General features: G+C 58.8%; 8 protein-coding genes, 1 long non-coding RNA gene and 1 other non-coding gene across 43 annotated transcripts; 7 read left to right on the plus strand and 3 right to left on the minus strand.

Moving 5' to 3' along the window:
* The first annotated feature begins 13,474 nt into the window (after window positions 1–13,474).
* Window positions 13,475–17,695, plus strand: RPL10 (ribosomal protein L10). 4 transcript variants are annotated; one of them, XM_049107051.1, is made up of 7 exons: window positions 13,484–13,497; window positions 13,603–13,651; window positions 14,517–14,575; window positions 14,672–14,779; window positions 14,994–15,132; window positions 15,722–15,884; window positions 15,969–17,695. In XM_049107051.1, the coding sequence occupies exons 4-7, from the start codon at window positions 14,743–14,745 to the stop codon at window positions 16,119–16,121; spliced, it is 492 nt and encodes a 163-aa protein (XP_048963008.1). In that variant the 5' UTR covers window positions 13,484–13,497; window positions 13,603–13,651; window positions 14,517–14,575; window positions 14,672–14,742; the 3' UTR covers window positions 16,122–17,695. The 4 variants fall into 4 exon arrangements, with proteins under 4 accessions (XP_025316357.1, XP_048963007.1, XP_025316359.1 ...); XM_025460572.3 differs by having other exon boundaries at window positions 13,475–13,647; XM_049107050.1 differs by having other exon boundaries at window positions 13,478–13,644.
* On the plus strand, window positions 15,541–15,674 carry LOC112668604 (small nucleolar RNA SNORA70). Its single transcript, XR_003141736.1, has one exon. It is a non-coding gene; the product is annotated as a small nucleolar RNA SNORA70 (small nucleolar RNA).
* DNASE1L1 (deoxyribonuclease 1 like 1) lies at window positions 17,448–24,703 on the minus strand. 9 transcript variants are annotated; one of them, XM_025460570.3, is made up of 8 exons: window positions 24,547–24,703; window positions 20,641–20,850; window positions 20,292–20,380; window positions 20,126–20,212; window positions 18,882–18,982; window positions 18,630–18,742; window positions 18,301–18,549; window positions 17,448–18,210 (listed from the first exon to the last, which is right to left on the minus strand). In XM_025460570.3, the coding sequence occupies exons 2-8, from the start codon at window positions 20,770–20,772 to the stop codon at window positions 18,094–18,096; spliced, it is 888 nt and encodes a 295-aa protein (XP_025316355.1). In that variant the 5' UTR covers window positions 20,773–20,850; window positions 24,547–24,703; the 3' UTR covers window positions 17,448–18,093. The 9 variants fall into 9 exon arrangements, with proteins under 9 accessions (XP_025316355.1, XP_035567327.1, XP_048963003.1 ...); XM_035711434.2 differs by having other exon boundaries at window positions 20,641–20,847; window positions 24,547–24,692; XM_049107046.1 differs by having other exon boundaries at window positions 24,543–24,687.
* Window positions 24,704–27,085: 2,382 nt separating this feature from the next.
* TAFAZZIN (tafazzin, phospholipid-lysophospholipid transacylase) lies at window positions 27,086–45,934 on the plus strand. Of its 11 annotated transcripts, XR_007409237.1 has the most exons (13): window positions 27,091–27,413; window positions 27,581–27,709; window positions 28,649–28,694; window positions 28,926–29,011; window positions 38,560–38,646; window positions 38,994–39,074; window positions 39,146–39,187; window positions 39,348–39,410; window positions 39,587–39,639; window positions 40,065–40,142; window positions 42,893–43,017; window positions 44,312–44,620; window positions 45,293–45,934. XR_007409237.1 is itself a non-coding variant. In XM_049107052.1 (12 exons), exons 1-11 carry the CDS (start codon window positions 27,305–27,307, stop codon window positions 41,165–41,167), a joined length of 792 nt encoding a protein of 263 aa, XP_048963009.1. In that variant the 5' UTR covers window positions 27,095–27,304; the 3' UTR covers window positions 41,168–41,207; window positions 42,893–43,016. The 11 variants fall into 11 exon arrangements, 8 of the variants coding, with proteins under 8 accessions (XP_025316349.1, XP_025316350.1, XP_035567320.1 ...); XR_007409239.1 differs by lacking the exon at window positions 40,065–40,142 and having other exon boundaries at window positions 27,086–27,413; XR_007409238.1 differs by lacking the exon at window positions 44,312–44,620.
* A 2,782-nt stretch (window positions 45,935–48,716) lies between these two features.
* On the plus strand, window positions 48,717–56,367 carry ATP6AP1 (ATPase H+ transporting accessory protein 1). Its single transcript, XM_025460563.3, has 10 exons — window positions 48,717–48,918; window positions 49,155–49,281; window positions 51,634–51,708; window positions 51,988–52,181; window positions 52,688–52,728; window positions 53,534–53,619; window positions 54,057–54,295; window positions 54,907–54,954; window positions 55,041–55,272; window positions 55,515–56,367. Exons 1-10 carry the CDS (start codon window positions 48,776–48,778, stop codon window positions 55,722–55,724), a joined length of 1,395 nt encoding a protein of 464 aa, XP_025316348.1. The 5' UTR covers window positions 48,717–48,775; the 3' UTR covers window positions 55,725–56,367.
* A 549-nt stretch (window positions 56,368–56,916) lies between these two features.
* On the plus strand, window positions 56,917–62,994 carry GDI1 (GDP dissociation inhibitor 1). Its single transcript, XM_025460561.3, has 11 exons — window positions 56,917–57,096; window positions 58,335–58,442; window positions 58,581–58,680; window positions 58,823–58,957; window positions 59,418–59,616; window positions 59,892–60,023; window positions 60,595–60,694; window positions 61,114–61,285; window positions 61,580–61,724; window positions 61,847–61,901; window positions 61,991–62,994. Exons 1-11 carry the CDS (start codon window positions 57,052–57,054, stop codon window positions 62,141–62,143), a joined length of 1,344 nt encoding a protein of 447 aa, XP_025316346.1. The 5' UTR covers window positions 56,917–57,051; the 3' UTR covers window positions 62,144–62,994.
* On the minus strand, window positions 59,744–62,039 carry LOC118353650 (uncharacterized). Its single transcript, XR_004812907.2, has 2 exons — window positions 61,963–62,039; window positions 59,744–61,750 (listed from the first exon to the last, which is right to left on the minus strand). It is a non-coding gene; the product is annotated as an uncharacterized LOC118353650 (long non-coding RNA).
* Window positions 62,995–63,114: 120 nt separating the features above from the next.
* Window positions 63,115–75,660, plus strand: FAM50A (family with sequence similarity 50 member A). Of its 12 annotated transcripts, none has more exons than XM_049107149.1 (17): window positions 63,633–63,859; window positions 65,082–65,166; window positions 65,270–65,369; window positions 65,641–65,786; window positions 68,180–68,256; window positions 68,367–68,433; window positions 68,549–68,610; window positions 68,951–69,027; window positions 69,277–69,331; window positions 69,495–69,543; window positions 69,629–69,699; window positions 69,782–69,892; window positions 70,454–70,499; window positions 70,688–72,426; window positions 72,530–72,705; window positions 73,493–73,817; window positions 74,019–75,660. In XM_049107149.1, exons 1-14 carry the CDS (start codon window positions 63,749–63,751, stop codon window positions 71,140–71,142), a joined length of 1,512 nt encoding a protein of 503 aa, XP_048963106.1. In that variant the 5' UTR covers window positions 63,633–63,748; the 3' UTR covers window positions 71,143–72,426; window positions 72,530–72,705; window positions 73,493–73,817; window positions 74,019–75,660. The 12 variants fall into 12 exon arrangements, with proteins under 12 accessions (XP_048963109.1, XP_025316347.1, XP_048963102.1 ...); XM_049107153.1 differs by having other exon boundaries at window positions 74,306–75,660; XM_049107152.1 differs by adding an exon at window positions 63,115–63,351 and having other exon boundaries at window positions 63,680–63,859; window positions 70,688–73,817.
* A 5,404-nt stretch (window positions 75,661–81,064) lies between these two features.
* PLXNA3 (plexin A3) lies at window positions 81,065–96,262 on the plus strand. 2 transcript variants are annotated; one of them, XM_025460559.3, is made up of 33 exons: window positions 81,065–81,133; window positions 82,761–83,383; window positions 83,675–84,214; window positions 84,661–84,843; window positions 85,830–85,958; window positions 86,029–86,129; window positions 86,491–86,614; window positions 86,698–86,854; window positions 86,934–87,033; window positions 87,157–87,271; window positions 87,440–87,640; window positions 87,754–87,850; window positions 87,989–88,179; window positions 88,259–88,404; window positions 88,475–88,595; window positions 88,693–88,829; window positions 88,940–89,110; window positions 89,439–89,532; window positions 89,631–89,870; window positions 89,945–90,088; window positions 90,713–90,947; window positions 91,032–91,174; window positions 91,257–91,513; window positions 91,619–91,685; window positions 91,786–91,932; window positions 92,033–92,192; window positions 92,343–92,446; window positions 92,664–92,760; window positions 93,019–93,209; window positions 93,430–93,599; window positions 94,027–94,239; window positions 94,420–94,570; window positions 95,394–96,262. In XM_025460559.3, exons 2-33 carry the CDS (start codon window positions 82,787–82,789, stop codon window positions 95,487–95,489), a joined length of 5,619 nt encoding a protein of 1,872 aa, XP_025316344.1. In that variant the 5' UTR covers window positions 81,065–81,133; window positions 82,761–82,786; the 3' UTR covers window positions 95,490–96,262. The 2 variants fall into 2 exon arrangements, with proteins under 2 accessions (XP_025316344.1, XP_048963413.1); XM_049107456.1 differs by lacking the exons at window positions 93,019–93,209; window positions 93,430–93,599; window positions 94,027–94,239; window positions 94,420–94,570; window positions 95,394–96,262 and having other exon boundaries at window positions 92,381–92,446; window positions 92,664–92,765.
* Window positions 96,263–101,047: 4,785 nt separating this feature from the next.
* Window positions 101,048–102,301, minus strand: LAGE3 (L antigen family member 3). The gene is made up of 3 exons (XM_025460964.3): window positions 102,031–102,301; window positions 101,551–101,679; window positions 101,048–101,340 (listed from the first exon to the last, which is right to left on the minus strand). Exons 1-3 carry the CDS (start codon window positions 102,234–102,236, stop codon window positions 101,226–101,228), a joined length of 450 nt encoding a protein of 149 aa, XP_025316749.1. The 5' UTR covers window positions 102,237–102,301; the 3' UTR covers window positions 101,048–101,225.
* Window positions 102,302–109,109: the final 6,808 nt, after the last annotated feature.

The raw sequence follows: 109,109 nt of genomic DNA on the forward strand, positions 1-109,109 counted from the left end.
TAAAAAGCCTATCAAACCCTGCAAAGCTCCGGCCTGGTTCTGCGGCCATCTACACAGCACTGCTGATCTCCCTGCGGCCCCGGACAGCGACACCTCTACGGCACCCCCACGTGCAGGGCAGGGCTTTAAACACAACCAGGCCTCAGCTTCCGGGCCTCCCCGACCCCCACCCCCACCTGGCCGCTCCAGGCTCGCTGGCAACACCTGCATTAGGAAGCACGTTCTGGGCCAGCGAGACCCAGCGCCTAGGGGCGCTTCTCCCAGCCCGCTGAAGCCCCAGGAGCCCAACAAAGGGAGAAAGAGGACCAGGCAGTGGCCACCTTCCCAAGCCACAGACCCCCCTCCCCAAACACGCTAGGAAAACCCACAGCACATGGAGTCACTGATCAGGAGAGTGGCGCTCGGGCATCTCCGTGACTGCGGGCCTGCCGCCCCGCGTTCCTGGTGGCCGGCCCCGGGACCCCCCTGCGCACCCGGGGCAGAGGGCACCGGAGAAGGCGCTCAGGCCCCGCCGCTGGGCGAGCTGGCCGGGCCCCCACGGGAGACGCTCCGGAGCCACGCCCCGCTAACCCGGGGTCCCCGGCCCTCCCCGGGCGGCTGTGACCCATGTCGGGCGGCCAGGCCAGGAGATGCCAGCTGGGGGACAGCCCCGCACGGAGGCCACAGGCCGGGCCCGAGCCCGACGCCCCCCCAGGCGGGGGCAGGAGGGAGCAGGACCGGGAGGCCGTCCCTGCGGAGGGCTCGGGGGTACACAGGCCCATGGCACCCGGCCAAGGCCCGCCAGGGCTCCATCCTGCGGGGGACAGACGGCCTGGGACCCTCCTACCCCCCCGCCCCCAGCCAGGCTCCCGGACTCGGGCACCGGGTGAGGAGGCCTGGTAGGTCCCCCAGAGCCAGCAGGGGGCGAGGCTCAGCCCCAGCAGGCCCCACACCAGCCCCGACCGCCAACCCCCCCCAGGGCCGGCCCCACATCATCCATTAGGTCCAGGGAGGGGACAGGGTCACCCTGGTCGGGAGCACCACCGGCCCGCAGGTCCCGGCTGGTCCCCCGGTCCAGGCAGGCCCAGGCAGCAGATGGCCGAGGTGACCACCCCCACCCCACAGGCAGCCTGCAGCCCTGGCCCAGCCACACCTCTGCGGCGGACCCTCCCCTGTGTCCCCCCCGCCCCTCCGGGTGAGGAAAGGGGAGCACTGGGCCTGTGGGGGGGCTGGGGCTGCTGCTCCACTGAGCCGGTGACGGAGTCCCAGCACTTGAACACAGGGATCGTCAGTCCGGGGACCGTTGGGGGTCCCTTGGGCCACCCAGCCCCGGTGGGCTCACCCCACTCCAGGACGCGGGGCCAAGGTGCTCCAGGGCAGCCCCACCGCCAGGGCCCCGACACAGCCAGGGGGACGAGGCTGGGGTGGCCCCCCAGACAGGCAGGGCCGGGAGCACGCAGGTGCCGCGTGACACGGGGACCTCAGGTGCACTCAGCGCTCTGCTGCCCCGGACCGCGGGGTCCTGGGCCCAGGCCGGCTGCGGACAGGCCCCCCGGAGGCCGGGGTCTCCTCCTCGGGGGGCAGGTGCCTCCAGGGACGCGTCACCCAGCAGCCCCCGCCCCACCCGCTCAGTGATTGGGTGACAGGCCCGCCTCCGCCACTACCCGCGGGACAGTCCCCGAAGGTGTCACTGAGCCACCCTGAGGCCGCAGCCAGGGGCGGCGGAGGGTGAGGCGAGCCCTGCACAGTGGGGGCGGCTGCCTTTGCCCTGGGTCGGCACCCCTGCAGAGGACAGGCCTGCACACGCGGCGGGGAGAGAGGCAGGCCCCTGGGGGGGGGGCGTGGGGACCGGCCGGCGCCGGGTGGCAGGGCCACTCCCAGGGCGGCCACCAGTGGGAGCCCCTGTGCACGGGGGGGAGGGAGGGCTGAGCACCCACCAGGCCTCCGCGGGACAGGCCGGCGGGATGGCGAGGTCGCGGGTGGCCCGGGGCTGCGGATCCAGGGGCCTCGGTGTGTCCGGGGAGCCCTCTCAGGACCCCGCGGCCCTGCCCCTGCTGACGGGTGTCCCCGGGAGCCCGAGCACGTCCCCGAGGCAAGGGGAAGGCCCAGCCAGCACCGCGGCCTGTGCCTCTGCGCCCGGGGAGCCTGCCCCGCTCCCGAGACACCCGCCGTCCTCGGGCTCGACGGGCACAGGGCGGCCACCAGGGGCCCCACTGCGACAGCCAGCAGGACAAGCGGCCCCCGGAAGCCGCGTGACGCAGCAGAGCTGCCGAGCGAGTGGGAGCGTGTCACCGGGGAGTCCCGTGCGAGTCCCCGCCGGGGGGGAGGACGCGGTGGCACCTCTCCGGAGCAAGGACGTGCCGACAGCCGCTCCTCTGCGCCCCTGCCCGCGGCCCCGCCACCCCCAGCCGGGCCGCCCCCACCTGGGCTGTGCCCCCGGGCCTGTCCTCCGCACCCGCTGCCCCCGCCCGCTTGGCAGCCGCCGGGGAGGCCAGGGCAGTGGGGGAGGCCAGGGAGGAGGCCTGTGTGCACACAGAGGGGACCCCTGCCTCAGGGCGGCCGCTCCCCCCACCGGGGGAAGGAGAGGACGGGGTGGGGGCAGGCCGGAGCCCCTGGGTGGGGCCCTGGGAGCCGGGAACCTGCTGCCACCCAGCCTGGGGGTCGACAGCTCCCCCGCGGGGCGCCCCCGGGCTGCGGATACGGCAAGGGCTTCCTGGGCCTCCCCTGCACCGGGCGGCGAACTCCTGCCAGAGGCCCGGAGGCGCCCCCCCTCGGGCCTCCCGGGGCGCTGGGGCCTCGCCTCCCCCGAGGGATGTGCCCTAGGACGGGGACCCTCTGAGCTGCGGAGCCGCCGCTCACTCAGTGGGCTGAGCGTCCCCTCTTGGTCTGGGCTCAGGTCACGGCGTCAGGGTCCTGGGATGGAGGCCGTGGGGCTCCCGGCTCAGCGGGGAGTCGGCTTGGGGATCCCGTCCCGCCCTCTCCCTCTGCTCCTCCTGGTCCCTTCGGTCTCAAAAAATAAACGTTTCTTTTTTTAAAGCTTTCCTTTATTTATCCGTGAGAGAGGCAGAGCCACAGGCAGGGGGAGAAGCGGGCTCCCCGCGGGGAGCCCGGCGCGGGACTGGATCCTACACCCCGGGATCAGGCCCGAGCCCAAGGCAGGCACCCAAACGCTGAGCCAGCCAGACACCCCTCAAGTGAATCAATCTTAAAAAAGAAAAATGTGGAAAAGCCTGGAGAGTCCGATGACACCCAAACTCAAGTTGTGTGCCTGACCAAAGACAAACCCCAAACCACAGAGTCAAGGGACAAGTGACAGGCGGGGCAAAAATAGCAGGCAGATGTGACTCAGCGCGCGTCTCCTGACAGCAGGGCGCCAAGTGTCCACAAGGAAAAGGCCGAGGCGCCCGCGGGCGCAGGGCCGGGGAGGCCGAGGCCGAGGCCAGCCGAAGGCCACTCACCGGACCCCGCGGCCAGGACGCGCTCACGGGCCAGGGTCCCCGAGCTGCTCGCCCCGGGGACACGCGGTGGCCAGGGACCGGCCTTGCCCTCCACCTGCCGCTCCCACCGACCGCAGCCCCGGGCCAGAGCGCCGCCGTGGGTGGGGGAGCCGGGGGCAGGGAGCGGCCTCAGCCGGGGGCGGGGAAGAAGGGGTGCGAGGGGCAGCGCCCCAGGAGAGGCCGGCCGCGCCGAGCAGAGCGCTGGGGGCCCTCGGCGGCAGGCCCCGCGGCCGGGCTCCCCCAGGCCACTGTCGCCGTCCAGGCCGCTCCTGGCCCGGCTGGGGCGCGGCCGCGGGTCTCCGCCCTGCAGTCCGAGGTCCTCCCCTCCCGTCTCCTGGTGTCCACGTGCTGTCACCCGGGCCTGGGGCCGCCCGGCAGCGCCCCGAGCCGACGCCCCTTGCCCCCGGGCCGAGGCCGCTCCCCGCCCCCACCCCGCCCACCCAGGCAGGGCAGGGTGACCGCCGCTCAGCGGGAAGTCCCCAGCCCTCGAGGGCTGCAGCTCCAGGCGCGGGCCACGGGGACCCTGCGAAGGAGCGGGGCCCAGGAGGGCAGGGAGCATGCGCACACCTAGGACTCCCGGCCGGGCCCGGCTGCTGGGGGGGGGACGGGGGGGGGCGGTCCCGGTCGCGCAGGCGCAGCAGCCGCAGCAGCCCGGAGCTGCCCGAGGCGCTGTTCTCAGGCCCCACCTCAGGTGTGCAAGCTCAGAGTCCGGGGCGGAGCCCGCGATCCGAGTGTGAACAGACCCTGCGGGGCTTCCCATGCGGCCCTGCAGCGTGAGAACCGCGGCGCGCCCGGGTCCCGAAGGCCCCGCTCCTCCAGCAGCCTGGAGCCGCCCGTGCCGGCGCACCCTGCTGCGCTCCCCCGACGGGCCGGCAGGCGGCACAGCTGACGGCCGCGGGGAGGGGCCGGAGCGGCCCGGGCGTGCGGGTGCACGACTCCCCCCCCCCGGGCACACCTGCCCAGGGCCGCGGGAAACGCTTCGTTACCTTCCTGCCGTGCCCACCGCACGAGTGTGCACACATGCCCCGGGGAGCACCGCGCCCCCGCGCACTGGCCGTGGTCCTGCCCACCTGCCGGGCACTGGGCGTGTGTGTGCACGCGTGTGCGTGTGCGCGTGCTGCCGGGACCTCGGGACCCGCGCTTTGCAGAGAACCGTCCCCATCACTGGCCGCCGCCCTGCCCACCTGCCGGGCACTGGGCGTGTGTGTGCACGCGTGTGCGTGTGCGTGTGCTGCCGGGACCTCGGGACCTGCGCTTTGCAGAGAACCGTGCGACGCACCCCGAGGGCGCTGGGACACAGTGGCCTGCTGCAGGGGGTGCGCGCGGCGGGGCCCGCGGCGGGCGGGGCGAGGAGCAGGGCGCGCGCGTGGGTGTGGCAGGGCCACGGTCGGGGTCGGCCCTGCGAGGGGGACCGCCCAGGAGCCCCCCGCCGAGCCCTCTCAGGGGCCTGGCCTGCGACGGACTCGGTCCCCGGTCGCCCCGGGGGGGGCCCACCGCCCTGCCCCGACTCCGGCCCCGGGGGCCCCGGTACACCGCGCCCGGCCGTCTGCGGGTCAGACTCCCAGGACGGCGCGGGCGGGACCTGCAGGGCGCGCGGGAGAGGAGCCCGACGGAGCCCCCCACCGCGCCCCGGGGCCCGGACGCCCTAGGGGCTTCTCCTCGGCCTCCCCCGGAAGGACGGGGCCCCCAGGCCTCGGGGAAGGCGGCCTCCGGCCGGGCCCAGACCCCCGGAGCGGCGGGGCGGCAGCCCAGGGACCCGGGCGCGTGGGGAAGGCTGGGCCGTGGTTCCCGCGCGCTGGCCCCGCCCCGACGCCCCGGTGAGTCCCCTTACGTCCCTCAGCGCAGGCGCGGGGGCCCCGCCCCGCCCGTAGCGGGGCCCCGCCCTCCCGGCCCGCCCCTTCCGCTTCGTTCCGCCAATCACGAAGCTCGGTTCCGGACGGGCCCGCCCCCCGGCCGCCTGAGAAAGCCCGGCCCCTGGGAGCCTGACGGACGCCCCGCTGCCCAATCACGACCCGCAGGCCCCTCGGGCTCCGCCCCCGCGCCCCCTCCTAGCCCCGGCCCGGGAGCGGCGGGAGGCCTGGACGCGGGCCCTGGGCCTCGGCGGTGGCGTGGGGACTGGGGACTCTGCAGAGTCGCCCTGCCTGTGTGCTTTGGTTTGGACTTGGGTCTGGCAGCGAGGAAACTCCGGGGAATGACCCGGAGCCTCCAGGGCGCTTCGCTCGGTTCTCCTAGGGCCGGCGTGTTGCACGACTGCGCGGGGCACACTAGCAAATGGCACGGGGCACCCGAGGGCCGCTCGGAGCGTGGTGCGTCCGTGTGCGCGCGCGCGGCCCCGCACGCGGGTAGATCCAAGTGACCCCTGGGCATCCTGCCCACTCGTTCCCTCCCGAGGAGCCCCCCGTTGGCCTAAGCACAGCCTCCTCCCCTCTCCTCCCGCCCCTCGGCCACCAGTGCTGTGTTCTGGTCTAGCGCTTGGTCCCTTGATCACTGAGGGAAACGGACCGGTGCGCTGTGCAGGCCGCATCAGTAACCCGGGGCGATGGCCCCCCCTCCCCCCCTCCCCTCACACCACGCCCTGGAGGCCCATCCAGATTGCTGCGTGTGTGCGTGTGTGCGTCCACAGTCGGTTCTTCCTTCCTATTGCGAGCTGCTGCAGCCCTTGCCCTGGGGCAGCCAGGGGCACGCGCATTCCCCCGCCCTGCGGAGGGCGGGATGCCTGTTGCCAGCTGCGGGTTCCTACCACTACACCTGCTGGAACATTCATGGACACGTTTCCGTGTCATCCTGTGTCCATCTGTTTGGTATAAATGCCCAAGGGTACAATGGTGGGGCCTGTGGCGATGGACGCTTGGCTTTAAAGTCTATCTTCTTCGGGATCCCTGGGTGGCGCAGCGGTTTAGCACCTGCCTTGGGCCCAGGGCGCGATCCTGGAGTCCCGGAATCCGGTCCCGGGTTGGGCTCCCTGCGTGGAGCCTGCTTCTCCCTCTGCCTGTGTCTCTGCCTCTCTCTCTGTCTGTGTCTATCATGAATAAATGAATAAATCTTAGAAAAAATAAGGTCTATCTTCTCTGCACCCACCGTGGGGCTGGGGCTCAGGATCCCGAGATCGAGATTCCCACGCTCTGCAGACTGAGCCAGCCCACGCCCCTGGACGTTTAATTTTAAGGACCTGCCGGAGGGGCAGCCCCGATGGCCCAGCGCTTTGGCGCCGCCTTTGACCCAGGCCATGATCCTGGAGAATCAGGATGAAATCTCTCATGAATAAGTGAATAAAATCTTAAAAAAAAAAAAAGCTCTGTGGAAACCTTCCAGGTCATTAAACAAATGTCTAGCTCACTGCTTCTCTGGCTGCATGGCTTTGACAGCATCCATGTGCCATAGTTTACATAATGCGGCCCCCCAGTTGGTGGTACCTGTCCCTTTCTCCTCTCTCTCTGCGGTTCATCGCAGCGCTGCAAGTCCACACCGTGAAGGTGTCAATCGCCCTCCAGGCCGCTCCCTCTTCCTGGTGGAATCGCCAGGTCACGGCCTGTGGGCACTGGACGTCTTAATACGCGAAGTAATTGCCTCCCCGAAGGACGCGTACTTGCCCTCCGCTAGGGCTCTTAGTTGTCACGAATGTTGCACGTGTTTCCCTCAGTGCGTCTTTGTCTTGAAAGACTCAGCCTGCTGGTTGGGCTGTCAGGAGGTGATGGGTGTTGGGCGCGGGGTGGCTCAGCGGTTGAGCGTCTGCCTTTGGCTCAGGGCGTGATCCCGGGGTCCTGGGCTCCCCGCAGGGAGCTGCTTCTACTTCTGCCTGTGTCTCTGCCTCTCTCTCTGTGTCTCTCAGGCAGAGTCAGAGACAGTCAGAGGGAGAAGCAGGCCCCATGCAGGGAGCCTGACGCGGGACTGGATCCCGGGTCTCCAGGATCACGCTCTGGGCCGAAGGCGTGCTAAACCGCTGAGCCGCCCAAGATACCCCCCAATAAGTCTTTTTTTTTTTTTAATTTATTTATGACAGTCATACAGAGAGAGAGAGAGAGACAGAGACACAGGCAGAGGGAGAAGCAGGCTCCATGCACCGGGAGCCCGATGTGGGACTCGATCCCGGGTCTCCAGGATCGCGCCCTGGGCCAAAGGCAGGCGCCAAACTGCTGCGCCACCCAGGGATCCCTTTTTTTTTTTTTTACAAGAGAAGTTACGCCTCTTTTTTAAGATTTTACTTTGAAGCGCTGTGTACACCCCCGTGGGGCTCGCACCCACAACCCCGAGGTCGAGTTGCTTGCTCCTCAGCGGAGCCCGCCAGGCGCCCCGAAGTTGCACTCGTTTGTAGGACCAAATGTACGAAGCTCCCAGTCGATGATCCCGGGCACAAAGGCCTCTTCCCTCGCGTGAGGCTGGTCAGGTGACTCGGGGGGAGCTCGGCAGTCCCCGCTGCCAGTCCCTCCGTGCTGGGCCCATCGCCGCGGCCCCGGGCGTCGTCCACACGGTCCCGTGCTGCCCGGGGCCGCAGGGTGGGGGCCGGCCCCGCCGCTCTGCCCCCGGGCCCTGCCGACCGGACCCGGGAGGCCAGTCCAGTGCGGGAGAAGGGCAGGAAGTGGGGAATGGGGAAAGGTTAGTGACGCTGTTTCAGTGCATCGTGGCCGCAGGTCAGCCAGGGAGATCCCTGGGGAGCAGAGCCCGGGAATGAGAGGAGGGAGCGGGGATGAGGCCGAGGCTGCGGGGGGAGCTGCCCTGGGGTTTCCCGGGTGCCAGGGGGGACGGCTTTCAGCAGGGACAGCAGGTCCCGCCAAACCCAAACCCAGGTTCTGGAAGGGTGAGCTCCGCGGGGGAAGGAAGGACAGGGATAGGAAAAGAGGTGGGCGTGAATGAGCTGCGGGTGGGGGCGCGGGGGAGATCCCCCCACTGCCGTCCCAGTGTCCCCGAGCAGGGGCTGCCTTCCCCAGGCTGCGGGCCCAGGGGCTCCAGCGGGCCCCCTGCTGCTGGAGGAGCCGCCCCCCACTGTCCTGCCAGCACTGCTGGCTCCTGGCCCAGCTCCCCAGGGGGGAGCCCGTCTGCAGGTGAGGAAAGGAGGAGAGCCCTCCAGCGGGTGGGGCGGCTTCCTCTGCACCCCGGCTGGCAGGCAGCTGAGGCCCCGTCCAGGCCGCAGGGCTGCCAGCCGAGCCCTTCGGGGGGCCTGCTCTACAGTCCCCCGGGGAACCCGTAGGCTCCTGAGGCCTGAGAGGGGGGCCCAGTCGAGTACCCCCGGGGGGCCTCGGGCCAGCACGCAGCCGAGGGCGGAGGGTGAGCCCGAGAAGGGCCTGCTCACGTGGTTAAGCGTGTGTGCGCGTGTGTGCGCGTGTGTGTAGGGGGCTGCACCTCAGGGACTGACCTTTGAATCCTGCTGAGCTCACGGAGGGTGCTCACAGGTATTTACACACGGTTTGCACTACTGGGGTAGAAAGCCACTCGCTCCGCACGTGGCCACCAGCCCCTGAGCTACACGGACCCGAGGACCCAGGGCAAGGCGTCACGGGAAGAGCCGACATCCGAGGGGCCCAGGCCAGGCGCAGCTGGGCGGCCGGTCGCCAGGGCCGCACCCCTGGGTGTCGGGGTGGGGCGTCCCAGCCCCAGGCTGGGTGCGGGGCTTCCTTCAAACACAGGGGAGCGTCCAGGCAGGTGTGGGAAAGCACACGAGGCCTAAGAACCACAGTCATTGCAGCAGGAATGGCAGCGGGGGGCGGGGGTACAGCAGAGGTGGGGCGCCCAGGCCAGGCCCAGCGGCGGGAAGCCGGGGCCTCAGCAGCCCCCTCCTGCGCGGGGTCCCCCCTTGGAGGGTCATGTGGCTTCCTCCTTCCCCGCGGGCGACAGCAGTCCCCCCACGAGTCCAGGGCCCTCGCTTCGGAGGCCAGCCCCCCCTCCTGCCCTCGCCCTGGGCCTCAGGTTCCTCCCACAGCCCCGGGGCTCCGGGGGGCTCCGGGCCGCCCGTCCCCGCAGTCCCCGCCGTCAGGCCGAGGACCCTGCTGCTCGCCTGCAGTTCCCTCCGCGGAGGGACTGTTTCTAGAATGCTGACTCCTGCCGCCTGATTGGGGACTGAACCGGCGTGGGCCCCGAGCTGGACCGCCGGGATGGATCCTGGGGGCGGCTCCGCCCTTGCCCTTGGGGGGGTGAGACTCCTGGGCGGCGGCAGGGACCCCCCAGGCGGCAGGCTCCAGGCCCCCCGGCGCGGGGAGCCGGGGGCGGGCGGGTGCTCCCCTGCCCGTGGTGCTCACTACGGCTGCGAGGTCGGGGTGTGCGAGGAGCCCGGGGCGCCCCGACAGCGGGGCGAGGTGGGACGAGCGCAGGGTACTTCCTTGTCCGCTTGGCTCACAGTAGGACCAGCAGCGTCCCTGCACCGCAGCCCCCCAAATTCTCTTACTCCCTCTCCCTCAAGGGCTCAGGGCAGGAAATCAGACACGGGGTTTCATTGTGCGGCTCACAGATGCCAGCGTCAGTGGAATTCCCAGGCTCTCTGCGTTTCCCACGTGCAAGGGAGGCCGGCGTGGAGGAGCGCGGCCCTGCAGCCCGGAATTGGGACCCATGGTTGGCCTCGCTGGGAGCTGAGAATTGAGATGCCCTGGGTGCCTCTGAGCCCTGCTTGTGGGTGGAAGTAGTTGCTTTCTGCATCTAAGGGAGTAGTATTTCCTCGCTAGAGGAATGTGTCATTACTTCTGGGGTAGATGCCTTGCAAGGGAACTCAGTTGTCCTTGAGTCCCCATGCAACAGCCCCTTTACCATTCAACCCATTACTAGGGTGCAATAATAGTATGCGCCACGGGGACAAAGTCTGAACCATGAGGAAATAGCCCGCAGATCAGTATAAATCCCCAGATTTAACTGGGGATTCACAAATGAGTCCAATTTGATTTTGCATCACAGTGCATTCTCGGGCTGTCACAGTAAGTAAGGAGGTGAATTGAGACAGTCAGTGGTTCTGAAATCACTGATTGTGGTGCACTTAGGAGAAGTTCCAGATTGAATGTGGTAGCGGGTGCGCTGGTGGGAAATCTAGCCCCACACTTGGTTTGTTGACTGCAATTTGGACTCACTGCTGTCCTTATTTGATTTTTTTAAGATTGTATTGATTTATTTATGAGACACACAGAGACAAAGAGAGTCATGGGTAGAGGGAGAAGCAGGCTCCCTGTGGGGAGCCCGATGTGGGACTCTATCCCAGGACCCCGGGGTCACGCCCTGAGCCAAAGCTGATGCTCAACCACTGTGCCACCCAGGTTCCTGTACTTGATGGGTTTCAGTGCTAGGATTGCCTTCGTATGAGGTAGAGAAGGGAATCCAACGTGTTAGGGGGAGAAAAAACAAATAAAGTGTTAGATGGAGGGACGCCTGGGTGGCTCAGTGGTTGAGCGCCTGCGTTCAGCCCAGGGTGTGATCCTGGAGTCCCCAGGATTGAGTCCCACGTCGGGCTCCCTGTATGGAGCCTGCTTCTCCATCTGCTTGTGTCTGTGCCTATCTTTCATGAGTAAATAAATTAAATCTTTTTTGAAAAAGTGTCAGAGGGAGGGCAATTTGTAGGTAGATTCATCACAGTGGATCTGAACACCCCACTCTCTATGTTCCATGGAAAGCCCTAGAAGCAGCTCTTTTTATTTTTATTTTTTAAAGATTATTTATTTATTTATTTATTTATTTATTCATTCATTCATTCATGAGAGACACATACAGAGAGAGAGAAAGAGAGAGGGCAGCCCTGGTGGTGCAGCGGTTTAGTGCTGCCTTCCGCCCAAGGTGTGATCCTGGAGACCCTGGATCGAGTTCCATGTTGGGTTCCCTGCAAGGAGCCTATTTCTCCCTCTGCCTGTGTCTCTTCCTCTCTCTGTGTGTGTCTCTATGAATAAATAAGTAAAATCTTTAAAAAAAAAAAAAAGAAAGAGAGAGAGACAGGCAGAGGGAGAAGCAGGCTCCAATCAGGGAGCCTGAGGTGGGACTCGACCCTAGAACCCCAGGATCACGCCCTGGGCCGAAGGCAGGTGCTCAACCACTGAGCCACCCAGGGACCCTGAAGCAGCTCTTTTTAGTGAAGCTTTGAGAGAACATTTAGAGTGGGAACCCTTGCATCTTTCAAAAGCTCTGAAAAGCTCACCATGGGGCTGCCTGGAAGGCTCAGCTGGTAAGGCATGAGAGTCTTGATCCCTGGGTCAAGAGTTCAAGCCCTCAAAAAAAATTTTTTTAAGTTTTTTTATTTATGATAGGCACACAGTGAGAGAGAGAGAGAGAGAGAGAGAGAGGCAGAGACCCAGGCAGAGGGAGAAGCAGACTCCATGTACCGGGAGCCCGACCTGGGACTCGATCCCCGGTCTCCAGGATCGCGCCCTGGGCCGAAGGCAGGCGCTAAACCGGTGCGCCACCCAGGGATCCCCCAAAAAAATTTTTTTTAAAGATCATCATGAATGAAATAAGAAGCCAGAACGGTGTACCATGTTTGATACACATAACTCTATTTTTTTTTTAATTTTTATTTATTTATGATAGTCACAGAGAGAGAAAGAGAGAGAGGCAGAGACATAGGCAGAGGGAGAAGCAGGCTCCATGCACCGGGAGCCCGATGTGGGATTCGATCCCGGGTCTCCAGGATCGCGCCCTGGGCCAAAGGCAGGCGCCAAACCGCTGCGCCACCCAGGGATCCCGATATACATAACTCTAAATGCTGTAGGTTGGGAACAAAATAACCTTTCGTTGTTCTGGTGGAATCATAGACTGTTACGGAGTTTCCAGAACCACGGGGAGCTGGGTTCCCTGGGAAGCCCTCTGCACTACTGTTCTAAGGAGAAACCACAGGAGACCTGCAGGCATTTACTCAACGGACAGTTGTCCTGGAGAAGAACTGGTGTGCTTGGTCAGGAGTGCCTCCTTGGTAGGCCACACCTATCAAGTGACACGGTTAAGACCTTGTCATCTTTGTCCTGTTCCCCACCTCCAGAACGGTGGGCACTTCTGGCCGGGACTGAGATGGCTGGTAACCGCAGCGCCGCTTCGGCGGCCCTACTGGAGTCCACTCCTGTGGGCGGGGGGGGGGGGGGGGGGGCTTTATTGTAGGGCGATCCATTTCAGAGGCACACTCTAGGCGCTGGCACGCAGAGGCGGGACAAGGGGGCGTGTGCGGCAGGGCCACCATCTGGGGCCGGGGGCGGTGGAAGCGCCCACGAGCGCCCAGTAAGGCGGCTCTCAGAGGCTAGGAGTGGGGCGCGGCCAGAGAAGGAATGACAGTGCTCCTTTGCCGTCTTGGGTGGGGGTTGCCGCCCTCGTTCTCCAAGTCACCCGGGGCGCCCCAAGTTTCTTTTCTCTGCCGGGTCAGGGTGGGCGGGGAGGGGATGGGCGGGGCGGGAGCAAATGGGCACACGGGGTCTCTCGGGCACCCGATCACGGGTGAGGCGCCCGCCCCCCCGCGCGGGCCTTTTTCTCGCGAGAGCGCGCAGCCCCGCCCTGCGCCTCCGGCGAACGAGGGATCTGCGCGTGGTTCCCAGCCGAGCCAGGTCCGGAGCGTCCGGTTAGGGCGGGGGAGGCGTGGGCGGGGGGAGCCCGCGGCTCCGCCGACAAAGGAACGCTGAGCGAGACTCCAGCCTGGCGTGTGTCGTGGGGCCCTGGAGCCCAGAGGGAGGGTGTCAGCCCCGTGACCCCCAGGAAGCCGCACGCAGCCGCGTAAGCCCCACTCGAGGGTGTTTTCCTTCTTTTTCAGGACCACAGGTCTCTCACAGTTAGGGCAAAGCCTCGGCCAAGAGCCCTACACCCAAGATGGCCAGCCGGAAACTGGCCTCTCCGCGCCGATGTGGCGACGCCCGATTGGCCGGCCGGCCGCCCGCGCACCAGCTCCCGGCGGGGACCCAGCCCGCGCAGGTCCGGACGCCACGCCCGTGCGCAGGCGCACCGGGCGGCTGCATCTGTGGTCCGGAAGTGTGGCAGAGCACCCGCCCGCCCCGGCCGCGACTCTATGGTAACTGCGCGGGAAGATAGTCCGCCTATATAAGGCCTGCGCAGGCGTGGGAGCGCCTCTTTTTCCTTCGGCGCGGTGAGTAGCCGGGGTTCCGGGCTTGTCCCGTGCGCTCTCTGACTCTCTGGCCTGCTTGGAGGCCTGTCTCCGTCTTCTCTTCCGACTTTGTCTGTTTCGTTGCAGCCACTGAAGATCTGGTGTCGCCATGGGTCGCCGCCCCGCCCGGTGGTGAGTGCCCAACCCGTACAATTTGGCAGCTGAGAAAGGAGGGAGGACTGCGCTTGGCTGCTAAAAGCAGCCGTGGGGTGGGGCCTCGAGTGGAGCGCTCCTGTGCTGGGGACACACTCCACGTCTCTCCCAGTGCCTCCCGGGTCGCTTGGGATCTTCGATTATACTGTTTAAGGTCCATGCGGCTTTTCAGAGCATCTTCTGTTTTGTTGGGTGTTGGGGTGGCCGATTTTCCTTGGACTGGCTGCGCTCCGTCACTTTCGGCCTGGAAGCCACGTCCGCCTTGCATCCTTCCTGTCTTGGAAATTCGCCGCCTTAGGAAGCTCGATACCCTTTCAGGGCCTTTGTGTGCTATCCCGGTCTTATTTCCGGGCGACATGCCCGTGCCTTCTTGGGCGCCAAGGGCCGCCCTGAAAAGCGGGCTCAGTCGCCTTGTATGTCCTGCAGGGGGCGTTAGAATCTCTCCACACGTGGTCCGGAGCCCCGATTTAATGCCACGTGCCCAAAAGTCGGTGGATAGCATGAAACTGACTCACTAATACTCAGCAAATCTTCCGTGTCTTGAAGTGAGAGGGTCTTTTTTTTTGTACCTAGAAAAGTCCCCTAGGATCTGTTAGAAGTATGAGGCCATAAAGGATCAAGCGAGGTTTTTGGGCTTTTATATTCTTAGAATGGGTGTTTTCTAAGTTCTGACCACCTTGTTTTGGTTGTCTTGCTTAGATCCAGTTTCCAGGACTGGAAACCGATTGATACGTTGTTGCCCTCCCCATTCGCAGCCCTCCTTTGGTTTTAACTTAAGGGAGCCTCAAAGTGTTTATTGTTACATTCACTTGTGAACTTTAAACTTCGGTTTCCTCCCCTCTCCGCAGTTACCGGTACTGTAAGAACAAGCCGTATCCAAAGTCACGCTTCTGCAGAGGTGTCCCTGGTAAGTAGTGGGCGTGCTCCCAAACTGGTTTGGCCGCACTGACTCAATTGCCAATGGTACCCCCCTCCCCCACACACCTAACGAAGGTCTTTTCAGATGCCAAGATTCGCATCTTTGATCTGGGGCGGAAGAAGGCAAAAGTGGATGAGTTCCCATTATGTGGCCACATGGTGTCAGATGAGTATGAGCAGCTCTCCTCTGAAGGTGAGGCAGGATTCCTTAATGGCTGTCCCTTCTAGCTGCCCCCCACCAGACCCAGAACACACTGCACTGGATTTCTATTTTAATGAGTGCCTAACGGTGAGCCTTTCTGAAAAACTCACCCATCAGTACAGATATACTGTGAGTCGGGGAGGGTTACAATAAAAACGTGTGTGTTTATCTCCTCTCACTCTGTTGCCACATGTCATCACCCTAGCCCTGGAGGCTGCCCGTATTTGTGCCAACAAGTACATGGTGAAAAGCTGTGGCAAAGATGGTTTTCACATCCGAGTGCGGCTCCATCCCTTCCATGTTATCCGTATCAACAAGATGTTGTCCTGTGCTGGAGCTGACAGGTGAGCTGGGTCTTGGGTCTCTGCTTTTTCAGGTGTTTACTCATAACTTGAGGCCTTTGTTTGGCTTGATTTTTTTTCATTAGGGCAAAGAGATGGCCTCACACAGAATTCAACCATTTAATAATACAGCCAGGTTAAATTTAGGCTATGAAACGGATCTTAATGGGCCATTTTTGCCCCATAACACCACAGAGAACTGCTTTGCAGAAACAAGCACAAAAGACATTGTGACTGTCTTAGCCTCTTGGTGACAGGTGGAGGGGGCTCCTTCTGAGGGAGTAACTTTAATCCTGATGCCAGCCATCTGCCAGCAAGCAGGTAGCTGAAGCAGTCACAGGTTGGAGGGCTTTCAGATGAGCCAATGACCCCTTAGAGGAACTGGCTAGTCTGTTTTGAGTTTTCTGTTTTCTGCAGCCAATTAAGCCGACTGTGCTCTTTCTCCATGGGGGCCCAGTGTGCCATGGCTGCAAACAGTAGCCTCCTTGGTAGTGTATGCAGCCTGTTGATTGTATGGGTTGCCCTAAGGGACCTTGGAGACAGCCCTTTGTGGTCGACTTAGAGGTCTGACATAATGTTATCTCCAATCTAGGCTGCAGACAGGTATGCGAGGTGCCTTTGGGAAGCCCCAGGGCACAGTAGCCAGGGTCCACATTGGCCAAGTCATCATGTCCATCCGTACCAAGCTGCAGAACAAGGAGCATGTGATTGAGGCCCTACGCAGGGCCAAGTTCAAGTTCCCTGGCCGCCAGAAGGTGAGTTGTGCTGAAACCACCGTCCTGCCTTTGCTTGCCCCAGTGTCTAGGTTTCCTGATGCCATCCTCTTCATCTCTCCCTAGATCCACATCTCCAAGAAGTGGGGCTTTACTAAGTTTAATGCGGACGAATTTGAAGATATGGTGGCCGAAAAGCGGCTCATCCCAGATGGCTGTGGGGTCAAATACATCCCTAATCGTGGCCCCTTGGACAAATGGAGGGCTCTCCACTCATGAGAACCTTGCACCACCCGAACCCTATTCATGCCCACCAATAAATCCTGCTTCCTGTCTGTCTGTCTTTGCATCTGGATTCATGGAGGGTGGGGGGCTCTTTGGAAATCATGAAAAGACTACAAACTGGCCCTGGGCCAACAAGGAAACATTAGGAATATGGCCTAGAACATACCATCCTCCAAGTTGCCTAAATGGCACTATGATTTGGACCTGCTTAGGTCAGAAATTCAGTTCAGAATCTCTTTTCACAAATCCAGGCTGTGATGACTCCATAGGCATTGAATGCTTCTTTAGGCCAGTGCCCTGCCCCAGTGTGATGAAAAAGGGCTTGTGGCCTACAGTTAACTTGGAGCTGCTGCAAAAGTTCTCGCTGAGGACCCTACCAGAAACATAACTGGAAATGGGGAGAAGTGAGACTAGGCCTGGTTCCAGACACCTTTTAAGCCAGTCCTCTAGAAGACAGGTCTTGAAGTTGGCTCATGAAGAGTTGTGCTCAAGTTTTCAGGCAGCAGTCCTGACTCCACTCCTTCTGAGGACTCCTTTCACATCCTTGGCCACTGTGGCCAGTGTCCATTCTGATACCCAGCTCCCAACCTTAAGTGGCCCATAGGGCTTAGCAAGAAGACCTCATGGCAAGTAGTGTGCAGCTCCCCTGGGCCTGGGGATTCCGGAGTGCTGTCTGGCACCTCAACTGTGTGCCAGGTTTACAAGAGTAGCGTTGGATTCCACATCCTGGAGGAGGAAAGATACCCCCAGGAACTCTGTTAGGCCTGATGGCACGTGGCTCTGCACCCAGAAGAGAATCCTAAAGGAATCTGGCTCCAGAGCAGGGCACAGTGGTTGCAGAGGCCCCCTCTGCTTGCCCAGGCTGGGCTGTGTGCTGCATGTAAGCTCTGTGGCCCATCCTCTGACCTTTTGCAATCCTTACTAAACAGCCATTTCTAAGGTTTAAAATCCCTTTTATTTTTGGCCTTCAAATGGTTCTAATCTGTAAGCATTTGTGCTAAAATGGCCCTGATACCTGCTAGGTGGTTTTACTGAGCTGTTCCCCGAAAATTGAAACTGGGAAGGGAGAGTTCTGTGATCCCGACATCCTAATAAAGAGTCCTTAACCTACAAGCCCGCGTATCCACACAGTTGCTATTACGTGAGAAGTGTTACATCTATTTTCTGTATGCACCTGTCGCCTGGGTAACCAGCCTGAGCCATGCCTCCTACACCTGCCAGTCAGTGTGGACTGGCGGTACCCTGGGCGGAGGGAGGCTGAGCTGCACAATGGTCGTGAATGGTCGTGAACGTGGGCTTGACAGAAGGCAGCAGCAGGGCTGTTTGCAGCTACTTTGATTTATTAGATTACGAGTTTAAACATACTCTGTTCACTAGTTACTGCGTGTGTAAACTGCTTATCGGTCATTGTATCTGCTGGAATCTTAATGCAGATTCCTGTGAATCCTGTATGCAATAAAAATGGCTCTCGGGCACATCTGCTCCACATGTGTAATATCCCCAAATTTAGCTTTTTCTCAGCGTGTAAGTTCCCTCTTTGTCCTATAATAAAATCTGTTCTGTTGTGATTCCCTTTTCTGAGCCTTGCAGTTGAGCCAAAATCACCTGAGCCCCCTTTCCTCCTCCCCCAGCCCTAGAGCCTACTCTATCCCCTCTCGTGACACTAGCCAGGGGCAGAGTGCCATGGGTCTAGCCTCAGGGTCCCTGCCGCCTTCTACATTCTAATGCCAGGCAGGGGCCCAACCAAAGAACACAAACCAAAGCCAAAGAAAAGGCAGGTGGAGACGGGTTGCAGTCCAGTGGGGCAGAGCTATAGTCAGATGGAGGAGGGCTGCAGCCGAAGCCCCTCAGGAGTCTCTGGGTCCCCGGAGCAGAGAGGAGAGACCACGATTTGAGTCCCGAAGGCAGCACAGTCCTCCCATCTGTGGGTAGCAGGCCCCAGGCTGGTTCAGGCCACCAGGCCCAGCTAGGGGAGCAGGAGTAGCAGCAACAGCAACAGAGCAGCCAGGCCAAGAGGCTGGACCCTGGGTGCCGCCCGGCTCAGCTCCACTTCCACAGGGTAGTGGTCGCTGATGTTGAGGGCCTGGGGGAAGGCAGTGGGGGGACAGCGTCAGTGTCTCAGTGTCGGGCGGGGGGACCTGGCCGTGAGCCGGTCCCTGCCTCGCCCCTTTACCTCCTCTTCGTTGAGTCTGAAGCTCCTGGGGAAGTTAAAGGCGGCCGCGGAGCTGAGCAGACTCTGGCAGCGCTCCCCGTGCAGCACTATGCGGTCGTAGGCGCAGTGGGTGCTGGCCCGCACCGTGGTGTCCTCCCCGTCGGCGATCACCCAGCGGAAGCCCGCCTCGGTCCGCAGCGCCAGCTCAGCCAGGCGCTTTTTGTTCAGTGAGGCGCAGTCAGCGTTGAAGTCCCCAAGCAGGATCATGTCCTGGGCAGGGGGACAGCAGTCAGGCCCGGCCACCCAGCCATCGTGTCCCTGGCCCTCCTGTGCGATCTGGCCAGCCCTACCTTGCTCTGCCAGCGCTGGGAGACGTCCAGAAACACGTCGTACAGGGCATTCAGCTCCTTCTCCACGGCCTTCGGAGTGGTGTGCAGTGGGACCAGCACCAGGCTGGGAAGGACTGCAAGGCCCCAGGATGAGGCTCCCACCCGCTCCGGGCATTCCCCACCCAGCCTCTGCCAGTAACCAAGCCCTCAGGGAACCAGCCAGACCCCCCTGCCCGCTCCCACACAGCAGGGCCACCCTTCTTCCCTTCCTACCCTTGCTGGGAAAAGTGAACTGGGCCACGAACGGCTCCCGGGCAAAGAGATCATCCTTGTCCTCGTACACGTAGGAATCCAATACCTGTGTCTTGTGGGACCTGGGGGACCAAGGGATGAGAAGCAGTGGCCCCCCCATCACCGATTTGGCTTCGCGAGTGCCTACGTCAGAGCTGGCACTCAGCGAGGGGCCCTCCACGACTAGCCCTGTTTCATGTGACTGCAGCCTTCCTCGCCGCTTTTCCAGAACTTGTTTTTTATTGAGACATAATTCACACGCACATACCACGGAATTCACCTGTTTCAAACCCAGAATTCAGTGGCGCTTAGCACATTCACAGGGTTGTCAAACCATCGCCACGATCCGTTTTGGAACACTCTTACGGCCCGAAAGAGAAATCTCGTACCCATGAGCAGTGCCCCCCCCATGCCCCTCTGCTCCGCCCCTGGCAGCCACTGATCTGTTTTCTGTCTGTAGATTTGCCTGTTTTGGACACTTGGTGTGAATGGAAAGAAAATACTACGTGGTCTTTTGTGTCTGGCTCCTTTCCCTTAGCAGAGGTTTTCAAGGCCCATTGGCTCTGCAGCATGGCTCCCAGCTTCACTCCTTCCTGTGGCTGCGTGACATTCCAGTGCACAAAGAGACCGCCTTTTGTTTACCCAGTCAGCGGCTGATGGGCACCTGGATAGCTACTTCTGATTTGGGGCTGTTATGAGCAATCCTACATGGATGTGTTTCTGCAACCCCCCGCCCCCATTATTTGGGAGTGAATTCTAGACACGTGATTTCATCTATATAAATAGATCTCCTTACCTGACCACCCCCTTGCCCTCTCTATCCTGACCCTGGAGGGCTCCCCCCACCCCAGGCTGTCTGAAGGACTTAGGGCGGTCTCTGGAGAGCGGGCCTGCCCAAGGCCCACAGTCAGCCCCCGTCGTTGTCTCTTCCCAGGAGCTTCGGCCGGCCATTCTCAAAGAGCAGCCCAGCCTGCCCTGAGCCCTTGCAGGGGGGCCCCACATCTGAGCATGGATAGGGAAGGCCTCCTGCGGTAGGGACATGTGGGCGGGAAAGCTGGCTGGGGTAGAGGGGAGTAAGATACCAAAAGAAAACCACTGAGGAGGAAAAAAGTGCAATGAGAAGGCGAGGGCCCCAGCAGGAGGAAGGATCCTGTAGCTCTTGGGACTACGGAGCCATCTCACACACGGCCAATGCCACGTCCGCCCTGGCCGCCACCTGCGCTTACCGGTAGATGTACACGTACTTCTCCATGTATGTGTTGCGCCCTAGCAAGGGGCTGCTCAAGAAGCTGTAGAACCCGGAGTTATCAAATCTGCCAGGACAGGGAAACCCAGGTCAGGGGCCCTGAGGCTCTGGGGGGCCCTCGGTCAGACCCCCAGAGCCCTCCTCACCGATTGAGTTCTCGAAGCAGGAGGGATATAGCACTGCCAGAAGAGTCCACCACCTCCTGCAGCACCATGATGTCGCAGCGAGCCAGGATCTGCAAGACCCGGGAGGGCCGGCCCCGCTCAGTGCCAGCGACCCCAGGAGCAAGGTGGGGTCCCTGGGGAAGTGGTACCGATGCGGCTCTCTGGCTGAGGCCCCCAGACAGCACCGGGACCAGACAGGACCCGGGAGAAGCCTGAGTGCCACCCCAACCACGCCGCACCCGCATCACAGAGGAGGAGACTGGGGTCAGCGTCTCGATGTCCTCCCTCCTCTGGGCAGGCAGGGCAGGGGGCTTCGGGCGGGGGCACCTACCCGGACAAAGATGTCCATCACATGTTCCCTGGCCACCTTGGAAAGCGTCAGCCGCTGGGCATTGAAGGCACAGATGCGAAAGGCCTCAGCCCCACCGGGCAGGAGAAGCAGGAGCACGGCTGGGTAATGCATGGCTGTGTGGGCGCTGCTGGGACCTTCTGGAGGAATCCAGGTCGTCCCAGGGTACGGTGCCGGCGAGGCTCAGTTCTGCTTCTCAGAGGACATGGCATGTGGAACAGAGGAAGTGATGCTCACCCTGCCACCCAGTTCGAACCTCCCAGAAGTGCCAGCATCAGCACTGCAGATTTCCCGCCTTTGTCCCTTTGGACACCTTCCAACATCGGCACATATGGCTTGACTTCATTATTTTTTTTTATGATTTTATTTTTAAGTGGGGATCCTGGTGGTGCAGTCGGTTGGGCATCCAACACTTGATTTTGGCTCAGGTCACGATCTCGGGGTTGTGGGATCGAGCCCTGTGTTGTCGGGCTCCAGGCTCTGGGAGGAGTCAGCTTCTCTCTCTTTCTCTCTCGCTTCCTCTCCCTCCGCCCCTCCCCCTGCTCACATGCACTCTGTCTAAAATAAATACATATTTTTAAAAAAGATTTCAAAAAAAAAAGATTTCATTTATTTATTCATGAGAGGCAGAGAGAGAGAGAGGCAGAGACACAGGCAGAGGGAGAAGCAGGCCCCATGCAGGGAGCCCGACGCGGGACTCGATCCCGGGCCTCCAGGGTCACGCCCTGGGCCGAAGGTGGTGCTAAACCTCTGGGCCACCGGGGCTGCCCAATAAATACATATTTTAAAAAAGATTTTTAGGCAATCTCTACATCCAACGTGGGGCTTAAACTCACAACCCTGAGATCAAGAGTCTCATGCTCCACTGACTGAGCCAGCCAAGCGCCCCTGGGACTTCATTCTTTTTAAATATGGTAAAATACACATAGTATAGGATTTACCATCTTAGCCGGGTTTCTTTCTTTCTTTTTTTTTAACCATCTTAACCATTTTTGAGGGTACAGTTCAGTGGCATTAAGTACATTTCCATTGTGATGCAACCATCACCACCACCCATCGCCAGAATTTTTCCAACTTTCCAAACTGAAACTGTCACCATTAGACACCCCCTCTCCCCCAGCAGCCCCCCTTCCTCTCTCCTTATTTTTTTTAAAGAGATTTTTATTTATTTATTCATTCACGAGGGACACACATGCAGTGAGAGAGAGAGAGAGGCAGAGACACAGGCAGAGGGAGAAGCAGGCCCCATGCAGGGAGCCCAAGCGGGACTCGATCCCAGGACCCCAGGATCAGGCCCTGGGCTGAAGGCAGCGCTAAACCGCTGAGCCACCCAGGGATCCCCCCACTTTTTTTTACATTCCCACCAACAACAGGTCACAAGAGTTCAACCTCACAGCTAATTTCAACTTCTCACCACCATTATCAACAGGAGGATCGCCTTCACACCTACCTCCCTGCTGCTGAGATGATATCTCCAAGACAAACTCCCACCAGTGGAATGGCCTGGTTCAAGGGCATATAGCACCGGAAGTGATCTCAGCCAGGCCAAATCCCCCGCGGCAGTGTGTGATGCACCCCTTTCCCACAGCCCTGCCACCACCGGACAGCCCCTCTTGCTCATCCTACCAGCTGAAGCCCCCTCTTTCGGAGCGTCTCTCGGCTGATCTTTGGTGCAGATGCACCCAAACTTTGTCGTGTCATTGGGGTTCAGCCCCCTCGCTTGATCCCCATCTGTGTCATTGTCATTTAAGCAACATAAGTCCCTCTACTTCTGTCTGCCTGTTTCTCTCTGTCACCTTTGTAGCCAAACTCAAGGGGTTCACCACTTGGGGTGCCCCAAATTGAGCAGAACCCAAGGAAATGTTGAAAGCAAAGAGGTTTCAACTTTTTGTTACAAGGAGATATGGAGATAAATCTCAAAGTACTGTCTCCCCCTGAGGCTAATACAGGAAGCTTTTATCCTGTATCTTAGCGGGTGGGGCCAGGGGGCTTACACAGGCACTTCTGGCTCAACTGTGCGTGCCTAGCACGTCGACATGCTAGTGCATACAACGTATGTTCAAAACATGGAATAAAAAAATTTTAAAAAATTAAAAAAACAAAACAAAACATGGTGGAAAGCTGTGCCTATAGGAGATTTACTTTAGGAGAACCCAGGAGAGGGGGATCCCTGGGTGGCTCATCGGTTTGGCGCCTGCCTTTGGCCCGGGGTGTGATCCTGGAGACCCGGGATCGAGTCCTGCGTCAGGCTCCTGGCATGGAGCCTGCTTCTCCCTCCTCCTGTGTCTCTGCCTCTCTCTCTCTCTCTCTCTCTCTCTCTCTCTCACACACACAAATTAATAAATCTTTTTTTTTTTTTAAGAAGGAGAACTCAGAAGAGCTTTGGCGCTCAGCTCCAGTCTAGCTCAGACTGGCTCACATAAGGCGCGATTGGGGCAAAACCCTTGTAGCAAGGGCCTATGGGGTGGAACGCCTAGTTAGTTGGGTCATTTCTTGGCTGGAACTGTTGACTCTGCAAAAGGAATCATATTCGTCCTCTGCTTTTGTCCCTTGCCCCCGTCCCTTCCACTGATAGCGTTCAGCACTCTTCTTTATTTTTATTTTTTTTAAAGATTCTATTTATTTATTTATTCATGAGAGGCACACACACACACACACACACACAGAGAGGCAGAGATGCAGGCAGAGAGGAAGCAGGCTCCATGCTGGGAGCCCGACGTGGGACTCGATCCCGGGTCCCCAGGATCACACCCCCGGCTGAAGACGGCGCCAAACCGGTGAGCCACCAGGGCTGCCCCTTTTCTGTATTTTATTTTTATTTTTATTTTTTATTTTTTAAAATTATTTGATTTTATTTATTCATGACAGGCACACAGTGAGAGAGAGAGAGAGAGAGAGAGAGAGAGGCAGAGACACAGGCTCCATGCAGCGGGAGCCTGACGTGGGACTCGATCCTGGGTTTCCGGGATCGCGCCCTGGGCCAAAGGCAGGCGCTAAACTGCTGCGCCACCCAGGGATCCCCCTTTTCTGTATTTTTAAAGATGACTTTCTTGGGCAGCCCGGGTGGCCCATTGGTTTAGTGCTGCCTTTGGCCCGGGGTGTGATTCTGGGGACCCGGGATCGAGTCTCACGTCGGGCTCCCTGCACGGGGCTGCTTCTCCCTCTGCATCTCTCTCTGTAATAAATAAATCTTTTAAAAAAATAAAGATTAATTTCTTTATTTTAGAGAGAGAGCACAAATAGGGAGCAAGAGGGAGAGAGAAGCCCAAGCAGACTCCGCACTGAGCACAGAGCCCTACTCGGGGCTCAATCTCACGACCCTGAAGACCCGAGATTGGGACCTGAGCTGAAACCCAGTAGGACGTTCAGTCGCGGCGCCACCCAGCCGCCCCTTTCAGCCCTGTTTGAGTCACTTCCCAGTGCATTCCAGCTGCCACTTGGTCACCTCCCCCGGGGGCTCACTGTGTGCCTCACTCAGGCCCTGTATGCCTCTTTCGCCCCGTCTCTTCTCCGTTCCTCCCTCTTTGTCATAGGGTCTCTGCGTCTCCTTCACGATCCTGGCTGGCCTGAGTGCCCGTCTCTCCCGGGCCACCTGCTCCGTCACTCATGCTGGCTTGGGTGTCCTGCCCTGGTTACTATTCTGGGATGTACGGTGGACATTTGAGCAGCCTGGGGCTGTCAAGGGAAGGCTTGGGGGTTCTAGGGTCAGGGGTCCCCTCCCCCCCATCAGGGCAGAAAGACCCGGAGTGAGTCTCCCGGCTCTAGTCCACAGCGCAGCCCCGGCCCCCAGCCCCCAGCCTTGGCCCCAGCCGCGGGGCTCCCGTCCCCTCTCACCGCAGGCCTCAGGCGGGGGTCACCCCCCCTCCGCCCGCAGGGCCCCCTACCTACTCAGAGCGGCCGGTATCCGCGCCCGCGGAGCTGTGAGCAGATCGCAGCACCCCCGCGGCACCGCAGCGCCGTCTGGGCAGGCCCGGGTGGGGGAAGAGGAAGAGGCCGGGCCGCCCCGCCCTTCCTGGCGCTGGTGTGCCCCGCGGGCCGGCGCCCCGGCTCCACCTCCGCCCCCCACGTGGAAGCAGGCGCCGGCGGCCGCGGCTGCGGGCGGTGACAGGCCTGAGTCCGTCGGGGCACCAGGCCAGCGGCTGCGCCCGTCCCCACGGCTGGGCGATCGCTGGGAGCCGCCCGCGGGGGACCGCGCCCCAGACGGGGAGGCTACAAGGCCGGTAGCCCGGGGCCCGTGGGCGCCTGCTCTGTCGCCGTGGGGACGACCCGGGCACTCCGGGGACTCTGTAGGCCGGCGGCGGGTCCTCGCCGTTGATGGCGGCGCAATCGCGAGGGCAATGTCCCGTTGGCAGCAGCCGTGGGCCTTAGCACGTTACGACTGCCACGGCGATGAGAAGACTCGAAAGCCTTTTTTTTTTATTTATTTATGATAACACGCATAGAGAGAGAGAGAGGCAGACACCCAGGCAGAGGGAGAAGCAGGCTCCATGCAGGGAGCCCGATGCGGGACTCGATCCCGGAACTCCAGGGTCACACCCTGGGCCCAAGGCAGTCAGTCGCCAAACCGCTGAGCCACCCCGGGATCCCCGAAAGTTTTTTTTAAGATTTTATTTCTTGGGATCCCTGGGTGGCGCAGCGGTTTCGCGCCTGCCTTTGGCCCGGGCGTGATCCTGGAGACCCGGGATCGAATCCCACGTCGGGCTCCCGGTGCATGGAGCCTGCTTCTCCCTCTGCCTGTGTCTCTGCCTCTCTCTCTCTCTCTCTGTGACTATCATAAATAAATAAAAATTTAAAAAGAAAGATTTTATTTGTTTATTCATGAGACACACAGAGAGAGGCAGAGACACAGGCAGAGGGAGAAGCAGGCCCCCTGCAGGGAGCCCGAGGTGGGACTCGATTCCAGGACCCCAGGGTCACGTCCTGAGCCCAAGGCAGATGTTCAACTGCTGAGCCCCCCAGGTGCCCCTTCTAACTGGTTTTTATGTAGAAACTCACTCTTTGGGCCTTCAGCCCAGAGCGTGATCCACCCGGGCTGCTTCTCAAAAGTTTTTTGGTTTTTATTATATTTTAAAGATTTTGGGCAGCCCGGGTGGCTCAGCGGTCGAGCGTCTGCCTTCAGCTCAGGGCATGATCCCAGGGTCTCGGGATCCAGTCCCACATTAGGCTCCCTGCGAAGAACCTGCTTCTCCGTCTGCCTGTGTCTCTGCCTCTCTCTCTCTCTCTGTGTATCTCTCATGAATAAATAAATACAAATTAAAAAAATATTTTGGGGATACTTGGGTGGCTCAGCTATTTAGTGCCTACCTTCAGCCCAGGGCGTGATCCCAGAGTCCTGGGATGGAGTCCCACATCGGGCTCCCTGCATGGAGCCTGCTCTTCCCTCTGCCTGTGTGTCTGCCTCTCTCTCTCTCTCTGTGTGTCTCTCATTGATGGATGAATAAAATCTTTAAAAAAAAGATTTTAAGTTATCTCTATGCCCAATGTGGGTCTTGAACTCAGGACCCTGAATTCAAGGGTGCATGCCTTACCGTCTCAGCCGGCGAGGTGTCCCTATTTCTTATTTTTTTTTAAAGATTTTATTTATTTATTCATGATAGTCACACACAGAGAGAGAGAGAGAGAGAGAGAGAGAGGCAGAGACACAGGCAGAGGGAGAAGCAGGCTCCATGCACCGGGAGCCCGATGTGGGATTCGATCCCGAGTCTCCAGGATCGCGCCCCGGGCCAAAGGCAGGCACCAAACCGCTGTGCCACCCAGGGATCCCCTTATTTCTTATTTTTGAAGCACAGGTGGATTGACCTTAAAAAATGTTTCCAGGCTTAGAAAAAATAAAGAAGAAAAATATAGCCTGCTGAGCGGATCCAGGGCTCGCTTCTGCGGTGCTGACCATGTTCAGACCATGTTCTGGAACTAGCTCAAGGCCGTGGGGGACAACACTGGAAGTGCACTCAATGATACATAGTATTCTGTGATCCTAGGCCTGTGTTGGAAGATCCATCACATACTACACATAACACATGTATACACGTACCGCACAAGCCTGTAATATTGCAACGGTGGCAACTGTGTGCGGACGGCAGGTAAAATCACACAATGTATCATAATATGCACGTAAAGTACACTGTGTAATATAAAATGCTACAAGACCGTAGGAAACGGTTAATTCCACGATGTGCACTTAGTCTCAACAACAACGAAGGGGGCCGCGGGGTCCGGTAACGGCGCCGCCAGCCCGATGGCGGCGGGGACGCTTCGGGGACGAACCGAGGGGCCCAAGGGGCGCGCGGCCGCCGGGCCGGGAGCGCGCGGGGGCGGGGGCGGGGCGGGAGCCGGGGGACCCGCCCCCGCTGCCGTCAAGCGGCCTGCGAGCATTTTGCGACAGGCCGTGGGCAGCCGGCCGCCGTCGCCGGCTCGGTTTGCGGCGGGGGCGCGGGGGCGCGGGGCCCCCGTGGCTGCGGCCGCCGCCCCTCTCGCGTCCCGCTGCGACCCCCGGGTCCGGAGCCCGGGGGCGGCTCGGCTGTGGCGACGGAGCGGGGCGGGCCCGGGGCGGCCTGACCTGCGAGGTGACCTTGGTCGAGTCTCCCCGTCGCGCGGGGCCGCGGCGGCCGCCTGGGCCGGAGCGGGGGCGCCGGGTCGGGCGGGGGCGATGCCCCTCCACGTGAAGTGGCCGTTCCCCGCGGTGCCGCCGTTCACCTGGACTCTGGCCAGCAGCGTCGTCATGGGCCTGGTGGGCACCTACAGCTGCTTCTGGACCAGTGAGTGGACCCGAAGCCGAGGCGGCATCGGTCACGGCTCCCCGCGCCCGGCCGGAGTTGGGGTTCCGGGCTGTGGGCGCGGGCAGGGGCTAGTCGGGCTGGGGAGCCCCGGGCCCCAGGGAGGATGAGGCCAAGACCCCTCCCCACGGTCCGGCTCTCCCCCCCAGAGTACATGAACCACCTCACCGTGCACAACAAGGAGGTGCTGTATGAGCTCATCGAGAACCGAGGCCCAGCCACGCCTCTCATCACCGTCTCCAATCACCAGTCCTGCATGGATGACCCTCATCTCTGGGGTACCTGGCACCAGGGTTCTGGGCACAGGGAGGCCTGGGGACAACCCGGGACGGGGCCAAAAGAGCAGAGCAAACGCACTCTTCACTGAGCTCTGGACCTATCCCTGGCACTCGTGCTTTTGGGGGGGGGGGCTGCCCCAACAATGAAAATATGATTCAGAGGGAATGAGGAAGTGAGGAAACGACCGCAGGGCAGAGTCTGATGGCTGCTTCACCTTGAAGCAACCCTCCATTCTCTAAAGCGTTCAAAGTCCCACAAACTATTGGAACAAGTCTGGGAACCGTACGGTGGCCCATTAGGGAAGGTCTGGCTAGAGGCTGGGTGACCTTGTCCTGGCTCCAGGTTTGGTGCAGGCTGAGCTTGTACCCTCCAACCTACCTCACTTGGGAGTCTGTCGCCTGGGAGGTCCCGCTCTGCTGACTTCACAGGGAGCTAGGTGCTTGGCCCCAGTACCCCCGATGCCTGGGTAGAGAGATACCCAGGGCTTTTATTGATGAATTCAGAAGGTCACACTGTCCGACAGCTCGTGGGAAGCCAGTTGGGCAAATCGAAGCCTCACCCTGGCCACTGAGCAGAGAAGGGCCTGTAGAGTGCCACAGGCAGGTCCCATGAGGCCAGGAAGGAGCTTCTAGAGCCATTCAGTAACCTGGACTAGGATGGTGGCAGTAACACGGGAGGGGGAGAATAGGCAGTGGCAAAACGTGCCAGGGTGCTAGGCAGGCCAGATGTGGTGACTAACAAGGTATACGCAGAGGTGGAAGGGAGAGAGCATCAGAGACAACTTGGGGTCCAGCCCAAGAGTCTGGAAGATGCTACTTTGGGCCACAGGGAGATGGTAGTGCTGCCCTCCCTGTTCCTCATTCCCTGAAACTAGGTGACAGAAAAAGATGCTCCCTAGGGACAAGGCGTGTTGGAGCATGAAGCTGTTTCTTCTCTAGGGATCCTGAAACTCCGCCACATCTGGAACCTGAAGTTGATGCGTTGGTGAGGAGGAATGGGCCCCTGGCAGGCCTCACCCATCTCTGCCCAGATTTGCCCTCCTCCTGCTCTGCCCAGGAGGCGGCATCCAGCAGTACAGGCAGGGCATGGGGTGGGATCCCACAGGCCCTCCTGTGCCTTTCCACATTGCCGACGATGTCAGGCATCATGTTGGGCGGCGGGCAGGGAATTAGGGTGCAGGGGAGGCAGGGATGACCGCATCTGTCCCTACTTCAGGACCCCCGCAGCTGCAGACATCTGCTTCACAAAAGAGCTACACTCCCGCTTCTTCAGCTTGGGCAAGTGTGTGCCCGTGTGCCGAGGTAAGCTGATCCTCCAAAAAGGGGCTCGTGGGCTAGTGAACGCAGGGAGGCACCCCTGAGGCCTTCTCTGGTTTACTTTGGAGTGAGGACTGGTGGCTAGTGCCTCTGGCTTAGCAGTACGGGGAGTGGAGGGACCCAGGTGGGACGTGGAACCTGGGAATGAAGGGAGCCAGAGGCCACTACCCCACTAGTGTGAGTCCCAGTTGCATGGCGTGGTTGCAGGGGCGGCACTGGTTGCTGGAAGAGTGAGGGGGGCCTGCAGGAGAGCACTCATTTCCTGGGACTGCCTGAGGCTTGTCAGGGAGGCATTGCCCACAGCTGAGAGACTCCCTGATGGCAGTGAGGTGTCATTGGTCTGCGATGGTGGTGGCATGTGCTGGAGGCTGCACAGTTTGGGGAACAAACAGGCTTGTGGAGTGAGGGTATGACATTGAGTGACTACTCGGCACTTCTCAAGTGCTTCAGGAGATAGGGAGCATTTTGATGCCCATTCTCCAGATAAAGGGGTTTGGAAGGATTAAGCTGCTGGCCCAGCGTCATGGGGTGACAGATGGCAGAGCGAGGGTTTGATTCCAGGTTGCTCTTTCCTCCGGGGAAGTACGACATTTTCTAGGCAGAGTATGAAACACAAGGTGTTCTAGACACAGGAAGCGTATGCCAGGCGCTGAAGAGCTAAGCAGTAAAGGTAGAAAATGTAGGTTGCAGGCCCCATGTGAAAGTTCTGGAATAGTCACGTTAAGAATTTTGGACTCGATTGGCTCATCAGGGTAGTGATGTGCCTTCATCTGTGGTTCAGAGAGAGCACCCTGGCTGCAGCGTGGCTGGTGATGGGAGCGGAGCCCACGGGAGGCAGGAAGCCCAGTTGGGGTTGTCTCAGTAATTCTGGCAGCAGAGGGTTGTAGCTGGGCCGCTGGAGGCCGCTATGGAGAGAGAGCTGGACAAGGGGGCTGCTCCGGACGACGCAGAGCTGGTAGAACTTGTTCATAGATTGGGAATGGAGAGGGGTAAGGAAAAGATAGCTCGAAGATGCCACGAGGTGACATCTGATGACACTGAGCCGCTGGGAGGGTGGGATGAAGGCGAAGCAGTGTGAGGGTTGGGAGGGGAACTGAGTTCTGCTTTGCACATGTTTCATCCGAGGAGCCTATTGCCCGAGGAGGGAGCAGTCTCAGAGTCAGTGGGAGGTGCAGTTCTGGAACTCAAAGGAACAGTCGGGGACGTATTAGGGACACAAGCACTAACAAAGTTGCAAAAGTAGAGATAAGATTGCTGAGAAGAGGGATCCCTGGGTGGCTCAGCGGTTCAGCATCTGCCTTTGGCCCAGGGCGTGATCCTGGAGTCCCGGGATCGAGTCCCACATCAGGCTCCCTGCATGGAGCCTGCTTCTCCCTCTGCCTGTGTCTCTGCCCCTCTCTCTCTCTCTCTCTCTCTGTTCTCTGTCTCTCATCAATGAATAAATACAATCTTAAAAAAAAGATTGCTGAGATGGAGAACATATGGAGAGCAGGGGCCAAGACAGCCCCTCAGAGCGTGAATTGACAGGCCACCAAGGCAGCAGGAAGCAATGGCCAGAGAGGAAGGAAGGAAAGCAAGCGGGGCCCCTTGACACTGTGGAAACCTCCACTGACCCCAGATAAGCCATTTCTGTCAAGTGACAGCTGCAGGAGCTGCCGGGACAGGACAGAGCAGAGATAGCAGGGATGTCCCCTCCTCTCAGCAGTTCAGTCGTGAGGAGGAGGAGGAGGTAACCAAAGGGTGTCACAGGGCAAGGGAGAGTTTCTTTTCTTTTTTAAAAAGATTTATTTATTTATTTACTCATAAGAGACAGAGAGAGGCAGAGACACAGGCAGAGGGAGAAGCAGGCTCCCTGTGGGGAGCCCAATGCAGGACTCGAACCCAGGACCCTGGGATCACACTCTGAGCCAAAGGCAGACGCTCAGCCACTGAGCCACCCAGGTGTCCCCAAGGGAGAGTTTCTTATTTCTACTTGGTCAAAGTAAAATGTGAAGTGCAATAAAGTCACCTCAAAAAATAAGGAAGAGCTTTTAATGAAAAGCTGCAGTGCCCACCCCTCAAGATCCTCAGATCTACTCCTTAGAGACAACTAACTGCCTTGGACGCTTTCACTTCCTGCTACATTTGAAGGCTACTTCATTTCTCTGAAACAGAAGCAGAAGCTACAGTGTTGTGGCTAGTGACCATGGAATTGTTTATCACAGCCCACCTGACAGATGGAGACTCTGCTCGGGTACCCTGTTCCTGAGTCCCAGTACCTCCTTTCTGTAGCCTCATGCAGAGGCTTTCCAGGTCTGCTTTTTATTTTTAAGATTTGTTTATATATATATATTTTTTTTAATTTTTATTTATTTATGATAGTCACAGAGAGAGAGAGAGGCAGAGACACAGGCAGAGGGAGAAGCAGGCTCCATGCACCGGGAGCCCGACATGGGATTCGATCCCTGGTCTCCAGGATCGCGCCCTGGGCCAAAGGCAGGCACTAAACCGCTGCGCCACCCAGGGATCCCTGTTTATATTTTTTTAAAGATTTGGTTGGTTTATTCATGAGAGACACAGAGAGAGAGGCAGAGGCCTAGGTGGAGGGAGGAACAGGTTCCCCACAAGGAGCCTAATATGGCACTCGATCCCATGACCCCGGGATCATGACCTGAGCCAAAGGCAGACACTCAACCACTGAGCCACCCAGGTGCCCCTTAAGATTGATTGATTGATTGATAAGTTTCTTTTTTTTTAGTAATCTCTACACTCAGTGTGGAGCTCGGACTCATGACCCTGAGGTCAAGCGTCATATGCTCTTCTGATGAAAACACCCAAACACCCTCCATGTCAACTCCTTGTCTTGTTGTTTTTGATTTGCATCTAAGTTTTTTAAAACAATTTTTTTAAAATTTTTTATTTATTTATGATAGTCACGCAGAGAGAGAGAGAGAGGCAGAGACACAGGCAGAGGGAGAAGCAGGCTCCATGCACTGGGAGCCTGACGTGGGATTCGATCCCGGGTCTCCAGGATCACGCCCTGGGCCAAAGGCAGGCGCCAAACCACTGCGCCACCCAGGGATCCCTGATTTGCATCTAAGTTTTATTGTATAATTAGAAGGATAAAACAATTCTTTTTTAAAAAGATTTTATTATTTATTCATGAGACACAGAGGCAGAGACCCAGGCAGAGGGAGAAGCAGACTCCCCGCGGGGGGCCCAGTATGGGACTAGATCCAGGACCCCGGGATCACACTCCAAGCCAAAGGCAGACGCTCAACCACTGAGCCACCCAGGCGTCCCCAGAAAACAAAATCTTAATTCTAAGCACCTTCAGTGACAGAAAGTGGGCAGGGACAACCTGTGAATGTGAATCCAACATATATGATGTGCAGCAGAGATCTAACAACATGTGTTAAAGCAAAGGAAGCATCTGGCATATTTGGCTTCTGTATTCCAAAATACTCCATTTCCCCCTCAAACATAGGCCTTACGATATGACATGAAGTATCAGAGGGACCTTGTACAAGTTACACAAGTGAGTAGAAGTAGCATTTGCAAAAGCTAAATATTCGTGTGCTGTTCCAAAATCATAGTAGTAGTAGTTTTTCCCTTTTATTTATTTAAGATTTCTTTTCTTCTTTTTTACTGAAGTATAGTTGGTACACACTGTTACAGTAGTCTCAGGCATACGTGTAGTGATTGACGACTATACATTACGCCGTGCTCGCCACAAGTGTGGCTACCACCTGTCACCATACACCACTATTACAATCCCATTGACTATATTCCCTGTGCGGTACCTTCCACCCATGTGACTTATATTCACTCGGTAACTGGGAGCCTGTATGTCCCACTCTCCACCCATTTTGCCCATCCCTCCACCCCTGCTCCTCCAGCAGCCATCAGTTTGTTCTCTGTATTTGTGGGTCTATTTCTGCTTTTGGGTTATTCGTTTGTTTTGATTTTGATATTCCACATATAAGTGAAGTCATCTGGTATTTGTTTTTCTCTGACTTATTTCTCTTAGGATAATGTTATTGCAGATGGCAATATCTTTTGTCAGTTTTTAACAGTGGGGGAGAGGCAGAGTGGGAGAGAGAATCAGCCTGACATGGGTCTTGATCTCATAGCCCTGAGATCATGATCTGAGCTGAAACCAAGAGTTAGATGCTTAACCAACTGAGCACCCAGGGGCCCCTTATATATTTGTTTGTTTATTTATTTACTGACTTATTTATTTTTTTAAGATATTATTTATTCATGAGAGACGCAGAAAAAGAGGCAGAGACACAGGCAGAGGGAGAAGCGGGCTCCATGTAAGGAACCTGATGTGGGACTCGATCCCAGGAATCCCGGATCACACCCTGAGCCAAAGGCAGACACTCAAGTGCTGAGCCACTCAGGCATCCCTATTTTTTTTTTTAAGTATGCTCCATGCCCAGTGTGGGACTTGAACTCAAAACCCTGAGATCAAGAGTCTCATGCCCTACTGACTGAGCCAGCCAGGTACCCTAAGATCGCATTCTTTTTTATGGCTGAGTAATTTTCTGTGTGTGTGTGTGTGTGTGTGTGTGTGTGTACACGTGTATGTACACATCACGTTTATTCATATATCAGTGGACACATAACATGGTTCCATGTCTTGGCTGTTGTAAAGCTGCAATAAATATAGGGGTGCACATATCTTTTTGAATTAGTGTTTTTTTTTTTCTTTTTTTTTAAGATTTTATTTATTTATTCATGAGACACAGAGAGAGAGAGAGGCAGAGATACAGGCGGAGGGAGAAGCAGGCCCCATGCAGGGAGCCCGATGTGGGACTCAATCCCTGGACTCCAGGATCGCGCCCTGGGCCGAAGGCAGACGCCCAACTGCTGAGCCACCCAGGCGTCCCAGTGTTTTTGTTTTCTTTGGGTAAATACCCAGTAGTGGTATTGCTGATCATATGCCACTTTTATTTTTAATTTTTTGAGGAACCTCCGTACTGCTTTCCACAGTGGCCACACCAGTCTGCATTCCCACCAACAGTGCACAAGTGTTCTTTTAACTCCACATCCTCGCCAACATTTGTTATTTCTTGTCTTTTTGATACTAGCCTTTCTGACAGGTGTGAAGTGGTATCTCATGGTGGTTTTGATTTGCCTTTCCCTGGATCAGTGATGTTGAGCATCTTTTCATGTGTATATTAGCCATCTGTATGTCTTTGGAGAAATGTCTAAGTTTTTAAATTGGATTATTTGGATTTTTCGTGTTGAGTTATTTAAGTACTTTATAAAGTTTGGATTTTTGGAAATACCATTTGCAAATATCTTTTCTCATTCAGTAGGTTGCCTTTTCATTTTGTTCATGGTTTCCTTTGCTGTGCTGTGCAAAAGCTTTTTATTTTGATGTACTCCCAATACTTATTTTTTCTTTTGTTTCCCTTGCCTGAGGAGACATACATATAATAATGTTGCTAAGACCAATGTCAAAGAGACCACTGCTTGTGTTTTCTTCTAGAAGTTTTATGGTTTCAGGTCTTTAATCCATTTTGAGTTTATTTTTGTGTATGATGATATAAAATAGTCCAGTTTGATTCTTTTGCGTGTGGCTGTCCAGTTTTTCCCAGCACGGTTTGTTGAAGAGACTGTCTTTTCCCCATTGTATAGTCTTGCCTCCCTAGTTGTAGGTTAATTGGTCATATAAGCATGGGTTCATTTCTGGACTCTCTATTCTACTCCATTGGTCTGTGTGTCTGTTTTTGTGCTGGTACTATACTGCTTTGGGTCACACGGATGTTTTAACAACACTAATTCTTCCAATCCATGAGCATGGAATATCTTTCCATTTGTTTGTCATCATTCATCATGATGAATTTCCTTCATCAGTGTTTTATAAGTACATGTCTTTCACCTTGGTTAAGTATATTCCTAGGTATTTTGTTTTTGTTTTTTTGGTATAACTGTAAATGGAATTGTTTTCTTAATTTCTCCTTCAGCTATTTCATTATTAATATATAGAAATGCAGTAGATTCTATATGTTAATTTTTTAAAGATTTTATTTATTTATTCATGAGAGACACAGAGTGAGAGAGAGAGGCAGGGACACAGGCAGAGGGAGAAGCAGGCTCCATGCAGGGAGCTCGATGTGGGACTCAATCCTGGGACTTTGGGATCATGCCCTGAGCCAAAGGCAGATGCCCAACCGCTGAGCCACCCAGGCATCCCTCCCTATATGTTAATTTTTTAATATTTTATTTATTTATTTGAGAGAGAGAGCAGAAGCAGGGGGGCAGGGCAGAGGGAGAGGGAGAAGCAGACTCTCTGCTGAGCAGGGAGCCTGATGTGGGGCTCCATCCCAGCACCCTGAGATCATGACCTGAGCTGAAGGCAGATGTTTAACCGACTAAGCCACCCAGGCACCCCATCTATATGTTAATTTTATAGCCTATAACTTTATTGAATTCATTTATTACTTTTTTAAAAAAAAGATTGTATTTATTCATGAGAGACAGAGGGAGGCAGAGACCCAGGCAGAGGGAGCAGCAGGCTCCATGCAGGAATCCCAATGCGGGACTCGATCCCGGGACTCCAGGATCACACCCTGAGCCAAATGCAGGTGCTCAACCACTGAGCCAAAGACACAGATGCAGGACTGATGCAGTCCTGATGCAGGACTCGATCCCCAAACTACAAGATCATGCCCTGAGCTGAAGGTGACGCTCAACCGATGAGCCACCCAGGTGCCCCTACTTCTAATACTTTTTTGGTGGAGTCTTCAGAGTTTTCTTTTTTTTTAAATTTTATTTATTTATTCATGAGAGGCACAGAGAGAGAGGCAGAGGCATCGGTCAAGGGAAAAGCAGGCTCCATGCAGGAAGCCCCATGCGGGACCCAATCCCGGGACTCCGGGATCACGCCCTGAGCCAAAGGCAGGCGCTCAACTGCTGAGCCACCCAGGCGTCCCTCTTCAGTTTTCTACGCATAGTATCATGTCATCTGCAGTAGAGACAGCTTAATTCCTTCCTCACCAACATGGGTGCCTCTTACTTCTTTTTCTTGTTTGACTGTTGTGGCTGGGATTTCTAGTACTATGTTTTGTAAAAATGGCAAGAGTGGACATCCTTGTCTTATTCCTAATCTTAGAGGAAAATTTCTCGGTTTTTCACCATTGAGTATGATGTTAGCTGTGGGTTTGTCATATATGGCTTCTTTATATTGAGTTAAGTTCCCCCTGAACCCACTTTGTTGAGAGTTTTTATCACGAACAGATATTGAATTTTTTCAAATGCTTTTTCTGGATCTATTGAGATGACCGTATGATTGTTATCCGTCATTTTGTTAACGGGGTGTATTGCATCGATTGATTTGCAGATATTGAACCATCCTTGAGTCCCTGGAATAAATCCCACTCAGTCGTGGTGAATGATCCTTTTAGTTGAATTCAGTTAGCTAATATTTTGTTGAGGGTTTTTGCATCTATGTTCATCAGGGATATTGGCCTGTAGTTCTCTTTTTTGTAACGTATTTGGTTTTTTTTAATTTTTTTAATTTTTTAATTTTTTAATTTTAATTTTTTTTTGTATTTGGTTTTGGTATCAGGATAATGCTGGCCTTGCAGAATGTATTTGGAAGCTTTCCTTCCTCTTCTGTTTTTTGAAACAGTTTGAGAAGAGTAGGTACTAACTCTTCATTAAATGTTTGACAGACTTCACCTGTGAATCCTTCTGGTCCTGGACTTTTGTTTGTTGAGAGTGTTGTGATTCTCAATTCAAATAATCATTTACTAGTAGGCAGCCTGTTCAGCTTTTCTATTTCTTCCTGATTCTGTTTGGCACATGTATCCATTTCTTTTAGGTTGTCTGATTTGTTGGCATAACGTTTTTCATATTACTCTTTTATAATCCTTTGTGTACCTGTGATCTCAGTTGTCATTTCTCCTCTTTTGTTTCTGATTTTATTTGGATCCTCTCTTCTTTTTTCTTGATGAGTTTAGCTAGAGGTTTATCAATTTTGTTTATCTTTTTGGGACACCTGGGTGGCTCAGCAGTTGAGTGCCTGCCTTCGCTCAGGGCATGATCCTGGGATCTGGGATTGAGTCCTACGTTGGGCTCCTTGAGTGAAGCCTGCCTCTCCCTCTGCCTGTGTCTCTACCTCCCTCTCTCTCTCTCTATCTCTCTCTGTCTCTCATGAATAAAAAAAAATAAAATCTTTTAAAAAATTTGTCTTTTCAAAGAACCAGCTCTTGGTTTCATTGATTTTTTTATTTTTAGTCTATTTCATTTATTTCCACTCTGATCTTTTTTTTTTTCCACTCTGATCTTTATTGTTTCCTTCTTTCTACTAACTTTGGGCTTTGCTCTTCTTTTTCTAGTTCTTTAGGTATGAGGTTAGATTGCTTATTTGAGATCTTTCATGTTTCTTGAGGTAGGTCTGTATCGTTATAAATTGCCTTCTTAGAACTGCTTTTGCTGCGTCCCAAAGATTTAGGAGCATTGTAGTTTAGTATAATTTTGATTTCAAGCTGGATGGCTTAGTTACACCAGTAGGGTATAGTAGAGAAGGAGATAACACCTCTGAAGCTCACCTCCTGCCAGGTAATGCTATCCCAAGTAGGGAAGGCACTGCTCCCATGATGCCCTGAGGAACTGTGGTGAGGGATTGCTCTTCAACTCCAGCCCCCAAGGGAGCTGCTGGGCCAGGTCCCCATTGGGTTATGTTGGGTTGAGACTCTGGATGCCTCACTAGCACCTTCTAAACACTCAGCCTTGCAGAAAACAGGTTAAAAGTCCATTTCTTGGTGCACTGACCTGAGATAGTCCCAATGTCTGTCTCCTCGTCTTTTTTTAAAGATTTTATTTATTTATTCGTGAGAGAGACCAAGAGAGGCAGAGAGAGGCAGAGACACAGGTAGAGGGAGAAGCAGGCTCCATGCAGGGAGCCTGATGTGGGACTCAATCCCGGGTCTCCAGGATCACACCCTGGGCCGAAGGCGCGCTAAACTGCTGACCCGCCTGGGCTGCCCTGACTACTTGTCTTTATGCCATGTCTCTCCCTACTCGATAAGTCTGTCCGTCACTGTCCACTATATGGACAAGGTTGGGGAGATTCTTACTGCGTGTGGTCACAGATTGTCTCCACAGGACTCCCAGTTGAAAGCCAGCACGTAGCATTAGGCATCTGTATCTGTGTTGTTGCTAACTGCCAGGCCACCTGGGTCCAGTGTCATGGTCTCCAGGTGTCTCCAAGGTGAGTGTCGTTAGCCTCGGGGGCAGCTGAATCCCCCTGTTTTCAGCCCAACAAGTTTGAGTCTTTCCCAACTCTTAGTGACACCATGTGTTGCATCGAATGTTCTCCCTTTCCCAAGAGTCCTCGATAAGCAAGTGTCTCGTTTCAGGGGCGAAGCGGTCAGCAGGAGGGAGGGATGGTGAGGCTGAGGGCTCAGGCGGGGCTGGGAGGCCCGTGAGGCCGGGCTGTGGGGACTGGCCTCACTGAGACCTCAGGAAAGGGTGGCTGTCCGGGATCTGGGGCCCAAGGGGGGCTGGAGATCACGAACAGATGTGCTTTGCTCCAGCAGCTCGGGGCCAGGGGCAGCAGATGGTAGGCTCGCGCCAGGCCGGGGCGTCCCACCGAGAGAAGGCTCCGGGAGCTGGAGAGGGCGGTAGGGCATGGCGCAGGTGTCGCGGCTCAGCGGGGGAGGCTGTGTGGTGGCACCAGCGGGCACAGGGCGGGCTGGAGGCTGGTGGACATTGGAATCGCCGGTTCGGCATCTGAGTTGGAGGCAGTGTCACCGCCGTGCACGTGACAGGCACTTAGAGGTCGTCCTTGAACGAGGACAGCAGGGGCCACGGTGCGAGCAGGCTGAGTCCCCAGAGACGGCGGTTGGAGGGTGTCCATGTGGACAGTGCAGCGGGGGCTGAGGAGGCCCTGGAGCGGCTGCTTCATCCCCAGGGGAAGCAGGGAGCCCTGGGAGAGCGGAGACCGACGGCGCAGGCCTTTTCTCGGCAGGAGACGGCGTCTACCAGAAGGGAATGGACTTCATTCTGGACAAGCTCAACCACGGGGACTGGGTGCACATCTTCCCCGAAGGTCAGTGGGGTTGGCGAGGTTGGACACGCCCCCAGCCCCCCAGGCCTCACCTCTGGCCTCTCTCTCCACAGGGAAAGTGAACATGAGCTCCGAGTTCCTCCGCTTCAAGTGGGGTAGGTGCTGCTGCCCGCCGGCCGGGGCAGGGGTGGCGGGGCTCGCGGAGGAGCTGGGCCACGGGAGTTGGTGTTGCTTGGAAGTGGGCGGGGGTGGCTTCGCTGTAGGCTGGCACCGAAGCTTCGCTCGTGCCAACGTTTCTGTCTCTCCCCGGGGCAGGAATTGGACGCCTCATTGCTGAGTGTCATCTCAACCCTGTCATCCTGCCGCTGTGGCACGTCGGTGAGCCTCCCTCTGGGGCCCAGTCGGCAGCCTGGTGATGGGGGTGGGAGAGATGGGGTGGTGGGGCCCTGGGGTTGGGGCTGGGGCCCTGGGGTGGGGGCTGGGGCTTCATCTGTTCCCAGACTGCCCTGCTCCACCCCATGCCCACTTCCTGGCCTCTGTCCATTGTGCTGCAGGAATGAACGATGTCCTTCCTAACAGCCCGCCCTACTTCCCCCGCTTTGGACAGGTGGGTAGGGGCTGCTGACCTTCACCCATCTGTCTTGTCTGCCATCTGCCTCATGTGTCCCACTCGGCACCACTGAAGCCAGATTCAGGAGGAGCTGAGCTTAAAACTGCAGCAGGGGGACCCGAGTGGGACAGAGGGGGGGGCCTTCCTGGCACCAAGGCTGGTAGAAGGAAAGCAAAAGAAATCCAGCTGGGTGGGGGTGAGGTGAGCCCCGGGCTTTGGACAGGACAGGCCATCTGGAGCGTGGACTGCAGGACTGAATGTCACCGAGCCTGACCACCTCGGTTTAAAGAGGGAGCGTGGTCATGAGGGAGCATGTAGCAAGTTAGGGGCAGGGCTTGGCTTCTGGCTCTCTGGGGCGGTGCGGCCGTGGCGGTGGCCACTGTCCCTGTTGCTGTCACCCGCTGTGGCCGCTCTCCCTACAGAAGATCACTGTGCTGATCGGGAGGCCCTTCAGTGCCCTGCCTGTGCTCGAACGGCTGCGGGCAGAGAACAAGTCGGCTGTGAGTTGTCTTTCTCCCCGCCCTCCCCCTCCCTGGCTGCCCTGTAGCTGTCTTAGCCTCCCCGGGCCCTTGGGCGAAGGTCCCCGAGGGCTGCAGGCCAGCCCCAGTCCTTCCCCTCAGGTGGAGATGCGCAAAGCTCTGACCGACTTCATTCAGGAAGAATTCCAGCGCCTGAAGGTCCAGGCGGAGCAGCTCCACAACCACCTGCAGCCCGGGAGCTAGGCGCCGCCCGGCCCAGACCTGCCCTCGCTGCCTCCTGCAGGGCCGCTGGCCCCCAGCCCGGGGGGAGGCAGCTCCCACCCAGGCCCCAGCCGCCTGCTCTCGGGGCTGCCTTCGGGTTCTTGCCCCACACAGAGCTGAACTGGGGGAACGCGCTGATGTTTTGAGATCAGATACGTGTTTTTAGACAGATTTATGCTTAACCCTTGATGGGTAGCGTGTCCTCGTTGGTGAGCATTCCTTCTGCTCTGAGCTGCTTCAGTTGAAGGAAGTGCTCCTCCCACTTGGCCACGAAAAGAGGAGGAAATTTTGGCGGGGGCCTGCCTCCTCCTTGCCTTCAGGTGTTCTCCGCCAGGGCTGGCATCGGGATGGAGGGTACTTGAAGGGGGGTGGGCGGCCAGGCCAAAACTTTGGGTAAGGGGCCCAGGAGGCCCTTAGCCCGGCGTCCACCCACCGGCCCCAATCTGGGAGCCGTCCAGCACCTCCTCAGGGATGGCCGCAGCCACGTCTTCCTTCTGCCCACACTTCCCGCAGATGTGGGGTCCTCGGGCAGGGCCCAACCCTGGGCTGCAAGCAGAAGAGCAGCCTTTTGCCAGGAGTGGAAGCCAGCTGAACGGAGCCTGCAGCAAGGGCCTGACACCCAGCCACTTGCCCACGTGCCAGGGCCCACCAACTGCTCTGTCTTGTCCAGCTCCCTGGCATCACAGGAGTCCCCCATGGGCCTGGGTTTTTGTATTTTGTAACCAATAAAGCATCTGTGTCGTGTTTTACCTTTGGCCTCTTCACAGGGTGGGCATGGGAGGTGACCTGCTGGACACCCTTAGAGCAACAAGAGCACCTGAGCAGGTGGGCGTCAAGCTCTCCACGTGCACCAGTCACTTAAAACTTCAGTCGTTATCGGGGCGCTGCGGGGCTCGGCTGGTTAAATGTCTAACTCTCGATCTCAGTTCAGGTCTTGATCTCAGGGTTGGGAGTTCAAGCCCTGTGTTGAGTAGGCCCAGTGTGGAGCCTACTTAAAAAAAAAGAAAAAAAGAAAAAAAAAACTTCACTCACTATCTGTAATCCCTATAACAACCTTGCAAAAGTGGGGGTTAATCTTACTTTGCAAAGGAGGCCGAGTAGAGCTAATGGACTCGTTTCAAAACCCAAATCTGGTAAGGTAGGGAGAAGCAAATACAATTCAATCCTCTCCAGGCCAGTTCCCAGGACGGAGGAGTTCTCCGAAGGGCCCAGCCAGCCACCATGAACACGTGCTGTGGTGGGAGGGGAGAGCGGCGACACCTTGATTGAGCTTGAGACCCTTGGTAGGAGCAAAGGCCGTGGTGGTGGTGCTCCTAGTAGAAGCAAAAGCAAATCCTCTAGAGAAAAGTGAGTCCAGTTTGGGTCTCCAGTTCATCCACAAGTTAAGATCAACCCACAAGACTTCACAAAGATCACCGAACGTATGGAAGTGTCTGCAGAAACGATAGTTTGAAACCTGTAGGAACTTCTGAAATGGACAGAGATGGATCATGGAGAATAATAGAAATGTGGAAAGAAAGAAAAGCTGGAGCCACAGGAGTAAGCCAGCAAGAAGGGAAGACTCGAAGACGATCAGGGCTGTAACTGCAAATCTGCAATTATTTCAAAATATAACGTCTTTAAAATATATATATAAAATATATAAATATAAAATATATATAAAATATATAAAGTATAAATATAAAAAATATATGTATATATATTACATCTTTAAAAATCACCAGAAGGGGAAAAAAATCACTTGGGGGCAGGGAGACAGGCTGTCGGCCAATTTGCATTCGCAGCTCCAAATGTGGCATCACTTTTTTCCCACATGTAGTCATTTGAACAACTACAGATATTTACTGTCCAGATGCTCCTGCAATTTGATTATTTCACATAGACTATTTTTTTAGAGTAGTTTTATGTTCACAGTGAAATTTGGCTGGTCCTGGGATTGTGAAATTTATAAATACCACTCACCATATTAAAGAAGAAAAAGAGAAAGCATAAAGGAGAAAGAAAATCCATGTGGTTATTTCAATAGATACAGAAGATGCACTTGATAAAATATTCATAATTTTAAAATTTTTTAACTATAAGCAGAAGGGAGCTTTTTAAAAAATATTTAATGTATTTGTTCATGAGAGACAGGCTCCCTGCAGGGAGCCCCATTTGGGACTCAATCCCAGGACCCCGGGATCACGCCTTGAGCCAAAGATGCTCAACCACTGAGCCACCCAAGTGCCCCTGGGAGGGAACTTAAAAAAAAAAAGATTTATTTTAGAGAGATGGGGAGGAGCAGAGGGAGACGGAAAGGGAGAACCTTAAGCAGACTCTTTTCCCAGCACGGAACTAGATGTAGGACTAGATCTCACAACCCTGAGATCATGATGTGAGCCAAAATCCAGAGTCTGCTGCTTAACCGACTGAGACACCCAGGTGCCTCAAATGGAACTTTCTTAATCTGAAAAAGTCTATCTATAAAAAACCCTTTCTTTAAAAAGATTTTATTTTTTTATTTGACACAGAGATCACAAGGCAGGGGGAAGAGCAGAGGGAGAAGCAGACTCCCTGCCGAGGAGAGAACCTGATGCGGAACTTGATCCCAGGACCCTGGGCCAAAGGCAGATGCTTAACTGACTGAGCCACTCAGGTGCCCCCCAAAAACCTTTCTTAATCTGATGTAAACTATAAAAAACTAGAGTAAATATTATTTTTTGAGTTTGAAATTTTAGAAACATTCCCTTCAAAATTTGGAACAAAATGAGGATGCCAACACTGTGCTGGTGGTACCAGACGAGTAAGACAAGGAAAGGAAATCAAAGTATAATGATTGTAAGGAAAGAAAGAAAACATTCATTGTATGCTGATTATAGGATTGTCTACATAGAAAACCCAAAAGAATTTACAATTTTTTTGAAATAAGGGCTTAGGAAGTTTCCCAGCTATAAGATCAATATGTACAATATTGATTGTATTTCTTTTTTTTTTTAAGATTTTATTTATTCATGAGAGACACAGAGAGAGAGAGAGAGGCAGAGATACAGGCAGAGGGAGAAGCAGGCTCCATGCAGGGAGCCCGACGTGGGACTTGATCCCAGGTCCCCAGGATCATGCCCTGGGCCCAAGGCAGGCACCAAACCACTGAGCCACCCAGGCTGCCCTCGATTGTATTTCTATACACACACTAGCAATAAAGAATTAAATCATATAATTGAAAATAAGACACTATTTACAAAAGCTACAAAGTACCTAGGAATCAATCTAACAAAATATGTGAAAGACCCATATAAGGAAAATCTTTTTTTTAAGATTTAATTTTTTTATTTTTTAAAGATTTTTAAAAAAGATTTTATTTATTTATTCATGAGAGACAGAGAGACAGAGAGAGAGAGAGAGAGAGAGAGAGAGAGAGAGACAGGCAGAGGGAGAAGCAGGCTCCACTCAGGGAGCCTGATATGGGACTTGATCCCGGGACCCTAGGATCAGGCCCTGGGCTGAATGAAGGCAGACACCCAACCGCTGAGCCCCCCAGGCATCCCGGATGTGGAGCCCACTTAAAGAGAATGGGTAAAATGTAAATGTATTGTGGATATTTTACAGGAAAATTTTATCATATGGTTTCACTCCTATGTGGAATATAAGAAATAGTGAAAGTGTCTCTAAGGGAAAGGAAGGGAACTGAGTGGGAAAAATTAGAGAGGGAGACAAACCATGAGGGACTCCTGACTCTGGGAAACAAAGGTTGCGGGAGCGGAGGTGGGCGGGGGAGGGGGGGGGATGGGGTAACTGGGGGATGGGCACTGAGGGGGGACACTGGATGGGATGAGCACTGGGTGTTATATATTGGCAAATTGATTTTAAATAAAATATTAAATAAAAATTGGCTAAGATGGAAAATTGTGTATACCACAACTTTATCTTATTTATTTTTTTATTTTTTGAAGATCTTATTTATTTATTCATGAGAGACACACAGAGAGAGGAGCAGAGACACGGGCAGAGGGAGAAGCAGACTCCCTGCGGGGAGCCCGACGTGGGACTCGATCCCAGGACCCTGGGATCACGCCCTGAGTGGAAGACAGACACTTAACCAACTGGAGGCACGCTGGTGCCCCTACTTTACCACAATTTTAAATACTCAAGATTTTAGAAATCATCTAATGAATCTGACAAGTTGATTCTAAAATTTATATGGAAGCAAAGTAGCCCAAGAAGAGCCTGTTGAAAAAGAACAAGTAGGAGAACTTTACCAGGTATCAAAGTTTACTATGGGGGATCCCCGGGTGGCTTAGTGGTTTGGTGCCTGCCTTCGGCCCAGGGCGTGATCCTGGGGTCTCAGGATCGAATCCCACATCGGGCTCCCTGCATGGAGCCTGCTTCTCCCTCTGCCTGGGTCTCTGCCTCTCTCTCTCTCTGTGCCTCTCATGAATAAATAAATAAAATCTATAAAATAAAAAGAAATATGTTATCAAAGTTGCATAATTTCATTTGGCACTGCCAGCAGGTTAAAGTCTCAAATTAAGTCCTTAACATAATACTCATTTTTATTTTTTATTTAATTTATTTTATTTTTATTTTTTTAAAGATTTTATTTATTCATTCATGAGAGACAGAGAGAGAGAGAGGCCGAGACACAGGCAGAGGGAGAAACAGGCTCCATGCAAGGAGCCCGATGTGGGACTGGATCCCGGGAATCCTGGATCGAATCCTCACGCCCTGAGGCAAAGGCAGGCGTTCAACCACTGAGCCACTTAGGCGCCCCTATTTTTTATTTTTTTAATACTCATTTTTAGTCAATGAAAAGTTAAAAAGTTCTCAAACCTTCTTTATCCTCTTGAATTTACCCTTCTTTTTTTTTAAAGAAAGATTTATTTATTTATTTATTTATTTATTTATTTATTTATTTATTTATTTATTCATTATAGACACAGAGATTGAGAGAGAGGCAGAGACACAGGAGGACGGTGCACCGGGAACCCGACGCGGGACTTGATCCCGGGACTCCAGGACTGCGCCCTGGGCCAAAGGCAGGCGCTAAACCGCTGAGCCACCCAGGGATCCCCAAATTTACCCTTCTAAATGATCCTCAGACTGCAATTCCTAGTTTGCAAATAAAAGAATGCACTATGCATCATACTTCAAGGAAAGATGTCGAACTAACATGCTTCTGGATCTTTTCCTTGCTCCTTTCAACCTCCTTTATAATTTCCGCTACTATGCATACCAACGAGGTGAGACCCACAAGAAACAGCAAATACACTATCTCAGGTAATTTAATTATTGTACCATTTATGGTGTTGGGCTTTCTTACTAATACACGAATAAATTTAATCATTTCAAAGGCATTCTGTTGGTTTAGAAGTTGATCCCCAGGAGAGCAGTATTTCAGCTACTGTTATTTCTCTTATCCCCTGTAGTGTATGGAGCTCAGATACTTTGTGTTACTGTTTTTGTATCAAATCTTTTGCCCAGGATGCAATCACTGTCAGATCACTGTTCTTTTCTTTCTTTTTGTGATTGAAAAGCCTATACTGCAATTTGAAATAAATGTTTGCTTTTCTTAGTAAGTGTAAATGGTTGGGTTTTTTTTAAGTTATGAGTCTTTGGTCTAGAAAAAACAATACAGGGTTGTCAAATGGCCTTCTAGGTAAAGTAGCCTTGTCTATAATTAACACTTAGTCGTAGAATGAAAAGTACTTAAGAGTGATTGGGCTAAAGTTTATGACTGATTATATGAACATGTTAATGCCTCTTTTTTTTTTAAATTTTTATTTATTTATGATAGTCACACACAGAGAGAGCGAGAGAGGCAGAGACATAGGCAGAGGGAGAAGCAGGCTCCATACACCGGGAGCCTGACGTGGGATTCGATCCCGGGTCTCCAGGATCGCGCCCTGGGCCAAAGGCAGGCGCTAAACCGCTGCGCCACCCAGGGATCCCTTAATGCCTCTTTTTTGAGTTACCTATAAATATACACTTTGCCAAGTATCATTTTGTCAGCCCCTATATATAAATCCAAGTACCTCACCTAAATAATTGAATTTTATTTTTCTTGCTGTCTTTCTTTCTTAGAAGTATAGAATATGCTATACTTAGAGAACAGAAATGCCCCAAGTTCAAATAGATGGTTTATGAACCAGAGTATATATGGAAGACTCTGTGCTGACGTTGCTTTTTGAGTGTCTGCAGCTTCTTTGGTTTAGATTGAAGCACTACCCTGAGCCTGTCCCTTCTTGGCCTTCCATCATTTGTTCTCTGCTTTCCTTTTGATTCATTGGGCATGCCAGAGAAATAGTCTGATTTACTCACATAATGCCAGTTTTTAGAATTGCTTGGTGAGGTGTGGGTAATTTATTTTGTGTGTGTTGTTGTGGCAAATTTGGGCCAGAAATTCAAAATTAGAAGTCCATGTCTCGGTTGAATATTTCTCCCTGAAAGAGAAATGGATTTCAAATTCTTACATGTTTAATTCTTCTTGAAATTCGTGAGTTTTGTATTTTATAATTATTCTACATTTTTTAAACTGTCAGGATAAACTACTCTTAGTTTCTTCTATTTTTTAGATTCTATTTCTTCATGAGACACACACACAGAGAGAGAGAGGCAGAGACACAGGCAGAGGGAGAAACAGGCTCCACGTAGGGAGCCTGACGTGGGACTTGATCCTGGGATTCCAGGATCATTATCAAACTTTCTTCTCTCTATATTTTTATTATGAAAAATGTCAAACATACAGCGTATTAGTTTATTAGGGCTGCTATAACAGATTCCCACAAAACTACAGGCTTTTTTTAAAAAAAATATTTATTTGAGAGAGAGAGAGAGAGAAAGCACACAAGCAGGTGGTGCGGCAGGCAGAGGGAGAAGGAGAAGCAGGCTCCCCTCAGTGGAGTAGGAAGCCTGATGCGGGCTCGATCCCAGGACCCTGGGATCATGACCTGGGCCAAAGGCAGATGCTAACCGACTGAGCCACCCAGGCACGCCCCACAAATCAGCAGGCTTAAAACAACAGAAATCTCTTCTCTCAGTTCTGGAGGCTAGAAGTCCAAAATCAAGGTACAGGCATGTGCCCACTCTCTCTGAATGAAAGCCCCTAGGAAGGAATGTTTCCTGCCTCTTCGGCTTCTGGCGGGTCCTGGGGTTCCTCACTCTAGCTCTACTGTACAGTGGCCTTTTTCCCTGTGTTCAAATTTTCCTCTTCTTATAAGGACACTAGTCATGGGGTTTAGGGCTCACCTGAATCCAGCATGACCGTATCTGGATCACATCTGGAAAGACCCTATTTCCAAATAAGACCACATTTCTGGATGGATCATGAATTTAGGGGGTCAACCTTATATCCAGTACCTATAGGAAGGTCAAAAAACAACCCTACAGTGCCCACCCATAGATCCACCCCCTAGGTTCTGCCATTAGCAGTTTACTATGGTTGCTTCATCACACACCTATGTCTGTAGTCCCACTTCGCTCTATTTTATTTTTGGGGCATTTCAGACTGAGTTGCGGGCATCACTTCAGTTCCTCCGAAATCAGTGCGCATACCCTTAACGGGAGCTCAAAATTTAATTATAGTTTCCAGTGTTTCGACTGTTGATCTCTAATAGTCACCAACCTGAGAAATCAAAAATGACCCAGGAAAAGGAAGTCTTCCAATGGGTTTGACGCGGTGTCTCCCACCTTGACTCTAGCTGTCCCATGGCCTCTTTCCTCTCTTTAAAGCAAACGTCGAGAAAGGACGATCTACAACCACGTCTCCTTCCCCCCATTGACATCGCTCCTGCCAAGGCCTCCAGGTGTTGCCAAGTCCAAGAAACGGTTTTCTGTCCTCATCCTACGTGCTTCTTGGCAGCAAGTGACACTGACATTGCTCATCTTGGTGCCCTTGAAACCGCGCTTCTCCCTGGCTCCTCCCCTCCCCCCGACGCTCCTCCTCCTCCCCGCCCATTTTCAGTGCAGGACCTTCCTCTGGAAGTTAGCCCGGGCCCTCCGGCCGCCTCCTCTGTCTCGGCGGGGCCCACCTCTGGGAAAAAGAAGCCACTCCTGCCATTTTAAGCGAAAGGAGGATTAAAGCCGGGAGACGCGAAGCCTGGAGGGCGGGGACCCGGCGAGCCGAGCCGCCCCGGCCCCGCCCCGGCCCCGCCCCGCTCCCGCTGGGAGCCCGCGGTGGGAGCCGGCCGAGCCCCGCCCTGCCGCCTTTCCCGCACGGAGCGTGCCCGCCGGAGGCACGTACAGCCAATCCGTGCGAAGGAGCGGCCCTGAGTGGCGTGAGCCTTGTCCAATCACCGGCGGGCCTGGCGAGCCGGCCTGCGCCCGAGCCAATGGGGGCGCGGGGCGGAGCTCGGGCGGAGGCGACGGTCACCTGATTTGCGGCGGCAGCGGCGGCCGAGGCAGTGGAGGCCGAGGCTGTGATGGCGGCGATGGCTGCGGCTCGGGTGCTGGCGGGGACGCGCCGGGCCCCAGCGCTCAGACAGATGCGGTGGCTGCCGCTGTTGCTGGTGGCGGTGGCGGCGGCGGAGCAGCAGGTGCCGCTGGTGCTGTGGTCGAGTGACCGGTGAGCGTGGCGGGCCGGGCCGGGGCAGGCTGCGCTGCGCGCCGCGGCGGCTGAGGCGCCCTCGCCCGGCTCCGGGGCTGTCCTCAGCGAGCGGCGGCCGAGGGGGGCAGAGGCGGACTGTCCCTTCCTCGGCGGCCCGTGGGGAGCCAGCCGGGTCAGAGCTCGGGGCCCCGCGCGTCACGATGGTCGCAAGCCTGCACCCCCCACTTGACAGCACCTCTTCTGTGCCCTGCCAGGGACTTGTGGGGTCCTGCGGCCAGCACCCACGAGGGCCACATCACCAGCGACATGCAGCTCTCTACCTACTTAGACCCCGCCCTGGAGCTGGGCCCCCGGAATGTGCTGCTGTTCCTGCAGGACAAGGTGCGCCCGCCCCAGCCCTCTCTCCCTGTCATCGGAAGAAGTCAGGCCCCCCTCCCCCCAGGACACCGAGCCCATTCCCCAGGGGAGGCTTCAGTGACCTTGTCCCAACCGTAGGGAAGTGTGGCTCCTCTCTTGGGAAGGCCTGCAGGAGAAGGTTCCGTGGGAACGGTGAGGGCCTTGAAATGGCACTGACTTGATTCGGTTGAAGCCCCGGGTGAGAGGCCAGATGCCTACCCAGTACCAAGCACTTATCCGAGCTACTCTATGTGGGGGGGATTATCATCCCCCTTTACAGATGAGAAGACTCGGGTCCAAGGACGGCAAATGACTTGCCTAGGGTCACTCAGCTAATGGGTGACAGAGCTGTGATCCTAACTTTGATGACGATAGTAGAGATAATTGAAAAATGATCACTTAATTGAGTGCTTCACATGCACGGTGCTAAGCTGATGTCATTATCTTGGATTCACTGCCAAGGGAACTAAGGCTGGTAGAGGTGCAACCATTGACGAATGATCTGTGGCTTATGCGCACCACACTTGGTTGGTTCCAGCCGGAGTCTGTCAGACACCCCCCACTTTGTGCTCAGGCACACAGTTTTCCCTGCCATACAGGTCTCTGCCTCCGAAGCAGGCATATGGACCATGAGAAGATTCTAGGGCAGTGTAGAATTGGTGTTTGGGAGCTTATTGAGCCTCTGCTTATTCCTTCCTCAGGGGTGGCCTGTGTGGCTCATTCTCCTGTGGTCTTGCTCAGTTGCTCTCTGGGCACGTCATGGTGGTCATGCTGGCCTCCACTCCTTCCAGGAGGTGGTAAATAATGTAGTTAGACGGGAACTCAGTTCTGGTTCTACTACTTACCACCCTTTGGATGTGGGAGATAATCTGTGAATGCCTGTTTCCTCCTCTGTACAATGAAGATACCACCTGTATCAGAAGACTGTGAGGAGCGATTCTTATAAGCCTCGTAAAACACCTTTCCGGGGTCCCCTTATGGGATCCATCCATTCATTCATTGGCCAAATATGGACTGCCTGTAGTGTCCCAGGTAGCAAGTGTTGGGGACATAGCAGCGAGCAGAGTAACCCAAGCCCCTCCCGGAGGAAGCTGGCAGCCTCGGGAGGGCAACAGGTACATGCTAAGTTGGTGTATGATATAATGGCAATGCTGCTGTAGTTTTCAGAGAAAGAAGCAGGCCATGGGAACAGAATGATTGGCGATACTGTTTAAGATAAGGGTGATCAGACGGGCTCACTGAGGAGGGCTATCTGAGCAGATACCTAAATGGAGGGAGGCACACAGCCATGTGGGTATGGGTGGAAGAGTGCTCCTGGCAGAGGGAACAGTAGGTGCAAAGGCCCTGGGCAAGGAGTGCGCTTGGTGAGCCCATGAAAGAGCTGGTGTGGCTGGAGTGTAGTAGAGGAGAGCCAGGTAGCCAGGTAGCCAAGGGATGACAACCGGGGAAAGGCTGGTTGCAGTTCTAAATGTGGCAGGAAGCTTTGGGCAATTTTGAGCAAGGAGTCCTGAGAGGACACGGTGGTGGTTCCTGGGCTTTCAGAATGAGAGCCAAACAGGGTTAGGATGCCTGTCTAGATGGCAGAGGAGGCTGGGCAAGTGTGTATACTAAACAGAATCAGGTTAGAGAAACGGATTAAGATCGCTTCTGGGCCTAACTGGGAAAAGCCAGAGGAAGCTGGGAGTCGGGTGGAGGGCAGGAGTTGAAGGACACGTCTAGGTTGCAGAGGAAAAGGGATGGGATCGTGGTTACTGTGGTCCGGAGAGCTCCAAGGACTTCAGTGCTCTTTCCAGCAGATTCTACCATCTTCCTCTCTCCCCTTCCACCAAAACCAGGCAGGGAAGGAACTTCTTGTTCTCTTTGAAAAAGGGTCTTGTCCAGGTTGGACATAGGCGGTGCTAGGCGTTGCAGCTGGCACGCAGGTTCTCCTTTTCTCTGACTTCCGCCCTGGGGATGGGGCGGCGGTGGCAGTGGGGGAGCTGCCGAAAATGTTCCTCGCTGTCCCCCAGCCCCTCCCCCAGCTTCCCTCTTCCCCAGCCAGTTCCTCATCTGAAGGCAGGTGGCTGACTCTGAATCTTGAGGTTACGAGTCAGCTGCCTGCAGATTGCCTTCCAACCCCATGACCACCTTCCATGTTTTCTCACCCTACCAGGAAGGAGAAAAAGAGAACCTCCCATTCCTCCACTCGCTACCCCCAAACGTGCCTTTGTCCACACTTTTGACTAGACTGTGTCTGATTGCAAATGAGATTTGGCTGTCCCTGCCCATGCGCAGGGAAGGTGTCTGCCCCCTGTCCTGGCCCAACCTTCTGAGGCACCTTCTCTGCTTCCCTACTAGCTGAGCATTGAGGACTTCACAGCATATGGCGGCGTGTTTGGAAACAAGCAGGATAGCGCCTTTTCTAACCTGGAGGTAAGAGTCCTCTCCCAGCCAAGGGCCATGGGGGCTCTCCTGCACTCTCTACCTCCATTCAATAAATACTGTGCCATTAGGAACCAGAGGTGCTGGCTTTAGAGGGTAGAAAGGCCTGAGATGTCAGGGACCAGGAGTGTGGGGTGTTTTCTTTCTGACTCTGAATAAGACCCTGGTGTGAGTGTGGGTGTGCCTGTGCCTTGCCCGAGAGGTTTGGGGGCTGGCTCAGGCCTGCTGGTCCCTTGCTAACCTATCCTTCTGTCTCTCCCTGGCCCCCAGAATGCCCTGGACCTGGCACCTTCCTCTCTGGTGCTTCCTGCTGTCGACTGGTATGCGGTCAGCACTCTGACCACTTACCTGCAGGAGAAGCTCGGGGCCAGCCCCCTGCACGTGGACCTGGCCACCCTGCGGGAGCTGAAACTCAATGCCAGCCTCCCGGCCTTGCTGCTTATCCGCCTGCCCTACACGTCCAGGTATGCCCCAGCTTCGGAGCCCAGAGAGTGGTGAGGCTCTGGGCTGTGGTGGCACAGGTCAGCCAGAGACAATGGTCCTCCCGTTTAGTCCCTTGAAGCCCGATCAGAAGGTGCTTTGTGTGTCCGGAAGAGGCGGGAAGGGCCTCTGGTCAGCGGGGACTCAGGAGTTAGTGCCCGGCACTGCGTGAGGCCTGTCGGGCCTCCAGAGATGTGGCAGACGTGGGCCCTGCTGGCGGGGGAGCTAGCTCCCTGAGCCGGGACATGTTCCCGGAGCAGCTGGCACAGGGGTGACGAGGGCAGGGCCAGGCAGTCAGCGAAGGTGCAGAGGGAGGAGTGAGCGTGGCCTCCAGAGCCCCCAGCTATACTGTGCTACTTGAACGCGGCCCGTGGGGAAGGACGGTGGCCTGGAGGGGAGGGTGTGCTGGAGGCGTAGACAGGAGCTGTCCCGAGGCGGTGGGGCGCTGTCCGGATTGCGGGGGCTCTCATGCTCTGCCTCTCTTCCACAGCTCAGGTCTCATGGCACCGAGGGAGGTTCTCACGGGCAATGGTGAGTAGCAGGGTCAGGGAGGGCACACGTTTTCCAGCCTTGCTCAGCCCTTGGCTGCAGAGAGCTGCCTCGCGGCTCCTCCTCAGTCCCTCTTCATTCCCAGGGCGGCTCCCCTGCTCCCCGGAACAACTGGCAGCTGAGCAGAAAGATGCCGGCCCCCTGGGCCTCGCCCCTCCACAGCTGGGCAGAGGTGTTAGGGCATCTGTGGGCCTTCCGAGTGAGAGCCTGTGGAGCCAGTCTCCACTCCAGCAGCGCAAGTCCTAGAAGTTTGGGTTTGGGAGACCAGCAACGTTTCAAAAAACAGTTCTGAGGGCTCCTTTTCTGCTATAAAAGGCAGTCGTTCCCCACGGAAAGGTCATTGAAAACGTATAGGCGGATTTGGAGTTTTCTTGATCTCTGTGTCTTGTGTAAGTTAGTTGGGGCTTGGCATTAGGGAGCCAACTACTGAGGCCGGCTGCAGGTTTCCCCAGGGAGGCTGGGGTGGACGGGTAGGAGGAGTAGCTGCTCGTGGGGGGCCTTGGTGGAAACGGAAAACACGAGTGAATCTGGATGGGAGCTGGCTCTGGGAAGGTCTCAGCGCCCCACCACAGAGGACGTGCCAGTTGCCAGGGGTGGGAGATGTCTGCTGGTCCCCACCCCAACGACAGGATCCCCCTGAACCCCACTAATGTGGCGCATGGAAGGGCCCGGCCTCATGTCAGCAGTCTTCTGCGTGGGACGGCCAGATGGTTTCTAGCCGGCGTTAGGGTGTTGCTGTGAGGAGCTGCCCACGACCTGGTCCTTTGCTCTCCCTGTTGCTCCTCAGATGAGGTCATCGGGCAGGTGCTGAGCACACTCAAGTCTGAAGATGTCCCGTACACAGCAGCCCTCACAGCGGTCCGCCCTTCCAGGGTAGGCAGCGTAGCCTTCGGCAGGGCTCTGGGAGGTGTGGGCAGCCACCGCAGGGCGAGTGGGCCTGGAGGGTGTGTGGCTCTGAGCAGAGTGCCTTAGGGGGGTCGCCTTCTTCCCTGGGCCTGTGGAGGCCGCGGTGGGGGGACCAGGATGGACCAGAAAGTCCTGCTTCCTCCTTCCAGGCGGCAGCTTTCCTTCTTGTCCGGTGGGTCTTATTTCCTGGCTTGGTCGGACGGTATGTCCAAGTGTTCCTACTTTGGGGAGACCAGGAACATCATAGGGCTTAGGGCTCAGCCAGGCAAAGCTTCCTGGAGAGGGGCCTCTGAGCACGACCAATAGAACTGCAGATGCTAGACTGGGTGCCCAGTGGGGACACTGAGCTCAGGTCATGTGATTCTGGGCCATTCTGAGAGAAGGCTTGTGGGTTGTTTGTGCAGGTGGCCCGTGATGTAGCCATGGTGGCCGGGGGGCTAGGTCGCCAGCTGCTGCAGAAACAGCTAGCGTCGGCTACGGTCTATCCCCCTGTGAGTTACAATGATACTGCCCCCCGGATCCTGTTCTGGGCCCAGAACTTCTCGGTGGCATACAGGGACCATTGGGAGGATCTGACCTTCCTCACCTTTGGGATCCAGGAGCTCAACCTGACTGGATCCTTCTGGAATGACTCCTACGCCAGGTAAGGGCAGGTACCTGTCCCTGCAGGTGGGTGGGTATGGGGGAGGCGTTCACTGTGGGAAGCAGATGGGATAGTGGGGTGGGGCTGCTGGAGGGCTCTTGGGATGGGGCTTGCTCAAGAGTTTTGCCTCTCCATGCCTTCTAGTCCTTTTCTGGAACCTTGGTTGTTAACACTTCCCAGTCACCTGGGAACCTGACACTCCCCTACCCCTACCCCTACCCCTGCCCTTAACAGCCTCAAGGCAACTGCCCAGGGGCATCTCCCAGGCCTGAGGTCCTTTAAAGGCTTCTGTACCCTCCCTGTGTGGAGAGACAGATACTGACGGACAGACTACCTTTATCCCCAAAGCCCAATCTAGGCATCTCAGTAACCTCAAGGGGGAGCTGAAAGGAGGGGCGGTGGGCTCAGGGAAATCAGAAGAAGGTGCTTTCAGCTGGAGGTGCGGAACCTGGGTGCTGGTTTCTGAGCTAGGTGTGATAGGGCATCAGTTTTCCCATTTGTCGTGGGCGGGGGCACTGCTTCCCAGGAGGCTGTAAGGACCTGGGACAGCATAGATGGGCTAGGCCTGAGGAGCTCGCTCTCCCGGCTCACCTCTTACTCTGGCCCTGCAGGCTTTCGCTGACCTATGAGGAACTCTTTGGTACCACAGTGACATTCAGGTGAGTCGGAGGGGCAGTTGACATGTGGGCAGGCTGGCGTGGCTCCAGCCTTCCCAGCTGCCTGACACCCCACATGCCTGCCTCAGGTTCATTCTGGCCAACCGCTTCTACCCAGTGTCTGCCCGGCACTGGTTTACCATGGAGCGCCTCGAAATCCACAGCAATGGCTCTGTCGCCTACTTCAATGCCTCCCAGGTCACGGGGCCCAGCATCTACTCCTTTCACTGCGAGTATGTCAGCAGCCTTAGCAAGAACGGCAATCTCCTCGTGCCCCGCCTGCAGCCATCTCTCTGGGAGGTGACTCTTCGGGACTTCCAGGTAGGGAATGTGGGGCCCAGACTGGAGATAGTGGGGTACTGGTAGAGAGGCGGGAGGGAGCAGAGACCCGATGGCGTCGCAGCATCTCTAGGTCCGGGCTCGGGCTCGGACATGTACTCCAGAGTCCTATCCCACAGTGCTCCCATCCCACGAGATTTGGACTACCCACTAACTTGGGCACGATGGCCCTCACCGGGTGTCCCTCGGTGTGGGGCCACATGGTCCTTTCTCTCCCCTCCCAGATCCAAGCGTTCAACGTGAGCGGCGAGCAGTTCTCCTACGCCAGTGACTGTGCGGGCTTCTTCTCCCCGGGCATCTGGATGGGGCTGCTTACCTCTCTGTTCATGCTGTTCATCTTCACCTATGGCTTGCACATGATCCTCAGTCTCAAGACCATGGACCGCTTTGACGACCACAAGGGCCCCACCATCTCTTTGACCCAGATCGTGTGACCTTATTCCTGTGGGGGGGTTGCAGGCGTGATGGTGTCCAGGTTGTCACTTTCCCACCTCCAGGCATCCTGGACTGAAGGGCTTCCCCTCTTCCTAACCGTAGCATGAACCCCCAGTTTCCCTCAGCCTGTCTTGTTCCCTGTTCAACCCACTGAGGGGCTTCCCACCCCTATTTGTACCAACAAGGTGTACATATTCTTCATAGATAGTAGACAAATCTCCCAGGCCCGGTCATTGTAGGAGAGGTCATGAGTTCTAGGACCCTTCTCCTCCCCCTTATTTATTCTCATCTCCATCTTCACCCCTTGCTGTTTATAGTGCTTTTGTGTAGCAAATGCTCCCTCCCCGGGCTTAAGGGGGTCCCTGCAGCAGCTACAAGCTGGAGGTTCCCTGAGTTTGGGGGGTGTGGAAGTACTATTTAACCGTCCTGCTTGGCTGGTGTCCTTGTCTTTTGGTGATGTTGTGCTAATAATAAGCAGTACATTGGGGTTTATCTCTGTGGCCCGAGAACCAAGGGGCCTCCACAGCAGCTGGTCCGGGGGTGATCACTGGTTTTCTGGCACGTTCCAGCCAGGAGTGCCTGGCAGGAGCCTGGGTTTCTCGGTGGTTTCCTTCCTAATAAAATAAAGACAGGTTGACACGCTCCGGCCTCTTGTCCCTCATTTCTGCGCTGGGCACAGGGGATGCCCTGGGCTGAGGGCTGCCGCGGGAGGCGCCCGGATGTGCCGCACCGGAGCCAGGCCCAAGGGGAGGCCGGAGGGTCTCGGGCAAGCCGGGCCCGGCGGGCGACGCTACGGAGGGCCTGCGGCGCGCGGGCAGGGCGCGGCGGCCGGCGCCCGCGGGGAGGGGCCCGTCGTGACAATAGCCGCCCTGCCGTCCCGCGGGCCGCCCCCGGCTGCCGCAGCAGCGCGCGCCCGCCGCGCCCAGCCTCGGGGGGGGGGGGGGGGGGGGGGCGGGGCGGGGCGGGGCGGGGGGCGCGCGGCTCCCGCGCACGGATCCCTCGCGGCCGCAGCACCGGCCGCCGGCCGCCCCGCCCCGCCCGCCCCTCTCCGGCCCCCTCGGGGCCCTCGGCGGGCGGGGCCGGCCGCGCAACGGCGCTGGCGCTGGGGCCCGGGCCCGGGCCGCCCCTCCGGGCCGCGCGCCGGGGAGGCGGGGGCCCCGGCGGGCGCGGCGGGACGCGGGGAGGGGCCGGGACTCTTTGACGCGGCGGAGGGGTCAAGCGGCGTCGGCCGCCGCCATCTTTGGTCCAGTGCGGCGGCGGCAGCGGCGGCGGCTGTGGTGAAGGAGGAGGAGGAGGAGCGTCGCGCGCTGCCAGCTAGGCCTGACCATGGACGAGGAATACGATGTGATCGTGCTGGGGACCGGCCTCACCGTAAGTGCGGCCTCGGGCGCCCGGGAGCCCGCACCGGCCTCCTCCCCGCGGCGCCGCCGCCCCCGGCCGCCGCCCCCATCCTCCGGCGCGGCCGCCGCGCTGCCTCCCCGGCGCCCGGCTTCCCGAGACGACAGCCCCGTGCCCAACCCCCACCTCCTCCCCCGTCCGCGACATCGTCTTCTCGACCGCCGTGGCCCCGTCTCCGTGACACGGCCCCCTCCCTGGCCGCCCCCGGGGCCCGACCCCCGGCCCGTCCCTCCGTCCCTCCCTGTCGAGGCCTCCTGGGCCCGAAGACGCAGCCCCGTCGGCCCGAGGCCCCCCCCTCCGTGCCCCCGACCCCGCCCACCCGGCCCCCACCCGTCATCCGCGCCCCTCACCCGCCCAGCATCCCCCCCTCCCCCGGCCTGTGGTGGTTCCGGTGGGGATGAAGTACAAGGACCCTGGCTGAGGGGGGCTTCGCCTGCGTGGGCCGTCCTCCTGCGTTCCTGGTTTCTCATGGGGCCCGGGGACCCAGGGAATGTTCCAGAAGGAGCAGCAGTGGGGCCAGTGAGCACATTCCCGCTACCCCACCACGGTTTCCCATGGAGATTTCGGGCGGAGTAGTATGTGCAGCCTTTGTCCTTGGCCTGCTGACAGTAACTGCCGAGGGCGTTTCTGCTCCCCCTTCCCCGGACCCTCCTGGACAGCTCCCCTGGAGACACTGCTCTGCCCGTGTCAGGGTGCCCGAGCCCCTCCCGTGGCTGGGCAGGCACAGGGTCTGAGGCTCCTGTCCTTTGAGGGAAGAGCAGCCCAGGGTGGGGCCTGAGATTGCGGGACAGTGCTCGGCCTTTCTTCACTTCCCTTTCTGGTGCCCTTGGCTGTTCAGCTGGATCTCCTCCTCTGTGGCTCATTGTGTCTCGTCTGCCTTTAAGCGTGGCCCTACCTAGGTAGAGGACTTTCTTGGCATGGAAGTTGCCAGAAGACCATCCTTGGGTCTGCTGGACGCTCTTTTTTTCAGCACCGTCGTTATTTGTCTTCCCTCATTCAACCCTTTGCCCAGCAAAGTTACAACAGAGACTGGCCCGGTGAAGCGGTCACCCCTGATTTTAGGCAAGGCAGCCTAAAAGGTGGAAGGACCTTTCACTGGGGCAAAGTTGCTAGCTTTGCTCTCCTCTCAGATTTAGGGTGGGGAACAAATCAGGGCTGCGGGTGGGAACGTGGGCAGGTGGGAGTGCCGCGCATGTTGCCCTCTTCCCCAGGAATGTATCTTGTCGGGCATCATGTCCGTGAACGGCAAGAAAGTGCTGCATATGGACCGGAACCCCTACTATGGGGGTGAGAGCTCCTCCATCACACCCCTGGAAGAGGTGAGGCTGCCAGGCCTGGACCCATCCCCCAGTAACCTCTCCCGTAGGGTGCCACAGCAGCTCCCCAGGTTTTCTGGGAAGGGGGGCAGGGACAGGAAGCGATGGTCCTCGAGGTGCCTCTCTTTCTCCTGATTGCAGCTCTATAAGCGTTTTCAATTGCTGGAGGGGCCCCCTGAGGCAATGGGCAGGGGCCGAGACTGGAACGTTGACCTGATCCCGAAGTTCCTCATGGCCAATGGTGAGAGGGATGAAAGAGATATTGTGGGGGGTGGTTAGGATGACCAGAGTAGGGTCAGGCTCCCGAAAAGGGACAGCCACACCAGCTAGGGAGCTTCTGGGGGGAAGTATGCTGATGTTGTTTTCACCCCACCGCCTCACAGGGCAGCTGGTAAAGATGCTGCTGTATACAGAGGTGACACGCTACCTGGACTTCAAGGTGGTGGAGGGCAGCTTCGTCTACAAGGGGGGAAAGATCTATAAAGTGCCATCCACTGAGACCGAAGCCTTGGCTTCCAGTGAGTACACGTTCCCATGGCGAGGGGCAGAGAGCAGGGTGCCCCTTGCCCAAGGGAGCGTTCCCCATGCAGTACCGGAAGCCCGCTTGCTCTGTGCTCCCTCAGTTGCCTTGAGCCGCACGATGGATGCCTGGAGGGAAGTCCACATGCCGAGGGGAATGCGTGGGTGGTTGCTCTATCTTGAAAGACTTAAGCCTTTTGACAAGGGCTGGACTCGACCGGTGAAACATCCCCAAGTGTTGCAGCCAGGAGGGTCCTCAGAGCTTGTCCAGTCCAATCCCCTCTTTGTACAGATGGGGAAACTGAGGCCAAGAAGCTCAGAGAGGCTAATTTAAAGTTAACACTGCTGTCAGCAGCAAAACACAGCTGGGAGCAGGGTGCCCGCTTTCCTGGTCTGCCTGGTGGTAAGGAGATGTTCCCGGTCTGTGGCGTGAGGGTTCTTCTCACGTTGCCTCCATAGATCTGATGGGCATGTTTGAGAAACGCCGTTTCCGCAAGTTCCTGGTATTTGTGGCAAACTTTGATGAAAATGACCCCAAGACCTTCGAGGGTGTTGACCCCCAGAGCACCAGCATGCGTGACGTCTACCGGAAGTTTGACTTGGGCCAGGATGTCATCGACTTCACTGGCCATGCCCTGGCCCTCTACCGCACTGATGAGTGAGGGGAAGCTGGCATGGCAGACCGCCCCCTGTTGGCCTGCACCCCGCTCTCCCCATTCCCATGTGCCGCTCCCTTGACCCGCCCTGCACATTTCTCGTACTCAGCCACATGCTCATCCATTGCCTTTTTTTGTTGTTCCTTCTTTGCATTTATTTGACCCGTAATCTTCCCCAGGCTGTAGAGGGTGGTGGGGGAGGTCAGCCTGGTGCTTGGGGGGAGGTGAGCTGGGTTTGCTGCCGCTGGAGCCTCTTCTCTTGACCCGGTCCCCCCAGCTACCTGGACCAGCCCTGTCTTGAGACCATCAACCGCATCAAGTTGTACAGTGAGTCCCTGGCTCGGTATGGAAAGAGTCCTTATTTGTACCCACTCTACGGCCTTGGTGAGCTGCCCCAGGGCTTTGCAAGGTGAGGGCTTGGTTTCTTTCTGGTGACAGAACTCAGGAGGACTAAAGCCAAGAATGGAAATGGCCCCCCTGAGCATCTAGCATTCGTAGTTTCCCGGCGTGGTCTAATTTACTTCATGCCGTGCTTGGGTGACAGGGTGGGGGGCAGTGTGCTGCAGCAGGGCGTTGAAGTGCAGGCCTGCACCAGCAGGCTTGCTTGGCTTCCAGCCTGAGTCAGGCAGCACCAGGGCTGGTCCTGGAGCCTTAGAACCTGGAGTCAGAGGGCTTTTCCAGAGGCCTTTGTTCTGTTCCCCAGACTGTTCCCCAGAGGAGCTAGCTGTACCTTCAGGCCACCCTCATACTAGCTCTTTGCAGAATATTCTAGGTGGAAGCTCCAGAGAGGAAGGAGTACTCCAGATAAAATCCCGAGTCTGTGGCAGTGACAGAGCTGGGAAGAACCACCAGGTCTCCTGAGCTCTGCCTGCCTAGGGCAGCCTTCTCTGTACCCCACTGCTGGTGGAGGGAGCGCACAGTGGCACTAGTCCCTGTTTCCTCCTGGAAAGGGGATTCTTTGGTCGTTCTCCCCACCACAGATTGAGTGCCATCTACGGAGGGACATACATGCTGAACAAACCTGTGGATGACATCATCATGGAGAATGGCAAGGTGGTGGGTGTGAAGTCTGAGGGAGAGGTACGTCGTCGCCACAGTGCAAGCATCATGGTCTGGGTGGGGCTTGGCCGCTTTCAGGGCACTTTGCCCAGTGAGTGACTCTGGCCCTGCTGGGCCTGCTGCTAATCAGGTCCAAGAGCCTTGGGCTGGGGACCAGAGCTCCAAAAGAAGTCCACGTAGCTAATTCTGTTGGCGAGAGGTATCTCAAACCCACGTGCCGCGTCAGGGACCAGGGAGTGTTCTTGATCACAGTGTCTCAGCAGAAGGGTTTTCCCAGCCCTGCATAGGGGAGCCAGCTCCCTGAGGTACAGGATGAAGCGGAACACTACAGGAGAGTCAGTGGTGACAGCTCAGAGGAGCATAGTGCCGGCCCTCACTGTGCACTCAGCCCCACAACCACCCAGGGGAGTGCTTGGATGGGCCCGCTGGTGTCTTCACAGGTGGCCCGCTGCAAGCAGCTGATCTGTGACCCCAGCTACATTCCGGACCGAGTGCGGAAGGCCGGTCAGGTTATCCGCATCATCTGTATCCTCAGCCACCCCATCAAGAACACCAATGATGCCAACTCCTGCCAAATCATTATCCCCCAGAACCAAGTTAACAGGAAGTCAGGTAGTTGAGTCTCACGTGACTTCTTCCAGTGTGTTCTCTCTTGAGAGTGGCTTTGCCTTTCTCTGTCACTCTTGGGACTGCCTAATCCCTGCATGGAAGGACGGGGACCTGCGTAGCAGTCCCCACGGCTTGGGGCCTTAGTGATTAGGTGGCTTGGACTCTCCTCCTCTGTGAGGGTGGGTTTGGATGCTGCTTGCTGGGCAGGGCTGGGGAGGAGTGGGCCCGCACACCTGAATCGAGTCCAGCCTCCAGGAGCCCTGTGCCCATGTTAACGGAGACCCTTCTTGTGGGCAGACATCTACGTGTGCATGATCTCCTACGCACACAACGTGGCTGCACAGGGCAAGTACATCGCCATTGCCAGCACCACAGTGGAGACAGCTGAGCCGGAGAAGGAGGTTGAGCCTGCCCTGGAGCTCCTGGAGCCCATTGACCAGAAGTGAGGGGCTGGGGCCGAGGCTGAGGCTGGGGGGAAAGAAGGGGGCCAAGGGGCTGGGGGGCAGAGACCAAGGAGACGAAGGCTTGTTGCGAGGTCTTCCCCCTCCCCTCTCTGCCCCTCAGGTTTGTGGCCATCAGTGACTTATACGAGCCCATTGATGACGGTTCTGAGAGCCAGGTAAGCAGGCTGTCTTGGCCCCAGCTCCTAGCTGCTCACCCAGGGCCCCTGCCCGACTCACCTTGGCCCTGGGCTCTGGATGTTTCCAGGTGTTCTGTTCCTGCTCCTATGATGCCACCACACACTTCGAGACAACCTGCAATGACATCAAAGACATCTACAAGCGCATGGCAGGCTCCGCTTTTGACTTTGAGAACATGAAGCGCAAACAGAATGACGTGTTTGGAGAAGCTGACCAGTGATTGGCGACCCCACCCCACCCCAGCCCTTGGTGCCCCCTCTCCTGACCCAAGTCTGTTCTCCTCGAGGGCTGGGGAGATGGGTGTGGCTGGGCACCCCGGTTTCCAGCATTCTCTGCTTCCCCCACCACATTCTACATTCCTGTCACCCACCTCATTGATTCACTGACCAAATCCTTAACCTTAGCGATGGTTTGGGAGACGGGGGGTTGGATAGCATCCTCTTTCTTGGCCCTTCCTTATTCTGGGAAAAGAGGGTTCTTCTCCTTGTGTGTGTCTCTTCCCCCTCCACTCCTAATTCTTCTGCTCTGTTTGGGAAGAATGTGGAGGAAAAGCTGACTTCTGCCCCCACTGCTCTTACCCCTACTGTAGTGGCCTTTGGAGATGCCCCCTGCCTCCCCCCACCAACTCTCTTGTGTGTTGGAGAGAAGGGGCCCTCCCAGCACAAAGTTGCATTCCTCCCCCCCCTCCGCCCCGCCCTCGTTAATTTATTCTAATTTATTAACTCTGGCCCGCCCGATCTGAGAAGGGAGCACTGTGCCTCTCGCCGCAGCCTTGTGGTGCGGCCTGGGAGGGGAGAGGGCTTGGGTGCGGCCCAGTTGAAGGTTGATCTTGCTGTTTTTGTTTCTTGTTTTTGTGTTTGTGTTCTCTGGCATTTGCTGAGAGAGAAAAGAAATGTGAGCAAAGCAGAAGGAGGTGGGAAAATGGATCCAAACCCCAGTATGCCCTACCCCACCCCACGACCTGTCCCTTAGTGGTGGGAACCCCTTACCTTGCAAAGTGAATGTGTCCCCTTCCCCAACCTCTAGTGTATTTCACAGAAAACTTCCCAATAAAACTGTGTTGAAACCTGAGCCCAGATCTTTAGCCTTATTTCCCAAACCTGGGCAGTGGGCGGGGCGCCGGCTTCCTGGGCTGTTACGTTGTATCAGTATCAGACTTCCGCTCCGGGAGTGTACAGGCGGCCCCCTTCATCAGGCGATTAGCTCCTGGGTCAAAAGGGCAAGTGTTGCCCCCTGCGAGCCCACGGCCACCCAGCAAGTTGGTGCTGGCACCGGGCCGGCAGCCCCTGGGGGTCAGCGGGGGGACGCAGGGCGAAAGGGGTCCGGCCCAGGGCGCGGGAGGAAGCGGAAGCGGCAGCGGGGCCCGTCTCCAGGTCGAGGAGGAGGCACCCAGAGGGCACCCGGGCCGCTCCGTGGCGCGCACGGGAGGTGGGCCGGCGCTTGGGTGGGGTCGAGGGAAGGAGCGGGAAGCCGGGCGGCCTCGGGCAGGGCGGGGCGAGGGCCCTGGAGCGGGCTCAGGACGGCAGCGGGGGCGCGGCGCTCGGGCTTGGGGCAGCGGCACGAAGTAGGGCTGGGGACCGGTCTCGGGCCGGGGTTGACGCGGAGGAGTTGACGGGGAACCAAGGGCGCGGGGAATGGGGTCCGGCCCCGGGGCCGGCGGGGCGGGGCGCGGGGGGCGGGGCGACTGCGCGTCCCCTGGTGGCCGACGTCACCGCGCGGGCGTCAGCTGACTGCACGGCTGCTGCCGTCCCTGCAGTCGCTGAGACTCCAGGCCGCTGTCGCCTCTGCCGCCGCCGCCGCCGTCTCTGCCACCGCCGCCGCCGCCATGGCTCAGTACAAGGGCGCCGCGAGCGAGGCGGGCCGCGCCATGCACCTGATGAAGAAGAGGGAGAAGCAGCGCGAGCAGATGGAGCAGATGAAACAGCGGATCGCCGAGGTGCGGGCCAGGCCGGGCCGCCCCGAGCACGCGCGCTGCCCGCCGCCCCGGCCCTCCCGGGCCCCGCGAGAGCCTGGGCGGCGGCCGCACGGCCCCGATGGCGGGCCGGGGCGGGGCCCTTGCTTGCTCAGCGCCAGGAAAGGGCGGAAGCGATCCGGCGACAGTCTCATCCGTAAAACGTGCCCAGGTGGCCGAGATGAGCTAGCTTGTGACAAGCCTCCGACAGGAGGGAGCCATAGCCAGGGGTCCCATTGGGGGAATTAGGGTCCCCCCCCCCCCAGTCCGCAGAACATCTTCCCTGGCCCCTCAGGCCTGAGAACCAGGCCTCTGCCCTGATCCAATGGATGCTGGGAAAGGGAGGCCCCACAGGCCCTGGCCCTCCACCGGCCACCGAGGCTCGTTGCAGAGCCCTCTGCGCCGGGACAAAGGCAAGGTTCAGCATCCTGGGCGCTGGCGGTTCACCGAGGGCTTCAGTGAGTGGCCAGTGGCGGTGGACTGTCCGGAAGAAAGGGTTCCTCTGCTTGGGCCTTTTGGGGAGACTTGTCCGAAGAGCAGGGACTCGGGGCGAGAGGGAGAGTGAGCTACCTTAGGCGCCGTAGAAGCCAGGCCCAAGGAAGCAGCCGCACGCCGAGGCCCGGCTTCCTCACTTCACGTTCCCAGCGCTGCTGTCTCAGGGTGGACCCGTTGGCCAGCTGGACTTGCCTTTCTCTGCTGGCCACCTCCTCTGGAGGCCACCAGCCAGAGGGGACCTGTGTGGTACCAAGTGGGATGGGTCTGGACTGGAGCGCAGGCTCATGGGAGCTGTTGGCAACATCTAGGGCCAAGACAGAGCCACATGGCTCAATGGAGGACTAGGTCCCTTGGCCGGTCTTCACTCTGTCCTGTCACCCCTTGGCTGGGGTCTCCACGTGGAGCTTAAATGGGTGTGAAGAGCACCAAAGGCAGGTAGAGCCTGTGAGCCCAGGCCACTGGGGGAGCTCTGGGCCCCAGAAGGAGACATGGAGGGGCCAGGAGAGCACAGGGTGCTGAGAACCACCTCCTTTGGCATCCTCAGCACTGGAAGGGCCCCTCATAGCCCCGTAGAACCTTCCAGTGACCAAGGAAAGGGGACATGTCTTTCCCAAGGTCACGAGTCCAGAGGCCAACCTGGACTAGAACCCAGGTGTCCACTTCCAGGGTGGGGCGGCGGGTGGTCCTCACTGCTGTCCTCTGTCCTCAACAGGAGAACATAATGAAATCTAACATCGACAAGAAGTTCTCTGCGCACTACGACGCTGTGGAGGCAGAGCTCAAGTCCAGCACCGTGGGTGAGTGAAGCCTGTGCGTGCCACCCCGTCCTGGCCCCGGATGCCGGTTGCTTGGCTGGCTCTGGGTGACCGACCCTGCCTCCCATCTCTCCGCACCTCACAGGTCTCGTAACCCTGAATGATATGAAGGCCAAGCAGGAGGCCCTGGTGAAGGAGCGGGAGAAGCAGTTGGCCAAGAAAGAGCAGTCGAAGGAGCTGCAGCTGTGGGTGCCCGTCATTTCAGCCGTCAGTCCTCCCCTCAAGCCAGAGCCAGTGCTTGGGAGGGGGGGCAGGCCAGGCTGTTCTTGCCCCTTGGTGGGGTCCACCCGTGAGCTTGACATGCCCCAGGCCGGTAGGATCGCTAGGACCGCTCTGGGCCTGTGCTGCGTGCTCCCCCCACCCCCCACCCCCCCGCACTGAGCGCGGGCAGCTCTGGGTCACGGGAGGAGCCTCGGGGTGGGGACGTGGTACCTCATGGTGCGTGTGCCTTGGTAGGAAGCTCGAGAAGCTACGAGAGAAGGAACGCAAGAAGGAGGCCAAGCGGAAGATCTCCAGCCTGTCCTTCACCCTGGAGGAAGAGGAGGAGGCCGGGGACGAGGAGGACGAGGTGGCCGTGTATGAGGAGGAGCTGGAAAGGGAAGGTGAGGGCCGGTTCTAGCGACCAGGCTCCAGCAGGAAGACGCGGCCCTGCCGCCGGCCTTGGTGGCCCCTGTGCTCCCGGTCTTTTTTTTTTTTTTTTTTTTTAAATTTTTTTTTTTAATTTTTTATTTATTTATGATAGTCACAGAGAGAGAGAGAGAGAGGCAGAGACACAGGCAGAGGGAGAAGCAGGCTCCATGCACCGGGAGCCTGACGTGGGATTCGATCCCGGGTCTCCAGGATCGCACCCTGGGCCAAAGGCAGGCGCTAAACCACTGCGCCACCCAGGGATCCCCATGTGCTCCCGGTCTTGAGGCTCAGGCAGAGGTTCAGGCCGCAGAGGGGACCCGATCCGCACCGCGGGGTCCAGCCTCACGGGGTGGGGCTCGCCGCCAGGCCCCACCTGAATCCGAGGCAGGTGGCTGGCCTCTGCGCCGGGGCACGGGGCCTTTGGGCCAAGAGGCCGCCAGAGGGAGGCTGATGCCTCAGCAAGACGTCTTCGGAAGCTGCCCTTCACAAGTGCCAGGAAGAATGGGTTTCCTGTGATCGTGAAATTGTTCACGTTTGTGCGGCCAGGTGGCTGCCGAGCACGTGGCTGGTGTGACTGGGACACCGAACTGTGCACTGTGACAAATTTCAGGTTGAACTGACACAGCCCCAGACGCCCAGGGGCTACTCAGTGGGCAGGAGAGGTCTCAGCCGAGGGCCGAAGGGGGGTGAAGGGACGGTTCTGGAAGGCTGGGTAACAAGGATGAACCAGCACGGGCCCCGTGTGGCCCATGCCTGCTCTGGGCCGGCCCCGAGGCCGACAGGTGGGGTGCCATCCCTCTCCTTGAGTCACGCGGGCCGGTCTGTGCCCTGCTTAGGGGTCGGGGGCCGGGTCGGGGCCAGGGAAAGCGTCCTGTGGGGGGGACAGTGGAGATGGGCCTTTAGGATGAGAAGAATTTCACGAGCAACCAGAGAGACTACAGGGGGGGAGGCGTGTAGCGCCGAGTGATGAGTGTGCTCAGAAGCAGAGCCGGCGGGGGCAGGTGTGGGGGCCACATCTGAAGCCCTGGGGGGCTGTGGCGGTGGTGGCCGGGGAACTGAAGCAGGGGATGGCATGCACGGTGCGGCCACCGCCGCCGTGATGGGTGCCATTAGGAGGAAGAGCGCGTGCCTCCTGGGGTCTCGTGTGTTCCCAGAGCCGCAGAAGGGACTGTGGCTCTATTAGGGGCTTTTGGTACCATTCGGTCATATTAAGTGTTGAGTAATGTCTGGTGGCATCCCAGGGGGACCACTGTTTGGGACAGCACGGGTCTGGGGGCAAGGCTGTTAAGGTCACTGCGTGTCGCCAGGGCCTCGCGAATGCTTCCCCCCCTCACCCCACCGTGATTTGGTTTAGGGGGCCCCTCGACCGGGCAGTAGCGCGGGATCGTCTCTGGGTGGTGTGAGGTGCAGGCGGCCTCTGGAACCGCTGCCCTGGAGCGGCAGGCTGGCGTGTAGGCTCGTCTCCTAGGTCCCCGGTTTCTAAAAAGTGCTCCTAGGAGTCTGTACGACCCTTTCAGGGGGTCTGCGAGGTCAAGACCACTTTCCTGATTGTGCCCAAACCATTCTCGGCCTTTTGCACTGCGGTCTCTCTTGAGCTTGGGGCGTGATGACGTCATCACTCCATCAGCCTACAGAGCCGTGCCTCCCTGGTTCAGAGTCCCCCCCCCCAGACAAGCGCTCTCCAGGGTCCTCGGAGCCGCGAGAGTGTTCGCAGGTGCTAGTGCAGCCAGCGGAGGAACCGCCATGCTACTTTATCCATGTCCTGATTGTGGAAACTGAGTCAGAGTCCGAGATGCCGGGCGAGCCCTGGTGGGGCTTCTCTCCCATCTCCCCTCCGGCCCCGGTGTTGTAGCTGTGGGGCTTCGGGCTTCCGTTTGCTTCCCGGGGAGCAAGCAGCGCGTACGGGTCTGGGGCTGCCGTGACCATCGGGTGGCAGGTCAGGTGTGCAGCTGTGAGCAGCACGGCGCCTGGCGTGGCGGGGGTCCTGCCTGGGTGTCCAGCTTTCTGAGGGTGCCCCCATTCCTCCCATGCAGCACAGCCTTCGCTCCCTCAGATGCTGGCACTGGTGCCTTAGGGCCCCCGACGCACGTCAGGCCACAACTGATGGGGTGAGAGCACAGGCCCCCATCTCCTGCCCAGCTCGGTGCTGGAGACCGAGGCCAAGGCCCCTTGGCCGGGATGGGTCTCCACGGGGCTGTGGGGAGGACAGTCGGCTGCTCTGGCTGGGAGCAGCTGGCGGGGCCAGCAAGCTCCAGGGAGCCTCCGAGGAGGTCGTGTCAGAGTTCAGGCTTGAGAAACAAGGGTTCCAGGTGCCCTGGACGTGGGGCCTGTGACGCAGTTGACTCCTTGTTTCTTTTTGCTCCAGAGGTCTCCACGAAGAAGAGGAAATTGGGGAAGAACCCCGATGTGGACACCAGCTTCCTGCCTGACCGAGACCGCGAGGTAAGAGCGGCTGATCCCGGCTCGGGCCGAGGCTTCTGCTCAGGCTGTGGGGCGCTGTGTGCCCCCCGAGCAGCCCTGGGCCTCCGTCCTTGACCCGTTTCCTCTCCCAGGAAGAGGAAAACCGGCTGCGGGAGGAGCTGCGGCAGGAGTGGGAAGCCAAGCAGGAGAAGATCAAGAGTGAGTGCTTGCTGCGGGGGATGCGGGGCAGAGGCTGCTGCTGCCCCCACTTTCCAGGGCAGCGCCCCGCGCTCCCGGGCACTTGCAGAGGCCAAGGCGCAATTCTGCTTTGTAGGTGAGGAGATCGAAATCACCTTCAGTTACTGGGATGGGTCTGGGCACCGGCGGACGGTCAAGGTAGGTCGTGTGGGGCTCGCACCCCGCTCCCCAGGAGCTCCTCTGGAAGGAGCTTTCTTTTTTTTTTAATTTAATTAAATTAAATTAATTAATTAATTATTTTGGAAGGAGCTTTCAATCCCGACCTGGGTGCTTCATGGGCCCTTTCCTGTGGGTGGGCCCCCGGAGCCCCTGGGGGAGCAGGGACGGGGGCCTGGCCCTCAGAGGGGTAGCCGGGGGTTCCAGGGTGCCTGGCCGTGGCCTCCGGGCCCCTGCCCTCTGGAGAGCGCCTCTCCAGGCTTCCATGTCCCCTTCCTCACCGCTCACTTTCCCGGACCCTGGCACTCGGGCGCTCGTGCAGATGAAAAAGGGCAACACGATGCAGCAGTTCCTGCAGAAAGCACTAGAGATCCTGCGCAAAGACTTCAGCGAGCTCAGGTCAGGGCGCAGGCGGCGTACGCCTGGCTCGGCTCCCCGAGACTCCCACCAGGATGCCCGGCCTGGGCACTGTGCTTCTGAGGCGGGGAGCTCGGGTCGGGGCGCCAGAGTGGAGGGCGGTGGGGTCCTCGGCTCCCGAGCCTTGCAGCGTGCTTCTGGAGCCTTCGGGGCTGCTGCCCCCCGGCTGCGCGCTGGGTTTCCTTGGCTGGCCGCTCCCCTCGGCCCCACCGTCCTGCCTTTCTCCCTCAGGTCCGCAGGGGTGGAGCAGCTCATGTACATCAAGGAGGACCTGATCATACCCCATGTGAGTCCCTTCTCTTCCTGCGGCCCTGGGCGGGGGCTTGGGGGTGCCCAAGGGCTTCTCGCCAGCATCCCTGCGCCCCAGCCTGTGGGGCTGGTGGTCGGGCGTGCGGGTGGGAGAAGGCGACACGGGTCCTGAGCCATCACTTCCTGCCCTCGGCTCCTAGCACCACAGCTTCTACGACTTCATCGTCACCAAGGCACGAGGGAAGAGTGGTAAGTGCGCCCGCCAGCCCTGCCCCTTCCCCGCACCTCGGCCCCAGCGCCGCAGGGCGCCCCGACAGCAGCTCTCTCCCCGCAGGGCCGCTCTTTAACTTTGACGTCCACGACGACGTGCGGCTGCTCAGTGATGCCACCGTGGAGAAGGATGAGGTGCGGTGGCCCGGGGGCAGCGGGCAGGAGGGCAGGCGCCCGGCGGCCCCGAGCTGATGGCCCGGCCCGTGTCCTTCCTCAGTCCCACGCGGGCAAGGTGGTGCTGCGGAGCTGGTACGAGAAGAACAAGCACATCTTCCCCGCCAGCCGCTGGGAGCCCTACGACCCTGAGAAGAAGTGGGACAAGTACACGGTGAGTGGGTCCCCTGGGGTGGCCCAAGCTGGGGGCACGGGAGCCAGCCTGGCTGCAGGGTGGCCGCCCGAAGAGCACCGCAACACTAGCCTCCTCTGTGCTCTTGTCATGCCAGATCCGGTGAATGCCGAGGCTCCCCGGGCTCCCTCGGTTCTCGGCCCCTCCCGGGGTCTCCGGGACTCCAGGCGCTGCTCCCGCCCCCCACTTCCCTCAGCCCTGACGTGACAGGGGTGAGACACGACGGGGCTGGCCGTCCCCTGCCCCCGGTGGCGTCCTGTACCGCTCTGTTTCTTTTATGGTAAATAAATGCACACGTCAGAGTTGGAGCACCTGCACTGTGCTTTGTTCTAAACGTTTTTTTATCGAGCTGAAGTTCACCATTCTGATCATTTGAAGGTGTACAAATCGGGGGTCTTGAGTACATTCGGTGTTGTGCAGCCATCACCTCTACTTCCAGAACACCTCTGTCACCCCACAAGGAGGCCCTGTGCGCATTAGCAGTCTCTCCCGACCCCTGGTACCCCCTTGTCTACTTTCTCTCTGTGGACTTGTCTCTTCTAGATATTTCACAGAAATGGAATCAGACAGTTTCTGGTCTTTGTATCTGGTGAGGAAGCGGATACTTGGTGGCGGTGGGAGGGTGGAAGAGTAATATGAGTCTGCAGAGGGCCGTGGGTGACCCACTGGGGCCTGGCGGGCCCGCGTCCCGGCAGCCAAGCGGCACCCCACAGGGCACCTCATGGCCCTGCGGTCGTTTACTGTGAGCGGTCTTGCGGTTCCTTTTCTGTCTCCTAGCTGCCAGTCCGAAGGGGACACGGCTGCCCTGTGGCTCCCAGCCGCCCGACATCCCCACCACAGCTCTAGAAACGAGCTTTGCCCTCCCGGGGCTGCAGCCCACCCGGCATCTCTTCGCAGTCCCCGCGTGGGAAGGCTGCTGGGGGTGCCCCACGCTTGCTGCTCAGCTCGGACTGCCGTCCTGGCCCCGAGGGCAACCTGCCTCGGGGTGGGCGCTCTTGCTCCCTGTCCTTGCCGCAACAGCCAGATCCCCTGGCTCCCCTCGGGTAAGCAGAGGGAACAGGGTCAAGCCCTGGCTGGGAGTCAGCATCCCAGCTCTGGGCCCGGTCCCACGTGCTGGACAAATACCTAGATATGACAGTGGGCGACTTCGCCAGGTACAGAAGCTCCTGTGCCCTCCTCCCATGGGCAGGGCTCTGTGTCCCTTTCTTTTTTTTTTTTTTTTTTTTTTTTAAATATTTTTTTTAAATTTTTATTTATTTATGATAGTCACAGAGAGAGAGAGAGAGAGGCAGAGACACAGGCAGAGGGAGAAGCAGGCTCCATGCACCGGGAGCCCTTTGTGGGATTCGATCCCGGGTCTCCAGGATCGCGCCCTGGGCCAAAGGCAGGCGCTAAACCGCTGCGCCACCCAGGGATCCCTCTGTGTCCCTTTCTAATGCGGCGTGGCCGATCCTGGCTGGCAGTTAGGAGCTCTCTTTTGGGCTTCCTGGCCCTGTGTCTGGGGCAGAGCCATCCGGGGTCATTTGGAGGAGGAGGTGGGGGAGGGAAGTCGCCTAGGCCAGAGACCTCCGGGCACAGCAGGCAACGGGTGGCCCAGCCTGACCCTGGGTCCTGGATGTGGGGGACAAGTGTGAGGACCTCAATGGGGCCTTTTGTTTGGCACTGGGAAGCCTGGAGAAGGGATCATCTGGCCTTCTGCACCAACCCCCCTGCCGTCTTTGAAAAGAGTAGGCTTCTCCCGGCCAGGGAGCCCCTCTCAGCCAGCTTACCCAGTGGAAATGGTTTGCAAGGGAACCGCCTCAGGCCCCATAGCTTCGGGAAAGCAAGCGCCTTAAGGCCCAGTCTTAGCTCCCGGCAGGAGCCGACCTGGTTCTGGAAGCACTGAACTCACAGATCACTGGGGCAAGTTGACCTCGTGAGGCCAGATCCTCAGATGGCCCCAAGCTTCCCACCTCCCAGCATACAGGCCTGTGTGACCCCCTCCCCCGGAGGCGCACACACACAGTGGGCCAGGTGGGCCCTCACTCCCAGGGTTCCGTTGTTCCTCCGAAGGGAGAGTGTGCGGGTGGGCGTGGCCTCCTCAGGGGAGCCCCCTGGGAGTGGAGGGCATTCCCTGGCCAACAGCCGATGAGAGAAGGGCCTCAGTCCTCGAGGCACAGGTTGGGTGCGGTTGGGGCCGGGAGGGAGCCTTCGCGATCAGGGCCCGGGGGCAGGGGGTCTGGAAGGAAGGGAGAGCCGCTTCCTTCTAGCCAGCGAAGGGTCGCAGCCACGGCGGGACTGGGGCTGATGGAGGGCCCCTTGTCCTCAGTGAGGCTGCTGGCGCCGGGCCTCTGGCCTCACGCTTGGCTGGCCCGGGCCGGAGTTCCTGGGAGGAGGGCGCTGCAGCTCTGGGGGCCTTCTTCTTGGGACCTTGCACCCGTTTGAACGTGCAGCTCACAGAGGATGGGCCGCAGACGAGCTGGGAAGCTGCAGGGACGGCTGTTGGGCTCCGGAACTACACGAGGCCACCAGGCCCGGTGAGCGGTCACCCAGCCGGCCCGGGGGGCAGCGTGGGCCGGGGTGGGCCGGGTGCCGAGGATGCACCCGAGAGACAAGGCCGGCCCTCTCTTGCTTGGCCAGGCCTCCTTGCTGGGGGGCGAGTCCGCACGTGGGCGATAGAAGCACCAAGCGGCAGCAAGAAGCGCTTGAGATGGAGAGGCCCTCCTGAGGTCCTGACGCGAGCAGGGGCGAGAAGCCAGCTGTTCCACGACGGAGGACGGGGCGTTCCAGCAGAGCATGCTGCGGGCAGCTTGCGGGTGAGCAGGGCAGGGCCGGGGGGGGTGGCAGGCCAGACAGGTGGAGCCTGGGACGTGAGCCAGAGGGTGGATGCCCGCGTCCCGTCACTCCCCACCAGCGGACATGCAACCTGAGCCACGTGTTCTCCCAGCGTAGGGTTTGATTAAATTTTCAAAGATTTGTTTTTTATGAGAGAGAGAGAGAGAGCACAGGAGGTGTGGAAGGGGCGAGGGAGACGGAGAACCACCAAGCAGACTCCGCGCTGAGTGCAGGGCCCCACTGAGGATCCTGGGACCCCAAGATCATGACCTGAGCCGAAATCGAGTCAGGTGCTTAACCGACTTAGGACGCCCAGACGCCCCTTATTTAATTAGAAGTACTTTTTGGCAACTGAGGAAAAATTCACAGAACAGAAAACCAGTAACCATTGAAAAATGTACGTATCAAAGTGGCATTTAGTATGTTCACAGTGTAGTCCGGCTGTCACCTCTGTCTGGTCCCAGAACATTCCCGTCACCGCAGAGGGAGACCCTGTGCCCATTCAGCAGCCTCCCCTCATCCCCTCCCCGAGCTCCTGACAACCACTCATCTACTTCTGTTTCTGTGCCTTTGCCTCTTCTGGAAATTTCACAGGAATGGAATTGTACGATTACAGATCTGTTTAGAGGCAAAGACATTTCATGCTCCTGGATTGGGGGACTCGGTAGAGTCGGGGTGTCTGTTCTAGGCTTCTGCTGCCGTGTAACAGATCGGTGAGAACTCGGTGGCTTGTGACGACACCGGGCTCTTACCTGACACTTTCTGCAGCTCACGGGTCCCAGTGTGACATCACTGTGTCCTCTGCTCCGGGTCTCGCGGGGTTGCCATGGAGGTCGCCATGGAGGGTCGCCTGGGCTGCCTTCTCATCAGAGACTTGGGGCCTGTCCCCAGCTCACGTCGTTCTTGGTAGAGGTCAGTTTCCTGGGACTCTAGGACTCCGGTCCCTCTTCTCATGCCGTGCCACCTGGTGCCCTCCAGAGGCCCGTTCCTGCTTCGAGCATCTCTCCTTGGAGGAAGGGCCCCTTCGCAGTGCGGGGCTCCCCTGAGGAGGCCACGCCGTCCCGCACACTCTCCCTTTGGAGGAACTCAGCTGGTTAGTAATGTAACCCCCATAACCCCGGGAGGGATGGCTCACCGTGCGTGCATGCGTGTGTGCGTGCACCTCCAGGGGAGGGGGTCACACAGGCCTGTATGCTGGGAGGTGGGAGCCTTGGGGCCATCTGAGGATCTAGCTTGCCCCAGTGATCTGTGGACTCCATGCAATCCCCGTCCAAACCCCAGTGTGTTCTTGTAGAAACTGGCAAGCTCACCGTCAGGGTATATAGACACGCGAAGGACCTAGAAAGAAGAGCAAAGTTGCAGGGCTCTCATTACCTGATTGCAGAGCTTACTACGAAGCCACGGTGATCGAGGCAATGTGGTCTAAGCACGAGGGTAGGTGCAGAGGTGGGGGGCACGGAACTAGCAGTCCAGACATAAATCCTTAGTTTCTGGTTAAGAAATGATGCTGGAGCAGTCAGATATCTGTGTGGAAAAAGTGAACTTGACCCCTCGATGTGATGGGTTGCATTGTGTCCCTAGAAAGAAATGTTGCAGTACCCCCCCACCCCCAGGACCCTTCACTGCGACCTGGGCTTTGAGATGGAATCAAATTGAGATGAGATCATACTCGAGAATGGTCCCTAATCCAAGATGACCAGTGTCCTAACAGAGGAGACAGACATGCATATGCAGGGAGAAGGCTGTGTGACAGCAGAGATAGGAGCAGTGCTCCTGCGGGCCGCGAACACTGCGGCAACAGCGGCTGCTGGAAGAGGCGAGGAGGGCTCGGCGAGGAGGGCTCGGCGAGGGAGCTCCGCCCGGCCCACACCCGCATCTCTGACTTCCAGCCTCCGGAGCCGGGGACCATGACTGTCTCTTATTTTAAACCCCTTGGTAGGGGATCGTGGGTGGCTCAGTGGATGAGCGTCTGCCTTCAGCTCAGGGCGTGACCCCGGGGTCCCGGGACAGAGTCCCTCATCGGGTTCCCCACAGGGAGCCTGCTTCTCCCTCTGCCTGTGTCTCTCTGTGTGTCTCTCATGAATAAATAAATAAAACTCTTAAAAAAAGAAAGAAACCGGTTAGAAGTAACAAATGTGTTCAACAAGGTTGCTGGACAAAAGATCGCGGCAGAAACCACTTGGATTTCTACACACTAGCAATCAGCAGCCCAAACTGAAATCAAGAAAATTCTTTCATTTACAAATAGCAACAGGAAGAAAAAGACACTTGGGGAATAAATGCAACAAAAGAAGTACCCAGCTCGTACCCTGAGAACTACACAGTATCACTGAAAGAACTGGAAGAAGAGTAAACAGAAACATCTGCTTAGTCCGTGCTCTTCAGAGAAACCTAGCGGGACACACACAGCCTGTACGCTGGGGACTGCGCTCACCCGCGTGAGCTCACGCGAGTGTGGGGGCCGGCAATCCGACGAGCCCAAGCTGCAGGGCAGGCAAGCGGCTGCAGACTCAGGTGGGATTCCTATGTTGCAATCTTGAGGCCGAGTTGAACTGCTCCAGGAAACCTTAACTTTTGCGTTTAAGGCCTTCGCTTGAGTGGACGGGACCCCACACCAACTGCAGAGGGCACTCTTTTTTCTTTTTTTTTTTCTTTTTCAGGGGGCACTCTTTACTTAAGGTCACTCAGTTGTAGGTGTTGACCACATATGCAAGGTACCTTCACAGCAACCTAGATGAATGTTTGCTTAAATAACTGGGGGAGGGGCAGCCCTGGTGGCGCAGCAGTTTAGCGCTGGTTCAGCCCAGGGCATGATCCTGGAGACCCGGGATCGAGTCCCGCATCGGGCTCCCTGCATGGAGCCTGCTTCTCCCTCTGCCTGTGTCTCTGCCTCTCTCTCTGTGTGTGTCTCATAAATAAATTTTTAAAAGATTTTATTTATTTGTTTATTTATTTATTTCTGAGCCACCTTGGCTGCCCAAATAAAATCTTAAAAAAAATAAAGGGGAAAAAGAAAACAGGGCCAATTAATGAAATTAATCCAGGAGGAGGGAGGGAAGCAGGTGGCAGTGGTGCAGGAGGTAGTGACACTGCCCTGTGTGTATCTTCTTGTGTAGTTGTGACTTCTGAAGACATGATAATAAAAGAATAAAAAAAGAATAGGGGGGGAGCTGAAATCGAATAAAAACAGAAATGATCCCAAGAGTATTTCAAGTACATAACATGACCATATTGTAGGGGAATGTACAAAAATGTCTATCCAAGGAATGTTTACTACAGCATTCTTACGTTACACAGTTGGTTTTTTTTTTAAGATTTTATTTATTTATTCATGAGAGACAGAGAGATGCAGAGACCCAGGCAGAGGGAGAAGCAGGCTCCCTGCAGGGAGCCTGATTCGGGACTCGATCCCAGGACCCCGGGGTCATGCCCTGAGCCGGAGGGAGATGCTCAACTGCTGAGCCACCCGGGCGTCCCACAGTCTCAGTCTTAAGACAGGAGACACCAAACAACAAAACTCTGCAACTAAATCGTACACTCCACTTGGTAGGTTTATTTGTCCTGGGGATGCGGGTGCAGCTATTCCGAAAGTGCTGTCTATGTACCGGACGGTCAGGCAGAGGAGCGAATAGCTGCATGATGTTGGGAGCTAGGTCCCTGTCTCCCACTACTGGAGAAGGGGGATACGAATATAGACTGGAGAAAGCTTAAGACCTTTTTTTTTTCTTTAAGATTTTATTTATGTATTCATGAGAGAGAGAGAGAGCTCTGTGTCTCTCATGAAAAAAAATTTAAAAATAAAAAATAAAGGGGACTAAAGAGAAGTGACAACTAAATGCAATGTGGGATCCTACACTGGGTCCTGGATCAGACAAAACATTACCATTTCTGCTGCTGGCCCATACACGACGGCTGCTGCATAAGACACTACAGTAGTTATACCGTAATTTTACCGTAGTTATGAAATACAGAGCAAGATATTTAGGGGTAAAGGGGCGTGGTGTGTGCAACTTACCTTGATATAGTTCAGAAACATTATTTTTATGTAAAATAGTGGTTGCATACAATATATCTACACGCACACGTAGGAGAGAGGTGGGGGGATGGCAGGAGCAAATAAGCGAGGAAAGCAAATGGGACAAAATATGAACGCTGGGCAAATGTGGGTCAAGGGCACATGAGAGCTCTCTGACCTCTTCTTACAACTTCCCCCATAAGTCTGAAATAATTCCAAATTATAAAATTAAAAGCAAAGCAACCCCTCCCAGCCAACGTTTAATTGGAAGAAAATTAAAGGCACCCAGATTGGAAAGGAAGAAGTAAAACTCTATTTTTAGATGACATAATCTCATATGTGGAAAATCCCAAGAAATCCCCTAAAAACCAATCAGAGAAGGGACGCCTGGGTGGCTCAGCGGTTGAGCGTCTGCCTTCGGCTCAGGGTGTGACCCCGGGGTCCCGGGATCGAGTCCTGCATTGGGTTCCTCCCAGGGAGCCTGCTTGTCCCTCTGCCTATGTCTCTGCCTTTCTGTGTGTGTGTGTGTGTCTCTCATGAATAAATAGATAAAATCTTTAAAAAAAATAAAATAAAACTCTTAAAAAAAAAAAGAAAGAAACCGGTTAGAAGTAACAAATGTGTTCAACAAGGTTGCTGGACAAAAGATCGCGGCAGAAACCACTTGGATTTCTACACACTAGCAATCAGCAGCCCAAACTGAAATCAAGAAAATTCTTTCATTTACAAATAGCAACAGGAAGAAAAAGACACTTGGGGAATAAATGCAACAAAAGAAGTACCCAGCTCGTACCCTGAGAACTACACAGTATCACTGAAAGAACTGGAAGAAGAGTAAACAGAAACATCTGCTTAGTCCGTGCTCTTCAGAGAAACCTAGCGGGACACACACAGCCTGTACGCTGGGGACTGCGCTCACCCGCGTGAGCTCACGCGAGTGTGGGGGCCGGCAATCCGGCGAGCCCAAGCTGCAGGGCAGGCAAGCCGCTGCAGACTCAGGCGGGATTCCTATGTTGCAATCTTGAGGCCGAGTTGAACTGCTCCAGGAAACCTTAACTTTTGCGTTTAAGGCCTTCGCTTGAGTGGACGGGACCCACACCAACTGCAGAGGGCACTCTTTTTTCTTTTTTTTTTTCTTTTTCAGGGGGCACTCTTTACTTAAGGTCACTCAGTTGTAGGTGTTGACCACATATGCAAGGTACCTTCACGGCAACCTAGATGAATGTTTGCTTAAATAACTGGGGGCTACAGCCAAGCCAAGCTGGAATCAATAAGCATCTAACATTAATCAACATCCCACGTTCATGGATGGAAACACTTAATCTTATTAAGATGGCAACACTCCCCAAATTGGTCTGCAGATTCAATTTCATCCCTATTGAACTCCCACTGGCTTTTTTTCCCCCCAGAAACTGATAAGGTCATTCTAAGATGCCTGTGGAGGTGTACAGGACACTAAATAGCCGAAACACTCTCGGAAAAGAGCAAATTTGGAGGATTCACAATTCTCAGTTTCAAAACAGTACACAACTACAGTGATCAAGACAGGGCGACGTGAGTGTAAAGACAGACATATAGGTTAACAGAACAGAATTGAGGGAGTCCAGAAATAGTCCCACATATGTATTGTCAGTTGATTTTTGATGAGGGGGCCAGGACCATTCAATGAGGAAAGAATAGCTTTTTTTTTTTTTTGCTTTTGGAATAGCCTTTTTTTTAAACAAATGGCTGAGCAGCCACATGCAAAAGAATGAAGCTGGACCACAACCTCACATTATATGCAAAGACTAACCCTGACTGGAGCCAGAGACCTAAATTTAAGAGCAAAAACTATAAAACTCATATTACAAAGCAGAGCGGTAAATCTTTGTGACCTTGGATGAAACCACAGTTCCTTAGCTCTAACAAACACAAGCAACAGTGAAGGCTCCGGCAGATGTCCTCCAAATTCAAAACTTTTGTGCATCTAAGCACACTCTCAGGAAGGTGAAAAGAGAACCCAGGGGATGAGAGAAAATATTTGCAAATTATAAGGGATTAAGAACCCGAATACATATAGAGCTCGTACAACTTGACAACAGCACAGAGGGCCCAGCACAAGATGCGCAAAGACCTGGAGCAGACGCGTCACATTGCTCTGTGTGTCACAGGAGATCTACAAATGGCCAGCAAACTCACGAGGACGTGCCCGACGTCATTATTCATCAGGGAAATGCAAATCGGCACGAGGTATCACCTCGCACCCACCAGGAGGGTAGAAACAAAAAGTCAGATACTAAGGGTTGGCCAGAAATTGGAGAAAAGGGAACCCTCCTGCACTGTTGGTGGGAAGGTGACCTGGTGCAGCCGCTCTGGGAAACTGTGTGGAGGTTCCTCAGAGAGTTAAAAATAGAGCTGCCCTAGACCCAGCAATTGCACTGCTGGGGATTTACCCCAAAGATTCAGATGCAATGAAACGCCGGGACACCTGCACCCCGATGTTTCTAGCAGCAATGGCCACGATAGCCAAACTGTGGAAGGAGCCTCGGTGTCCATGGACAGATGAAGGGATCGAGAAGCTGTGGTCTGTGTACGATGGAATATTCCTCAGCCATTAGAAACGACAAATACCCACCATTTGCTTCGACGTGGATGGACCTGGAGGGTATGATGCTGAGTGAAGTAAGTCAAGCGGAGAAGGACAAACATTGTATGTTCTCATTCATTTGGGGAATATAAATAATAGTGAAAGGGAATAAAGGGGAAAGGAGAGAAAATGAGTGGGAGATATCAGGGAGGGGGACAGAACACGAGAGACTCCTAACTCCGGGAAACGAACCGGGGGTGGGGTGGAAGGGGAGGTGGGCGGGGGGTGGGGGTGACTGGGTGAAGGCATTGAGGGGGGCACTTGATGGGATGAGCACTGGGTGTTATTCTATGTTTGCAAATTGAACACCAATTAAAAAAAAAGGGGATCCCTGGGTGGCGCAGCGGTTTGGCGCCTGCCTTTGGCCCAGGGCACGATCCTGGAGACCCGGGATCGGATCCCACGTCGGGCTCCCCGTGCATGGAGCCTGCTTCTCCCTCTGCCTGTGTCTCTGCCTCTCTCTCTTTCTCTCTGTGTGACTATCATAAATAAATAAAAAATAAAAAAAAATAAGGAAAGCTCTCTGGCAGTTTTTCTCAAAATGTTAAAAATAGGTATCATGTGACCCAGAGATCCCACCCCTGGATGGAAGGGAAAGGAAAATCTGTACACAGGGGCAGCCCGGGAGGCCCAGCCGTTTAGCACCGCCTTCAGCGTGGGGCCTGATCCTGGATACCGAGGTTCGAGTCCCACGTCGGGCTCCCCGCTGCTTCTCCCTCTGCCTGTGTTTCTGCTTCTGTGTCTCTGTGTGCGTCTGATGAATAAATAATCTTTGCGAATAAAAACAGAGAGTCTGTACGCAAATGTCCCTAACAGCATTATTCACAGCAGGGAGAAGATAGACGCCCCCAGATGCCCAGCAGCCCCTGAACGCACCCGTGGAATGCGGTATGTTCATGCAGGGGAATATTATTTGGCCGTAAAAAGAAACAAAGCTCGATCTACGCTGCAACAGCATGAGCCTCGGAGGCACCGCGGCACAGGGAAGGGACGCAGACAGCAGCGACACGCGCGGAATGCGTGGGTCCACGCGCATGACGTGCGCAGAACTGGCACATCCAGCGTCCGAAAGTAGCTTACGGGGGGGGGGGGGCGGTGACTGCTGGGAGTCCGGGGGTACCCCCGGGGGGGGGGCGATGTCCTCGAATTTGGCGGCGCGATGGTGGCCCGAGCCTGTGGATATGCTACAGGTCATGGAGCGTCTCGCTGTGACAGGTGCGTCGTAGCTCCACAGAGCTACTTGGAAGGCCCAGGGCAGGGCGGCCGCCCCGGTCCCCGCCGCACCTGGCGGCACCCCGCGAGCAGGCTCCGCGCCGCCCCGCCTCGCGCCTCCCAGGCCCCGGGGCGGCCGCTCCCGCAGCAGGTGGCCGGGCCGCGCCTCCGGCGCCGGCGGGGCGGGGCGTGTGCGCGGCGGCGCCAGCGCGCGGGGCCGAGGGGGTGTGGCGGGGCGCGCGGGCCGGGGGCGCGGGGGCGGGGCGGAGAGGCGCGGCCGCGGCCATTGTGCGGGGGGGCGGGGGCGGGGGCGGCGCGCCTCCGGGCCCCCCGCCCGCCCGCCGGCCTCCCCGGGCGCCCCCGCGCGGCGCGGTGGTACGGTCCGGGCTTAAAAGGCCCCGGCGGCCGCGGGCCTGCCCAGTGTGTGGGCGGCGGCGGGGGCGCGCGCGGGGCGCGGCGGCGGGGGCGCGCGCGCGGGGCCGCGGTGGGGCTCGGGGGCGCGTCCACGTGGCTGGCGGGCGGCCACCCGGAGCCGCGGCGGCGGAGGGACGGGCAGGTAGGTGGCCCCCGCGCCCCGCCGCCCGCGCGCGGCCAGGCGGCTCGGCGGCCCGGGGCTCGGCCTCGGGGTCGGGCCCTGCCCGTGGGGCGCCGCGGGCGCCGGCCTCGCCGGAGCTTCGTGCCCAGCGCCCCGAGGACGGCCGGTCCGAGCCCTGCTCCCGGCCCCATGGGGACCCTTTGTGGCCGAGGAGCGGCCCCTGCAAGGACTGCGGCGGCGCCTGCGCCCACTCGGCACTCGGGGCCCGGCCGGGGGTGCCCCTGCGCGGGCAGGGCTGCGGGCCGCGGCACGGAGGGCGCTGCGGACGGGCGCTGCAGCCGCCCCGGGCTCGGGCCGCCCCCTCGGGCTTCCGCTTACAGGTGGACGTTGGGCCGGGGGTGCGCAGCCTGCCCCTGCCCCCCCTCCCGGCCTGCGTGCGCCTCCATCCCTGCGGGGCGTGCAGGAGGTTGGGGTGCGATGCGGCCCCCTTGCCTTGCGCCCCCCTTCCTTCCCTGGCCGTGGCATCGGGGGTCCAGCATGCAGACCCGACAAAAGAGCCCCGAGAGACGAGCAGCGTGAACCGGACTCTGCGGCCTCGAGCAGGGCCTGTTCCTTGTTCTAGCAAAGGCGTCTCCCGGCTCCTGTCTCCCGGGCCTTGTCCCTTCGCTGCCCTGCGCCCTAGCCGGTACCTTGGGTGTCCCTGGGGGCTGGCGCGCAGACAGGGTAGCACGAGCCCTAACCCCGCCGGCCGCCCCCGCCGGCTCCGCTGCCTTTGCTGCCTGGAGCCGCCGGGAGCTGGGTGTGGCCTGGGGGTGCCGACCTGGCCGAGCTGGGCACCCCGCACACTGGCCCCGGCCCCGCCCCCAAGGCCTCGCCTACTTGGGGACCTCGCATGCTCCCCGGGGCGCCTGGTGCCCCCCACGCCGCCCCTCCCGCCGCTGCCCCTGGATTTGAGGGAGAGGCGCTCGGCTGCCGGGGCCATCTGGCTGGTGCGCCTGAGCAGAGGCTGACTTCTGTGTCTCGGCGCGTGGCTGTGGGGACAGGCACAGCTCGGCTTTGTGTGGCGGTGCGTAGGCCACACAGCAGGCCCCGGGACGGCCAGCTCACGGAGGCCCCGGGGCGGCGAGGGGGACGTGCTGGCGCTGGGGCCGCCCCGGACCCGCGTGCCTCACACCTCGGGCCTGGGTCTCCCGGTGGCAGTGCCACTCTGCAGTGGTGTCCCCCCTCCCACCCAACACACACACTCGTGATTGTTCACTCTCTGCCTTTCCCCTTCCCCCGACTTGGGCGTGGGGTGGCTCTGTGGCCCGGGGCGCGCCCACAGCGGCTCTGGTGTGTGGCCGGCCACCGTCGCCTCCGGGATGTGCTGTCTGGGGTCTCGTTCTGGGCGGGCCTCCCGCCTTGCCTTCCCCAGCGCCTGGCTCTGCTGCCCCCTTGGGTGTGGCCCGGCTGAGGGGAGGCCTCCTGGCTCCCTTCCAGCGGGGGCTGGGGGATGATTGATGGCCCGCAAGCCTGCCTGCGCCCGCGGCTCGCTCCTGCGCCCTGGCGGAGGCCCGTCCCGCCGGCCGCGGCCACCATCTGGGACTCTGGTCTGGGGGCGGACGCGTGCTGGGGGCCGCTGATTGGCACTTGCTTTCTGCCCCGACAGGCCGGTGCCCGGCGCAGCTGCCGGCCATGCCTGCTGCCTGCCTCCTCCTGCTGGTGCTCCCTGCCGTGGCGGGGGCCGTGGGCAGCAGCAGGCCCTTCCCTGCCTTCTTGGTGACAGACACTACGCTCACCCACCTGGCCGTGCACCGGGTCACCGGGGAGGTGTTCGTGGGTGCAGTGAACCGCGTCTTCAAGCTGGCCCCCAACCTGACCGAGCTGCGGGCCCACGTCACGGGGCCCGTGGAGGACAATGCCCGCTGTTACCCGCCCCCCAGCATGCGCGTGTGTGCCCACCGCCTGGCACCCGTGGACAACGTGAACAAGCTGCTGCTCATTGACTACGCGGCCCGCCGCCTGGTGGCCTGCGGCAGCATCTGGCAGGGCATCTGCCAGTTCCTGCGCCTCGATGACCTCTTCAAGCTGGGGGAGCCTCACCACCGCAAGGAACACTACCTGTCAGGGGCTCAGGAGCCGGACTCCATGGCCGGCGTCATTGTGGAGCAGGGCCAGGGGCCCAGCAAGCTGTTCGTGGGCACGGCCGTGGACGGCAAGTCGGAGTACTTCCCCACCCTCAGCTCCCGCAAGCTCATCAGCGACGAGGACAGCGCCGACATGTTCAGTCTGGTGGGTGAGCCCGCGCCCCCGCACTCCCGGCCCCGCCGTCGGCGCCTCGGCAAGAGCCCCGGTCCGAGAGGGGGGCGGCTGCGGGGCACGGGCACGGCCAGGGTGTAGGATGGGGCCGCGCACCCTCTGTGGCCTTCCTGGCCCGGGCTCCCGCGACCGTCTGGGTGGGGGGGGTCGCACGGGGAGCCCCGGGCAGCGGGGGCCGTGTTGTGGGAGCAGGGCTGGAGTGGGGTCGTGGGGGCCGCGAGGCCAGGCTTTGGGAGCCCATGCTCTCGTCACCCTGCTCCCCAGGTGTACCAGGACGAGTTTGTCTCCTCGCAGATCAAGATCCCCTCGGACACGCTGTCCTTGTACCCCGCCTTCGACATCTACTACATCTACGGCTTTGTGAGCGCCTCCTTCGTGTACTTCCTGACGCTGCAGCTGGACACGCAGCAGACGCTGCTGGACACGGCGGGCGAGAAGTTCTTCACGTCCAAGATCGTGCGCATGTGCGCTGGGGACTCGGAGTTCTACTCTTACGTCGAGTTCCCCATCGGCTGCTCCTGGCGGGGCGTGGAATACCGCCTGGTGCAGAGTGCCCACCTGGCCAAGCCCGGCGTGCTGCTGGCCCAGGACCTGGGGGTGCCGCCCGACGAGGACGTCCTCTTCACCGTCTTCTCTCAGGGCCAGAAGAACCGGGCCAGCCCGCCGCGGCAGACCATCCTCTGCCTCTTTACCCTCAGCAACATCAACGCGCACATCCGGCGCCGCATCCAGTCCTGCTACCGCGGGGAAGGCACGCTGGCCCTGCCCTGGCTGCTGAACAAGGAGCTGCCCTGCATCAATACTGTGAGCGCGCCCTCGCCCCTGGCCGCGGCCCAGCCTGGGTGCTGTGCGGCCTCCCCCGCCTGGCCGCGGCCCGAGCGCCCCGCGCCCCGGAGCTCCGGGCCTCGCTGGTCCTTCCTTCCCTGGCCTGCCTTCTCTCTGTTCGCGGCCTACCCTGGCCCCTCCTGTGCGCGGCCGGGCCGGGCCGGTGGCTCCGGCTCCCGCTCCCAGACAGCCCCGTCTTGCAGGCCTCGGAACTGGGCCTGGGGCTGCCTGCCGCCTCCCCCTCCCCTCCCCGCTCCTGCTCCTCAGCCCCTGCCTTCCCGTGAGGTCCCAGGGCGAGCAGTTGGTCTGGCTGCCGGGAAGCCAGTTCCGCATCCCGCTTCCTTCCAGAATATGGGGTCTCGTGGCCTCGGTCCTGCTGGTGCCCCGAAGCTCTGACTCTCACTCTATGCCTCCTATTTCACCAGCCCATGCAGATAAATGGAAACTTCTGCGGGCTGGTGTTGAACCAGCCCCTGGGTGGCCTGCATGTGATCGAGGGGCTGCCCCTGCTGGCCGACAGCAGTGACGGCATGGCCAGCGTGGCTGCCTACACCTACCGCCAGCACTCCGTGGTCTTCATCGGCACTCGCAACGGCAGCCTGAAGAAGGTAGGCCGGGGGCTCGGGCAGGATCGTGCACTGCGAGGCCCTGAAGGGGACACGGGCCACGGGGGAAGGCGGACTTCCAGGCCGGGCCCTGGAGACCCGGCCACGCTGCACGGGCGGCTCCTCGGCCGTCCGCACTCACCAGCACCAGTGCCCGCCATGGCCTCAATTGCCGGCTGTGTGACAGCCCAGACCCGTCTCAGGGCGTTCCCATTAAGCGAGCAGGGCCCTGGCTGAGCCATCATTGCCGAGTCCTCAGTTGCATGAACGAGGAAGAAGTTTGGCTGCAACCCGCTGTGCGCTCTTGTCCCCTCGCGGACACTGGGGCCGCTTCCATTCCCGGGCAGAGGGTAGCGGGGAAGGGAGAGATGCACGGGAGCTCCAGTGTCCAGCTCTGAAGGGAAGGAGTCAGGACGGCCTCCACGTGCTCACCCGCCGGCTCACTGGGCAGCTATGGAGCTGCCCCCCTGAGGTCTGAGAACAGTGGGGGGCGGGGGCAGGTTTGTAAAGGGAGCTGCTGGGTTCTTGGGGGCCTGGTCTGCTCCCCTCTCGGGCCCTCGTTGGGAGGCATCGTTCCCAAACCACACGCTGCTCCCCCTCTACAGTGTGCCTCTCCGTGCTTTCAGCAAGCTCGCAGGGCCGGGCAGCCCTCACTGCTCTCTTGTTCCAGGACGGTGTCATCCCCCTAAAAAGCCCTCCTCCTGGAGCACTCACCCCTCTCTCCTCAGCGTAGCGACATTAATCTCCCCGTCTCTCTTTCTTGGGGGCCTCTTTGAGTGGCTGAGTCACCTTCAACAGCCTCCAGGGTGGCCTTTGGACCCTCCTTTCCCTGCCTGTGGGGGCCTGGGGTAGTGGGCAGGTCAGGTGCCGGGCCCCGCGGGGCCCGGCTTCAGTTTGGTCGAGCCTGGGAAGGCCCCGGCTTGATAAGAGGACTTCCTGGGTGCGTGCGGTGGCGCCCTGGCCTCAGGCTGGCGTCTCTCGCGGCCCAGGTCCGGGTTGATGGCTCCCAGTATGCCCACCTCTACGAGACGGTGCCTGTGGTGGATGGCAGCCCCATTCTCCGAGACCTGCTCTTTAGCCCTGACCACCGGCACATCTACCTCCTGAGTGAGAAGCAGGTGGGCCCGTGGCGGGCGGCGGCGGGCGGCAGGGTGGGGGCAGGGTGGGTACTGATGCACCTGTCCCCAGGTGAGCCAGCTCCCGGTGGAGACCTGCGAGCAGTACGCGAGCTGCGCAGCCTGCCTCGGCTCGGGGGACCCCCACTGCGGCTGGTGTGTGCTGCAGCACAGGTGAGGGTGGCGGCGGGGAACCGGTGGGAGGCTGGCTTTGGAGCAGCCCTGCTCTGGGGAGGAGCCAGCGAGGCCGGCTGTTGCTTGGGGGGGCACTGCCTGCCCCCGCCCACGTGCCCGTTCCTCCCAGTCGTGCCCTTGTGGCCTCGTCCGCCTTCCCCTTCTGCTTCATCCGACTAATGAGCAGAACCCGCGTCCCCAGTGACAGCCCTTGCACTCCGGGGGATGAGGCCAAAGCGCGCCGTTGCCTGGCACTACGGGCTGGGCCAGGTGTCCCCTCTTCCCTCCAGAGCGCCAGCGCGCCCCTGGCCAGGGCCCTCCGGGGCAGCTGCCTAGCCGGCTCCGGCCCGATCCCACACAGGTGCTGCCGCCAAGGGGCTTGTCCGGGCGCCTCCGCCCCCCACGGCTTTGCCGAGGAGCTGAGCAAGTGTGTCCAGGTGCGGGTCCGGCCCAACAACGTTTCGGTGACATCCCCCGGGGTGCAGGTGAGTGGCGTGGTGGGCGAGCTGTGGCGGGGCGCGGCGGGGCGCGGGGGCGCCTCCTGCCCTGACTCGTGTGCCTCCCCCAGCTGACGCTGGCCATGCGCAACGTGCCAGACCTCAGCGCCGGTGTGAGATGTGCTTTTGAGGAGGCGACGCCGAGCGAGGCCGTCCTGCTGCCCTCCGGGGAGCTGCAGTGCCCCTCGCCGTCCCCGCAGGAGCTCCGGGCGCTCACCCGGGGGCACGGTCAGTGGGCTGGGGCTCTCCGGGCTGGGGGCGCCTCCGGTCCCCGGCTTGCTCACCGCCGCCCCTGGGCTCGCCGCAGGGGCCACGCGCACCGTGCGGCTGCAGCTGCTCTCCAGGGAGACTGGCGTGAAGTTCGCCGGCGTGGACTTTGTCCTCTACAACTGCAGCGCGCTCCAGTCGTGAGTCGTGGCCTTTCCCCACCCTGTCCCCACGTCGCTCTGTCCCTGTCCCTTGCTGCGTCCTCGTGCGGGCCTCGGTAGGAGAGAGACTTCTCTGTGACTCGTGAAGCCTCTCCCCCGCAGGTGCATGTCCTGCGTTGGCAGCCCTTACCCCTGCCACTGGTGTAAGTACCGCCACGTGTGTACCAGCCACCCCCACGAGTGCTCCTTCCAGGAGGGCAGGGTCCACAGCCCTGAGGTGAGGCGGGTGCCGGGCGCGAGGGGGCTGGGCTCCGCGGGGGCTGCCCGCTGGCTTTTCTGCCTTTCATCTCACTGGTTCCTTGGAGCCCCTTGAACCCGGGGCCGGCCCCGCTGGGTCCAGATGGCGGCGGCGGGCGTGCGGCTGACGGGCGCGTTCTCCCCTCAGGGCTGCCCTGAGATCCTGCCCAGCGGGGACCTCCTGATCCCGGTGGGCGTCATGCAGCCCCTCACCCTGCGGGCCAAGAACCTGCCGCAGCCCCAGTCGGGCCAGAAGAACTACGAGTGCGTGGTCCGGGTGCAGGGGCGCCAGCAGCGGGTGCCCGCCGTGCGCTTCAACAGCAGCAGCGTGCAGTGCCAGAACGCCTCGGTGCGGCCCGGGCCGGGCTGGGGGCGCTGGGGCGGGCGGGGGCTCCGGGGCGCCCCGCTCTCCCGCCGGGTGTCGGCGCGCCTTCTCGGGGTCACGCGGTCCCTCTCTCCCAGTACTCCTATGAGGGCGACGAGTACGGTGACACCGAGCTGGACTTCTCTGTGGTCTGGGACGGGGACTTCCCCATCGACAAGCCTGCCACCTTCCGAGGTAGGGGGCGGGATGGTCCTGGGCCGCAGTTGGCATGAGCTGGGGCGGGGAAGGTGGGAGGGGAGACCCTTCGTCGGGGTCCCAGCGCCCCCGGCTGCCTGCAGCTGCCCCCCCACCAGCTGCGCCCTCTGCCCGCAGCTCTCCTGTATAAGTGCTGGGCGCAGAGGCCCAGCTGCGGCCTCTGCCTCAAGGCCGACCCTCGCTTCAACTGCGGCTGGTGCGTCTCGGAGCACAGGTGCCAGCTGCGGGCCCACTGCCCGGCGCCCAAGACCAACTGGATGCACCCGAGCCAGAAGGGCACCCGCTGCAGCCACCCCCGCATCGCCCAGGTCGGCCGCCCTCGCCCCCGGTCTGTCTGCCGGGCGCCCGCGACTCTGGCCTCACCCTCTCGCCTCTCCTGCTCTGCAGATCCACCCGCTCATGGGCCCCAAGGAGGGAGGCACGCGGGTCACCATCGTGGGCGAGAACCTGGGCCTCAGCTACCGCGAGGTGGGCCTGCGGGTGGCAGGTGTGCGCTGCAACTCCATCCCCTCTGAGTACGTCAGCGCCGAAAGGTGAGTGCGGCCGTGTGGGTGCCTGGGCCCCGGGCCGCCCGCGCCCTCACCGTCTCCGATCCACCCCTAGGATCGTGTGTGAGATGGAGGAGTCGCTGGTGCCCAGCCCGCCGCCAGGGCCTGCGGAGCTCTGTGTGGGCGACTGTTCCGCTGACTTCCGGACGCAGTCCGAGCAGCTCTACAGCTTTGTGGTGCGTGGGCTGCCTGCCCTTTCCGCTGCCATCCCTTCTGACCCCCCACCCCCATCGGGCTGCCTCCTCCCTCCCCTCAGGGCTGCTTCTCCCACAGACCCCAGCATTTGACCGTGTGAGTCCCAGTCGGGGCCCGGCGTCCGGGGGCACACGGCTCACGATCTCCGGGAGCTCTCTGGATGCCGGCAGCAGGGTCACGGTGACTGTGAGAGATGGCGAGTGCCAGTTTGTGAGGTGGGCAGGGCCCCGTCAGCCCCGGCCTGGGCATTGGGCAGGAGGCCCCGAGGACGGGACGGGTCGTGGGCCCGGGCCGCCTGCCCTGAACGCCCCACTTGCCCACATAGGAGAGACGCGGAGGCAATCGTGTGTATCTCGCCCGTGTCCACCCTGGGCCCCAGCCAGGCCCCCATCACCCTGGCCATCGACCGCGCCAACATTTCCAGCCCCGGAGTCCTCTACACCTACACCCAGGACCCCACTGTCACTCGCCTTGAGCCTACCTGGAGCATAATCAAGTAAGACCCTAGGAGAGACGGGGAGCCTGGCCAGCATCGGTGGGCGTCAGGGACTGTGGCCCTGAGCTCCTGTCCTGGGGCCTTGCCTGGTGACCAGGGCCTTGGGCGCTGAGTTACATATCCGGTGAGCCCGAGCCCTCATCGCCAGAGGGGACAGAGTCTTCCCAACAACACAGCCCCTGGCGTTCACCTCGTACCCTAAGTGGAGGGGCCCTGGGCTCCCCAGCAGCCTTGATAACCCTCCAGAGCCATCTTGGGGGCAGTTGCAGGGGGCAGGGGGACATAGTTGGGGAGGGGGCCTCAGGCTCCCCTCCCCAACTGCCCCCAGTGGAAGCACTGCCATCACTGTGAGTGGGACCCACCTGCTGACAGTCCAGGAGCCCCGGGTCCGGGCCAAGTACCGGGGCATCGAGACCACCAACGTGAGTACCAGTGGCCCACACCCTGCCCTGCCCACCCCCCGCCCCGCCCCTGCCCCCTGTGCCCTCACGTGCCAGGCTGCTTGCCCTCGTTCCCGCAGACGTGCCAGGTGATCAACGACACTGCCATGCTCTGTAAAGCCCCCGGCATCTTCCTGGGGCGGCCCCAGCCCCAGGCCCAGGGTGAACACCCAGACGAGTTTGGCTTCCTGCTGGATCACGTGCAGACGGCCCGCTCCCTGAACCGGTCCTCCTTTACCTACTACCCTGACCCCAGCTTTGAGCCACTCGGGCCCTCTGGTGTCCTGGATGTCAAGCCTGGCTCCCACGTAGTGTTGAAGGTACGAGTGGGGCACAGAGACCGGGAGAGGCAGGGGGGTGGGCGCCCCCGGCTGACCGTGTCCCCCACCCGCAGGGCAAGAATCTGATCCCCGCGGCAGCTGGCAGTTCCCGCCTCAACTACACGGTGCTGATCGGGGGCCAGCCCTGCGTGCTCACCGTCTCCGACACACAGCTCCTGTGCGACTCACCGAGCCAGACAGGCCGGCAGCCTGTCATGGTGAGTGGGGTGGGGAGGCCGCGGGGAGGGCACGGGGGCCAGGAGGGGAGCAAGGGTGCGTGGGGAGGGCCCGGGGGCCAGGGAGGCCGGCAGGAGTACGGCGGGGTGGGCCCAGGGGTCCAGGGAGGCCGGCAGGGGCACGCGGGGAGGGCCTGGGGCCCGGGGAGGCCTGCAGGGGCGCGCGGGGAGGGCCCAGGGGTCCGGGGAGGCCGGCAGGAGCACGGCGGGGTGGGCCCAGGGGTCCAGGGAGGCCGGCAGGGGCACGCGGGGAGGGCCCGGGGCCCGGGGAGGCCGGCAGGAGCACAGCGGGGTGGGCCCAGGGGTCCAGGGAGGCCTGCAGGGGCGCGGGGAGGGCCCAGGGGTCCGGGGAGGCCGGCAGGAGCACGGCAGGGTGGGCCCAGGGGTCCAGGGAGGCCAGCAGGGGCGCGCGGGGAGGCCAGCAGGGGCGCGTGGGGAGGGCCCGGGGCCCGGGGAGGCCTGCAGGGGCATGCGGGGTGGGCCCAGGGGTCCGGGGAGGCCGGCAGGGGCGCGCGGGGAGGGCATAGGGGCCGGGGAGGCCGGCAGGGGCGCGCGGGGAGGGCCCGGGGCCCGGGGAGGCGGGCTCACGGCGAGCGCGGCGTGCAGGTGCTGGTCGGCGGCCTGGAGTTCTGGCTGGGAACCCTGCACATCACGGCGGACCGGGCGCTGACCCTGCCGGCCACGGTGGGCCTGGCGGCGGGCGGTGGCCTCCTGCTGCTGGCCATCACCGCCGTGCTGGTGGCCTATAAGCGGAAGACGCAGGATGCCGACCGCACGCTCAAGCGGCTTCAGCTCCAGATGGACAACCTGGAGTCCCGCGTGGCTCTGGAATGCAAGGAAGGTGCCTGGCACGGGGGAGGGTGCAGGGCGGGGGGCCCGGGGCCCCGTCCTGCTCTGCTCACTCTCCCTCCTTGGCCCTCCACAGCCTTTGCTGAGCTGCAGACGGATATCCACGAGCTGACGAGCCACATGGACGGGGTGCAGATCCCTTTCCTGGACTACCGGACGTACGCCGTGCGCGTGCTCTTCCCGGGCATTGAGGCCCATCCGGTGCTTAAGGAGCTGGATGTGAGTCCCTGCCCTGCCCTGCCCGCCCCGTCCCCCGTCCCCCGGGGCCGGCCCGCTGTCTGAGACCCGCCGTCCCTCCCAGACGCCCCCCAACGTCGAGAAGGCTCTGCGCCTCTTCGGGCAGCTGCTGCACAGCCGCGCCTTCGTGCTCACCTTCATTCACACGCTGGAGGCCCAGAGCAGCTTCTCCATGCGGGACCGCGGCACCGTGGCCTCGCTCACCATGGTGGTCCTGCAGAGTCGCCTCGATTACGCCACCGGGCTGCTCAAGCAGCTGCTGGCCGACCTCATAGAGAAAAACCTGCAGAGCAAGAACCACCCGAAGTTGCTGCTGCGCAGGTACTGCGAGGCCCGGCCCCGCCCCCCGCCGCCCCCACCCCTGCCAGAGCACATCCCACCCGGGCCCCTGCTCTGCCCGCCGGCCCAGTGCCCTTTCTGCCCTAGGACCGAGTCGGTGGCCGAGAAGATGCTTACCAACTGGTTCACGTTCCTGCTGCACAAGTTTCTGAAGGTACATTGGGGTTGGCGGGTAGAGGGTCAGAGGGGGTGGGGGGAAGCCGCAAGCTGTGTGCCCGACCCCAACCCCACCCCGACCCCCACCCATGCCGCAGGAGTGCGCCGGGGAGCCGCTTTTCCTGCTCTACTGCGCCATCAAGCAACAGATGGAGAAGGGCCCCATCGACGCCATCACGGGCGAGGCCCGCTACTCCCTGAGCGAGGATAAGCTCATTCGGCAGCAGATCGACTATAAGACGCTGGTGAGTGGGGGGCCAGGCGGGCAGGGCTCCAGGCACGGGGGGGGGGGGGGGGGGAGGGAAGCTCCGCCCGGGCCCCAGCCTATGCTCCCCTCCCGCTCAGACCCTGCACTGCGTGTTCCCGGAGGGCGAGAGCAGCGCGCAGGTCCCAGTGAAGGTGCTCAACTGTGACAGCATCACCCAAGCCAAAGATAAGCTGCTGGACGCTGTGTACAAGGGCCTCCCGTACTCCCAGCGCCCCAAAGCCGAGGACATGGACCTAGGTGACCTGCCCTTGCCTCCTGGTCCCCACCCTGCAGCCATATGACATTGTCGGGCCTTCACACCCCCACTCGGGCTCTGTCCTGTGAGGGGAGCGGGTCCAGGGACCGGGGACCCTGAGCTGCACCTCAAGGGCTGTCTGTGGCCTGCAGAGTGGCGTCAGGGTCGCATGGCCCGCATCATCCTGCAGGACGAAGATGTCACCACCAAGATCGAGTGTGACTGGAAGAGGGTCAACTCGTTGGCCCACTACCAGGTGAGGGGCTGGGGGCCTTCCTCCACTTGGGAGCCAGGGCCCTGCCCTGAGGACAGAGGAGCTGGGGCCCCGCTCCTCCCTCATCTTGCCCCTGCATTCACGGTCCCTCCTCGGGGACCCTCGGGTGCCTCCCCACGTGTGCACCCCTGGACGTTGGCTCAGGCTCCTAGGCCTCTCAGCCTCCCGCACTGCTTCCCTCTGTCTCTGGGGCTTGCAGGTGACAGACGGCTCCTTGGTGGCGCTGGTGCCCAAACAGGTGTCCGCCTATAACATGGCCAACTCCTTCACCTTTACACGCTCGCTCAGCCGCTACGGTACGTGCCTTTGGTGTGGCTGCCTTTGCCAGGCCCGTGCCCTTCGAGGCCGCGTCACCTGTCATGGGGAGCCCCCTCTCCGAACGGCGGGCTGGCGCCTGGGGGTGCTCGCAGAGTGTAGAGGCGGGGAGGGAGGGCCAGTGGGAGCGGGCAGGTCCCCCTCGGCCTGCTGGGCTCCTGGAGCAGAGTGGGGCACGAGCTGAGGTCGTGGCCGCCGGGACCCCACTGGCCTGAGCGGCGCGCTGTTCCCCGCCCCAGAGAGCTTGCTGCGCACGGCCAGCAGCCCCGACAGCCTCCGTTCTCGGGCACCCATGATCACGCCCGACCAGGAAACGGGCACCAAGCTGTGGCACCTGGTGAAGAACCACGACCACGCCGACCACCGCGAGGGGGACCGTGGCAGCAAGATGGTCTCGGAGATCTACCTGACACGGCTGCTGGCCACCAAGGTGTGGGCCCGCCCTGGGCCGCCCTGGCCTTGGCCCCGCGGATGGCCCGGCCCGGGGGGAGGCCACGGTCGGTCAGACCCAGCGGGCGGCTCTGAGGGCCTTGGGAACTCCCGGCCGGGCTTGAGGCGGTCCCTGCAGGGGAGCCCTGCGTCCCCCGTGCGCTGCGGGGACGTGCCCACCGGGCGCCCTCACGGCCTGCGCTCTTGCTGAGCCCCCGCAGGGCACGCTGCAGAAGTTTGTGGATGACCTCTTTGAGACGGTGTTCAGCACGGCGCACCGCGGCTCGGCCCTGCCCCTGGCCATCAAGTACATGTTCGACTTCCTGGACGAGCAGGCCGACCAGCGGCAGATCAGTGACCCCGACGTGCGCCACACCTGGAAGAGCAACTGGTACTGCCCGGTGCTGGGCCGCTGCTGGGGGACGGGTGGCGGGAGGAGACCAGTGCTTTGGCGGCACTCGGGGACCGCGGGGGTAGGGCGGCTGACGGGGGCTGGAGTGGGCGTCCGGGCGGGAGGGGACGTGCGTCAGTGTTGGCACAGGCGGAGAGGAGTGAGCGTGACGCCGAACGTGGGCTCCGTGGGGCACGTGGGACGCTGGTAGCGGGGCCAGCACGGGGCAGAGGTGCTGTGGCGGCTGTGGCGGAGGGGGAGTGCAGCGACGCAGAAGGCTGGAGCTCCGGCGGACGCTGAAACACAAGCCCGCTGACGTCAGTGGGTCACCCTGGCTGCCCGTGGGCAAGACGTGCCCGGGCCAGCCAGGAAGCCGAGAAGGGAGCGGTGACGGGAGGGCGCGTCGGGGGCTTCTTCCTCTGTGCAGCCTGCCCCTGCGCTTCTGGGTGAACGTGATCAAGAACCCGCAGTTCGTGTTCGACATCCACAAGAGCAGCATCACAGACGCCTGCCTGTCTGTGGTGGCCCAGACGTTCATGGACTCGTGCTCCACGTCGGAGCACCGCCTGGGCAAGGACTCGCCATCCAACAAGCTGCTCTACGCCAAGGACATCCCCAACTACAAGAGCTGGGTGGAGAGGTGCGCCCTGCCCTGCGGCCCCGGCCGGGTGGGGGAGCGGGGCCAGGCCGCCCGGGGAACCCGCTCCGCACCCCCTTCCCCGGGCTGGGTCCGCTTGAGGAGACAGGCCCAGGACTGGCCTGGCAGCCAGGGCAGGGGCCTGGGCACACCTGCCTCTGTGACGCCTCAGGGTTCCGGCAGGTACTACCGGGACATCGCGAAGATGGCATCCATCAGCGACCAGGACATGGACGCCTACCTGGTGGAGCAGTCCCGTCTCCACGCCAGTGACTTCAACATCCTAAGCGCGCTCAGCGAACTCTACTTCTACGTCACCAAGTACCGCCAGGAGGTGCGTGCCGGGCCCACAGGCCCTGACGACACAGTTGGTGGCAAAGGCGGGGCCTTTGGTGGGCTCAGCGAGGGTGAAGGGCGCTGCAGGGTGCTGGAGGCGATGGGGGGACACGCAGCCCACCTTGTAGATTGCTCCCGACGCCTCGCCCAACCGGCCCCCGGCTTTCCAGGGATGCTGGGGTTTGAGGGGCCTAGGCGACAAGCCGCTGGGCAGGGAACGGAGCTGTGGTTGGTGGAAGTGCAGGTGCGGGGGACGGATGGGCTGCCGGGTGCGCTGGGGCGGGGCGGGGGGAGGCCGCAGGGTCGGCGGGCCGAGCCCTAGAGGGCCCCCGGGCGTGTGGCGCACACGTGTGCACTGGAGGATGCCTCCTTACCGGAAGCGAGGACCTGCGAGCCCGGCCCGGCCCTGGCAGCCCCGAGCACCCCCAGCTCCCCTCGGGCCGAGAGCAGGGGCAGAGGGAGAAAGCCCCACGCAGCCGGCGCCGGGGACACTCGGCAGGGGGCGGCGGAGCGGGCGGGGGGGGGGGGGGAACCCCGAGAGGGCGGGGGGCCTCCTGGCACGGGAATGAGCCCCCCTGTCCCCCCGAGGGAGGCGGTCAGGAAGCCGGGGCGCGGGGCGGCGCGGGGGCCACTGACGGTCGAGCGCCAGGAGGCCCGGAGCAGGGGCTGCGCCCGGCACAGGAGAGGTCGGGGTGCGGGCCGGAGGGCCGTGGGGGGAGCACACGCGGGGCGCGGGGCGGGAAGGGCTGGGGCCGGGGCGGCGGCGCCCCGCTCGGGGAAGGCCGGGGCCCTCGCCAGCCCGGCTCGCGGCCCCCCCGCAGGTCCTGGCGGCGCTGGACCGGGACGCCGCCTGTCGGAAGCAGAAGCTGCGCCAGAAGCTCGAGCAGATCATCGGGCTGGCGTCGGGCAACGGCTGACGGGGCGGCCCCGGCGACGGAGGGGGCGGCCGGCCCGGCCCGCGGTCCTGGGCGGCCCTGGAGCGGGGCGGCGCCGGCCAACAGCCCCCGGGGACGCGCGGGCCCCTTCCTGAGTGCCTTCCTTCGGGCCCTGCGTGGGGCAGGGGGACGGGACCCAGCCCTGAGCCCCGCGGCAGCAATACCCCCCCCCGCCCCGCGTCTGCCCGCCCCCCCGCTATTTATACCCCAGCCACCTATTTATTTAATTTATGTCCCCCCCGGCCATCTGCGGGCGGCACCGCGGCCTCCCCTGGGTCGGCGGCAGCCTCCCGGCTCCTCCCGAGTGCTCCCCGCTCCCCCTCCTCCTCCTATGGGCCCAATGGGTGGGGGGTGGGGACCTGGCTGGGGGAGCAGCCCTTCGGGTGGGGGTGCGGGGCAGGGTGTGCCCGGGGCCCCCCGCAGCCGGGCCGCAGCGTCCCCTCCATGCCCTGGGGGGGCACCGCGTTCTGAGCACCTGCGGCTCGGGGGACTGGCAGGGGGGCCTGAGCGGGTCTGGGGGCCTGGGTGCGCCCTCCCCTCCCCGGCCCCCCTGCCCGCACCCTCAGCCGCCCTGTGGGGGGGGGCCCAAGGCCGAGAGGGGCCGTGCCTTAGGCCTTGGCTCTCCCTCGGAGGAGGAGGAGGAGTCGGGCCCCGTGTCCTGGGCCGCAAACCGGTCCCCTCCTCGTCTCTGGCATGAACTTTTGCGTTGTTGCTGTTCGCGGATTGTTCTCCGAATTAAACGTCGGGAACGTGGAGTCGGGGTGTGGCCTCATGCTGGGGGCAGGTTGGGGGAGGAGGTGTCTTGGGGCCAGGTGCGGGAGTTGGGGGGCGTCGGCCTCTGCACGAACAGGAGGCAGGGTCAGGGGGTGCAGGGTCCAGGATCCGGGGAGGGCGGCCGTGGCCACCTGTGGTCAGCAAAGCCCTGGGGGCTCCCCCTGCCAGCCCCCCAACCCCATCAGCACCCACACCCACCGGCCCGGTCCCCCTGGGCCTAGCGCCCCTCGGCTGGGGTGCGGGGTTGTGTCCCCGCTGCTGCCCCACCTGCCCTCATCCACCCTCTTCTCCGCGCAGCAGGTCTGGGGACCTGAGAGGACATTCGGGGGGACCTCGTTGGGCTCCGTGCCCGGCTCCTCACTGTCCTTGGGGCACCCACATCTCCCCGGGGGGGCTGGGCGGTGTCTCCGTTGGGCCGCACCTGCCTGCTTCCTGCCCACAGGCCTGCTAACGTCAGGGGGTGGCGGTGAGCCAGGCGGACCGGGGCAGAGAGTTCCCACAGCAAAGAGCCCTGAGGGGGCCTGGGCCTGGCCTGTGGCAGACGGGGGAGGAGGCCAGTGTGGCCGGGTCACAGGGACCAGGTGGAAGGAGGGGGAGGAGGCCGGAGTGGGCGGGTCACAGGGACCAGGTGGGAGGACGGGAGGAGGCCAGAGTGGCCGGGTCACAGGGACCAGGTGGGAGGACGGGGAGGAGGCCAGAGAAGATGTGGGGGGCGAGGGAGGGTCACATCCAACCGCGTAGGCCACCGGAAGGGCCAGGTGCTGCTCTCAGAGGGACAGGGGAGCCCAGGGAGGGTTTGGAGTGCAGAGGTCAGGGGCCTGACCGGTGTCGCGCCCCCAGCAGCTTCCGCAGCCCCACGGGGGACCCAGGCAACGGGCTGTGGTGGTGGCAGTTCCAAAACTGTGCATTTGCCAAAACTACTAGACTTGGACACCTAAAAGGGGGGAGGTTTACAGGATGGAAATTGAACCTCACTGAGCCGGACTTCAAACACAAACGAGAGAGGTGAAGAGAAAGCTGCTTGACCCAGAGTAAGGATTGAAGCCCAGACCAAGGGCAGTGGTCGGATGGCCGCTCCGCAGGCAGGTGGCCTGGGGGGGAAGTACGTGGGAAGAGACCGCGGAGGCTAAGGAAGATGGTTTTAGAACATTCGCATTGTGAGATCACAGAAACTAAGCCAATGAATGACTAATCGAAGCAATTTTTATCCTTGGGGGGAAAGAAACCCCAAGTGAATAGGAGAGAACCATTTTGGGAGAAGGAAGAGGGGAGGTGAAGTGGGCGGTGGGATAAAAGTGAAATTCTCATCTCTCAAAAAAGTCATAAAAATGATTTTTAAGGGGTGCCTGGGGGGCTCATTCTGTTGAACATCTGACTCTTGGTTTCGGCTCAGACTGTGATGTCAGGGTCCTGGAATCGAGGCCCACATCGGGCTCTGTGCTGTGCAGAGTCTGTTGGAGGGTCTCTCTCTCCCCTTGCCCCTACACTTTGTTCTTTCTTCCTCTAAAATTAATAACATCTTTTAAAAAGTGATTCTTAAAAAGAAAGCAAGGGAACAAAAGAAACTCTTGCTGAAGCCACTTCAACTGCTGCCTGCTGTCAGGGGACGGTCTTCATTGTCATTACCATCACGACAACCGCCCCCCCAAGCACCTCTGTCTCTCCAGCCTGCAACAGGAGCAGTCTCCTTGGTCCTCAATGACAGACTCTCTGTTCTGTCATATGACCGAACAGGGAATGGATTGACCCTGCCACTTCCTCGAAAGAATCCCCCAAACCAGACACAATAGATGATGCCTGTGAAGAAACCGGGTGTCACGCACAAAGGACAATGGAAGGACTCAGCCCTGCAATTGCCCCAGCTCGGTGTCTGGAGAGGGAGTTTCCCGGTGGAACCCAGCGGACACCCCCAGTTTAGGAGATGGAACTGAAACTCCGAGGCCCAGAGTTGGCAGGGCGGAGGGCCCGGGGAGCGGTGCAGGGAGAGAAGCCTCGAGTGAGCAGCCAGCCTCAGCACAAGTGCGTGAGGAATCTACCCAGGGTGGGGGTGAGGACCATCTAGACGAATGAAAGGGAACTTTGTCCAGTGCTCAAGCAGGACAGTGACCAGTATCTGGCCCCACCACCAAGAGGGCAAACCTCACAATTCGGGAGGCATCAGGCAGGCCACCTACAAGGGTGTTGCCTCAGCAAGGTGTGGGGGAGAAAGGCTTCCCACATTGAGCCGTTCTGGGCCCATCCCATGCAAGAAATCTTCAAGGACTCAAAAGGATCAAACCGTTCCCAGTAATTTAACAACATCGCAGAATAAAGCTCACAAACCTATCTAGGAAGACAAAGGTATCCGACCGCCAAAGAAAATCCTGCCTGGCATCCAACCTAAAATTACCAGGCATGCAGACAACCAGGGAAATCCACCCTACAAGCAGGAGACAAATTCTTCACTAAAAGGCACCCAGACTGGAGGGCACGTGGGTGGCTCACTGGTTGGGCATCTGCCTTCGGCTCAGGGTGTGACCCTGGGGTCCCGGGATCGAGTCCCACGTCGGGCTCCCTGCATGGAGCCTGCTTCTCCCTCTGCCCGGGTCTCTGCCTCTCCGTGTGTCTCTCATGAATAAATAATCTTTAAAAAATAAAAAAGGTACACATATTGGAAAGGAAGAAGTAAAATTGCCTTTATTGTGAGGAAACATGGTCACCTACGGAGAAAATCCCACAACATCCACCGAAGAGCTGCCAGGCATCCTGGGCTTGGTAAGTCTGCAGGACACAGTATTTTAGAGGGAGCACATTCCTTCCACCAAAAAGCTCCAACAGTTGTCACAGCAGGCTTCTTCACTCGGCTAAGCCCAGTCAGCCACAAAACTCTGATTTTACTGTTTCTGAGTTGTTTGCTCTTTTCATGCAGACTATGTATTTTAGATAATTTTAGAAATATTTTACATATTTGACAGAACATGCACACAAGCAAGGAGAAGGGGCAGAGGGAGAGGGAGAAGTGGACTCCTCTGAGCAGGGAGCCTGAGACATGGGGCTTGACCCCAGGACCGAGATCATGATCTGAGCCGAAGGCAGATGCTTAACCGACTGAGCTACCCAGGCGCCCCTATTTATTTTTAAAGATTTTTATTTATTTGAGGGAGAGGGAGGAGTCCGATGCCAGATCCATCACAGGACCTGGAGATCATGACCTGAGCCAAAGGCAGTTAACCCACTGAGCCATCTAGGTGCCCCTCATGCAAACTAATTTTTTAAAAAAAATTGGCCAAAGGGCTAGTGGTGACAGGTGTAGGAAAACCAGCATTCTGGTGAAGGTACATTTTCTGGAGAGTAACTTTGCTCTCTTTTTAAAAATATTTTATTTTTTATTTATTTTAGAGAGAGTGGGAGAGTGCAGGAGCCGAGGGAGGGGGCCAAGCACACTCCATGCTGAGCATGTAGCCTGGTGCGAGGCTGGATCCCAGGACTCTGAGATCATGACCTGAACCGAAATCAAGAGTTCAACACAACTGACTAAGCCACCGAGGTGCTGCTAATTTTGCACTCGAGTGAAAGTTTTAAAAAATAGTGGGGTGCCTGGTTGGCTCAGTCAGCTAAGCATGACTCTTGATTTGGCAGCGTTGTGGGGCGGAGGCCAAGCTGCACTCCATACTCAGCAGGGAGTTGGTTTGACATTCTATCTCAACATCTGCACCCCCCCACGTGCTGTCAAATAAATAAATCTTTTTTAAGATCTTATTTATTCATGAGAGACGCAGAGAGAGGCAGAGACACAGGCAGAGGGAGGAGCAGGCCCCATGCAGGGAGCTGATGTGGGACCTGATCCTGGGTCTTCAGGGTCATGACCTCAGCTGAAGGCAAACGCCCAACCAGTGAGCCACCCAGGCATCCCTGAAATAAATAAATCTTTAAGAAATAGTAAATAGGGATCCCTGGGTGGCGCAGCGGTTTGGCGCCTGCCTTTGGCCCAGGGCGCGATCCTGGAGACCCGGAATCGAATCCCACATCGGGCTCCTGGTGCATGGAGCCCGCTTCTCCCTCTGCCTGTGTCTCTGCCTCTCTCTCTCTCTCTCTGTGACTATCATAAATAAATAAAAAAATTAAAAAAAAAAAAAAAAAAAAAAAGAAATAGTAAATATTTAAGCAAATAATTCTATTAACCTATCTTAAGGAAGCGTCATTCATGCCAAGACTCACACGCAAGAGTTGCACTGAGTCCTTACTCTAATCTGGCAAAAAGTCGAAGAGAACGTAAACGTTCAGTCAAGATAGTGCATGTTTCACGCACCCATTCAAGGTTTTCAAAGAGTTTTTACTGCGAAGTTTACGTTGGACGGAGACTCTCCGGGGACACGCACACAGTACACGCCGCGTATTCCTGTGGGCGTGGGTATAGCGCCAGGGGTAAAACCAAGGGCGCGTCCCAACAGGTCGGCAGCCGCCGATACTCAAGGACACAGCCCACGGGCTGCCGTTTCCCCGAAACGGTCTTTTTAAAGAGATTTACTTATTTGCGAGGGTCCGCGCCTGAGCGGAGAAGCCGAGACGCGGAGCTCCCGCTAAGGGGCGCCGGACCCCGGGACCCCGAGACGGGGACCCCGGGCCCAGGCAGCCGCTTCACCCACGGAGCCAGGCCCGCCCCGCCCCAGCTGCGTCCCGTCACCTTCGGCTCCGGGGTGTCCGCCTCCCAGGGGCTCCTCCGAACCCTGAGGTCAAAGGGAGGTGTACCCGGAGGCGGGGCCGCGGCCCAAGGGACACTGCGCGGATCTTAGCAAACATCACATTTATTTTGTGCAGTCACAAACACTGGGGCGCCCAACGAAACAAAGGGACCCCGCGGGCCGCGGGGGCGGGACGAACAGAAGGGGGGGCTGCTCTGGCAATGGCTGCCCCAGGAAAGGGCAGCAGGTGAGGCCCCTGCCCCGGCCCCGGCCCCTCGCGGGCTCAGCGGGTGGCCGGAGGCCCGAAGCGCTGCATGGTCCGCATCACCAGGGAAAGCTGGTCCAGAAAACTGATGATGGAGATTCGGAGGAGACGGGGGTTCGTAGCTCTCCAGCGGCTGGAAGCGCAGCGGACACGGCCTGTGGGACCTGGAGGCGCCGCCCCCCGCGCCCGGACACCCCCCGGGCGCCCCCGGCCCAGGCCCGCACCGCAGCCCGGTCCCCGGAAGAAGGCGGCACCCAGGCGGGGTATCCGCGAGTCCAGCGGCGCGCCCGTCCTGGGGACCCGTCCTGGGGACCCGCAGCCCGCTGCCCCTTCCCACACTTACACCGCCAGGACGCTGCCCCTCACGGTGAGCTGCTTCTCGACGGCCCCTCCGTGGGGCTCGGCGTCGGGGGCCAGGGACCCGCAGGCGATCTCTGCCTCCACGGCCGACGGGAAAGGCACGCAGAGGGCACTGGGGGCATCAGTCAAGGGACCTCCGGCACGACCTGGCGCCCCGGACCCTGCTCGGCCGCGACCCCTGCCCTGGGCCACCCCGCCCCCTCCTGCCCCTCCCCCCGCCACGCGATCGCCCCCCCCCACTTTCCCTCCTCCCCTCCCCCCACCCCTGCAGCCACCTCGTGGGCGTCCCGCTCGCAGCTCGGCCCCCCGCGCGGCCCCCCTGCGCTCCCACGTGCTGGGCTGGCTCCCTCCACCGCAGCCCCGACCCGGCCGCCCCGTCCGCCGCTCAGGCACCGCCCCCCCGTCCGCCCCTCAGGCACCGCCGCCCCCCGTCCGCCGCCCCCGGCCCGCTCGGGCAGGATACAACACGTAGGTGGGGCCGCCCGTCCTTCCAGCCGTGGCGGCGGCGTCTCCGCCGGGCCTAGGGGCGTGCCGGGGCCGCGTGACAGGCGGGGCTCTGCCGAGGGCAGCAGCAGTCGCCTCGCCCGCCCCGCCGGGAGAGCCGGGGCCGTCCGCGCCATCGTCCGCGCCTTCCACGCCGCCTCCCGCGCCTGCGTCTGCCGCCTGCATGGCCGCCGCGCCCCGCCTCCGACTCCGCCCCGAGCGCCGCGCCGCGCCGCCTGCCCGCCCTCCACGCCGCCGGCGACGGACTGAGGAGGCTCCCGGGCCCCGCCCCCGGCCCCGCCCCCGGCCCCGCCCCGCGCCTGCGCACACCGGCCCGAGGGGCTGCGGGCGCGTGGCCGTTTCCCGCCAAACCGAGGCAGCGGGGGCGGCGGGGTCGCCGCGCTCCCTCCCGCAGCCCCGCCGCTCGCCGCTCGCCGCGGCCCCGGGGCGCCTGCCCTCCCCGCGGGGCTCGGGGCCCGTTGCCCCCCCGACCCCGTCCCCGTCCCCGTCCCTTCCTGGGGTGCAGTGCCCCCGGAAAAGCGCTGTGCAGGGGGCTGGCAGGTGCCCCCCTGAGCGGTCGGAGGCCTTCTGGGGCTCCCCCCCCCCCCGGAGGCCCACGGTGACCTGCCAGCACGTTCAGGGCTCTGGGGTTTCTACGGACGCTCTACCCCCGACGGGGGCCCGAACCTCAGCGCCCCCAGGCCAAGGGTCACATGCGCCCCCCCCCCCCGCCAGCTGCCTGCGCACCCCTGCCCGGCAAAACGGCTGTGTAAAGGGACACGAAACGGCCCTGGCGGAGTGTTGCGTCCGTTTTCTGTGTTCCTCCTTGGGGAATCCGGACGGGGGACACGCAACGGACCTGTATCATCCTGCTGGATGGCCCCCCCACACAGCCTGGACGGCCACCGCTTCACCCCTCTCCATTGCAAGCCCCGAGTGGAAGCCACGATCTTTCCCTCAGTTCCTTCAACAGCTTCCTGACTGCTTTTCTACTATTTTTGCTCCTCTACAGCCTATTTTCTACGCAACAGAATTGCCTCTTAATTTTTTTAAAAGATTTTATTTATTTATTCATAGAGACAGAGAGAAAGAGAAGGGCAGAGACCCAGGCAGACGGAGAAGCAGGCCCCACGCAGGGAGCCCGACGTGGGACTCGATCCCGGGTCTCCAGGATCACACCCTGGGCTGCAGGTGGCGCTAAACCGCTGAGCCCCCGGGGCTGCCCTGCCTCTTAATTTTTGATATAAGTCACAGCACATTGCGTTCTTGTTTAACATCCTAAAATGATGTCCCATTACTCTTGGAATCACATCAAAACTCCTTGATGTCATTTAGAAAATCTCTCTGGGGGGCTGCCTGTGTGGCTCAGTTGGTTAAATGGTTTCAGCTCAGGTCATGATCTCAGAGTGGTGGGATCCAGCCCGGCGGAGGGCTCCACGCTCAGCAGAGAGTCGGCTTGCCATTCTGATTCTCTCTCCCCCTCCCCCGCCCCACCCCCTCTCAAAAACGAATCAGTAAATCTCCAAAAAACCCCAACTCTGTGTGACCTGAGTTCCCAGCTTGTCCATCCTCTACCCTCAGCTGTCTGCTCCCACATTTTCTATACCCCGTGTGGCCTTTTCTTTGCTCCTGACCAAGGGTGGCCTACCCCTCCCTCTTTGCATTTTGTCTTCTATTTGGAGGACTCTGTCCACAAACTTTCCCATAGCTGGCTCCTCCTTGTCATTAGGATCTTGACTCCAGTGTCGCCTTCAAGCAGACTCCCTGATGAGCAGGGAGCCCGACATAGGGCTAGATCCCAGGACCCTGGGATCACAACCCGAGCTGAAGGCAGACCTTAACTGACCAAGCCACCTAGGTGCCCCAATTCAGGTGACTTTTTAAAACATTTTTTTTTAAATTTATGATAGTCACACACAGAGAGAGAGGCAGAGACACAGGCCGAGGGAGAAGCAGGCTCCATGCACTGGGAGCCCGACGTGGGACTCGATCCCGAGTCTCCAGGATCGCGCCCTGGGCCAAAGGCAGGCGCCAAACTGCTGCGCCACCCAGGGATCCCTCAGGTGACTTTTAACTCATCTTTCTGCTTGTATATCCCTTCAGGGGCTATATTCTAAGGCCAAAAGAAGGCCTTCTGGGTCACCAATCTAATATATTATCCCCCGGTACCATTCAGTACATTTGCCCATTTCACTCTACTGCATAGCATTCATCATAATCTGAAATGATAACCTTGTTTTCTTCTTTATCGTTCATATATCTCTCTGGTTCCTTTTTTTGTTGTTCTATGCAGTATCTTTTTTTAAAGATTATTTATTTTAGGGAGAGAGAGCCCAAGCAGAGGGAGGTGTGGACACAGAGAAGCTGACTCCCTGCTGAGCGGGGAACCCCCACCCCAACGTGGGGCTGGATGTCAAGACCCTGAGATCAGGATCCGAGTGGAAATCAACAGTATCAAGAGGCAGATGCTTAACTGACTGAGCCACCTCAGCGCCCCCATGAGTGCAATTTCTGTGGTAGGTGGTTTGTTGTTTGTTTAATGAAAGACAGTCCTAAGTAAACATAAGGCATCACTGTCTGGACCCAGCAATCCTACATATAGGCAGCTACTTCACAAATATGGAACAGCATATGCACAAAATCACTCACTGTAACACAATTAGTCCTAGAAAACTAATGGACAAAATATACATGCCCATCCGCAGGGAACTGGTGAAATCAACTATGGGGCATTCATACAATAGTCCTAGGCAGCAGTAAAAAAAAAAAAAAAAAGAAGGAAAATCCCTAATGAAAAATGAAATGATTTCCAGGATATATTGTTGTGTAAAAAAAAAAAAAAAGGCAAAGTGCAAAGGAAACAGACACACACTTATTAGAAACTTAAAAAAAGGAAAAAAGAAATTAAAAAAGGAAGGAGAAACCTGAAACTAATGCAAATAGTCACCTATAGGGGGTTAGGATAGGGTAGGATTTCTTGGATCACACCATTTTGTATAGTTTTGGTTTTGGACAGAAAGTACATTTGAAAGAGTTAAAAAAAATCAGGGATGTCTGGGTGGCTCAGTGGTTGAGCGTCTGCCTTCAGCTCAGGGTGTGACCCCTGGGTCCCGGGATTGAGTCCCACATCGGGCTCCCTGCATGGAGCCTGCTTCTCCCTCTGCCTGTGTCTCTGCCTCTCTGTGTGTGTCTTTCATGAATAAATAAATAAAATCTTATAAAAATCAAATGTGAAAATTGAATAAAACCAAAACCAAATGAAAACAAACAAAACAAAACAAATTAGCCTAACTGCATATTGAAATGATAATAAAACTACACAGAGAAAATAATTCAGGGATGCCTGGGTGGCTCAGCGGTTGAGCATCCGCCTTCAGATGAGGGTGGATTCATGAGAGACCTAGAGAGAGAGAGAGAGAGAGAGAGAGAGAGAGAGAGAGAGGCAGAGACACAGGCAGAGGGAGAAGCAGGCCCCACGCAGGGAGCCCGACGTGGGACTCGATCCCAGGACCCTGGGATCACAACCCGAGCTGAAGGCAGACCTTAACTGACCAAGCCACCAAGGTACCCCAATTCAGGTGACTTTTAACTCAGCTTTTTGCTTGTACATCCCTTCATGGGCTATATTCTAAGGACAAAAGAATTGACCTTATTCTTCATAGGTTTGCTGTTAGAAATGATGGTGATAAGGCTACAGCAAAGCTACTTGGGGTGTACTTCCAGGTAGACTATCTGGTGCATCAGATGAGAAATATATTGATGTTGTCAAGAACCAGAATTTTCACCATTGAAGGTGAGGAAGGATTGTGATATTGGGTTGGAATTGAGGATTGTGGTGTGAACTTCAAAAATATGTATTTCCTAGTTTTGTCTGGTAGAAGAGTCTAGAAGCAGCAACACTTCGGTAGCAATGAACACACCTTACACCCAAACCTTGGCTTCTCAGTACCATCCTCTAGTAAAAGGAACCAGAGTTTCTTGGAGAAATGGCTGATGGCAGAGCCGGGGCAGGAGAAAATACAAGATAAGCCCGGAGCACTTTGCAGTGCCAAAAAGTAACTTTCTTACTTTAAAAAAAAAATGTTTTTTTGGCTTAAAACCCAAAAGGATGAGGCATGGCAAAGGACACAGGAACCGGGATCCCTGGGTGGTGCAGTGGTTTGGTGCCTGCCTTTGGCCCAGGGCGCGATCCTGGAGACCCGGGATCGAATCCCACGTCGGGCTCCCGGTGCATGGAGCCTGCTTCTCCCTCTGCCTATGTCTCTGCCTCGCTCTCTCTCTCTCTGTGACTATCATAAAAAAAAAAAAAAAAGGGACACAGGAACCAAGTAGGAAGAACCACACCTAGAACAATGTGATCATCCGAAAGAATATTAGATCTTTCAAGGAGGAGTGTGACTGGGAAGGGGGCGCCAGGGAAGGTGCTGGAGTGCTGGCGATGCTCTATATTTTGATCCGGGTGGGACAGAAAATGGGTGTATTTACTTTAAATTCCATTGAGCTGTACACTCATGATTAATGCACTATAGTCCAATAAAATTGCCCCCCAAACCAATATTTTTAGATTCTAAGGTTTTTTTTAAAGATTTTATTTATTTATTTGAGAGAGAGAGAATGAGTGGGCACAAGCATCAGGGTAAGGGGCAGAGGGAAATGAAGAAACAGACCGCCTGGCTGAGCAGGGAGCCGGACGTGGGGCTCGATCCCAGGACCCAGAGACCATGACCCGAGCCGAAGGCAGATGCTCAACTGGCTGAACCACCCAGGTGCCCCCTAAGTTGTCGAATAAAGAAACATAAATAAATAAATAAATAAATAAATAAATAAATAAATAAATAAAAAGGGGGATCCCTGGGTGGCGCAGCGGTTTGGCGCCTGCCTTTGGCCCGGGCCGTGATCCTGGAGCCCCGGGATCGAGTCCCACGTCGGGCTCCCTGCTTGGGGCCTCCTTCTCCCTCTGCCTGTGTCTCTGCCTCTCTCTCAATCTCTGTGTGTCTTTCATGGATAAATAAATAAAATATTTAAAAAAATAAAAAAGGAAACCTGATGCACCCACCATGATAATGAAGAAAAGAGAGCAGGGAAAGAGGAAAGTTCTTGAAAGAGAAATGCTGCCCACTGATAATCACAGGAAGCAAGCAAGCATCAGCAAGCCCCCCTCGTGGAGCCGTCGGGGCGATTCATCCTTGCGTGGGAAAACCACTAGACTGAGGTTGTTGGGGACTAAGAGAGTCCCCCACAGATGGCCTCAGGGCATTACCCCAGACTGACTACTTGTGCTTTAGGAAAGAAAAACGCAACTTTGCGAGGCGCGACAGACAGGGTCTTGACCATGTGACCAATGTGAGCCTCCCCAGCAGGCCTGACCCCAGTGCCTCTTGGAGGTGCTGGAGCGGGGAGGGCAAAGGACCCAGCAGCTTGTCAGAGCGCTTAGGCTGAATCTAACGAGGAAGGAATCAGGCAAATCTAGACTCTGGAACATTCTACAAGGAAAGCCCTTTGGACTCTTTCAAAAATATTGTTGCTTGATTGCTTATGGAGAAGGGACAGTTTTTTTTAAAGATTTTATTTATTCATGAGAGACACAGAGAGAGAGAGAGAGAGAGGCAGGGACACAGGCGAGGGAGAAGCAGGCCCATGCAGGGAGCCCGACGTGGGACTAGATCCTGGGACCCCAGGATCCTGCTCTGGGCTGAAGGCAGGTGCCAAACCGCTGAGCCACCCACAGATCCCCCGAAAAGGGAGAGTTTTGAGAGACAACGGTGGTCTCCTGCTTCCTGTTGGGAAGTCTGGCTGTGCGCTATTGCCATCCGCTGAGGCAGGCTGTGGGGCCAACGTGCTCGCTGAGGGGCTGCCGTAAGGGCACCGGGGAGGGCCCTGCGTCTCCCGGGGCCCGTGTTGCCAGCACTTGGGCCATGCTGGGTGCTCAGGAACGAGTACTGAAGGGATGGAGGAGGTGTCGGCCAGAGGGCCAGGAGCTGCCTCACCCTACAGATGCGGTGTGGAGCTCGGCAGAGGGGGTGACCCACAGAAATGGGAACGGGGGTACGCAAGCTCCCGTGGGGAGTGACACAGAGAGGAGTGGTCTGGGGACAGGGCCCTGGAGCCCCCCACATTAAGAGGTCGGGTGTATGGGGGGAGGAAACCAGCAAAGGAGCAGAGGAGGACTGAACCCCGAAGGGGCGTGCAGACAGGGCGGCTCCCCGGGAGCCGGGAGGTGGGCAAGGCTGGCTGTCTGGGGCTGGTCACAGGGTCAGATCTAGTCCCAGGAGCGCCCGGCCCAGCTGAGCTGCACCCCTGTTGGACCTCAGAGCTGGCGAGGCCCAGGACTTTAGCCAGGCCTGCGCAGGAGGCCTGAAGGCGCCAGCAAATTGTGGGGACCGCCCAGTTGCTGGGGTACCTCCAACTCCGCGAGCCCCACCCCGGAGCAAAGGCCGCCGTCCTGAATCTGCCCCTAGTCCCGTGTGCCCCCTGGGAAAGGGCCCCACAGACATCGGAGCCCGGTGCCAGAGCATTTCCGTCTGAGAGGCCCCTCGAGCTGGGCCCCTCAGGGCTCCTGTGCTCCCCTGGTGTCATGTCACCGCAGGACGACACCGGCGCCCCCACCGCGCCCCAACCTGGGGGCAGGCAGCGGGCCTCGGGCCGGCCGCAGTGGCCAGGGTACAAGCCCAGCGGGCGGCCGCTTCCCTCCTCCTGGGCGGACGCAGCGGAGCCTGCAGGTGCGCACGGGCGAGGCAGGGGCTTCGCAGGGGTTCAGCAGGACTCCCCGGCTCCTCTCCTGACAGCACAGGGCCCTGCCCCCCGCGCCTCCCACTCCCAGCCCCGCAGCACCCCCCCCCCGCCCTCCCTCCGCAGCCTTCCTGTCCGGCCCAGCCACAGCTACCCGCCTCTGTGCAGACAAGCTTCCAGAACGTGGGTCCCGGGTCACTGTCACCACCTCCTCCCCTCCGCACCCTGCCGCCACCTCTTGCTCCCCAACATCAGCAACGACCTTCTTGTTATCAACGCCTTTTGGCAGTACCAGACACCCGCCCCCTTCTGGAGGGGTGCTCTTGGCTT

The sequence above is a fragment of the Canis lupus genome, chromosome X (genome assembly GCF_003254725.2).
Source record: "Canis lupus dingo isolate Sandy chromosome X, ASM325472v2, whole genome shotgun sequence".
Taxonomy (NCBI): domain Eukaryota; kingdom Metazoa; phylum Chordata; class Mammalia; order Carnivora; family Canidae; genus Canis; species Canis lupus.

Coding starts and splice junctions, on each gene's coding strand:
- LAGE3 (XM_025460964.3), bottom strand. CDS start 102,236: ATGCAGGCGGCAGACGCAGGCGCGGGAGGCGGCGTGGAAGGCGCGGAC. Junction 101,680..102,030: donor GGCGGCCCCACCTACGTGTT/GTATCCTGCCCG, acceptor TGATGCCCCCAG/TGCCCTCTGCGTGCCTTTCC. Junction 101,341..101,550: donor AGGGGCAGCGTCCTGGCGGT/GTAAGTGTGGGA, acceptor CTGCGCTTCCAG/CCGCTGGAGAGCTACGAACC.
- DNASE1L1 (XM_025460570.3), bottom strand. CDS start 20,772: ATGCATTACCCAGCCGTGCTCCTGCTTCTCCTGCCCGGTGGGGCTGAG. Junction 20,381..20,640: donor TGATGGACATCTTTGTCCGG/GTAGGTGCCCCC, acceptor CGGGTCTTGCAG/ATCCTGGCTCGCTGCGACAT. Junction 18,743..18,881: donor GTTCACTTTTCCCAGCAAGG/GTAGGAAGGGAA, acceptor GGGGCCTTGCAG/TCCTTCCCAGCCTGGTGCTG.
- TAFAZZIN (XM_025460564.3), top strand. CDS start 27,305: ATGCCCCTCCACGTGAAGTGGCCGTTCCCCGCGGTGCCGCCGTTCACC. Junction 38,647..38,993: donor TCCGGGAGCTGGAGAGGGCG/GTAGGGCATGGC, acceptor TTTTCTCGGCAG/GAGACGGCGTCTACCAGAAG. Junction 40,143..40,895: donor GGGCAGAGAACAAGTCGGCT/GTGAGTTGTCTT, acceptor CACTTCCCGCAG/ATGTGGGGTCCTCGGGCAGG.
- FAM50A (XM_049107152.1), top strand. CDS start 63,749: ATGGCTCAGTACAAGGGCGCCGCGAGCGAGGCGGGCCGCGCCATGCAC. Junction 65,787..68,179: donor GGAGGAGCTGGAAAGGGAAG/GTGAGGGCCGGT, acceptor TTTTTGCTCCAG/AGGTCTCCACGAAGAAGAGG. Junction 69,332..69,494: donor AGGACCTGATCATACCCCAT/GTGAGTCCCTTC, acceptor CTCGGCTCCTAG/CACCACAGCTTCTACGACTT.
- ATP6AP1 (XM_025460563.3), top strand. CDS start 48,776: ATGGCGGCGATGGCTGCGGCTCGGGTGCTGGCGGGGACGCGCCGGGCC. Junction 54,296..54,906: donor TGGAATGACTCCTACGCCAG/GTAAGGGCAGGT, acceptor CTGGCCCTGCAG/GCTTTCGCTGACCTATGAGG. Junction 54,955..55,040: donor GGTACCACAGTGACATTCAG/GTGAGTCGGAGG, acceptor TGCCTGCCTCAG/GTTCATTCTGGCCAACCGCT.
- PLXNA3 (XM_025460559.3), top strand. CDS start 82,787: ATGCCTGCTGCCTGCCTCCTCCTGCTGGTGCTCCCTGCCGTGGCGGGG. Junction 87,034..87,156: donor AACTGCAGCGCGCTCCAGTC/GTGAGTCGTGGC, acceptor TCTCCCCCGCAG/GTGCATGTCCTGCGTTGGCA. Junction 91,175..91,256: donor CGGTGCTTAAGGAGCTGGAT/GTGAGTCCCTGC, acceptor CGTCCCTCCCAG/ACGCCCCCCAACGTCGAGAA.
- RPL10 (XM_025460572.3), top strand. CDS start 13,625: ATGGGTCGCCGCCCCGCCCGGTG. Junction 13,648..14,516: donor GGTCGCCGCCCCGCCCGGTG/GTGAGTGCCCAA, acceptor CCCTCTCCGCAG/TTACCGGTACTGTAAGAACA. Junction 15,885..15,968: donor AGTTCCCTGGCCGCCAGAAG/GTGAGTTGTGCT, acceptor ATCTCTCCCTAG/ATCCACATCTCCAAGAAGTG.
- GDI1 (XM_025460561.3), top strand. CDS start 57,052: ATGGACGAGGAATACGATGTGATCGTGCTGGGGACCGGCCTCACC. Junction 58,443..58,580: donor CCATCACACCCCTGGAAGAG/GTGAGGCTGCCA, acceptor TCCTGATTGCAG/CTCTATAAGCGTTTTCAATT. Junction 58,958..59,417: donor GACCGAAGCCTTGGCTTCCA/GTGAGTACACGT, acceptor TTGCCTCCATAG/ATCTGATGGGCATGTTTGAG.